The sequence below is a fragment of the Melanotaenia boesemani genome, chromosome 20 (assembly GCF_017639745.1).
Source record: "Melanotaenia boesemani isolate fMelBoe1 chromosome 20, fMelBoe1.pri, whole genome shotgun sequence".
In the NCBI taxonomy this organism is placed as follows: domain Eukaryota; kingdom Metazoa; phylum Chordata; class Actinopteri; order Atheriniformes; family Melanotaeniidae; genus Melanotaenia; species Melanotaenia boesemani.
This window is the reverse complement of record NC_055701.1, coordinates 22,305,046-22,449,224: the sequence shown is the minus strand read 5'-3', so window position 1 is coordinate 22,449,224 and position 144,179 is coordinate 22,305,046. Positions and strand designations below refer to the sequence as shown.

The following is a 144,179-nucleotide window of genomic DNA, read 5'->3' as shown; positions in this document are numbered from 1 at the left end:
GCCGATTTAACGGCAACAAGTGATTAAGGTACATGTAGCCTACATGTAAACATATATGGAATTTGAATCTGGTCTCTCTTGTTGTTCTACAATACACAAAAAGGATGTGCAGAACCAGGACAAAAACAGCTGAACAATAATAATAAAACATATGATACGGTTTGATACTGATTATTAATTGAACAAGAAGATGTATAAGTTATTAAAACAAACAATAATAAATATTGGATATGAAGTGATTGTCGGGGAAGAGAAGGAAGTTTGGGCTTCTCTGCTTGACCCAACCTGGAGATGAATGGATGGATGGATTTTTTAGTTCATCTTATATGTTTCTACATTTTAATGATTCAATTGTTAAGCCAGAGCTTTCACTTTAAACAATGATACCAAAAAAACAAAAAAAGTTTTTTTAGAATAAAAAAAGTTTTTAGAAGAAGGCTGTGGGGGGTTTTTTTTATAAAGAAAATATTCTGATACTAAAATACAACTAAATACTAAATTAAGTACTAATTATATGTAATTAATAAAAAGAATATGCTTTTAGACTTTCTACAGATTACACAGAGTAATTTAGATCAGAGAGAAAGTATAAGTGTGTTTACTGAACACTTACAGAAATCAGGTGGTACATTTATTATTTGTGTGTGTACTCTGCACTGTAGCCATCAGTACACATCAGAAACACTCTAACTTGGTCTACAATGCAAAGCAGGCTCATTTTTATACATTTTTATGCATTATAAAGTAATAAAAGATACTAACAGCGGACATGATAAATGTTTTAGGCTAAATAGTTTTTAACTATATGAATTTTACGTTCTTGTTTGCAGCTGGACTCGCAATCTTATTTTAAAAGAGATTATTTTAAATGCTTCTTTCTCATAAACTTAGACCAATTAAATGATTTCAGTGGAAAAGAATAAAACAGGTAGTATTACTGGAAGTAAAATCCAACACTGGCAGCAGAACTTTGTGGGTTAAAAAGGTTTACAGGCTTCTTAAATTCACTTAGAAGGTCACTAATTTGCTTCAGGACAACAGGTCTTGTTGGAATGTGTGAATTTCCCATGTGTCAGATTTACAGTTTGTCTCTTACGTGTGTGTTTATTTGCAGAACTTGTGGTGTCCCTGTTGCTGTGGCGGTGGGAGCATCTGTTCACCCTGCAGGGAAGTCCAGGTAATTCATAAATTTCTCTATTTTAAATGAATCATTTTAATGTCATAATGTGGCCACTAATGAGTGAATCGGACATTTTTCTGAAGTAGAAACACGTTCCTGAGATAAACAGGAATGTTTTAGTTGACAGTTTACTGTCCAAGCCTGCTGCACAGCTTGGAATATAAAGGTTTGACATGTAAAGTCTGATGCAAAGGACAGAATGAGTGGGAGTGACGTGGTCACAGTGCAGCATTTGTACATTTTGCTCGGTGGGAATGTAAAAGTTAAGTCAGGAGGTTCTTCAGCTCGGAACTTCTTTTCTGTGGAAGTGACCTTGTCCAGGTGGTTGATGTAGCTTTTAAAGAAGTGAATCCTTCAGTGCATCAGCTGTGTTGTATTTCAGTCTGCAGAGTCAGTCTTTGTGTCATAAATCTGCAGTGAGAGTCCGACATATTTTCCTGCTTTAGTTTTCTGCTCTTTGATTTCTGGGAGACGTTAAACTGCAGCAACATGTCATCATGTGTCACAGGAACTCCTCGCCGAGGAGATGTCGCTGGGGGAGGTGGACTCCAGCCCTCCTCTTTCTCCTCTTCCCCCGTCCCCTCCTCTTCTCTTTTTATCTGCTCGTCTTCCTCCTCCTCATTCCTCCTCTCTTCCTCGTGTTCTCCCTTATCCCGTTCCTCTCCGTCCTTCCCCTCCCTCCCCTCTTCTCTTTTGTCCCTCTCCTCCTCCTGCCCCCGTTTTCTCTTTTTCCTCTGTTCTTCCTCCTCTTTCTCCTTCTCTTTTCTCTAGTGCCTCTCCTCTTCCTGCTCTCCCTCCTTCTCCTCCCTCCCCTCCTCTCCCTTGTCCCTCTCCTCCTCGTCCTTCTCCTGCCTCCCCTCTTCTATCTTGTCCCTCTCCTCCTCCTCCTCCTCCTCTCCCTCCTTCTCCTCCCTCCTCTCCCTTGTCCCTCTCCCTCTCCTCCTTCTCCTGCCTCCCCTCTTCTACCTTGTCCCTCTCCTCTTCCTCCTCTCCTTCCTTCTCCTCCCTCCCCTCCTCTCCCTTGTCCCTCTCTTCCTCTTCCTTCTCCTGCCTCCCCTCTTCTACCTTGTCCCTCTCCTCTTCCTCCTCTGCCTCCTTCTCCTCCCTCCCCTCCTCTCCCTTGTCCCTCTCCTCCTCTTCCTTCTCCTGCCTCCCCTCTTCTACCTTGTCCCTCTCCTCTTCCTCCTCCTCCACCTCCTCCTCCTCCTGGTCTCCCTGCAGTCTTGGGTCCAGCTTACCCTGCTCCCGTCATCCTGCAGGCGGCTCACCTGACCAGTCCGGTAGGTGCTGACAGGAACAGGTGAGAGTGGAGGGAACGGGCAGATGTTCATTCTGCTTCATCCATAAAGATGCTGATCAGTAATGAAGATTTCAGAGCAATTCAGGATAAAGTCATAGAAATAAATCATCAAATACAATTTGTTTTAAAGAGCTAAAACATGAAGTGACTTAATTAAAAGTCCAGCAAAGTTCAGCAAGGGTCCAGGGAAAGTAGTCCATCTATATAAGTCTGTTTTAGGCAACAATTTAAGGATTATAAGTTTAATTCAATCAATAAATAAATTCCAAAAACCAACAATATGGTCAGATAAACAGATGATTTCTTTCGAAAGATGAATGGCATGAAACACTTTTGATGATAAAAGCTGATCAGATTGATGAACGCAAACAGGTGAACATGTCTCTGTTCCCCAACTCTTTCCTATGATGGAAGGATGTGTTTTTGTATGTGTGAGCTGGTGGGCAGATGTCACCACAGCAGCTTGTTGTTTCACATCTGTTCTGTGTGTGTTTGTGTCTGCAGGTCAGCGCTCTGCCGTGTTTTCTGCTCCTTAATGGCCAGTTCTTGGTCCCTTTTGGATCCCAGTAAGTAAAAGACAAATCCTGATCAATGTTTAGCATCAGCAGCTGAGCTTCTGTTTGTATGTCCACACTGTCTTCCTGCTGTAAAATGTGTGTGTGTGTTCCTGCAGGATGCCAGCCCGTCCTGCTGCCGCCACCCTGAACCCCTGCCGCTCACGGTAAGTTTTCTCCGGATGCTTTCATTCCAGATCTTCTCCTCACTCCTGATCTGTGTCAGTGGATTAAGTTTATGCCTTTTGTCTCAATAATTCTCTTTAAAATACTTCTTTTTTTAATGTGAGTTGCCATGGAAACAGGTCAGCTCTGCTCTGATTGATTTTGTTCTGTTTTGTGGCTGCAGGAAGAGGAGGCGTGATGACAACGACGGGCTGCCATGTGTCAAAAAGCCACGCAACGTCTGAAGCTAACGACGTAAGCCCCACGCCCTGGTGGATCCTGTTGGGTCCTCCACTTGTGCACCACCTTCAGCCCAGACAGACTCCACCTATTCAGAATTTTAGGGAACTTTTTTGGCCCTAAAATCCTTATATTTGGTTGTTCAGTTAGTTCCTGTTAATGGCAGGAAGCTTGGAGTCATTCTTGACCAGGATTTGTCTTTTAGTGCTCACATCAAACACATCTCTAGAGTAGCTTCATTTCCATCATATCACCAACATAAGGAGCATCCTGTCCTGAAGTGATGCTGAACATCTGGTCCACACATTTTATCCCATCTGTGTTGGACTACTGTAACACCATCTTAAGTGGTTCCCCAAACTACTCCCTTAAAATTCTTCAGCTGATCCAAAATGTTGCTGCCAGATTACTGACAAGAAAGAGCACATTTCTCCTGAGTTAGCCTCTCTACATTGGATTTCTGTATAAATTTGTCTCAAATATCTGATTGTTTCTTATTTCCCATCGTTCCCAAAACATCGGAAAACTTGCGGTACCGAAAATTTCTGAAACTAAAATGGGTGGCAGAACTTTTAGTTTTAGGCAGTCAGCCCGTTCTCTGTCTGTCTGGGGATGAAAGGCTGACACACTGTTAGAAAACTAAAAGTTGACCTAATTTGAAAAAAGCTTCTGAGTAATTTATTTATTATCATGATGTCATTCATGTTTCTTCTGTCTCTTGTAGGTGTCTATGTGGCCGTCTTGAAGTGTGGTTCTAGAGGGTTGACCAGAAGTTCTGCGATCCCGCCTGAGATCACCACTTCACTAAGTTTTACATTTCAATGAAATGTTTAACTTTTGTATATAGTTCACTTTTGTTATTTTATGTTTTGTTTTTTTCATTTTATATGTAAATAGTTCATTCAAAATTTTATTTAAAATTTCAAAATAGTTTTTCTTTTCTGTATATACTGTCCCTCTGCAGTGTGCACCATCTACCTGCAGAACATCCACCTGCCACCTCCACCTGCAGCCACCACCATCGGCTTGCAAAGCACCATCCTCCTGTCTCCACTTGCAGCCACCACCATCGGCTTGCAAAACACCACCCTCCTGACTCCACATACAGCCACCACCATCGGATTGCCAAAATCCAGCCTTCAGTCTCCACCTGCAGCCACCACCATCGGCTTGCTTAAAACCAGCCTCCTCTCTCCACCTACAGCCACCGCCATCGGCTTGCTAAACACCAGCTTCCTGTCTCCACCTGCGGCCACCACCATCGGCTTGCAAAACACCAGCCTCTCGTCTCCACCTGCAGCCACCACCATCGGCTTGCAGAAGGCCAGCCTCCCCTCTCCACCTGCAGCCACCGCCACCGGCTTGCAAAAGGCCAGCCTCCCGTCTCCACATGCAGCCACCACCATCGGCTTGCAAACCACCAGCCTCTTGTCTCCACCTGCAGCCACCACCATCGGCTTGCAAAACACCAGCCTCCCGTCTCCACCTGCAGCCACCACCATCAGCTGTTTAAACACCAGCCTCCCACCTGCAGCCACCACCATTGGCTTCCAAAACACCAGCCTCCCGTCTCCACCTGCAGCCACCACCATCGGCTTGCTGAACACCAGCCTCCCGTCTCCACCTGCAGCCACCACCATCAGCTTGCTGAACACCAGCCTCCTGTCTCCACCTGCAGCCACCACCACCGGCTTGCAAAAGGCCAGCCTCCCCTCTCCACCTGCAGCCACCACCATCGGCTTGCAAAACACCAGCCTCTCGTCTCCACCTGCAGCCACCACCATCGGCTTGCAGAAGGCCAGCCTCCCGTCTCCACCTGCAGCCACCACCATCGGCTTGCAAAAGGCCAGCCTCCCCTCTCCACCTGCAGCCACCACCATCAGCTGTTTAAACACCAGCCTCCCACCTGCAGCCACCACCATCGGCTTCCAAAACACCAGCCTCCCGTCTCCACCTGCAGCCACCACCATCGGTTTGCTGAACACCAGCCTCCCCTCTCCACCTGCAGCCACCACCACCGGCTTGCAAAAGGCCAGCCTCCCGTCTCCACCTGCAGCCACCACCATCAGCTTGCTGAGCACCAACCTCCCGTCTCCACCTGCAGCCACCACCATCGGCTTGCAGAACACCAGCCTCCTGTCTCCACCTGCAGCCACCACCATCGGCTTGCTGAACACCAGCCTCCCACCTGCGGCCACTACCATCTGCTTGATGACCACCATCGTCCCGTCTCCACCTGCAGGAACCACCATCAGCTTTTAAAACATCTGAAAGAAGATCTAACATTGCCTGCAGGAATCACCATCATCTTCTTTCAACACAGTGAGTGCATCCAGTTTCCAGCTCGGACCGTTAGAGTCTCCATCCACTTGGACAGCGCCTGAGATCACCATCGAAGCCACTTCACTAAGTTTTACATCTACAATGAAATGTTCAACTTTTGTTCACTTTTGTTCTTTGATGTTTTATTGTTTTCTTCTTACATGTAACTAGTTCTGAAATTTGATAATTGAATTTTTTTTTCTGTTTATACTGTCCCTCTGCAGGGTCCACCATCCACCTCCCGTCTTTACCTGCAGGAACCACCATCGGCTTTTATAACATCTGGAAGAAGACCTGACACCACCTGCAGGAACCACCATCATCTTCTTCCAACACAGTACTGTACAAAAGTCTCGTGCCACTCCTTTTCTTTTCTTTCCATCTCCAACGTTGACCTTGTCTCGAGCAGTAGTTTCTGTTGCTCAAGACAAGTTCAACTTTTCCTGAAACATTTTACACCTGGAATCTTTTCTACGTTCCTTCATCATCAGTAGTTCAGGCTATCTGCATGTTTGGAGTTTTTCTTTAGACGTTGGCTGCTTTTTAGCTTGTTTTCAGTCCAGTTCTTGGACCTGACTGCTTTAAGAGGAATGTGTCTTTGTTTTATTTATGTTTGTTTGTCCATATATTTATGTTTGTTTGCCTCTTAACACTGACCTCTGAATCATTCAGGTGCATAAAGGCTTTTAGCTCAAAGGATGATCCAGTGTTACGTCGACACATGACAGAAAACTTAAAACTGATTTTAATTTGGATCTTTAGGCTATTTGTTAGCCGCCTGCCACGAAGATATCATTATTCCTTCTGATTTCTTTGTGAAATATGAAAAATATCAAATGTAAAATATTTTAACAGGCATAAAAAATTGTATTTTGACCCAACAAGGTTATTCCCAGAGTTATCAGCAGAAAACTTGGCATATCTCAGCGTGGTATCCACCAAGCCGCTGGTTCAGCTATGTGAACTTTCCACTTCTTTTATTCTCAACCTGTCCAGTTGGTGTGCTGCTTCTGTATGAGAGTGATGTTTTAATTTGAAATGAACCAGGATGTCGTGTTTGGAGAAGATCCTGAGTTTCTAAGACACTCTTGCCACATATGGAATGACAACATTCTTCTCTGTTCATGATGCTTTTCCAGGTGTTTAAGCTGATTTAATCAAAGTCCAATTTGGATAAACAGGTTTGAAGTGCTTCCTTAATGTGGTTTTGTTCCTTCAGTTTTCCCTCCGTCCTCATAGGAACATTTTCAGCCTGGTGGAGTGAGGTTCTGATGACGGACACTTTGTGTTCCAGGAGCTGGTGTGAGTCAAAAACTAGATCCTGGTCTGTGTGGGTTTCTGGTAAACATCAGTGTTTACCAGAACCCCCCCCCCAACACACACACACACCAGGATCTAGTTTTTAACTCACATCACCCACTGGATCACAATCTGCATGTTGAGGACGGAGGGAAACTTAACAAAACCACATCAAGGAAGCCATTTAAACCTGTTTTATCTAAGCTGAATTTCATCAAATCAGCTACATTTCTGGAAAAGGCACAAATGCAGAAGACAGAAAAAACAGGAGGAAGAATATTGTCGTTCCATATCTGACAGGAGTGACCGAACATCACTCTCCGACAGAGGCTGCTTCACCCCAAGGACAAAACAGCCAAACACAAGCTGAGTGATGACGGAGAGTCTTCAGCAACAAAATCATGTCTCAGCATGGTGGACAGTGTGTCCTCAAATAAACTGGACAAGTTGATAATGAAGTTCACATATCTGAACTGGTGGTCGGTCTAAAAACTTCTACAGCATCTGAAATCCAGCACAGAGCTGATAGTGGATCTGAGATGTGCCAGATGACGGCAGAACTGGACTGAAAATCAGTGGTAACAGGTCTGATGGAGGGATGAATCCTCCTCAGAGCCCAGCCCTGAAAATCATGAAGAAATGTGAAATCATGTTAACAGAGATCAGAACAAAAAGCAGCCAACGTGTTTCTGTAAATCTCTGCTTTTTTTCTGCCTTTTTTTTCTCTTTTTCCTGGAGTGGCGCCAGACTTTTGCACAGTACTGTCCCCCAAAGTAAGAATGCACCTTCCATCCCTGTGATGGACACACACCATCAAATGTTCTTCATGATAACTTTTGTATGTTTAAGAACTCATTTCTGTGCCACATGAGTAAACTGTGGAATTCTCTTCTCTTCTCTTCTTTTCCGGGTGCCGGGGGGTGTCCCGGTGCCCGAGACGTCCTGACTGAGGAGAACATTGTCAAATACTGAAGGTAAACAGAGAAAGTGTTGCTCATGTTTAGAGAGGATAGAAGGTCTTTAGTTTCTTCATTTATTTATTTTGGTTGTTTTTTTCTCTTCAGTGAGTGCATCCAGTTTCCAGCTCGGACCATTAGAGTCTCCATCCACTGGGACAGCGCCTGAGATCACCATCGAAGCCACTTCACTAAGTTTTACATTTAGTTTAACTTTTTTATACAATTCACCATTTTTCTTTAATGTTTTCTTGTTTTCTTCTTATATGTAACTAGTTCTGAAACACGATAAGTGAGTTTTTTTCTTTTCTATTTATATTATCCCTCTGCAGTGTCCACCATCCACCTCCGATCTCCACCTGCAGCCACCACCGTCGGCTTGTTGAACACCAGCCTCCCACCTGCAGCCACCACCATCGGCTTGCAAAACACCAGCCTCCCGTCTCCACCTGCAGCCACAACAATCGGCTTGCAAAACATCAGCCTCTCGTCTCCATCTGCAGCCACCACCGTCGGCTTGCAGAAGGCCAGCCTCCCCTCTCCACCTGCAGCCACCACCACCGGCTTGCAAAAGCCCAGCCTCCCGTCTCCACCTGCAGCCACGACAATCGGCTTGCAAAACACCAGCCTCTCGTCTCCACCTGCAGCCACCACCGTCGGCTTGCAGAAGGCCAGCCTCCCCTCTCCACCTGCAGCCACCACCACCGGCTTGCAGAAGGCCAGCCTCCCATCTCCACCTGCAGCCACCACCACCGGCTTGCAGAAGGCCAGCCTCCCCTCTCCACCTGCAGCCACCACCACCGGCTTGCAAAAAACCAGCCTCCCGTCTCCATCTGCAGCCATCACCATCAGCTTTTTAAACACCAGCCTCCCACCTGCAGCCACCACCATCGGCTTGCAAACCACCAGCCTCTCGTCTCCACATGCAGCCACCACCATCGGCTTGCAAACCACCAGCCTCCCGTCTCCACTTGCAGCCACCACCATCGGCTTGCAAACCACCAGCCTCCCGTCTCCACCTGCAGCCACCACCTCCGGCTTGCAGAAGACCAGCCTCCCGTCTCCACTTGCAGCCACCACCTTCGGCTTGCAAAAGGCCAGCCTCTCGTCTCCAACTGCAGCCACCACCATCAGCTGTTTAAACACCAGCCTCCCACCTGCAGCCACCACCATCGGCTTCCAAAACACCAGCCTCCCGTCTCCACCTGCAGCCACCCCCATCGGCTTGCAAAACACCAGCCTCCCCTCTCCACCTGCAGCCACCACCACCGGCTTGCAAAAGGCCAGCCTCCCGTCTCCACCTGCAGCCACCACCATTGGCTTGCTGAGCACCAACCTCCCGTCTCCACCTGCAGCCACCACCATTGGCTTGCTGAACACCAGCCTCCCACCTGCAGCCACTACCATCGCCTTGATGACCGCCATCGTCTCGTCTCCACCTGCAGGAACCACCATCAGCTTTTAAAACATCTGAAAGAAGATCTAACATCGCCTGCAGGAACCACCATCATCTTCGTTCAACACAGTGAGTGCATCCAGTTTCCAGCTCGGACCGTTAGAGTCTCCATCCACTGGGACAGCGCCTGAGATCACCATCGAAGCCACTTCACTAAGTTTTACATTTAGTTTAACTTTTTTATACAATTCACCATTTTTCTTTAATGTTTTCTTGTTTTCTTCTTATGTGTAACTAGTTCTGAAACACAATAAGTGAGTTTTTTTCTTTTCTATTTATATTATCCCTCTGCAGTGTCCACCGTCCACCTCCGATCTCCACCTGCAGCCACCACCATCGGCTTGTTGAACACCAGCCTCCCACCTGCAGCCACCTCCATCGGCTTGCAAAACACCAGCCTCCCGTCTCCATCTGCAGCCACCACCATCGTGTTGCAAAAAACCAGCCTCCCGTCTCCACTTGCAGCCACCACCATCGGCTTGCAAAACACCAGCCTCTCATATCCATCTGCAGCCACCTCCATCGGCTTACAAAAACACCAGCCTCCCCTCTCCACCTGCAGCCACCACCATCGGCTTGCAGAAGGCCAGCCTCTCGTCTCCACCTGCAGCCACCACCATCAGCTGTTTAAACACCAGCCTCCCACCTGCAGCCACCACCATCGGCTTCCAAAACACCAGCCTCCCGTCTCCACCTGCAGCCACCCCCATCGGCTTGCAAAACACCAGCCTCGCGTCTCCACTTGCAGCCACCAGCATCGGCTTGCAAAACACCAGCCTCCCGTCTCCACCTGCAGCCACCACCATCGGCTTGCTGAACACCAGCCTCCCGTCTCCACCTGCAGCCACCACCATCGGTTTGCTGACCACCAGCCTCCCGTCTCCGCCTGCAGCCACCACCATCGGCTTGCAAAACACCAGCCTCCCGTCTCCACCTGCAGCCACCACCATCGGCTTGCAATAACACCAGCCTCCCGTCTCCACCTGCAGCCACCACCACCGGCTTGCAAAAGGCCAGCCTCCCCTCTCCACCTGCAGCCACCACCACCGTCGGCTTGCAGAAGGCCAGCCTCCCCTCTCCACCTGCAGCCACCACCACCGGCTTGCAGAAGGCCAGCCTCGCCTCTTCACCTGCAGCCACCACCATCGGCTTGCAAAACACCAGCCTCCCGTCTCCACCTGCAGCCACCACCATCGGCTTGCTGAACACCAGCCTCCCGTCTCCACCTGCAGCCACCACCATCGGCTTGCTGAACACCAGCCTCCCGTCTCCACCTGCAGCCACCACCACCGGCTGGCAAAAGGCCAGCCTCCCATCTCCACCTGCAGCCACCACCACCGGCTTGCAAAAGGCCAGCCTCCCGTCTCCACCTGCAGCCACCACCATCGGCTTGCTGAGCACCAACCTCCCGTCTCCACCTGCAGCCACCACCATCGGCTTGCTGAACACCAGCCTCCCACCTGCGGCCACTACCATCGCCTTGATGACCGCCATCGTCCCGTCTCCACCTGCAGGAACCACCATCAGCTTTAAAAACATCTGAAAGAAGATCTAACATCGCCTGCAGGAACCACCATCATCTTCGTTCAACACAGTGAGTGCATCCAGTTTCCAGCTCGGACCGTTAGAGTCTCCATCCACTGGGACAGCGCCTGAGATCACCATCGAAGCCACTTCACTAAGTTTTACATTTAGTTTAACTTTTTTATACAATTCACTATTTTTCTTTAATGTTTTCTTGTTTTCTTCTTATGTGTAACTAGTTCTGAAACACAATAAGTGAGTTTTTTTCTTTTCTATTTATATTATCCCTCTGCAGTGTCCACCATCCACCTCCGATCTCCACCTGCAGCCACCACCATAGGCTTGTTGAACACCAGCCTCCCACCTGCAGCCACCTCCATCGGCTTGCAAAACACCAGCCTCCCGTCTCCATCTGCAGCCACCACCATCGTGTTGCAAAACACCAGCCTCTCATATCCATCTGCAGCCACCTCCATCGGCTTACAAAAACACCAGCCTCCCGTCTCCATCTGCAGCCACCTCCATCGGCTTACAAAACACCAGCCTCTCGTCTCCACCTGCAGCCACCACCATCGGCTTGCTGAACACCAGCCTCCCGTCTCCATCTGCAGCCACCACCACCGGCTTGCAAAAGGCCAGCCTCCCCTCTCCACCTGCAGCCACCACCACCGTCGGCTTGCAGAAGGCCAGCCTCCCCTCTCCACCTGCAGCCACCACCACCGGCTTGCAGACGGCCAGCCTCCCCTCTCCACCTACAGCCACCACCACCGGCTTGCAAATGGCCAGCCTCCCATGTCCACCTGCAGCCCCCACCATCGGCTTGCAAAACACCAGCCTCCCGTCTCCATCTGCAGCCACCACCATCGGCTTGCAAAACACCAGCCTCCCGTCTCCATCTGCAGCCACCACCATCGGCTTGCAAACCACCAGCCTCCCTTCTCCACCTGCAGCCACCACCTTCGGCTTGCAAACCACCAGCCTCTCGTCTCCACCTGCAGCCACCACCGTCGGCTTGCAGAAGGCCAGCCTCCCCTCTCCACCTGCAGCCACCACCACCGGCTTGCAAATGGCCAGCCTCCCGTCTCCACCTGCAGCCACCACCATCGGCTTGCAGAAGGCCAGCCTCTCGTCTCCACCTGCAGCCACCACCATCAGCTGTTTAAACACCAGCCTTCCACCTGCAGCCACCACCATCGGCTTCCAAAACACCAGCCTCCCATCTCCACCTGCAGCCACCACCATCGGCTTGCTGAACACCAGCCTCCCGTCTCCACCTGCAGCCACCACCACCGGCTTACAAAAGGCCAGCCTCCCCTCTCCACCTGCAGCCACCACCACCGTCGGCTTGCAGAAGGCCAGCCTCCCCTCTCCACTTGCCGCCACCACCACCGGCTTGCAGACGGCCAGCCTCCCCTCTCCACCTGCACCCACCACCAACGTCTTGCAAATGGCCAGCCTCCCATGTCCACCTGCAGCCATCACCATCGGCTTGCAAAACACCAGCCTCCCGTCTCCATCTGCAGCCACCACCATCGTCTTGCAAAACACCAGCCTCTCGTCTCCATCTGCAGCCACCACCATCGGCTTGCAAAACACCACACCCCTGACTCCACCCGCATCCACCACCATCTATCTACTATCCCAGTAGCTAACAGACAAGAGACAGGGTCCACCTTGGACAAGTCACCAGTCCATCGCAGGACCAACACACCGAGACAAACAAGCACCCTCACTCACTCAGAATCCAGAGTACCTGGAGAGAAGCCACACGTGCACGAGGAGAACATGCAGACTCCACACAGAAAGGTTCCAGCTGAGCTTCAAGCCAGGAACCTTCTTGCTGGGAGGCCACAGTGCTAACCCCCACACCTCCATCCAGCTCATCTTCCAACTTACACTGTTAGAAACAGAACTACACATTAAACCTCCACCTGAATCGCCTCCATGGTAACATCCTCTCTTCAGCTCCATCTCATCTTCCATCTAGCTCCATTAACTTGAGGTATTTTCATGTTCCTCTGTATCCGCAGTCTGGCTGATGGAGTCCTCCACCTTCTGCTTTGACACTCAGAATTTTAATTGTCTTTCAGACTAAAATGATACAGCTCCATCTGCAGTCTCTGACACCCACCTGCAAAGCATCCACCTCCAGGAAGAAAAATCCACCTTCCTTCTATACCGACCACCTCTGACATCAAGAAACTAAATCCACCTTCAGCCTCCACCTTCTCGCACCACCCTTAAGGTAAATCTCACCTTCATCCTTAACCTGTAGACTCTATCATCCATCCTGAGTTAAAACACCTCCATCTATTCACAAACTTTCCAACTTACACTATTTAAAAACAAATCTACGGATCGAACCTCTTCCTGAATTGTCTCCATGGTAACATCCTCTCTTAGCTACAGCCTCCATTATCTTCCATCTATCTTTGTACATGTAGCTCCACCTGCAGTCTCTGCCATCAACCTGCAAAGCATCCACCTCCAGGAAGAAACATCCACCTTCAACCTCCACCTGCTGCTTTTACCATCCACCTGCAGAAAATTCCAGCCTCACCTCCTTCTGCAGTCTCCTCCTCCATCTTCCAGCTGATAAGGGAGGTGTTGATGAAAGGAAGCTTCATGGTAAGGGAAATGTTCCTGTTTAAATGAGCCTTGCTTTGAACCGATCATTTCTCTTGCTTTGACCTTTTCACTGACTGATCTGTTCAACCACCGACACACTGCCGTCCTTCTTTGATTGATTATATCTTTGTTTCCTTTCAGGCCGACATCAGGAAGTTCATCAGTGATCAGACAGACAATGGTCAAGTCTACGCAGAGTCAAATGAAGAGCACTTCCTCAGAGACCATCGTGATGAAGGTGCTGAATCAGATGTTTTTAAAAGGTAAAGAAATAGACTGATCCACTATTCTCAACCCAAATAAAGCCTTTGGTCTCTGAATGCATGTCATTCTTTACTGTGATTTTCCTCCAGACCCAACTGGACTTCACAGACATCCAGATCAGGCAGCAGTCGACCAAGAGCCATTCCTCCACAACTGTGCATCCCATTATTTCTGCCTCCGTTCCTCCACCTCCACGCTCAGCACTGACACCACGTCCTCCTTGCTCTAACTGGGAATGCTGCTTCACACGGGCCTTTTCACTGGACTTGAAGCTCAAACAAACTTTTTTCTGATGAAATAAAACTTCCTGACTTTGAATTGTTAAAGATTTTGTGCTCATTCCACAAGTATTACCATGAAAGAGAAACCTGAATAACTGAGATTTTCATCAGTTTATGGGATTTTAATGTTTTTAAATATGATTCAAGTTTTCTCTGTGCTGTAAAATCTGAAAGTGATGAATTGTTTTTACATTTGGGTGGAAACAAGTGTGTAAAGCAGGAGATGTTACTTCACACCTGCAGAGGAAAACAGTCTAGTAGTTTTTTGTTTTTTAATGCACTTGTATTGCTTTCTGCATCCTGCTGTGATGTTTTATGTAAAGTACTTTAAATTGTCTTGTACATGAAATGTGCTATACAAATAAATTTGCCTTTGGTAAAGAGTTTAATTGTCTCAATATTATAGTTCTTATTTTTAAAAAAAGTTTGTATTAAGAGTATATCTGTAGGAACTATTTATCTCTGATAGTAACAATTCACCTTTGTTGGATAATTCAGTTCAGGTTATTTTTTATATTTGTTCTGAGAAAATGTTTTCTGTCATTTAGCTGAGTTTCTTTGTTTTTTTTTTAATTTAATTATGAGCCATTTGAGGAACTAAATTTATAAATATCATGTCAGTTATAATGTCTGCTACTTAGGTGTTTACCATTGGAATAAACTAGAGCATTTTGTCATTTTCTGGCAAAATTTCCTTCAGAAAATGAGTTCAGAGGACAACTGGAATGCACAATAATCAGTTGGAAATATTGTGTGCTTTATTTAGACATTTCACAGCAGTTTATTACACTTCTTATTGGACACTAGACATCACATAGTTTCTTGCTATACACAAGGAGAAATGGCAGCCTCTAGCCAGCACATCACATACTTGTGCTGTTACATCTAGCAAACAATTTCACAACACCATCACCCATTTACCTCCAACCATGTACGAACGTCAATAGAAGATGATGTTGACAATCAGTAAATATCCAGACCTGTTAATTCCTTTTCAATGCTGTATTTGGTATAAAATTATCTTTTTTTTTTTTCTTCAATTTTCTTCAATTTTTTTTTTTTTTTTTTTTTTTTTGATTGTAAAATAAATAAATAATAATAATCATATGACGTACATTTATAAAATAAATCTGGTATTCTTTTATTAGAAATAAAGTGTTAACTCTTTAGTGAACAAAAAACAAAGTTGTTAGTGGTGACGTGTTTAACATCCAAATTTAACATTATCTCGGTGAGTGTAGCTGATTATGGGCATGTAGGTGCTTTGTTGCAGCAGTGAACTGAATCCACTGAAAAACACTTTATCCTCCTTATTTATGAAGATTCAGATATTTTTTCAAGCCTTAAATTAAAAAAAAATATATATCACTGGGTAACCAGAACAAAGTTATTACTGGTCGTATTTAGAAAATTTGGCATTATCTCGAGAGAAGCTGCACTCTGGCGTAAGGGTGTTTTGTCAGCTGTTAACATAATACAACAGAAACCACTTTCTCCACCATATTTATGAAGATTTGGACAGTTTTCAAGTCTTACATTTAAAGTAGGGGTGCCCAAGTCCATTCCTCGAGCTACTACACTGCAACTTTTATATCAGGCTACTCAGTTCGGTCCTAGAGGCTGCAATCCAGCAGATTTTCGGAGTATTCCTGCTTCAGCACACCTGATTCAAATTAAATGAATCTCTGACAAGCTCTGCACAAGTCTGCCATCACTTTGAATCAGGTGTGTTGAAGCAGGAAAAGTCAGGACAGTGGGCCTTGAGGACCAGAGCTGGGGATCCCTGACCTAGAGAAAAGCTGCAGGATGACCCAATGGATATACACAATTAACCCCTCAGTTGTTGGGTGGGGAGGTTGCAAACACCAACTTATGTTATCTTGGGGGGCCGTGGCTCAAAAAGTTTGAGAACCACTGAGCTGGAGATCTGTTATCAGTCAGCTTTGAGTCACTCACCTGTCATGTTGCTCTCCAGCATGGTTCTTTGCACTTCTTTGTAAATAAACTCCTTTCCAACTCGCCTTCTGGTCTCTGTTGTTGTTTTTGATGCATATTTGGCCCATAACTAAACTCCAGATGAAATTTTAAAACTGATCATAACTTTGAAGACAAGATATTGTCTCAGAAATATGATGCGTATGCAAAATTTCTAAGTGGTAGCCAATTAACCATAAAACAAAGATTCATGAATCTCACTATGTGTAAAAGCAGCTTTATTTTGGGAAATAAATGCTCTCAGCTCTGGTATTTGGAATTTCTCCAGTACATTTTCTTCAGAAAAACATTATTAAAGGTCAAAATGGAAACCTTCTACAAACAATAATGCATGGAGAAACAGGCATGTAAACTTATAAAATTCAAACTATATGAAAACAAATAGTTTTATATTGTTCCCAACCAAAAAGAAAATTTCTACAACAAAATAGAATTTAGTTAAAAAAAAAAGGTCATTGTAGGTGTGTGTTTGTGCAAAATATGGCCATCTTTTTGGGACATGATTCCTGCTTTTAGGGGTGTCTCTCAAATATGACATTTTCTCCTATACTGAATGTAGGTATTCATCTAATACGAGACAGCATTGATGTTGATGTGATTAAACAACTGTTTGGTGTTTGTCATATGTCTAAATCACCTCTATTACAGTTTTTTTTTTGTTTGTTTGTTTGTGTTTTTTATCACAGCAAAGAAATACACTCTTCTGTCTTCAGACATCAGCATCTCCACTATCAAAGATCCTAATTTATCCTCAGTGAAACTCTTTCATAATCCTTTGTGGAGTACTCAGTCCAGTTAAAGTCAAATCATGTTGAAAAAAGTCATGTCCTCATCATGACTGCAGTTTGCTGTGGCAAATGTTGCCATCTCTTCATGGTGGCTGAGGTAGTTTTTGTTCAGCTTTCAAATCAAATCAATCTTTATTTATATAGTGCTTTCACATACCAAGAGGTGCGCAAAGTGCTGCACAGAGACAATAATGATACAAAATAAAACATCAAACAACAATAAAATAAACAATAAAAGACAAAAGAGAAAAGATGGTACAAAACCTGGCTAATGATCGTGCTCTCTGGAATTAAAAGCCAATGTAAAAAATGAGTTTTTAAAAGAGATTTAAATTCATTCAAGGTTCCTCACAGAAAAAGGAGGACCTTTCCATTGCTTAGGGGCTGCTGAGCAAAAAGCTCTGTCTCCCTGAGTCACGAGTCAAGTCCTGGGGACTACTAACCACATTTGTTCTTCAGATCTCAGAGAGTTGCAAGGATGACGACAGTGCAGAAACTCAAAAAGATAGGGAGGTTCCACACCATTTAAACATTTAAAAGTCAAAAGTACATTTTTAAAAGAAATTCTGAAAAAACAAGCAGCAGTAAAGGGAGCACAGAACTGGAGTAATGTGCTTCCATGTCTTGTCCCCATTAATAGGCAGGCAGCTGAGTTTTGGATCAGCTATAGACGCCGGAGTAGAGACTGCTCAATCCCAGAATAAAAGGAGTTGCAGTAGTCCAGTCTAGAAAAGATAAAAGCGTGATCGACCCTTTCTAGGGCATCACAAGGAAGATAAGTCTTGACTTTACTAATAAGCCTCAAATGATAAAAACTAGACTGGACTATTGCACTGACCTGCCTGTCAAATTTCAGCATTAAAAAACATTAAAAACAACCACAAGATTTTTAATAAAAGAGCAGGTAAATGAGTCCAGAGAGCCAAGAGTACTGTTGCATCCTGCCAGCAGGTCAGTATTCCCAACAGTAACGGCCTCTGTTGTATTTTAATTTATGCAGAGGAAGTTCATCTCCATCCACGATTTAATGTTCCGCAAGCATTTCTGTAGGTTCTCCATGCACTGATCTCCAGCAGATTTTAAAGGCAAATAAATCTGGATATCATCTGCAGAACAATGAAATAATCCATTAGTTGTTTTTTTTTTAAATGACCCCAGAGGAAGTAAATAAAGTGAAAATAAAACAGGGCCTAGGATGGAGCCTTGAGCTACCCCATTTTTAAGTGAGGCCTCTGAGGAAGAGAACTGCCCAAGATGTACAAAAAAACTCCAGCTTATTAAATAAGGCTCAAACTATTCCACATGTGTTTGCATCACTGTGCTCACTTGTTAGCATCTGGGTTGAGCTAAATATGTTCAATAACCATGCAAACCATCAGCTGAGATTATTCAGCATAGAACATGAAACAATTCACTTCCACATGAAGTAGAAATCAAAGCATAATGGTCCCCCTACAGGTCTGTTATGTTAAAGCTAAAAATGGAGAATATGCCTGAATCAGCAGAAAATATTTGTAGAAATAAAAAAATGTTAAGCAAAAACATGTGTAAAATTTATATTTTATGATGCAGTTTGTAAGTTTGGTGGATTTATGTTCTGCTCTGCCAAGAATTAAATATAAAGTCTAGGACTAACAGACACTAACAGTCAGAGGCAGGTGTTCAGATCTTTATCCGCTTGCAGAGTTTTTGTATTGACTTCAGGAAAGTCTGCTGCACTGTGCTGACTGGCAGCGCAGAAATACGCCGCGCTGTCACCTACTGAAACTGTAGAAATATTTAGGGTTGAATGTGATCTGCCATCTCCATCAAAGCTGATCTTGTCTTTCACATTCTCCTCTACATTAGGGAACTGCATATTCAGATTTCCAAGGTACTTAAGAGCTCCGTGTTTGTCTTGTTTGTACCAAAAGATGTACTGAAAACTAGATATACTGTGTGAACATTGGATCTCATTGAGAACAGATTCATCAGGTTTCTTGATGATGAAAGAAGGTGTTTGGAGGACATTGTAGTTGTTAGAGTCACCTGTGGGGAAATAAAAGAAAGCACGTGTGATGTTGGTTTTCTTTTTCAATGCATAAAATTACTAATTGTGTTGTGTCTTTTTTTTCTTCATGTACTCACCATTATTCACTGGCAGGTGAAGGAGATATAATATGAAAACCAGGAACATCCTGTTTAACATATTTGGAGGAGTTTTCTTTTTTTCTGTCCTCTGGTGTTAAATCAGTCTGAGGAGATGAGAGATGTACCGTCTTAGCTTTCACATTATAAGTTGGGGACAGTTTTTTAGGGGCGTGAACAATGTTTGTTTCCTCTAGATTTGCTTCTATTTGTCTCCCCCTGTGGATGAGAAATTTCTGACTTCTATGAAATTTCAGTTTCTTTTGGGGATATATATTTCTTGTGCCTTGTTGAGGTATTTTAGTATTATTATATACATTTAGAAAGAGATTAGGGTGCTTAACATTTTCCAAAAATTTCCTATGAGGGAATATTGAAATATGATGTTAACAATCAGTAAATATCCAGACCTGTTAATTCCTTTTCAATGCTGTATTTGGTATAAAATTATCGTTTTTTTTTTCTTCAATGTTTTTATACAATTCATCTTACAAAATCCTCAAGCTCTGACATATTGAAATCATCAAAGGGGACTACTGGTGGGCATCCATTTTCAAGAAGATGTCTCTGGGCTCAGGGTTCTAAAAGGATCACTCAATGATGTTCTCAGAGCAGTCCTAAAGCCTCTCCATTTCTATTTTGGGCTATATATAGTCATTGTTTAGCTTTGTATCACCCCTTACCAGTGTCCTGCTGCTGAAAATAACCCCGTAGCATGATGCTGCCACCACCATGTTTCACAGTTGAGAGATGGTACTGGGCTGACCCTCCCTCTCTTACAGGCGTATGGTTTTCCACCATTGAATGAATGACAGGTCTGTGTGGTGCTTGAATTCAGAATTTATATTTAAAATGTTTTTATTTATCTAGGATAAGTAAGATTTTGCCATGAGGTGTATTATCAGGTGCATGCCTTTCCAAATAATGTCCAGTTAGCTGAATTTACCACTCATGGACTCTGATTAAGGTGGTGAAATATTTTTAAGATGATGTAAGCTCAGTTAACAACCATTCCCTTGGCCCTACTTATCTGTTTTGCATTATAAATTGCTAGGAACTATTTATGAGGAAAGGTTAAAGTAATTCCTCTGCAATAAGAAGCTCCCATTCCATTTCCTGATTGTTATCACAACAAAGACTAACATTGGCTTTTGGGCAGGTGAGAAGGTTTTGAGCTGTAACACAAAAATAAGAAAAATGTGTGTGTGTGTGTGTGTGTATGACAGGGAGGTTTTTGTATTGAGGAGCTGTGATATGTTGCACTGTGTAAACTAGCAGCACAGAAGTAAACTGCACTGCTGCTCAGATTGAGTCCTTCAATCGTTAATGAGCAGGTGTCGCCTTTTTTTGCAGCTCCTTCGATCTTCACATTTACCCCTTTCTCTGAAACTCCACCGCCTGCATACAAGTATCCAAGGAGCTGCAGGTTTCCATTTGTTTGCTTGTACCAGGAAATTCGGTTGTAGCTATCAATATGATGTGAGCAGGTAATTGTGGCATCTTCTTTAATTATTTTGTACGTTTCTGCTGGTTCCTGTTGGATTTTGTCACTGTATGAAGCACCTGTTGAAAGAAAAGTATCATTATCTGTTATTTTAGAAAGATAAATAACAGTTGTTTCTTTTTCATTTTAAAAATTGAAAAGCTGTTTAAACTATTTTAAGATTATTACCTGAAACCATCAGGATGTTAAAAGCAATGCAAAGAAAAAAGATGATCATTTTCTGCTCTCTAAAAGTTTTAATGTATTAAAAATAATCAGAAAAGTTAGAATAGAATCAGAATAATTCAATATTTTCACTTATTGCACAAGGAGTTTAATCATTTCCAACTTCTTTCTGAGTCGGTCCTCTAACAGCAATGATGAACAGACGTGATCCTTAGATGGGTGGTGTCATAGAGGATCCTCCTCTTCACATAAAGGTCTGATGGTGCCATCTAATGACAGAAGATAACTCACATGAAAGGTTCTCTGAGCTGTAAAACACACATGGGAAATACTGATGAGGTTTTTGTATTGAGGAGCAGAGACATGCAGCACTGTGTAAACTAGCAGCACAGAAGTAAACTGCACTGCTGCTCAGATCGAGTCCTTCAATCGTTAATGTGCAGGTGTCGCCTTTATTTGCAGCTCCTTTGATGTTCACATTTACCCCTTTCTCTATGCTTCCAGAGCCTACATAACAGTATCCAAGGAGCTGTAGGTCTGTTTTTGTTTGCTTGTACCAGAGAATTCGGTCATAGCTATCATCATTATGGGAACAATTAATCTTGGCTTTTCCTTCAAGTGTTTTATACATTTCTGCTGGTTTCTGTTGGACTTTGTCACTGAGAGAAGAACCTGTTGAAAAACAATCAAAGATAATCATCATAAGTAATTTCAGAAAGTGCAATAATAGATTATTTTTAAAGACAGAAAATCAGCTGAGAATTCAGCAGAAATGTATAATTTACTTTTAAGGTTATTACCTGAAACCAGAATGTTGGTGAAAGCAATGCAAAGAAAAAAGATCATTTTCTGTTCTTTAAATCTTTGGTTGCATTAAATAATTCAAGGCCAGATTGTTTGGGCTGATAAAGTTTAATATTTCCCTTCATGCATCAGCAGCTATACTTCATATTTAAAGCTTCTTTCTGAGCGTCAGTCCTCAAACAGCATTGGTGAAGACATTTAATCCTTAGGTAGGTGGTGTCATAGAGGATCCTCCTCTTAACATAAAGGTCTGATGCTGACATCTAATGACAGAAGAAAACAGAACAAGACAGAAGAAGAAAACAACTGTCAACAACTGAAAACTGTCTGTACCAGTACATCTGTAATAGAGACCACCCTTGGTAGGTTTGCAGTCCATCGTTGCATTTTCACACTGAAATTTCCACAGTACAGAGGACTGGGTGACTTCCTCCCATCCATCAGACCTGTATATAACAGGAAAAGTTACTGCAGACTTGTTGAAATTTACTGAACATTGTAGCTTCAGGTTTCATTGTTTATTTCTTAGAATCAATAACCATCAGCTGAGATTATTCAACATAGAACATGAAACAATTCACTTCCACATGAAGTAGAAATCAAAGCATAATGGTCCCCCTACAGGTTTGTTATGTTAAAGCTAAAAATGGAGAATATGTCTGAATCAGCAGAAAATATTTGTAGAAATAAAAAATGTTAAGCAAAACATGTGTAAAATTTATATTTTATGATGCAGTTTGTAAGTTTGGTGGATTTATGTTCTGCTCTGCCAAGAATTAAATATAAAGTCTAGGACTAACAGTCACTAACACAGTCAGAGGCAGGTGTTCAGATCTTTATCCACTTGCAGAGTTTTTGTATTGACTTCAGGAAAGTCTGCTTCACTGTGCTGACTGGCAGCGCAGAAATACGCCGCGCTGTCACCTACTGAAACTGTAGAAATATTTAGGGTTGAATGTGATCTGCCATCTCCATCAAAGCTGATCTTGTCTTTCACATTCTCCTCTATATTAGGGAACTGCAAATTCATATATCCAAGGTACTTAAGAGCTCCGTGTTTGTCTTGTTTGTACCAAAGGATGTACTGAAAACTAGATATACTGTGTGAACATTGGATCTCATTGAGAACAGATTCATCAGGTTTCTTGATGATGAAAGAAGGTGTTTGGAGGACATTGTAGTTGTTAGAGTCACCTGTGGGGAAATAAAAGAAAGCACGTGTGATGTTGGTTTTCTTTTTCAATGCATAAAATTACTAATTGTGTTGTGTCTTTTTTTTCTTGATGTACTCACCATTATTCACTGGCAGGTGAAAGAGATATAATATGAAAACCAGGAACATCCTGTTTAACATATTTGGAGGAGTTTTCTTTTTTTCTGTCCTCTGGTGTTAAATCAGTCTGAGGAGATGAGAGATGTACCGTCTTAGCTTTCACATTATAAGTTGGGGACAGTTTTTAGGGGCGTGAACAATGTTTGTTTCCTCTAGATTTGCTTCTATTTGTCTCCCCCTGTGGCTGCGACAGACTGGTGACCTGTTCAGGGTGTACCCTGCCTCTCACCTGTTAAAATGCTGGGATAGGCTCCAGCTCACCCGCGACCCGAAATGGAATAAGCGGTCAAGATAATGGATGGATGGATGTCTCCCCCTGTGGATGAGAAAATTCTGTTTTTCAAGAAATTTTTAGTTTCTTTTTGGGATATATATTTCTTGTGCCTTGTTGAGGTATTTTAGTATTATTATATACATTTAGAAAGAGATTAGGGGGCTTAACTTTTTCCAAAAATGTCCTATGAGGGAATATTGAAATATGATGTTAACAATCAGTAAATATCCAGACCTGTTAATTCCTTTTCAATGCTGTATTTGGTATAAATTTTTTTTTGTCTTCAATTTTTTATACAGTTCATCTTACGAAATCCTCAAGCTCTGACATATTGAAATCATCAAAGGGGACTACTGGTGGGCATCCATTTTCAAGAAGATGTCTCTGGGCTCAGGGTTCTAAAAGGATCACTCAATGACGTTCTCAGAGCAGTCCTAAAGCCTCTCCATTTCTATTTTGGGCTATATATAGTCATTGTTCAGCTTTGTATCACCCCTTACCAGTCTCCTGCTGCTGAAAATAACCCCGTAGCATGATGCTGCCACCACCATGTTTCACAGTTGAGAGATGGTACTGGGCTGACCCTCCCTCTCTTACAGGCGTGTGGTTTTCCACCATTGAATGAATGACAGGTCTGTGTGGTGCTTGAATTCAGAATTTATATTTAAAATGTTTTTGTTTATCTAGGATAAGTAAGATTTTGCCATGAGGTGTATTATCAGCTGCATATCTTTCCAAATAATGTCCAGTTAGCTGAATTTACCACTCATGGACTCTGATTAAGGTGGTGAAATATTTTTAAGATTATGTAAGCTCAGTTAACAACCATTCCCTTGGCCCTACTTATCTGTTTTGTATTATAAATTGCTAGGAACTATTTATGAGGAAAGGTTCAAGTAATTCCTCTGCAATAAGAAGCTCCCATTCCATTTCCTGATTGTTATCACAACAAAGACTAACATTGGCTTTTGTGCAGGTGAAAAGGTTGTGAGCTGTAACACAAAGATAAGAAAAATGTGTGTGTGTGTGTGTGAGACAGGGAGGTTTTTGTATTGAGGAGCTGTGATATGTTGCACTGTGTAAACTAGCAGCACAGAAGTAAACTGCACTGCTGCTCAGATTGAGTCCTTCAATCGTTAATGAGCAGGTGTCGCCTTTTTTTGCAGCTCCTTCGATCTTCACATTTACCCCTTTCTCTGAAACTCCACCGCCTGCATACAAGTATCCAAGGAGCTGCAGGTCTCTGTTTGTTTGCTTGTACTAGGAAATTCGGTTGTAGTTATCAATATGATGTGAGCAGGTAATTGTGGCATCTTCTTTAACTGTTTTCCACATTTCTGCTGGTTCCTGTTGGATTTTGTCACTGTATGAAGCACCTGTTGAAAGAAAAGTATCATTATCTGTTATTTTAGAAAGATAAATAACAGTTGTTTCTTTTTCATTTTAAAAATTGAAAAGCTGTTTAAACTATTTTAAGATTATTACCTGAAACCATCAGGATGTTAAAAGCAATGCAAAGAAAAAAGATGATCATTTTCTGCTCTCTAAAAGTTTTAATGTATTAAAAATAATCAGAAAAGATAGAATAGAATCAGTATAATTCAATATTTTCACTTATTGCACAAGGAGTTTAATCATTTCCAACTTCTTTCTGAGTCAGTCCTCAATCAGCAATGATGAACAGACGTGATCCTTAGATGGGTGGTGTCATAGAGGATCCTCCTCTTTACATAAAGGTGAGGTGCTGCCATCTAATGACAGAAGATAAGTCAGATGAAAGGTTCTCTGAGCTGTAAAACACACATGGGAAATACTGATGAGGTTTTTGTATTGAGGAGCAGAGACATGCAGCACTGTGTAATCTAGCAGCACAGAAGTAAACTGCACTGCTGCTCAGATCGAGTCCTTCAATCGTTAATGTGCAGGTGTCGCCTTTATTTGCAGCTCCTTTGATGTTCACATTTACCCCTTTCTCTATGCTTCCAGAGCCTACATAACAGTATCCAAGGAGCTGTAGGTCTGTTTTTGTTTGCTTGTACCAGAGAATTTGGTCGTAGCGATCATCATTATGGGAACAATTAATCTTGGCTTTTCCTTCAAGTGTTTTATACATTTCTGCTGGTTTCTGTCGGACTTTGTCACTGAGAGAAGAACCTGTTGAAAAACAATCAAAGATAATTATCATAAGTAATTTCAGAAAGTGCAATAACAGATTATTTTTAAAGACAGAAAAGCAGCTGAGAATTCAGCAAAAATGTATAAATTACTTTTAAGGTTATTACCTGAAACCAGAATGTTGGTGAAGGCAATGCAAAGAAAAAAGATCATTTTCTGTTCTTTAAATCTTTGGTTGCATTAAATAATTCAAGGCCAGATTGTTTGGGTTGATAAAGTTTAATATTTCCCTTCATGCATCAGCAGCTATACTTCATATTTCCAGCTTCTTTCTGAGCGTCAGTCCTCAAACAGCATTGGTGAAGACATTTAATCCTTAGGTAGGTGGTGTCATAGAGGATCCTCCTCTTAACATAAAGGTCTGATGCTGACATCTAATGACAGAAGAAAACAGAACAAGACAGAAGAAGAAAACAACTGTCAACAACTGAAAACTGTCTGTACCAGTACATCTGTAATAGAGACCACCCTTGGTAGGTTTGCAGTCCATCATTGCATTTTCACACTGAAATTTCCACAGTACAGAGGACTGGGTGACGTCCTCCCATCCATCAGACCTGTATATAACAGGAAAAGTTACTGCACACTTGTTGAAATTTACTGAACATTGTAGCTTCAGGTTTCATTGTTTATTTCTTAGAATCAATAACCATCAGCTGAGATTATTCAACATAGAACATGAAACAATTCACTTCCACATGAAGTAGAAATCAAAGCATAATGGTCCCCCTACAGGTTTGTTATGTTAAAGCTAAAAATGGAGAATATGCCTGAATCAGCAGAAAATATTTGTAGAAATAAAAAATGTTAAGCAAAACATGTGTAAAATTTATATTTTATGATGTAGTTTGTAAGTTTGGTGGATTTATGTTGTGCTCTGCCAAGAATTAAATATAAAGTCTAGGACTAACAGACACTAACACAGTCAGAGGCAGGTGTTCAGATCTTTATCCGCTTGCAGAGTTTTTGTATTGACTTCAGGAAAGTCTGCTGCACTGTGCTGACTGGTAGCGCAGAAATACGCCGCGCTGTCACCTACTGAAACTGTAGAAATATTTAGGGTTGAATGTGATCTGCCATCTCCATCAAAGCTGATCTTGTCTTTCACATTCTCCTCTATATTAGGGAACTGCAAATTCATACATCCAAGGTACTTAAGAGCTCCGTGTTTGTCTTGTTTGTACCAAAGGATGTACTGAAAACTAGATATACTGTGTGAACATTGGATCTCATTGAGAACAGATTCATCAGGTTTCTTGATGATGAAAGGAGGTGTTTGGAGGACATTGTAGTTGTTAGAGTCACCTGTGGGGAAATAAAAGAAAGCACGTGTGATGTTGGTTTTCTTTTTCAATGCATAAAATTACTAATTGTGTTGTGTCTTTTTTTTCTTGATGTACTCACCATTATTCACTGGCAGGTGAAAGAGATATAATATGAAAACCAGGAACATCCTGTTTAACATATTTGGAGGAGTTTTCTTTTTTTCTGTCCTCTGGTGTTAAATCAGTCTGAGGAGATGAGAGATGTACCGTCTTAGCTTTCACATTATAAGTTGGGGACAGTTTTTAGGGGCGTGAACAATGTTTGTTTCCTCTAGATTTGCTTCTATTTGTCTCCCCCTGTGGCTGCGACAGACTGGTGACCTGTTCAGGGTGTACCCTGCCTCTCACCTGTTAAAATGCTGGGATAGGCTCCAGCTCACCCGCGACCCGAAATGGAATAAGCGGTCAAGATAATGGATGGATGGATGGATGGATGTCTCCCCCTGTGGATGAGAAAATTCTGTTTTTCAAGAAATTTTTAGTTTCTTTTTGGGATATATATTTCTTGTGCCTTGTTGAGGTATTTTAGTATTATTATATACATTTAGAAAGAGATTAGGGGGCTTAACTTTTTCCAAAAATGTCCTATGAGGGAATATTGAAATATGATGTTAACAATCAGTAAATATCCAGACCTGTTAATTCCTTTTCAATGCTGTATTTGGTATAAAATGATCTATTTTTTTTCTTCAATTTTTTATACAATTCATCTTACAAAATCCTCAAGCTCTGACATATTGAAATCATCAAAGGGGACTACTGGTGGGCATCCATTTTCAAGAAGACGTCTCTGGGCTCAGGGTTCTAAAAGGATCATTCAATGACGTTCTCAGAGCAGTCCTAAAGCCTCTCCATTTCTATTTTGGGCTATATATAGTCATTGTTAAGCTTTGTATCACCCCTTACCAGTGTCCTGCTGCTGAAAATAACCCCGTAGCATGATGCTGCCACCACCATGTTTCACAGTTGAGAGATGGTACTGGGCTGACCCTCCCTCTCTTACAGGTGTGTGATTTTCCACCATTGAATGAATGACAGGTCTGTGTGGTGCTTGAATTCAGAATTTATATTTAAAATGTTTTTATTTATCTAGGATAAGTAAGGTTTTGCCATGAGGTGTATTATCAGCTGCATGCCTTTCCAAATAATGTCCAGTTAGCTGAATTTACCACTCATGGACTCTGATTAAGGTGGTGAAATATTTTTAAGATGATGTAAGCTCAGTTAACAACCATTCCCTTGGCCCTACTTATCTGTTTTACATTATAAATTGCTAGGAACTATTTATGAGGAAAGGTTCAAGTAATTCCTCTGCAATAAGAAGCTCCCATTCCATTTCCTGATTGTTATCACAACAAAGACTAACATTGGCTTTTGTGCAGGTGAAAAGGTTGTGAGCTGTAACACAAAGATAAGACAAATGTGTGTGTGTGTGTGTGTGTGAGACAGGGAGGTTTTTGTATTGAGGAGCTGTGATATGTTGCACTGTGTAAACTAGCAGCACAGAAGTAAACTGCACTGCTGCTCAGATTGAGTCCTTCAATCGTTAATGAGCAGGTGTCGCCTTTTTTTGCAGCTCCTTCGATCTTCACATTTACCCCTTTCTCTGAAACTCCACCGCCTGCATACAAGTATCCAAGGAGCTGCAGGTCTCTGTTTGTTTGCTTGTACTAGGAAATTCGGTTGTAGTTATCAATATGATGTGAGCAGGTAATTGTGGCATCTTCTTTAACTGTTTTCCACATTTCTGCTGGTTCCTGTTGGATTTTGTCACTGTATGAAGCACCTGTTGAAAGAAAAGTATCATTATCTGTTATTTTAGAAAGATAAATAACAGTTGTTTCTTTTTCATTTTAAAAATTGAAAAGCTGTTTAAACTATTTTAAGATTATTACCTGAAACCATCAGGATGTTAAAAGCAATGCAAAGAAAAAAGATGATCATTTTCTGCTCTCTAAAAGTTTTAATGTATTAAAAATAATCAGAAAAGATAGAATAGAATCAGTATAATTCAATATTTTCACTTATTGCACAAGGAGTTTAATCATTTCCAACTTCTTTCTGAGTCGGTCCTCAATCAGCAATGATGAACAGACGTGATCCTTAGATGGGTGGTGTCATAGAGGATCCTCCTCTTTACATAAAGGTGAGGTGCTGCCATCTAATGACAGAAGATAAGTCACATGAAAGGTTCTCTGAGCTGTAAAACACACATGGGAAATACTGATGAGGTTTTTGTATTGAGGAGCAGAGACATGCAGCACTGTGTAATCTAGCAGCACAGAAGTAAACTGCACTGCTGCTCAGATCGAGTCCTTCAATCGTTAATGTGCAGGTGTCGCCTTTATTTGCAGCTCCTTTGATGTTCACATTTACCCCTTTCTCTATGCTTCCAGAGCCTACATAACAGTATCCAAGGAGCTGTAGGTCTGTTTTTGTTTGCTTGTACCATCATTATGGGAACAATTAATCTTGGCTTTTCCTTCAAGTGTTTTATACATTTCTGCTGGTTTCTGTCGGATTTTGTCACTGAGAGAAGAACCTGTTGAAAAACAATCAAAGATAATTATCATAAGTAATTTCAGAAAGTGCAATAACAGATTATTTTTAAAGACAGAAAATCAGCTGAGAATTCAGCAGAAATGTATAAATTACTTTTAAGGTTATTACCTGAAACCAGAATGTTGGTGAAAGCAATGCAAAGAAAAAAGATCATTTTCTGTTCTTTAAATCTTTGGTTGCATTAAATAATTCAAGGCCAGATTGTTTGGGCTGATAAAGTTTAATATTTCCCTTCATGCATCAGCAGCTATACTTCATATTTCCAGCTTCTTTCTGAGCGTCAGTCCTCAAACAGCATTGGTGAAGACATTTAATCCTTAGGTAGGTGGTGTCATAGAGGATCCTCCTCTTAACATAAAGGTCTGATGCTGACATCTAATGACAGAAGAAAACAGAACAAGACAGAAGAAGAAAACAACTGTCAACAACTGAAAACTGTCTGTACCAGTACATCTGTAATAGAGACCACCCTTGGTAGGTTTGCAGTCCATCGTTGCATTTTCACACTGAAATTTCCACAGTACAGAGGACTGGGTGTCTTCCTCCCATCCATCAGACCTGTGTATAACAGGAAAAGTTACGGCACACTTGTTGAAATTTACTGAACATTGTAGCTTCAGGTTTCATTGTTTATTTCTTAGAATCAATAACCATCAGCTGAGATTATTCAACATAGAACATGAAACAATTCACTTCCACATGAAGTAGAAATCAAAGCATAATGGTCCCCCTACAGGTTTGTTATGTTAAAGCTAAAAATGGAGAATATGTCTGAATCAGCAGAAAATATTTGTAGAAATAAAAAATGTTAAGCAAAACATGTGTAAAATTTATATTTTATGATGCAGTTTGTAAGTTTGGTGGATTTATGTTGTGCTCTGCCAAGAATTAAATATAAAGTCTAGGACTAACAGACACTAACACAGTCAGAGGCAGGTGTTCAGATCTTTATCCACTTGCAGAGTTTTTGTATTGACTTCAGGAAAGTCTGCTGCACTGTGCTGACTGGTAGCGCAGAAATACGCCGCGCTGTCACCTACTGAAACTGTAGAAATATTTAGGGTTGAATGTGATCTGCCATCTCCATCAAAGCTGATCTTGTCTTTCACATTCTCCTCTATATTAGGGAACTGCAAATTCATATATCCAAGGTACTTAAGAGCTCCGTGTTTGTCTTGTTTGTACCAAAGGATGTTCTGAAAACTAGATATACTGTGTGAACATTGGATCTCATTGAGAACAGATTCATCAGGTTTCTTGATGATGAAAGGAGGTGTTTGGAGGACATTGTAGTTGTTAGAGTCACCTGTGGGGAAATAAAAGAAAGCACGTGTGATGTTGGTTTTCTTTTTCAATGCATAAAATTACTAATTGTGTTGTGTCTTTTTTTTCTTGATGTACTCACCATTATTCACTGGCAGGTGAAAGAGATATAATATGAAAACCAGGAACATCCTGTTTAACATATTTGGAGGAGTTTTCTTTTTTTCTGTCCTCTGGTGTTAAATCAGTCTGAGGAGATGAGAGATGTACCGTCTTAGCTTTCACATTATAAGTTGGGGAGAGTTTTTAGGGGCGTGAACAATGTTTGTTTCCTCTAGATTTGCTTCTATTTGTCTCCCCCTGTGGCTGCGACAGACTGGTGACCTGTTCAGGGTGTACCCTGCCTCTCACCTGTTAAAATGCTGGGATAGGCTCCAGCTCACCCGCGACCCGAAATGGAATAAGCGGTCAAGATAATGGATGGATGGATGGATGGATGTCTCCCCCTGTGGATGAGAAAATTCTGTTTTTCAAGAAATTTTTAGTTTCTTTTTGGGATATATATTTCTTGTGCCTTGTTGAGGTATTTTAGTATTATTATATACATTTAGAAAGAGATTAGGGGGCTTAACTTTTTCCAAAAATGTCCTATGAGGGAATATTGAAATATGATGTTAACAATCAGTAAATACCCAGATCTGTTAATTCCTTTTCAATGCTGTATTTGGTATAAAATGATCTATTTTTTTTTTCTTCAGTTTTTTATACAATTCATCTTACAAAATCCTCAAGCTCTGACATATTGAAATCATCAAAGGGGACTACTGGTGGGCATCCATTTTCAAGAAGATGTCTCTGGGCTCAGGGTTCTAAAAGGATCACTCAATGACGTTCTCAGAGCAGTCCTAAAGCCTCTCCATTTCTATTTTGGGCTATATATAGTCATTGTTCAGCTTTGTATCACCCCTTACCAGTCTCCTGCTGCTGAAAATAACCCCGTAGCATGATGCTGCCACCACCATGTTTCACAGTTGAGAGATGGTACTGGGCTGACCCTCCCTCTCTTACAGGCGTATGGTTTTCCACCATTGAATGAATGACAGGTCTGTGTGGTGCTTGAATTCAGAATTTATATTTAAAATGTTTTTGTTTATCTAGGATAAGTAAGATTTTGCCATGAGGTGTATTATCAGCTGCATGTCTTTCCAAATAATGTCCAGTTAGCTGAATTTACCACTCATGGACTCTGATTAAGGTGGTGAAATATTTTTAAGATGATGTAAGCTCAGTTAACAACCATTCCCTTGGCCCTACTTATCTGTTTTACATTATAAATTGCTAGGAACTATTTATGAGGAAAGGTTCAAGTAATTCCTCTGCAATAAGAAGCTCCCATTCCATTTCCTGATTGTTATCACAACAAAGACTAACATTGGCTTTTGTGCAGGTGAAAAGGTTGTGAGCTGTAACACAAAGATAAGAAAAATGTGTGTGTGTGTGTGTGTGTGTGTGAGACAGGGAGGTTTTTGTATTGAGGAGCTGTGATATGTTGCACTGTGTAAACTAGCAGCACAGAAGTAAACTGCACTGCTGCTCAGATTGAGTCCTTCAATCGTTAATGAGCAGGTGTCGCCTTTTTTTGCAGCTCCTTCGATCTTCACATTTACCCCTTTCTCTGAAACTCCACCGCCTGCATACAAGTATCCAAGGAGCTGCAGGTCTCTGTTTGTTTGCTTGTACTAGGAAATTCGGTTGTAGTTATCAATATGATGTGAGCAGGTAATTGTGGCATCTTCTTTAACTGTTTTCCACATTTCTGCTGGTTCCTGTTGGATTTCGTCACTGTATGAAGCACCTGTTGAAAGAAAAGTATCATTATCTGTTATTTTAGAAAGATAAATAACAGTTGTTTCTTTTTCATTTTAAAAATTGAAAAGCTGTTTAAACTATTTTAAGATTATTACCTGAAACCATCAGGATGTTAAAAGCAATGCAAAGAAAAAAGATGATCATTTTCTGCTCTCTAAAAGTTTTAATGTATTAAAAATAATCAGAAAAGATAGAATAGAATCAGTATAATTCAATATTTTCACTTATTGCACAAGGAGTTTAATCATTTCCAACTTCTTTCTGAGTCGGTCCTCTAACAGCAATGATGAACAGACGTGATCCTTAGATGGGTGGTGTCATAGAGGATCCTCCTCTTTACATAAAGGTGAGGTGCTGCCATCTAATGACAGAAGATAAGTCACATGAAAGGTTCTCTGAGCTGTAAAACACACATGGGAAATACTGATGAGGTTTTTGTATTGAGGAGCAGAGACATGCAGCACTGTGTAATCTAGCAGCACAGAAGTAAACTGCACTGCTGCTCAGATCGAGTCCTTCAATCGTTAATGTGCAGGTGTCGCCTTTATTTGCAGCTCCTTTGATGTTCACATTTACCCCTTTCTCTATGCTTCCAGAGCCTCCATAACAGTATCCAAGGAGCTGTAGGTCTGTTTTTGTTTGCTTGTACCAGAGAATTTGGTCGTAGCTATCATCATTATGGAAACAATTAATCTTGGCATTTCCTTCAAGTGTTTTATACATTTCTGCTGGTTCCTGTCGGACTTTGTCACTGAGAGAAGAACCTGTTGAAAAACAATAAAAGATAATTATCATAAGTAATTCCAGAAAGTGCAATAACAGATTATTTTTAAAGACAGAAAATCAGCTGAGAATTCAGCAGAAATGTATAAATTACTTTTAAGGTTATTACCTGAAACCAGAATGTTGGTGAAAGCAATGCAAAGTAAAAAGATCATTTTCTGTTCTTTAAATCTTTGGTTGCATTAAATAATTCAAGGCCAGATTGTTTGGGCTGATAAAGTTTAATTTTTCCCTTCATGCATCAGCAGTTATACTTCATATTTAAAGCTTCTTTCTGAGCGTCAGTCCTCAAACAGCATTGGTGAAGACATTTAATCCTTAGGTAGGTGGTGTCATAGAGGATCCTCCTCTTAACATAAAGGTCTGATGCTGACATCTAATGACAGAAGAAAACAGAACAAGACAGAAGAAGAAAACAACTGTCAACAACTGACAACTGTCTGTACCACTACATATGGTAATAGAGACCACCCTTGGTAGGTTTTCAGTCCATCGTTGCATTTTCACACTGAAATTTCCACAGTACAGAGGACTGGGTGACTTCCTTCCATCCATCAGACCTGTGTATAACAGGAAAAGTTACTGCACACTTGTTGAAATTTACTGAACATTGTAGCTTCAGGTTTCATTGTTTATTTCTTAGAATCAATAACCATCAGCTGAGATTATTCAACATAGAACATGAAACAATTCACTTCCACATGAAGTAGAAATCAAAGCATAATGGTCCCCCTACAGGTTTGTTATGTTAAAGCTAAAAATGGAGAATATGCCTGAATCAGCAGAAAATATTTGTAGAAATAAAAAAATGTTAAGCAAAACATGTGTAAAATTTATATTTTATGATGCAGTTTGTAAGTTTGGTGGATTTATGTTCTGCTCTGCCAAGAATTAAATATAAAGTCTAGGACTAACAGTCACTAACACAGTCAGAGGCAGGTGTTCAGATCTTTATCCGCTTGCAGAGTTTTTGTATTGACTTCAGGAAAGTCTGCTGCACTGTGCTGACTGGCAGCGCAGAAATACGCCGCGCTGTCACCTACTGAAACTGTAGAAATATTTAGGGTTGAATGTGATCTGCCATCTCCATCAAAGCTGATCTTGTCTTTCACATTCTCCTCTATATTAGGGAACTGCACATTCAGATTTCCAAGGTACTTAAGAGCTCCGTGTTTGTCTTGTTTGTACCAAAGGATGTTCTGAAAACTAGATATACTGTGTGAACATTGGATCTCATTGAGAACAGATTCATCAGGTTTCTTGATGATGAAAGGAGGTGTTTGGAGGACATTGTAGTTGTTAGAGTCACCTGTGGGGAAATAAAAGAAAGCACGTGTGATGTTGGTTTTCTTTTTCATTGCATAAAATTACTAATTGTGTTGTGTCTTTTTTTTCTTCATGTACTCACCATTATTCACTGGCAGGTGAAGGAGATATAATATGAAAACCAGGAACATCCTGTTTAACATATTTGAAGGAGTTTTCTTTTTTTCTGTTCTCTGGTGTTAAATCAGTCTGAGGAGATGAGAGATGTAACGTCTTAGCTTTCACATTGTAAGTTGGGGACAGTTTTTTAGGGGCGTGAACAATGTTTGTTTCCTCTACATTTGCTTCTATTTGTCTCCCCCTGTGGATGAGAAAATTCTGTCTTTTATGAAATTTTTCATTTCTTTTGGGGATATATATTTCTTGTGCCTTGTTGAGGTATTTTAGTATAATTATATACATTTAGAAAGAGATTAGGGTGCTTAACTTTTTCCAAAAATTTCCTATGAGGGAATATTGAAATATGATGTTGACAATCAGTAAATATCCAGACCTGTTAATTCCTTTTCAATGCTGTATTTGGTATAAATTTTTTTTTGTCTTCAATTTTTTATACAGTTCATCTTACGAAATCCTCAAGCTCTGACATATTGAAATCATCAAAGGGGGCTACTGGTGGGCATCCATTTTCAAGAAGACGTCTCTGGGCTCAGGGTTCTAATAGGATCACTCAATGACGTTCTCAGAGCAGTCCTAAAGCCTCTCCATTTCTATTTTGGGCTATATATAGTCATTGTTCAGCTTTGTATCACCCCTTACCAGTCTCCTGCGGCTGAAAATAACCCCGTAGCATGATGCTGCCACCACCATGTTTCACAGTTGAGAGATGGTTTTGGGTTGACCCTCCCTCTCTTACAGGTGTGTGGTTTTCCACCACTGAATGAATGACAGGTCTGTGTGGTGCTTGAATTCAGAATTTATATTTAAAATGTTTTTGTTTATGTAGGATAAGTAAGATTTTGCCATGAGGTGTATTATCAGCTGCATATCTTTCCAAATAATGTCCAGTTAGCTGAATTTACCACTCATGGACTCTGATTAAGGTGGTGAAATATTTTTAAGATGATGTAAGCTCAGTTAACAACCATTCCCTTGGCCCTGCTTATCTGTTTTACATTATAAATTGCTAGGAACTATTTATGAGGAAAGGTTAAAGTAATTCCTCTGCAATAAGAAGCTCCCATTCCATTTCCTGATTATCACAACAAAGACTAACACTGGCTTTTGTGAGCTGTAACACAAAGATAAGAAAAATGTGTGTGCGTGTGTGTGTGTGTGTGTGTGTGTGTGTGTGTGTGTGTGTGTGTGTGTGTGTGTGTGTGTGTGTGTGTGTGTGTGTATGACAGAGGGGTTTTTGTATTGAGGAGCTGTGATATGTTGCACTGTGTAAACTAGCAGCACAGAAGTAAACTGCACTGCTGCTCAGATTGAGTCCTTCAATCGTTAATGAGCAGGTGTCGCCTTTTTTTGCAGCTCCTTCGATCTTCACATTTACCCCTTTCTCTGAAACTCCACCGCCTGCATACAAGTATCCAAGGAGCTGCAGGTCTCTGTTTGTTTGCTTGTACCAGAAAATTCGGTTGTAGTTATCAATATGATGTGAGCAGGTAATTGTGGCATCTTCTTTAGTTGTTTTGCACATTTCTGCTGGTTCCTGTTGGATTTTGTCACTGTATGAAGCACCTGTTGAACGAAAAGTATCATTATCTGTTATTTTAGAAAGATAAATAACAGTTGTTTCTTTTTTATTTTAAAAATTGAAAAGCTGTTTAAACTATTTTAAGATTATTACCTGAAACCATCAGGATGTTAAAAGCAATGCAAAGAAAAAAGATGATCATTTTCTGCTCTCTAAAAGTTTTAATGTATTAAAAATAATCAGAAAAGTTAGAATAGAATCAGAATAATTCAATATTTTCACTTATTGCACAAGGAGTTTAATCATTTCCAACTTCTTTCTGAGTCAGTCCTCAATCAGCAATGATGAACAGACGTGATCCTTAGATGGGTGGCGTCATAGAGGATCCTCCTCTTCACATAAAGGTCTGATGCTGCCATCTAATGACAGAAGATAACACAAATGAAAGGTTCTCTGAGCTGTAAAACACACATGGGAAATACTGATGAGGTTTTTGTATTGAGGAGCAGAGACATGCAGCACTGTGTAAACTAGCAGCACAGAAGTAAACTGCACTGCTGCTCAGATCGAGTCCTTCAATCGTTAATGTGCAGGTGTCGCCTTTATTTGCAGCTCCTTTGATGTTCACATTTACCCCTTTCTCTATGCTTCCAGAGCCTGCATAACAGTATCCAAGGAGCTGTAGGTCTGTTTTTGTTTGCTTGTACCAGAGAATTTGGTTGTAACTATCATCATTATGGGAACAATTAATCTTGGCATTTCCTTCAAGTGTTTTATACATTTCTGCTGGTTTCTGTCGGACTTTGTCACTGAGAGAAGAACCTGTTAAAAAACAATCAAAGATAATTATCATAAGTAATTTCAGAAAGTGCAATAACAGATTATTTTTAAAGACAGAAAATCAGCTGAGAATTCAGCAGAAATGTATAATTTACTTTTAAGGTTATTACCTGAAACCAGAATGTTGGTGAAAGCAATGCAAAGAAAAAAGATCATTTTCTGTTGTTTAAATCTTTGGTTGCATTAAATAATTCAAGGCCAGATTGTTTGGGCTGATAAAGTTTAATATTTCCCTTCATGCATCAGCAGTTATACTTCATATTTCCAGCTTCTTTCTGAGCGTCAGTCCTCAAACAGCATTGGTGAAGACATTTAATCCTTAGGTAGGTGGTGTCATAGAGGATCCTCCTCTTAACATAAAGGTCTGATGCTGCCATCTAATGACCGAAGAAAAGACAGATGCAAGGGTCTCTGAGCTGCAATACACCCATGAAAAATACTGATGAGCAGAGACATGCAGCAGAACAATAAAGAAGTTGACTCATTCACTGGCAGATGAAAGAGATGCATTATGGAAATCAAGATCATGTTTAACATATTTAGAGGAGTTTTCTTTTTCTGTCCCATGGAGAAGTGTTAAACACAGTTAAAATCAGTCTGGGGAGATGAGAGGTGTGACATCTTCTCTCTCACTTTATCAGAAAGGACTAAAAAAGTAAAAAAAATAAAAATAAAAATTATGGGCATGAACAACATGATTTGCTTTGGTGTGTCTCTGTGGGCAAGGAAAACATGTTCAGTTCAGAAATTCTTGTGAACTCCTTGATGATTTATTGTATTCTGTTGCGTTTTTGTTTTTTTGTTTTTTGTAATATTTTATAAATTTAGAAATCATTTAATCTACTGTTTTTCCCACAAATGTCTGAAAAGTAAATACTGATATAAGACAAACAGTAAATATCCCAACCTGTTACTCGCTTCTCAAAGCTGTATTTGTGTCTCTTTAGGTATAAAATGATAAATTTAGCTTGTTTTAATCAATAGATTTTATGCCATTCATCTTAGCAGATCTTCCAGCTCTGATAGATGGGTGGGGGCTACTGGTCTATTTTCAGGTAGATTTCTGTGGATTCAGGTATATGATGGGATCACCCAATGACATTCCCAGAACTGTCCTAAAGCCACTCCACTTCCACTTTGGCTGTATATGACCATTGTTCAGCTTTGTTTTAACCCTGGCCAGTCTTCATAGTCTGCCTATGAAAATCATCTATTAGCTTTATCAGCTGTATGTCTTTCTAAATAATTAACCACAGATGGACTCTGACCAAGCAGTTAATGCCATTCTAGAGGTTAAAATCATTCTGTGGTCTTCTGTTCCTTCAGTTTATTCTTGTTATCAGTGATAATGGTTTATCTCCAGCACCAAATCGACTGACCACATCACCCCTATTCTCCTCCAACTTCACTGGTTCCCAAAAAATGTGAATTGTAAACATTGTAATTTCTGAATTTATTGTTTAAATATTTATCACTAATACAGTGAAAATGAGAGGAAATGTGAATATTTGCCATGCAAGGCGATTTCAGTGTGTGCCCCTAAATTTTCTGCTTGCGCTCCTAAAAATTCAAGTCAGGGGCCACTGTGCTCCCGGTAATAAAAGTTAGTCTGGAGCCCTGCATGGTCAGATCAGATTTTTTTTTTTTTTGACAAATTTAAACTAAATTTCTTCATAATAACACAAAGTTTCTTTTAAATAAAACATGTGTCATAGGAAGTCAGAATTGTTGATAAAGTGTTGGTTGAGTGTTTGGTTGGCAGCAGGTGTTCAGCAGCCTGATAAATCTTATGTGTTCGTGTGTGTGTGTGTGTGTGTGTGAGAGAGAGAGAGAGAGAGAGAGAGAGAGAGAGAGAGAGAGAGAGAGAGAGAGAGAGAAACAGATAAATGAAGGTTTTTGCACTGACTTTTAGGGGATTTGCAGCACTGTGTCGACTGGCAGCACAGAAATACACAGCACTGTCGTTCAGCTCAAGATCAGAAATAGTGAGGCTTGACTGTTTACGGCCATCTCCATCAAAGCTGATTTTCTCTTTCACATCGTCTTCCTTGTTTTTAAACTCCACGTTCAGATATCCCAGGAGCTTTAGAGCTCTGTGTTTGTCTTGTTTGTACCACAGAATTACATCATAACTTGGTATGCTATGTGAACATTTAATCTCACTGTTCATAGCTTCACTAGCTTTCTTTAAAATGAATGGAGGAGTTTGGTCGACCTTGGTATCAGAAGCACCTGTGAAGAAAAAGATAAAATTTTAAATTAAAATTTTTTAACCTTGCATTGTCTTTCTCCTGAATATTGGTGTGTTTTTTTACCATTATTTCCAGGTAGATGAAACAAACAAAGCATGCAGACCATAAATATCATGTTAAAGACACTGAGTAGTTAAGATAGCATCACTTATACAATGTTCTGACTGCAGGAAAATTCATAGAGGTCTCTACATCCTTCTTTTATAGCAACAAACAGGAAGCTCTCAGGAAGCGGTTTAAGAGGTCTGTGGAAGTTTGCTGAGGTCTGTCTCCACCTGCTGGAGGTAAATATTTGTACTTTACCTTTATTCAAGTTATAGCTGGACTGTGTTTGATTTTCTTTGTCTTTGATCATCTTAAGTGAAAAGGTTTCAGGTGGGAATTAATTTTTTATCAAACACTTCAATGGCTTTTTTCAGATTAAATTAAATTAGTTAGCAGCACCTATAACTGTTTCTAAAATCAAAACATAATCAAAATATCTGCTTACATGGCCAGCAACAGATTTTAGGATTTTAATGTATTGCTTCATCAGGATGGTTTATTATATCTTAATATGTTGATAAACATTTATTAGGAAACAGCTTGGTAACTTGCTGTGGTCCTAACCCACTGAAAAACTACAAAACCCACCAGATATGCACGGACTAAGGAATAAAATGTAGAAAAGAAGATAAAATTAAGAAAAATGTAATTATGTTTGAAAGTAGCATGAAATAGTTAAGAAAAAGTAAGAATACGACCATCTTTGCTAACTTTCTTAAATAAATCATGTAGTTATAAAACCTCTCATTAGTCATATATTATCTACACTGCACTGCAGACTGGCTTATTATCAGTAAATACAGATTTGCTCTGGAAATAAAACCTATGGATAAATAATGACATGGCTAAGATGGTTCTGAATAGCATATGGATAGCTAACATACTGCAAACGATAAATTATTTGCTTGGCACTTTGTACAATCTACAGTTGGTGTGACTTGTTCTGTGGATATCTGTGATTTCCACCCTGCTGGACAATAACATACAACCCAACAAAAATATTACACACAGCAACCAAACATAAAAATCATTAGCAATATTTTTATTTTTGTGAAAAAAACATTCTCCAAAGCAACAACCCAAACATGACCAACCAACCTTCACCTCCCTCCATGAGCCTGCAGCTTTCCATATTTCTTTACATTAGTATGTTTGTTCTCTTAGGTAAAGAAACCTTCAAATGTAACTTGTTGGAGTTTTAGCTACACAGAATGCTGATGGATTTGCATCGGGGGGGGGGGGGGGTTGCCCTGGGGCCGGGTCCCGGGATGGCTGCGCTGATGGGCTGCTGGCTCTAGGGGGGTTGGGGCCCGCTGTCCGCTGGTCCGCCTGGGGTGTCCCCCACGGGGCATGGTGGGAGGGTTGGAACATCGGGGTGTGTGCTGGCCTACGCCGGGTGGCTGTCTGGGGGGGCCTGGTCCTCCTAGGCATGTTGCGGGCCCTCTGCCTTTGGGGGGTGGGGCGGCCGCCTCTGGTCTCCCGGGGTCCTGGGCCCTTCGCTTGGGCTGCCCTGGGTGGGCCGGTCCCTGGCGGGGCCGGCGGCTGCTGATCTTGGCCCACTGGGACCTGTGCCCCGGGACCGTGGGGGGCTCTTGCTGGGGCTCTCCTCTGCCGCCCTTCGGGTGGGGCTGGAGTTGTCTTTGTGGTGGGGTGGCATGGGTTGGTGCTCCGGGTCTGCTGCTGAGGGCCCGGCCCAGGCCTTGGTCTGCCTCTGGCCTCCGTGGAGGCGAGGTTGCATTTGCATGATCTCACTCACCACTCTTCATCACTGATCACTCCTTGTTTCTCATGCTCTGCATGCTGACACAGTCACTGAGTTGTCTAGTGGGTTTTTAATATTAAGCGATAATTATTAAAGAAGGAAAGAGAGGAGAGGGGAAAAAAAAAAAAAAAAAAAAAATTGTATTTTTCCTGTGAGTTAGTATCTGGTTGCTGTTATGTCTTTTTGATTTGATTTGGTTATTATTTAAAAACTCTTAATGACTGGCAGCCCTGTTTTTTTTTTTTTTTTTTTTTTTTTTTCTGTGTGTGTGTTTCTGCTTTTGTAAAAGTTGTAGGAAATTTCCTGGTGTGTTCATGTACAGGTGTAACAGTTTGTTGTCTGGTGATGGTGTGGATTGTAGGGTCGTTTTCCTTCTGTCTGTGATCTTTTTGTCTCCTTTCTTCTTTCCCTTTTGCTCTATTTTTGCTATTTTCCATCTTTTTCTGTCCCCTCCGGTCAGGTCCAGCAAGATTACATAGATTCCGTGATTCAAAGTAAATAAATAAATAAATTAATCACATTATCAAGAGGAGCCTTACCCATTGGCCTCCCCTTGGCAGAGCAAATTTGTTCAGCACGATACAGCAACCAGATTATCATTTTGCTTGCTATGATGCTGGACAGGACAAGTTAAAAAAAAAAAAAAAGGAACCTGTTATGCATATTTTTGTCCACTAGATGGCACTGTTTTCATACTTTATCACAGAGAAGTCAGAGCGCTAACCCATCCTTTTATTCTCTATATCAGCTTGTTCCAGTTCAGGGTGATCCCTCCCTCTGCAGTTTGTAGGTCCCATGAAATCACACTGGATTGAATATTCAATCCTCAGAGCTGTAGTTGGTTTTCACAGACAGCTCAGAGATTTGTGACAGTTCACAGACCAGTAATAACTTGCAGTGCTGTGTCTGTATAGGAGGAAACACATTTTGAAGAGAACATTGTTTGGTGGGGGTCAGAGAGGACCGTCAGCTCACATCTACTGGTACATGTAAATTCAAATTTAATGTATAATCAGCTATAAATGTGGTATAGTATTAAATTCACTGTAAGTTTGATCACCTGGCAAAAACAGTAAAAATATCAAAATCAAAAATATCAACTAGGAATAAAAAAAAAAAAAAAAAATGTTCACATGACAGCAGTCAGTTTAGAATATTTTGTTATGATTGTTTTGTTTCATTCACTAGAATCTTAAAGACTTTATTAAAATCAAAAAGTCTCCAGGAGCATCTGCTCGGCAGGACAGCGAGTCATTTTATATCTGCTGGTTTATCCAGTTTTCTGTGTGAACAAAAAGACAGAATGAGTTGCATTTACGTCCCTGTTGAATGTCCACTGTCTCACTCCAGACTCTTTATACCTAATTCTTCACAAAATATAAACACAATGGTAACAAATGCCTCAAAAACTATAACATATACAGCATATAAACATGATAAAGTTCAATCTGAAAATCAGAAGTTTTTTGTTGAAAACATTAAATGAGGCAGAATAAAGAACATGAAAGGTTAATGGGTTGGTGCACCTACATCGTTAAAAACTAAATGATTAATATTAAAATCTAAAGAAAAAGAAAGTAGATTAAAAATTCCTGGGATGCTACTAATAGTTGACAGTTTTTGGTCCAGATCCAGACAACTAGTCAGGAGTGAGAGGCCCATTTCAGGTGAAAGTGTTGAATCCGGTGTTGTTGTGCAAAGGGATGCCCTCTGCTCCTCTGAACTCCTCAGCGATGTCATCAAACGTCCGGCCTTTTGTCTCCGGAAGGCAAATCCAAGTGAAGCTGAAGGCGATCAGAGCCACAACCATAAAAAGAAGGTAGATGTAAGCACCAAGGATTTTCTGAGTGAATGAGAGAAAGAGAAAGAGAGAGGAATATTATTAAGATGAAGGCATTAAATCACAAGATCAAAACAGCTGTAAAAACACATGTGAAGAAGGATTAAAAACAGAAAATTTGTTTTATTTATTTCTCTTATTAGCTTCAAGATGGCGGCTGTTTCCCTGGATAATCGTTAATTTCGTTACTCAGATTACCTCAGCCTGATTTCAAGGATTTATGTTCATCAAACATTAACTGTACAAGATTTATTTCAGTTCAACCATAAGCACACATGTCTTGTATACAATACTTTGGACAGATTTATAACTTGCATTTAATAGCAATGTCTCTAAGGCTCATGTGAGCTTGCAAAAGCCTGAAATCCACCTCTAAAGTTTCCCCACAAGTCTAACTTGGTCATGAGGCATGTGCTTCCATAATGTAAACGCACCAGTAATGGAGGAAAGAGGAGAGCCAGAACAAACTTCCCTCCCCAGTTGAGCATGCTGGTGAAGGCCATGGCAATGGGTCTTCCCGGCTGGTCAAACAGCTCAGCTGCAATGAACCAGGAGATGGGGCCGGGGCCTAACTCGTATGCTGAGATCAGGCAGAAAACCAGCAGGACCTGCAGGCTTCGCAGTTCTGGAACCAGGTGCTGTACAGGGGGTGTGAAAGTTATTCTTGGAGGAATCAAGAGTGGAATCTATGTTATGCACTAATACTTTAGTCATGCACGTGTTTTAGCATTTATCTTTGTCTTGAAGGTACAGTATGTAACGATGGCCATAGAAATTACTTCAAATACCAAGCAGTCTTGAATGGACGGTGGCTGCCAGGGGCCAAAATTCTTCCAGACCTTTGTAAGTGGATCCAATGGCCTCATTTGCAGCGGTGACTGCACGACAGGTTACTATTTTTAGTACCTTTTTAAAGTTTACCTATCCAAACGGTGCTGTAGCACCTATCAAACAAAGCCGATGCTGCAGTTTTAAAGCTCAGAGGACTCTCGCTTCACACACCAAGCTATTTGTCCATCCAGAGACACCGTAGGAAATATGGCATCACAAATATAGTAGCTGCCATATTTGTGGACTTATGGCAAATAGATATAAATAGATCATTCTAAGAGAATAAAAACCTAGTTATTTTAGCAAAGTGATTACATAGAAGCCCACCTTTGGCTTTGTTACACAGTGCACCTTTAAATGGCCCAAAACAAAGCTGTTTTTCAAAAGCTGGATATGTCTTTTTTTTATTTAATTTTGTTTTCTTTTAATTTATTTTATTTATTTGAAACGGAGCAATATTGCACATTAATGAACATAAGGACAAATGCAAAAATGTGCAACTGAGATAGCCCAGCAGCTAATTGGCATAATTTTTATTTTTTTATTTTTTAATGTACAAGACTTTATTCAGTACAAATTAAGATAATCAGACTAAAATTATCTTACCAGGATAGAATCGACTACAGTCATTACTAAGTTGCACACTGCTATGGAGATGAAACCAGTCAGCAGCAGCCTCCTCCTGCCTGCCCGCTCCATCAGGAAGAACTGCATATGGGGGGGTGGGGGTGGTTAATATCTTATCCTTATATTACATTGTTCTAAATTCACACATCAACTCGATCGATCCAATTTGAAGTAATTTTGTGCTCACCGCTACCAGGGTGAAAATGACGTTGACAGCTCCCACACCCAGAGTCAGATACTTGGCCTCATCAAACTTGGCTTGGAACATTCGGGTGGAATAATTTATAATCTGGAAGCAGAAGGGAGGAATTACCCTCATCCTAGTAGGTTACTGGGACATCTTTCTGGGCTCTTTAGGATCTCACTGACACACTGCCTCCATTTCTGAGTTGGAACTCAAGTAGTGAAAGTGCAGGATGAATAATTTAGAGAATACTACAAAGCTTTCTTTTATTCCAAGTAAACAAGCCACGTGGAGAACTCAGCCTCGCTTGTTGTGTCATAGAACAGGTAACAGTGACTGACCGCGTTGAATCCAGAGAGCTGACTTCCCAAGTTGATGACCAGGACAATAATGATTGGTTGCCTGTAGCTGCGTTTCTTGAAGAAATCATGGATAGTGACGCCGCTCTGACTGTGTGCTGCCTCCTCTTTCATCTCTTCCAGCTCAGTGAACACCTTGTCTGCTCTGCGTCTCAGCCTCTGCAGGGCTGCAGGATTAAAACAACATCTTCTTTTAAGGAAATGTTAAAGTGTAATGCAACCATGGCTGATTTATTAGAGTGCATTAGAGGTATTTTGATGTTTTAATTCCTAAAAGCTAGTTACAACTAGCACATACAGAACAAAGTATTATTCTCTAATTAGATCTAATTAGCATCTTTGCTTATAATCAGCTGCTGAGTGACATACCAGACAGCCAGTTTAACATGAAAATGTACAAATGAATTATGAACTTGAGTGGGACCTACCAACTTCTGCTTGGCTTTCCTTTCCCCGGTTAATGAGCAGGTAACGAGGGCTTTCAGGACAGAAAGGCAGAACCAGATACTGGGTCAGGGCTGGGATGAGAGACAGGGACAGCATCAAGGCCCAGTAGCGCTCTGTACCCAACACTGTTTCCAAACCAACCACCTGCAGCAGACACAGAAACTCTGTTTCACCAACAGTTAGTTTACATCTCCAAAACTTAAAAAAATAAATGTGAATAGTGTAAATTATGACAAATCAACCTTTCTATAGGGTGTTGTGTTGCTGTAGTGTAGCATTCATACTACATGTTGGGAGTTATAACCTATAAATAGCTGAAAAGTGGAAACCCTTTTATATTTTTCTAACCTTAACCATTTATTTTGCACCATTTAATCATGTACAGAATATTTATTCCAACCTTCTCCTAACTCTACATGTGAAAGTGTGTTGTATTCTGACCTAGATCAAGTCTTCAGAATGCAAATACAACAATCAAAACAGAGGGTTGACAGCACCATCCTCACCATTCCCACCAGGATGCCAGAGGCGAAGGACACCTGGTTGAGAGTAGCAAAGGCACCTCTCAGACTGGTGGGAGATACTTCCTGGATGTAGAGGGGGTTAAGACTCATCACTAAACCACAGAAGAGACCAAACACCAAGCGTCCTAGGATGAGAACCTCAAATGACTCGCTGGCCTTGGAGGAAAACATAATACTTGCTCCAGCCACAGACAAAGCATTTACTATCAGGATGGAGTTACGCCTGCAGGTAGAAGAGAAACAAAGATTAAAGACAATGATTGAGATCCAGTTCATATTTCTGCCTCTCGTACTGTACCTGCCATAAGAATCTGCCAGGAATTTGACTCCCAGTGAACCCAGCAAAGCTCCAAAGTCTTTGATACTGACAGAGAGTGACCACAGCAGAGTCAGGCTGTGATCTGGCATTGACTGGTTGTTTCTGGCTCTCCAGGTGTGGTTGAAAAACTCTTCAATGATCTTAACATCAGTGAGAAGGAGAGACAAGCAGCAAATAACTAAATGCTACACACACAAATAGAGACTGGGCTTCTGTTAAAGGAATTTAATAGAAAAAAGGAAAAAAGGCCATTGAAGGTTAAATTGTTGGTTAAATCTCGGAGGACCTGTCTCACTTTGGGAGTTTAGTGGAGTCTAACTGTGAAAAAGCAAAACCCTGCCAGCCAAAAAGGCCATGTCTGGATCTGAACCAGAGACTTTCAGGGGACTGTAAACTTTATTCAATGCTTTATCGAGGCTGTGTAATATTTGTTTGAAAGTCAGCCCAGTGTCCAGCCTTCCCCTTCGTGTTGCTGATAAATGTGGTTGTAGACTCACTATGAAATATCAAACGGCCCCTTGCAGCCACTATCTGATGTCTGGGGTCATGCTGTGTCTGAGTTTTATATTTTGCTTTGATTAGAACAGTCTGCCTCTGATGCTTTTGAAAATTTTTCATTCTTTATTGCAGATCTGTGGTAGAATTTAAATTCTTTTTGTACTTCACAAAATCACTTCAACAGTTAAAATGATTTATTTAGGAGAAAAGAACAAAATTATTCTATTATCATAATTGGAATTTTTAGATTGTAATTATGAGATAAGGTGTGAGAAACTGAGAGAGCATCATGGACTCTTACAGTCCTGCTCACCTTGGCTGGAGCGTTGACATTACCGGTGTGATAGCCGATCTGCAGCGAGCCAAGCACTGCTGCCAGGATGGAGGTCAGGAGTGTGGCTGTCAGATGCCTCTGAAACAGTAAAAGGTTTGTGATGTCTTCATTCACTCTGTAACATTTCTAACAATAGATAAGTGTGAAAAAGAAAGTAATATTCGTAAGGACTGTAAGGGTTTAAAAAGTCCTTATTCTTGCCATAAATATTGTCACAGTGTAATATGTCGTGTTCTGTTATTTATCTTCAGTATTTATCTTATTTTAAGATCTGGTAAATAATGTGTTACTTTTTTATTATTGTATGTAAAACCTTAAAGTTTTTCTTAGTATTAATGTGCACAGCAAAATTAAACAAAATTAAGTTGAATAAGCTGAAGGTAAATTTATGGTTAAACAAAAAATATCAATACATTGTGATTTCAACACAACTTAATAATTAACACAATTCTCTAAACATAAGCAATCTTATATTTGCTTGTGTTTATACCATGTTAATGCATTCAAGTATTTGGATGCTAACAAACCTCTCCTGACGCCATTGGTTTGGTTGAGATGTGGTGTCACTCGCTCTGGCTGTAGTTTTATTTATTTTCCCCTCATCTAAAATTTCTAAAAAAAATAAAAATAAAAATTTTTATATATATATATATATATATATATATATATATATATATATATATATATATATATATATAAATGAATCAATAATAATAATACTAATAATAGCATAATTTCTGTATAATATTAAAGTATTCAAGGATTTTGACTTAAATGTTAGGCCAAAATATTTTACGTATGATCCAATAATATAGCTTTTGAGTTTTACTCACCATAATTTCCACTTGCCCTCTTTCTCTTAGAGATTTACCTGCATGGCATGAAACTTTGCTTCTGTAATCCGAACACGCATGTTACACATTATAACAGACTGCAAAATTAATGTTAAAAAACAACATATGGCATGTAGTAATTATCAAAGTTTTCATCAGGTTTAAAGCAAACTAAATAATTAGATTTTCTCTTAAAGACTCTTTCACTGCTTTTAGGCCAACTTACCTGAACTGTGGACTGACGGATTTTGCTTGTTTGGTCCAGAAGCATAAATGCAAAGAAGTAAAAAGCCGGACCAACATGCAGACAACTAAAGCCTCATGCCTTCATTTACTTGTCAGTATAAACATGATCTGTAAATATATGCTCACTTCTGTCTCCAAGTGCTGTACATCAACTCCTTCTTCATCCCTGAGTTCCAGATATGACTGTGTACATTTGAACACACCATCACTAGAAACGATACACCCACACATATTGGACCAGTGAGTCCAGCGATGAAGTGACACCCAGCTGGTGAATTTGAGGGAGACATGGCAGAATGGTACCTGTGGGCCTCCTCTGGTTCTCATGGACCAGCTGATCACAACCCTGTGTTCCAGCTGACTAGTGACCTGCTTACCATCTGCTCCAAATCTTCAGATTAAACACAACAAGCCCTGAGTCAGAACTAAAAATGACCTGAGTAAATAAATGCAGCTAACAAAACATCTTTTTATAACTCTTGTAGATTTTTGCTACATTCACTACAATGAAACTGAATTTTGTGTTTGTTTGTTTCTGTTTTCCAAATTGTGGAACTTAGTACATGTTGTGCCTTATTTATGTTTTCTCACTGTGGATACACATTCATGTCACCCAGGTACATTTAACTCACCATAAACCCCTCAGATGTTCCACAGAAAGACCAAAAAATAGGAAGAATAGTTAGCATCAGGGGGTAAAATGCATCATCCACCTGCAAGCTGTGTTCATGCAGCTGAGTTCTTAATCAGGGTGTGGATATGCCTGTCTGGAATGTGACCTTCCACCCCTGAGTCCTGACCTCCTGACAGGCAACCCCCTGACCCGGCATCAGGCAGGTGCTGCTGTCGGCACAGAGGGCATCAGACACAAATGGTGAGCAGTGTGCACCCCCTCCTAACACACACACACACACACACACACACACACACACACACACACACACACACACACACACACACACACACACACACACACACACACACACACACTACCATCAACCCAGTTCTAACGTTTAGCTATCACACAAGCTAATGGCTCTCTCTAAATTACCTGTAATGGGGTTTCTGATCTGCTTTTAAGTGTTTCAGTGCACACAAACGTGGGAAATAGGAGGTCTTTGTCTTGGACTGTTATGTTCTCTCCATAGATCCCAAATTAAAAAACATAAATAATTAAAACTCGAGTCTTTAGGTCATTACAAATTTTATTTTTTTTTATTCTGAATCATAGCTTCTAACTATTTTCTCATTTATTGTAGCAACTTTGTTATTTAATTTTAATCTCAAAGTTCTGGGTAATTAATTAAAATACTTGTTTGAACTTCTTTGTTTAGATGAACAAAACAGTTTTATTCTTTTTTGTTTGTTTTTATACTAAAATAAACCATCCTTATTCACACTTAACTTAAATAAGCGCCTTCTGTAGGTTAGATAACAAAGTTAAACCCCCCCTAAAGCATCATGGAGCACCTGCACTGCCCACACGTCACTTTCAAAACCCAAATTCCACCCTTCACCTATGAAAACCCTCCGTCAGCCCGCCCACCATCCACCCGAGCTTCAACAAACGAGCCAACACACACACACACACACACACACACACACACACACACACACACACACACACACACACACACACACACACACACACACACACACACACACACACACACATGCACATACATCCTTTAGCAGCTGCATCATTATAAAACTCTTTTGAACTTCACACTGGAAGTCAAATGCCACATGTGTCAGTACAAGACAGATGTATTGCAGCTGCTTCTTGGCTCCAGTTTCATCTGTGATACCCAACTCTTCTTTACCAGCACCCTCACCCCAAGTTTCCCACCTCCCATCAAGCACTGGTGCACTGACAACATACACACCTTTGAAATCTCATCCCTAAATCAGATTCTCAAAACATTAAATCTAAACAAGTCTGTCTTTACTGCAACAAGAAATTTACTCCGAGATGTTTATAATGTTAAAATGGTACCTGCTCATATATTCATCTGTTGGAAATATGTGCAGTGATTTACTGAAACAGTGATTTGTGGTGTGGTTGTTAACACCGCAGCCTCACAGCAAGAAGGTTGCTGGTTTGAGCCTTGGCTGGGCGGAGGTTTGAACCTGGGGGCCTTTCTGTGTGGAGTTTGCATGTTTTCCCCGTGTATGCGTGGGTTCTCTCTGGGTACATCGGTTGCCTCCCACCGTCCAAAGACATGTTTAGATTAATTGGTCACTCTAAATTCTCCCTAGGCATGAATGTGAGCGTGAATCGTTGTCTGTCTCTTTCTGTGTTGGCCCTGTGATGGACTGGTAACCTGTCCATAGTGTACCCTGCCTCTCACCTGCTAAATGCTGGGTTAGACTCCAGCTTCCCTGCAGCCCATAATGGACAAAGCAGTACAGATAAAAAGGATTTATTGAAACAAACAATGAAATATAAACGGAAATAGAAGTCTTTAATGTCTCTTATGCAAACTTTCTTTTAATTTCCCACCGGAAGGAGGCCCCGGGGCAGACCCAGGACACGCTGGACAGACTACATCTCTCGGCTGGCCTGGGAACGCCTCGGGATCCCTTCGGATGAGCTGGTGAATGTGGCCGGGGAAGGGGAAGTCTGGGTTTCCCTGCTTAGGCAGCTGCCCCCGCGATCCGACTCCGGATAAGCGGAAGAAAATGGATGGATGGATGGATGGATGGATGAATATTTCTCCAGGTTTCTTGAAGGACTTTCCAAAGTTCTTTGGATGTTTCTGCCTTTTGTTCTGTACTGCTAATACCAGTTCTCACCAATTTTGAGTCCAGTTCTTCTGTCATTTGACAAACCTCAACCTTTTCTCAGTTTTTTTTTCCCTAAGAAGGACTTCTTAATAGTCACCACTTTTGATGAGACTTTAGTGACAACTGAAGGTCCAGATGTGTCAATCAGGTCTTGCATCAGGTTTCAACTGGAACCCCCCCCTACTATTAAAATAGGTTCTTTGCCAAGTTGCCTGTCTCTGGTTCATCCTTTGAGTTAGGTGCCTTTTTATGCTTAAACACCACTTTAAAAGATTGCAATAAATTCTGATTATTTGGAAGTGACACATTAAAAGAGGACATTTTTCTACACTACACTACAGTGGACATTATTGCAAGAACCTGCAACCTGCAGTTAACCATCTTGAACATTAGGGGTCAGTATGAAACTCTCTCCCTCTCAGAACTTCTTCTGTTAGACCTCAGATCCTTTATGAACATCCAGACTGAACAGAGTTTAAACAGATGTGCTATGAAACAATTTCAGGATAGCTTATACTGTTACTCTTTTTTTTCGTAGCACGATCATCAATCAGTCTGGTCAAATTCAACTCTTGCCACAATGGTAAGGTGTTAAATAAGCAATAACTGCCATGTTTGTTTCTCATCTCTTCTGAATGTAGGGCATCAACCTTTTTCTCATTATGGCTGCTATAAATTTCTTACACTTCAGGAGGGGAAACAACCCCAAACAGTGATACAAGCCAGGTGTAAGTTCCCTCTGCATGCCAAAATGCACTTCATAAGCTTATTAAAAAAAGCCATTGTTGAGTCTTTTTTTTGCAGGTTTATGCAACTGGAATCTGCAGTAAGGCTTGCATGCATGTTGCAGAGAAACAAACTAGCCATGTATTTTATTGACCAACTTTATTTGTTTTCCTTCAGATTTTATTCTTCAGCAATTAATAAGAAACATTTCAAATCACAAAAGATGGTCCTGATGAGCCTGCTGGGGCTGATTCATGTGACAATTTTAGCATTTCTCTGTCCGAGTGACAGTTGGCTGCAGCCCTTTCTTCGCTACGTCCCCCGATCAGGATCTTCAGTGATAATCAGCCTATTAGGTTGTTTTAGATCTTGTGTAGTGATCTGCAGCTCTGCAGCGTCTGGAAGCACTTCAGCAGGCACGCACCAGCTTCGTGCTCCAGTTTGACTTAAAACAGCCGTTCAGGAGAAAGACAACGTTCTTTTCTCATTCTTGGCGAATATGTTTAATTTAAATGAGACATGACTGGACTTGTGATTGTTATGAATTAAGCACCAGAAACTGTATACATTCTTGACGGTGTGTAGTGATGAAGACAGAAACTGTAAAACACAAGCTGGAGTAGTAAAATAACCACAGTACAGATAAAATAACCAGTCCTTACAGAAGATAAAATGCAGTCCGGTCTAAGCTTTTCCATGTTTTTGAATAAGCTACTGTAAGAGCCTAAGGTTTGACATAATGTAAACAGAGAGAGAATTATATCTTTTTTACAAGAAGCCACAATGACAGAGAGGTACATACAAATGCCCCCACAGTGAGATTTAGTGAAACAAAAAAAAAAAAGAAAACAAAGGTTATTGTACATATTTACAGCAGAAGCCTTTTTTTTCTTATGTTCATGAGCCATTTCAGTGACTTTTGGGAAATACACAACTCAAAACAAATACACAAGCATTCAGACCTCATTGCAAAAAGAGGGATTCTCCTAATTTGAAACTTGATTGTTCCCATATATGGGGAGGAATTTTTATTTTTACATTCCAAGTATTGTTTGTCTTCCCTGCTCAGTCACTTTCTTATTCATCAGACAACCTTAAAGGCATTATTGAGGCCTTCCTGTCTTACATAAAGCAGTGAAACTTCAGTAAGTGTCAAGTGTTTCACTGAATACCGACATTAGCTGTTGGTAGCTTTCATCTTGTTTCAGTAACTGGAGTAAACATTAATATGAATGAAATTAAATTTGGCTGATTTACACTCTCACTTATTCTAAGCCATGTTAGCACCATGTTCCATTTATTGGCTAGGTTTAGTCAACTGTGGCATCTGTTATTATCAGTTCTGCAATTCAAAGAAACTTTTCTGATTTTCATTCATTCATTTTCTATACCACTTATTCCAACTCAGGGTCGTGGGAAAGCTAGAGCCTATCCCAGCAATTGACAGGCAAGAGGCAGGGTACACCCTGGACAGGTTGCCAGTCCAACGCACGACCTTTTCTGCTTATGTCTCATTATAATTATTTTGTGGCTTAAAGTGTAGTTCTGTTTCAGTGGTTTCATCCAACTTAAAATAAGCTCTAATTAACCAAATGTATTTAACAAAAAAGTGATAAACACACTCAAGCATGTAAAAGCTTAAGGCTTTTTATCAAGATTGTCCTTCCTTTCCCCCAAAGATGATCTGTTTTAGCAGGAAATAGGACTTAAACATATATTTTAAGAACATGCAATCTCAAGCTTGATACATCACCAATGCAACCAAACAAATACTTTTTAATAATGTAACATTTGTGTTTGAAGCAAATGTCCTCCTAAATGCCACTAACTACATTGATCACGGAGAACATGATAGCCTGTGTTGGAAAATTTGTGACCTCTATTGGTCATGAGAGGAACTGCATGTGAATTGAAAATGACATTGACACCCCTAATCATAGTTTTCACATCTAAACTTAACCAAGTGATAAACTCAACTAAATAAGAATTTACAAAGTTTTGCTGTAGAGTGTTCAGTTTACATGTAACCTAAGCAACAAGCACATGAAGTTGGTGATCATGTTGTAAGAAGAAATTATTTTATCACCAACCATGATTGTTTTCTACTTCTAGCTAGTTTATGTCATTGCTAAGGCCAACCAGGAAGTTAGAGAGGGGGACTTGTTTATTGTGAAAGAATGTATTTTTGACTAATCCATTATATTTTCCTAAACCTAACAAAGTATGTTGAAATGCTGCTCTAAATTAAGTAGTTTTAGTGCCTAACCCTAACCAAGTTGTGTTTAATAAACAGCAAGTAAACTGAAAGAAAAAGGGTGAAAGACTGAAACCATTTAAGTGAAAATATTTGTTATATTTTGGTCTTGACCTGGAGCTCCGTGTTTGAAAGCACCACACACATCAGGGCTGTCAACTTCCTCGTTTCCTCCTTTTAAGATCATTGCAGTTTGTTAAAGTAAACACTACATAATTGTCTTTGCTCTGCTACCTGTTTACATGTAATATAATGTGTTCCATACATTATATTGTTAAATACAACCTTTGCAGCTGTTTGGATTAAAGATTTCCAAAATCTTTTAAATTGATTCGAAATTTTCAGAGGAGTTGGTGGAGACCAAAACGGAGCTAAAGCACAAGTGGATGTTGGATTTGTATCAGTTAAATCTGTGAAGAAACTAGTTATAAAGCAGTATTTTCAGGGCTGTGTGTCCCAGATTTCAGTGTCGGAACCCTTTATTTGTTCACAAACTAAAACACGCTGCTTTAAATTTGAATCTTTGTGTCACCACTTATCAGTAAACTGTTAGAAAAGTTTCACTGGTTGTAAAGATAAAAAAGTAAAGGCTACTACAAAGGGAGGAGAAGAAGAGGCATGGTAATGAAAGCACCTTTGCACTTTTTCCCTCACACATTTTTATAGTTTTCTTTTACTTTTTTTCCCTTTTTGTTTATCAGTATTTTTCTTATCTTTTTGTTAGCCAAAAATGTACTTTTTCAGACAACATGACGGTTTTGCATTGGAGGGGGGGATAGGCAAAATGTACTTCAAATACAAAAACATTGTTATTATAGGTCTATATTCTTGAGTCAAGATGTCCATTCATCTTTAATGAATGATGCAGTGCAAGGAAGATTCATGCAGCTAATTTTGAGCTGACAAATTAGGTGCAGTTTAATTTCAAAAACATCCATATTAATTTGCATGTTTGCAGTTACTCAACTCTTCTTTTTGAAATTTTAATGTCTTTATTGAGCAACATTTGGACTGAATGTGACTCACTGTCAGCTCCTCTTTTAAGATTTGCCACTGGTCTGTGTGCTGCTATATGTAGCAGAGGGGATGTTACTATAATTTATTGGTCACACACTGTTAGCAGGGGGACTAAAATCAAAACAGCAGACTGAACATACAGGGAGATGTGGTAACATACACATTTGTGCTCCTCCAGTGGTGAGCCTGCCTCTTTACAAAAAATATTCTGATTTTTACCAAGACTTTTTTTTTTCAAGAGGAAAAAAGAAAAGCATAAAAAAAGATAAAAGATAAAATGTCAAACATAGGGAGGAGAAAGTGCAAATATTTTGGTGCCGCTTGTTTGCTTTTCTTGTTTTTCTGTTCATATTTTCTTTTAAAAACTCAGGAACCTCTTTATTTTTCTGCTCCATCTTTCTTTTTCCTGTCAGCAAGCGTACAGATGCCTTCCCTCTGTGCCCTCTGCTCTCGTCTCAGCTTCTCAACCCCTCTTGTCTCACACCAGACGACCTACTGTGACAGACAGAGAGGCATAACAAGAAGAAGGAAGACAAAAGAAAATGTTTTCACTTGTTTGCTTCAGGATCAGGTGCTCGAACACACACACACAGACCTACAAACACACGCACACACAACTCCTGGATGAAAAGAGATTAAACTCATTTGAATGAACCAATACACACAACTAAAATGTATGTAACATCTGATTATGTGTAGTGTTTTTCATTAAAAAAGAAGCATTTACTAACTTCACATATGAGCTGTTAGGCAGCTGTGCACCACTTATACACAGTTTGTGTATATCCACTATCACATGTGTTCCCATTATGGTGCAACCATGCGCGCTCTCAACAAGCCTCTGAAGTCGTGTTTTGTGCTGCAGTCATGCCGAAATTGCCCGGGACAGTGTGCTGCTCACTCATCAATCAGACGAGTGGGTGAGGGGGTTGAGGGGGAGAGAAAGAGAGAAGAAGGGAGAAGGGAAGAAAGAGGGAGAGGCCTGGGAGAGAAAGAGATGGGTAAAGAGTTTAGATTGCTTGCAGATGGCTGTCAAAGAGAAGCAGAGGTCCTCCTGAGCCCTGTACAGCTCACAATGTGTGAAGGTGTGTGTGTATTTGCATGTGTGTGATTCAGTTAAGTTTGCTTTGCATCTAAAACTAGATTTTGTTAGTGAGGGGTAGCTTATGTATGTGTATGCACTCCAAGTGAGGTTGTGTGGGTTTGTGTTTGCAGCAAGTGGGGGTGGGGACATGCAGGTGTGCTCCCTGTCAGTGCTGGTTATATTAGTGGTGGAATAAAAATCCAGCTGATTTCGCTCTGGAAGCTTCTGTAAACTCAAATGAAGTATTTACTGCTATGTGATCTGTTCAGATTTAAATACGTCATAATACATCCACTGCTAAATAAATCATTGGTTACCTTCCAGATGACTAAATCCCATGGTGGATGTTTTTCTACCAGTACTTTATGAGTATGAAATAAAACATTATGGCCACTTCTTTTAGGAGGAATATCTGGATCCACGTGATAACATTTTGCCATTTTAGCTGTTTAAATATTTCTTGATTTATTTCATTTATCTGCCCCAGGAGTTACGCTCCATCATGGACCTGCCCTTGTTTAAGGCCAGGCTGAAAACCTATTTATTCAGATCAGCCTTTGAGACTTGAGAGTGGTGTCAATTGTAAAACAAACTGATAGGAATTTTTTACAAGTGTACTGTATTCTTGTTTTTATCTCTGTGCAGCACTTTGATCAACTAGGGTTGTAAAGCGTTTGATAAATAAAATTTGTTGATTTTGATCAGCTTGTTTTAGATGATATACCTACATTTAAAAATCACACTTCAGCATTTTACATTTGGTGTAATAACAGTATCACATAGTCAGTAATGTTTAGGACGTTATATAATTTTTGACCTGATGTATTCAGTGCTGATTTATGCATTGCATTGAAATGTAGATATACACAAGGAACCAGTAGGAAAGAAAATTTATTATTTTTAATCTCTCTTTAAGAGTTAAATTAGCATTTAATAAGGGCACATAGCATCTACAGTTCTTTAAAATAGCCTAAAAAACAAGAAGGCTGCACAACTAAAGGCCATTTACATCACATACACAGCTGCAGCCATGTCAAACAAATGATAAAATTTCAGTTGAAGCATTCAAGAATAGAACATTAACAACATTGCTGCATTTACATGGAGCACTTTTTATCAGATCAAAGGTAAAACATAAAAACGCATCATGTAATCCGATAAGACTTGTAAAGAATTTTCATTCTGATCAAGAGGGGTGGTTCAATCTTTTCACAATCTGCTCAGCAGGAAAAATAAGCATGGGGTTAGATGACGTAATGAGTTTCAGGGAAGACTTGGAAAAAGGCGTCAGCAAAACAGGATAGGACTGTGGCAGATATGTTTTTGTTGAAAACTGAAAGAGTTAAAGATTATTGAGGTCAAAAGGTTAAAAAAAATACTTCGTCACCTTCTTCTTTTGAATTAGTACGCATGTTAAAGGCATTGCCATCGTATTAAATCTCTCCATCATGTAAACACACAACTAATCAGATCACTTTATCTAGCGTCACTTAAGTCATTAGCATCTAGTTGTCTAGTAAAATGGACCAAACACATGTATGCAATGCCATACCTCTAAAAGTTCTGAACACAGTAAAATAACAAAGTTGCAAACAAATGAGTTGATTTGAGAAAATGCTTCATTTAACATGCAACATGAAGCTACCAAGAAATTATAATCCTCCAGTGCCACCATATTCCATCATTTTGGCATTCTTACAGAGTCCTTAAGTAAAATGCATGAAGTCATACAAACATACCAAAGGTAAAGAGAATGGGAACATGAAGTTGTTGTGTCAAGACTGAGTCAAAAAAGCAACCTTAAAAAAGATTTTTCTGTTTCAAAAATAATATGACTGATGTTGGACCCTGTTATACCAAACACCACATTCACTCAGGCACCAGCAAGGTGGAGGTGAAGATGTTGATACAAAAATCAATTCCAAAACCTGTAGACATTATCTAAAAAGCAATCTTCAAGCAAATGTACATAAGACTCAAAAAGATCATAATCTTATGTATGATCATGTGCTGGCTTAAAGCCTTTTTCTTCTGAAAGTATGAGTCACTTAGGGGTCCTTCCATGAGATCTAAAGGGAGGCAAGATAATGTAATTGCCATATAATTGTGCACTCAAATAATCCTTTAAGATAAAATTAATCAAGAGAAATGCTGTTGTCTACATATTTGTGGATGTTGTGTAGATGTCAAGTTGATTTGTTCTGCATTATAAGTTCTTTATTTTTAACACTTCACAGAGACCTGCACAAAACGTTAACCCACTACCCACTCCAGCCCTCCCATCTGCAGGGTCTGCCTCTTTTGAGATGAGTAGTACTCAATAACACGAAATATACACATTATAAACACATTATCACCACATGGGAAAGCATATTGTAAATAGCCTGAGAGCTCATACTAGCACACACCAAACTGACTGTTTCACTGGCAGTTCTACTCTCACCTCTCCCTAATCTGCAAGTCAACCACAGACAGTTGGAACTGATCCCTCTTCTGGACACAGTGACAAGCCATGTATTAAACTGGCCCGGGTTGTTCAAACACTGCACCACAATGAGAACAAAGACCAATGTTTGATTTTATAATGGTGGAACATCACTGGAATTAATAACTAAGGGAAAATCAGAAAAAAAAAGAATCCCAATCAGAAGTTTTTATATCCTTATTAGGATATAAAACAAATTACTGGTGGAACATTATTACGCTCCTCTACCTGCTGAATCGTGTCTATGCTCATCTGGACAAGCTGGCCAGCTCTGTGAGGGTCATGTTTTTTTACTTCTCCAGCGCGTTCAACACCATCAGGCTGGCTCTACTGGGTGAGAAGATGACAGCAATGCAGGTGGACCCCCTGCATTGCTGTCCTGGATCTTTGACTACCCGACTGGCAAATCACAATATGTGCGCCTGCAGCACTTCGTCAGAGAAGAGAGGTCAACAATACCGGAGCTCCACAGGTGACAGTTCTTGCTCCCTTCCTCTTCACCCTCTACACCAGTAACTCCAACTACTGCTCGGTGACCTGCCACCTTCAGAAATTTTCTGATGACCCAGCAATGGTTGGATGCATCACAGAGGACGATGAGGAGGAGCGCAGAACTGTGGTGTCATGTGGTGTGAGCAGAACCATGTGCAGCTCAACGTGGCCAAAACAAAACAACTGGTTATAGACATGTGAAGACCACCAGGGACCCCTGATCCATCTGTGGTGTGAATGTGAACAGTGTGAAGGACTACAAATACCTTGGAGTGGTCATTGACATTAAACTGGACTTCACTAAAAACACTGATGTCATCTATAGGAAGGGCCAGAGCCGTCTCTACTTTCTGAAGCGGCTGAGGTCCTTTAACATCTGTCGGACGATGCTCAGGATTTTTGATCTGTCTGTGGTGGCCAGTGCCCAGCTTTATGCTGTTGTGTGCTGGGGCAGCAGACTGAAGGTGGCGGACACCAACAGACTCAATAAAATTATCTGTATGGCTGGTCAAGTTGTCGGGGAGGAGCTGGACTCTTTGAGTTTGGTGTCAGAGAGGAGGAGGCTGTTCAAGCTAAGAACTATACTGGACAGCCCTTCCCATCCCCGCCACAACATGCTGGACAACCTCAAGAGCAGCAACAGACCCCTCCCACTTTGCTGCAATATGGAACACTACAGGAAATCCTTTCTTCCTGTGGACGTCCGATTCCACACCTCTTTACCGAACCAGAAATCCAAGCCGTAACCGCTTATAAATATTGTAAATATTTATATATTTCTTAATGTCCTTGTTGTATTATTTAAATTTTATATTCTATTTTATTTTTCTTATTTTATTATGTTTGATTTTATTTATTTTTATTTAATTTCAGCATCTTATTCCAATTTCTCATTTTTCATGTCATGTTTTAAGGAGCACTGCAATGCAGCAATTTCCCTCTGAGATTAATAAAGTATTTCTGATTCTATTATTAGCTCTTTTATTTCTTAATTTGAGTGACATATAGGACTGTTGCAGAGAATTTTCTCCATGTGACATAAAAATTCTTGGCACATCAGAACTGTTGAATAAATTAGATTTTCCAGCAAAGTTCCAGCGTTGTGTAATTCTTGTATTGTGACTTCAAACACGTCAAACTAGTGCCCAAGCACGGAAAAAGTGATTTTTCTTTTTATAAATTTCTGTTAAGACTTGTTATGTACAGAGACATTCATAAATATTATACAGTCCAGGCTCTGGAGACCATTAAAAAAACACAATATTGCCGATGTTAATCTTTCCAGTCACTGTGTAGAAAGTTTAGTTTGGCTCACTTTATTGAATTGTGAGACATTGGCATCCATAGACAACCCACTGATCAAGAATCTGATATCAATCTAAATAAGAATGTGACATAAGGAAATGGTGGTGAGATTTTTAAATGTTATGATAGACCAAAAATGTAGACCAGCTGTCCTCTTCTGCAGTTTGGGAACGCATGTTAATGGATTTTTAAGTAGAATTTTGTATGTAGTAGGATTTTGTGTCATAAACGATTTGGCTTGGCAACATCAGTGACATGTTATACCTGCAGAATAAGCAGTGCAACAATATTTCCTGATACCTATTTCCAGTGAAACTCAGATAAATGTCTGTTGTTCAGAGCTGAGCGACAGTAGTGCTGATGAATTGGCTTTGCAATTACCAGGCTCCAGAGCAATGAACGCTCCTCTTTCCTCTCTTCTCAGTCACTGAGGATACTGTCTGTGGCATTAACAACACAAAGCTCCCCAGCCTCTCGCTGGACACCTTGGCCCCACTTGTGATAAAGAACTGAAAGCAGATCCTTCTGGTGCTGAATCGCCTCAACTCACCTGGGACCGACCAATAAAGACATTTGGATCAAGAGCTGGGAATCATGGTATACTTGTGTATGGCAACAGGGGTAAGGCCTGGGCTAGGAGTATGGATACACAGGCTGAGTTCAGTGTCATCTGTGAAAAAACTGCCAGTGAAATAAGAATGCTTGTACCAAGATCTTCACTTAAATGTCAAATTACGATGTTAGGAAAGAAATGCTTACCTAACTGTCACACTCCTCTCTGATGACCTCTGTTTCTTTCAGTCCAGCAGTGAGTCAAACCGATGTCACAGTAATTAAAACATAAGTAATGTTGAGTAAATACTGCTGGTTCTAAGAGGACAGGACTCTGAGATCCCTAATGGTCCTGGAGCCCTGCTGCCAGCCTGCTTAATAATGCCCTCCTTTCATAGCCGTCCAATGATGGACACAGTCTGGATAAACAGAAAGGGAACACAGGAGAGCAGAAAGGAAGGCGAGAGGAAGAGTGGAGAGTCTGACATTAAACAGAAAACAAGACACACAAAGCATGAAGCTGTGTGCTAGTCTGCTTCTGTCAGTGCAAGCCTTGTCTGTAGAACAGCACTGGACGTTAGAAAGCTACTGTCAGACGAAATAAACCTCTAAAGGCCTTTATTGAAGAGGTGGCAGCACTCATTTCCGTCCCAGTTACCAGTTCTTACAGACAACAGACTGATTTATTTTTATGATCACATGCTTTTAAACTAAAACTACACCAACATGTAGAAGCAGACTAATTGAGTCCACCTATATTACTTCCATAAAAATCATGCAAAAAGCAGACAGGTGCTGCTAATCACATGCACTTAATCAGTCAGCAGCCAGTGTAAACACATCGGTCAGTTTGCTAATCTGGAGAATTCAGGTGTGTGTTAGAATAATGCCAAGGAGAAAGGACATCAACAATGGTCTTAGAGAAGCAATTGTTGCTGCCCATCAGTTATCAGGGTTATAGGACAATTTCCAAAATATATAGATTTCATCGTTCTACAGTGAGATTGATTCATAGGTGGAAAACATTCAAGACAATTACAGATCTTCCCAAGAGTGGACATACCAGCAATTTCATCCCAGGATCAGACATGCAAAGAGCAAAGAAAAAACAAAAAAATTCAAACCAAGCATTAATCAATCCGCATGTTAAATATTCATGATGGTACATTTGAAAAAGAAAAAATACTGAACAGGTATGGTTTGTTTAGAAGGAATGCAGGAGAAAACTTTTCTTTTAAAAAAAGCACTTGGCAGCACAGCTTAGATTTGCTGAGTTGCATCCAGGCAAACCACAAAACTTCTGGAAAAATGCCATTTGTACAGATTAGATAAAAAAAAGATTTTTGACCAAAATATGCAGCAGTATATTGGGAGAAAACTAAACACAGCATATCAGCACACACACCTCATGACAATTATAAAGCACAGTGGTGGAGAGGTAATAGTTAAGGTTTGTTTTACAGACACAAGACCGGCACACACCATACTTATAGAGTTGGCCTTGAACTCAATATACCAAAGTATTTTTAGAGTCAATAATGAGGTCATATATGTCTGACAGCTAAAGCTAACCAAAATAGGTTGAGCAAAATTAAATTTTTATTTATTTAAAATTTAAATCTTAAATGGATGATGCCACAGGGACTTTGTACATGGCACCCACATGTGTGATCTTTACTGTAAGGTGTGTAAAATGTGGTCTTTTTTGTAAATAAATCAAACTTATGAAAACTGTGATCTTTTCTTCCAAAGTCCATTAAAACAGTTTTATAGTAAAATTGAACTTTGCATTCTGTCTAATACAGTGAATTATACAAAAATTAACAGAGATCATCTAAATTCCTACAGCCACTCTTTGTCAGTGGTCTGATAATAAGAAGAATCTCCAGTCTCTTACACAAATAATGCCACCTTCTTCAGTACCTCAAATCTCACACAAGGTTTTCCATTGTTTTCCTTTGCTGCTGCCAGCGTATCGAAAGTAAAGAGCCTCATACAGATGTGCTTCAATCTGCCCTAAACGCTCACAATCTTTCAGCAAAAAGCATGTACGGTAAACCGTAAATATATCCAACAACACAACAGTGACCATCCAGATTTGTGACGAGGCACGATAAGATTTAATGCCTGGCAAAGGCAGTTCGACTTAAAGAGATCCAGGCCATTAAATACCAGCAGGGCATACCTGAACACAATAGCTGTCTATCTTAGTCAAAGCAGAATGAAGCCATATGTTCTAACAGGCTCCTGATTCTTTCAAGAAGGATTTCTGTTTCTCCTTTCCCTCTTTTTATAACTCACTCTCTCTACAACCTTCACTAGCTCAATGTGTCTGAGTGGCACCATACGGAGCCATATAAAGCTGTCAGGACATTTACCTCCTGCTCTTAAGCATGAAGGTGGCAGACTCAGTGGCTTTACCAAAAACAACCAGCCGAGCCTCCTCTGCTCCTCCAACACCGACGCTGTTTATCCTGGCGTCCGTGCACCATGTCCGAAAAGCCTGACGTTACATTCGCTCAGAGCCACAGGCACTGCAGGACAGAGCCAGGGTAAACAGTTATGTAGCTATGTAGTTATGTAGTTATGTTATGTAGTGCTGAACCGACCCAGTGGCCAGAGTCAGTAGCACCAGGGGAACCACTTATCACTCAATAAGGGGGATCCCTGAGAAACTGAGAGGATGAACAGACAAAACACTGGGAATTAAGCCAGAGGAATAAGAGGCAACCAACAAAACTCAAATTCCTTTGTAATATTTGTTGGCTCTTGGTCTCGGTGGTGTCTTCTTTTGTCATCCAGCTCATATTTTGAGCAGGACAAGATTTATAAGTGTCAAATAGTCTGAAATGTTTAATCAGAATGATTAATAATTTTTCAATTAAAAAGACAAAAAAGATAAGATTACAGTTCCCAAGTGGCCTCTTCTGTTATACTGTAAATGATAATTAACACTGTAATATTTTGTGGACTTGGACTTCTGAAGAAAACACTATCATTTACTCATTCATTTATTTTTTCTTTTGAATGTCAAAGACATCTCTGTTTTCGTTGGGCGGGCTGTGTCAGGGCAGGGGAAATAAAATATGTTATTGACCGGCTCTAGGATTGTAATGTCAGGTGGTTTGAAAAATAGTAAGGCAAATATGTGGAGCAGTCAGTCAATTCTGGCCCTATATATCATATAATTGCCTTTCACTGAAGAACTTTGGTCTCCTGGTTGTTGTTTGTGTTGCTTTTGGGATGAGGAGGATTTCCTTAAACAGTACTATGTAAGCAGAACATTTCTGACAACAACTTGGGAAAAACTGATTGACCTATGGATTAGACCTAAAATGCTGATTTTACTAGTATTTGCTACTCCAGACTGACACATTTCATGTTGGTGTGTTTCTAACTGTGTGTTAATCGATAACACAATAAGCAAACTACGAAACTCAAAGCCAGAGGAAAGGTTAGTGATAACTTGTTAGTTTGTCTTACTGAACAAATTTGTCCCTTGCCTTGTCCCTTGGTTACCACTTGTCGTTGACCCACCTGCAAAAGTAAATAAACAGCAAAGATTAACCTTAACAAAGGCGGTGGTGTTAACTTTTTTTTATTTGTGTCTGTCAGAATATTAATTTGTTATTCTGTGTTAAAAGTAAAGAGCACATTAAATCCTAACATTGATATTAATCACTGGCTTCTATTTACTTTTGGGTGTTTGTATTGCACCTTGTCAAAGCCCATCACTGTTAGTGAGTCTGGAAGTGATTAATGACTTCTGTAAAGACTATAAATGCTTACAGTTTTTCAGCCCTGAATAAATAGTCTGACTAAATAATAAACCTTAAGTGTTCAATGGATCGGCCAACCTTATTTAAGACATTTGTTTGTCACATGTACCTGCACACTTACTTAATACAAAATTATTTACTGACACAGTGTTTTAATCTACAAAGCTCAAAGAGAAATATTAATGAAAACTATGATTTTAATACATTTTCTTTAGATAATTCCTTAATTATTGTGTTAAAGTCGAGCTGCAAGCTCAAGTTGTGCTAAATTTAAATAGGTGAAATATAAAATCTCTGTATCTCTCCAGTTGCTAAAGGAGTTATGTGCAGATTTTCGTCACTGAGATCCATGCCTCTCTCCATGACTCTGCCAAACCATTTTCAACTCTTATTTTTTTCTCTCAATTCTTCCCCAACTTCCTCTCTCACCATCTTTGTTGACGCCCAGGCAGCCTTTCAGCTCCTGCAGGGAAATAGCCCTGTCCTTATTCAGGTCACAGTAGTCGGTGAACTTGCGGGCACATTTCTTAGGTTTGGCTTTCTTCTTCAGAAACTTCTTGAAAGGTTTTAATTCCTTCTTGGTGATGTCATGGCTACCGTTGCTGTCCAGCTGGGCAAAGTACCAGTGCACCACCCTCTCCTCCAGATTATGACTGGGGTCGGGTTCAGCAAACCTAGATGACCAGAAGAACAAACACAACCAACAAACATTGATGGAAACTCCACAAAATGCAGATTAAAGCAGGCATTTGGATTCATGATTAGTTATGACAGAACTTCATATCTATGAGAATAAACTAAGCAGTAAATGAAGGAATGATAAACCTGCTGCAAGATTTACTAATGAGCATTTCTCCGTCCTGCACACTGCCATTTAACATGACATTTTCACACATTATTCTATCATTAGACGTCTATTCATCGTCACCAGTTACGTCATCTCTTACCTCCCGCCACCAGAGGGGGCTCGTGAGGTTACGGCTTGCACCATGTCTGTGGTGAGAGCATCTAATAAGCTTGTAATGAATTCCGTTTTCTTCCCCTCTGGGCAACCTGGTGCAAATCAAAGACAAAATAAAAATACACCAAAATTATCTTCCACCACCAATTTGGGGCATTACGGCGCAGTGAAGTTGAAGCGTCTCTAAAGCCTTGATACCAGTGGATCAGCATGACAAATGTCAAACAGAAAAGTCTGTTACATGCTCAAAAATGCATGAATGCAATCCGTATCCAGGGCAAAGTGTACTGGTTACACAGCCAACAACCCGGTGCAGGTGAATTATTACTGTATGAACATACTTTTAATGGAGGTGATCGTTCGGCTGTTTTGCAGGACTTGAGAAAAACAGATCTGAGGCACATGGCGTGAGGGTGGACAGAAGTGTGCTGTGATGAGAGAGCTTTGTTGAGCAGTGCAGACCCGTTAACTTTTATGACACAATTCTGAACACCTTGGGTAGCTCTTTTTAATTGCCCAGATGTAAGCTTTTAATGGCAAGCTAAACCAGTGCAAATTTTTCCCTCCTAATTGTGTCTCTTAAAGGGAAACTTCAAACGCAGCTGCATAGTAAACTGATCTTCTCATTTTGCCTTTTTTTTCTGTCTTTTCTCTCTTTCTCTTGACCGTTCTCGTCAATCCCCTCCTTCCCCTCCTCTGAGGGTTTGTGGCCTCCTTGTCCTCTGTGCCATTACCGTCTTTTCTTTCTCTTTGAGCTAGCTCAGGGCGCTCTGCGAAAGGTGGTCCACTACCCCACCAGGTGAATCCAATTAGCATTTCCTACAACATGACAAACTTGAAGAGGCACCACCTTGCTGTGCATTAATCCAAGTGTTAAATTGGGGTGTTAGTGCAAACTGTTATGTTGTATGAAACTTATGTGGCGAGGTGTCAAGGATGAAGTGTGGTGTAGGACCTCTGGCAGCTTCAAACAAGCTCTAGGTTGGCTGCTTGAATTTGGAAAGACTTTAAAACCCACTAAAGCTGATACAAACATCACTTTGTAAAAAGAAATTTCAGTGTTATTTTGTTGTATTTTTTAAAGTGGGGCTGTGTCATGTGCGGTCAGAGCACTCTCAATTTAAGAATCAAAAATACATCATGTGAAAACTGAACTTTTCTTTTCCTCAAATCTAAAAAAATTCCAGATTAGCTTGAGCGAAGGCTATATTGTGGATTTTTGGACTTCTTATTCTTCTGCATCAGACAGTTTTTTTTACTTTGCTACTGTTTTATCAACTGCAGAGCATCTGTGTTAAAGGGTGATGGCAAAAAAGAAAAAGTCCTGAGTCTATACATTTTTTTAGATGTTCCTTAGTGCACACCACTATAAATGATCTTAAATTTCACCACAATATTACTGCACAGAACACAGAACACATTACACCTTTTTCCACAAAATCATCCTGTTATATCTACGACTATTTCTATATTAAAAACATGTTTTTCTAAATTGCTTACAAGCAAAACTTTACACAATTTTAAAATGTGCAAGAGACTATTTTAAAAAATAACCATTTTAACCAGTGACCATACCCATACAGTATGGCTACACTAACATTTCAGTCTAAATCCAGACTCACAAATGAAGTGAAAACAAATGAAAGTATTTGGGTCAAATGATCAGTATCCAGTTCTGTACTGTGATGCTTCAGTACAGTCAAGCCAGCAATGGATACAAGCTGACGTCAGATGGAGGAACACCCTGATCAATACATCCCATTTGACTTTTATCAAGTCTGGCAAAGGCTAAAATTGTGACGTGTCTGACAATTAGGTTTAATCATCACTCAATTACATAATTATACATGTACACATTGGCTGCAGCATGCAGTAATTAACTTCTACGTGTTCTACATCAACACTAAAAATATCAGTTTGTTTTTCCAAATTTAACGATGACCACTTATGTTGTAATAATAAGCTAAAAACAAAATAAAAATTCTCATTTGTGCCACCTTTTTCATGGTCAGTGCCCCTCCCTGGCCCCCTCATCAGAACTTTTCTAGAACTTTTTTTTCTGTATTTAGAAGCTGCTCATATTTTCCTTCACCACATTCATGGCTCCTAAAAGGTAAACCTGCCTATCCAACATCTACACAGCACCAGTGATTTAGAGAAAAAATCTGCTTGTTTAATCTAGACACTTGCTAGATATCTGAACCTGATCCATCTGGCTATGTTATGACCAGCAGATTTTACAGCTGTGTCACCAGCAAACCTCAACTAATAATGAAAATAATATAAAATAAATGCAAACAAAAGGCTATCTAACTAAAACTTGCTACTGTTTTGCATCAACATCCTGCAATTCTCCTCCTCTGCACAAGCTGAGCAATAAATAAACAACAAGAGAGGCAGAACTGGGGTAGGAAACCAATCAGCTGATCACCAACAGTTCTGATTCAAGGAGCAACAGAAGAGGGAGGAGGAAGTGGGAAGAGGAGGAGAGGAGGAGAGGGGGAGCACAGAGATGCAGAGTGACTGGACCAGCAACGTTTGCGCAAAAGTTTAAAAAGAAAAAACAAAACAAAACAAAACAGCAAAATAAGCACAGATGTCGGACCCTCTCACCATGAACAGTATGGGTGTTAAAACACCCACATCCCCCATGGGTGCAACGCCCATGGACGACCGTGACTGTGGCCCCTGGCAAAGTGTCACATGTGAAGCTCGCACAGCTGTTTCATGAACAGTGTCTGACTCAAGCCATGACAAAAGTTCCTTTCTGCTTGTGGCATATTTCAACTTTCAAAAGCATCATGTGGAGAAACAGGTATCCAATTCTTTTATTTATTCATTTTTTGTACCAAAGCTCACCATAAATGCAACTAATAGACTAATTTGGAGCTGACACTACAGTTTCAGCACTTGCAGAACTGGTTGCAGAAAAGCAGAGAACTGTCACTGATAGCAACGGAAAGAACCGTTTGGAGAAACAATAACAGTTAAATATGGCTATGGTTGAGAGCAAGAGGTCTCTGTTTAGCAGTCAGTGATTTTTTATGTTTTTTTGCCACATGGTGCCGGATTCCCATCATCCCTGTGTGTTGCCAGTGTTGCCTACAGTATGTTGCCACATCATCCAGGAAACATTGACTGTGTCTGATGAAGAAGTGATGCAGTGCAAAAATCCACAATATATACTTTGTACGAATCAAAGCTTGTAAAGTTTGAGTTGTTTAAATGGCCAAAAATTTGATTTCTTCATAGCTCCTTTATGAGTAACTTTCAGCTTAACTCCTGCGTCAGGAAAACTTCCAATTTTCCAAACTGAGAGTGAAGATAAAACACTGACAACTCAAATACTTCATGCAACATCACATAAAAAAATCTAAATGTCTTTTCGAAACAGCACTACTAAATTAACCAAAGCTAATTCAGCATTTGTTTTGCATCCTGTCTCATCTCTGAGCTCTTTACAGCCAGTAAAAGTCAGTCTGGTGTTCATTCTTGCTCTGTCACTTTCTTTCTTTTCCTCTCTTCCTCTTATAATATTGTCTTGGGTTTCTTTGCTGAATCAGTCTTGGTGTTTGTTCAAAACATCCAGTATGTTGATATCCAGTTGCTGGCACAAGATGCAGTGTGACTCTGGGCTGGAAAAAAAAGTTGTAAAGTTCAGTTTTTCAGGGTCGGGACACTGCAAGGCAATGACGGCCCCGGGAATAAACATATGGTTGGAAACTTATGTGGTGTTGCTTTAAGCTGCAAATGGTTGCAATGAAAAATAATGTCTTACTGTGCAAAAAGTGTACTGCCCAGCTAATCTTTTCACCGCATAAACTTCAAACAAATCCATTTTTTTTCCAGCAACATCTTGTTATAGGTGCCCTGTTCAGGCTGTACATCACTTCTTGCCTCATAGTAACTAATACTCTGAATTGGATTAAGCAGGTACAAAAAAAATTGATGAATGGATGGACCCTGTCACATGATTTCTGTCTGCACACTTTGGTTGAAGTTAAGAGATTTTCCAGTTAATAGGAACTAAATACTGTACATATGATCAGAGCTAATGATTAAATTTTTATCACTCAGATTTGCTGCTGCATCCACTTGAACAATGTTTTGCTTAAGTGTTGCAACTGACAGTACAGAAGACAATTACAGAAAGTTGAGCTCAAATAATTCCCTAGTCACATGTTCTTTTAAAGCATAGCTTTAAACATATAAAAAACAACACTTTGTGTACAATAAGATTGAACCTGTAGCTGCATGCTGTTAATAGACTACCCTCTTAAGCATTCTTTACTCCCCCACCTTGATGGGATGGCCATGAAATATTGAGCTTTGTTGTGGTGGTTCAGAACATCCTTCTAGAGTACATAAAAATATCTTCAACACCACCAGTGGGCCCCCCACAGCCTCACCACCACACCCTTTCAACACTCACACCTTCCATAAAACATGCCACACATCTGCTGCACAGTCAGGAGTATGCTTGACTCTGTAAACTCACCAGATGGGGAATTGAATAAGAGTTACAATGCAGCCTTAAATGATGAGAAAACAGTGGGGAAACAAAAGTAAGTGAGCAGTAACAGTAGAGGAGTAGGTTACAACCTCTGGCTTAGAGCAGAACTTTGTTGACAGGAAATCCTCCATTATCTGCAATAGCTACTACAAGTTTATCAATTTATAAACTACTTCTTTGTCCACAAGGTTTCTTTAGTTTGTGGCAAAGTATAACATTTACAGGGTAGACTAAAATAGCTTTTAAACTCAAGAAAAGAACTCTGCATCCTCTCCACCATTACTTCTAGTCATATCTCACTGATAACAATGTGTTTACTGCTTGCCTTCTTCATAGCGTCCTCATATCAGAGCTAAGTAAATGGTTATACGTATTAAAATAAAATAACATCCATCATGAAAGCATCCAAGTTAACTAAAATCTACCAAATTTCTAGATAAAGATGTACAAAAAGATCAAAGAATAAATGTAGGAATGAAGGAAACCTGTCAGGTCTCTGCCTTGGAATGGGTCCTCTATTTCTGTGATGCGCGTCCCGTTGCACTCTGGCATCTGATACCTGAAACAAAGAGACAAGGACACGGCTGCGTGAGACAGATGCTAAAGAAGCTGCAGCATCAAAGAGCATGTTGTCCATGCTGACAGATTTGCAGGTAGCCCCTGTAATTAAAAGAAATCAAACATGGCCTAGAACTGAAACTTCAACTAAAAAAATTTAAAAAAACAAACAAAAAAAAACAAACAAACAAAATAAACAAAAAAAAAACAAAATCAAACGAAACATATGACTCTTTCCAAAAGAGCCTGATATGGAGAATAAAACCATGAGATGTAACCTTATCTGTCTTTATTATGGAAGCACGGACAGAATATGATCCACTTTGCACCACGCCACTGGTACACACGGAAACAAGTTGTGACATATTGAAAGTACAAAAAACAGCTCCAAGTCTTCAATCTGTGTTTAAAGAACTACTGAAGGTAATTAATCTCTCTTTTTATAAATGCTGGCTGAATAAATAAACTTGATGTGCACAGAGCCATAACAAACTGGCATTAGGCATGGCATGACTCGTTTTCTCCTGGCTATTGTGACCATGATTTTCGATTGCAATGGGAAAAAAAAGCATGTGTGTCTCATTTGGTTTTTTCCTTTTTAAAGCAACAGCAAGTTGCCATTTCTTTTTTCACAGTCTGCATAGGCCCTGATCCAAGATGGGATCTCTGATGCATGAGTCTGCAGATTGCCATCCATAGGAAACAAACAGAAAAGAAAAAAAGTAGAACTTATTTTTTTATGTGGCCAAATAATCACTTCAACATTTTCGTTCAATATCTTTGAAATGCAGATGAGAATTTTTAGCCTGCGAGGACTTTGCTTCAATGCATGGGATCAATTTTAGGATGTCAATTATTTTCTTTTTATTTGCAGTTGGCTAAAAAAAAATAACAATTGAAACTTGACCTATTGTTCACTGAAACAGAAAACCATTGTTTCAAGTTGAAAAGATGTCTGTTCCTTCATCTTGTTAAGCATAAAGAATATTTCTGAGAAATAATGTTTAATATTCATGTTCTCAACACAAAATGAAGAAAAAAGTATTATGCAAACAAAAGGCATAATTATTTAACATATTTTTGGTTTGGAGATCTCTCTGACATGAAGTTCAAACAACAACAAAATAAGAAGACATTATGAAATCATCATTTCCCGAAAGCAAAGTAAACAGTAGCAGCTGAACTGAAAACAAAGCCATTCCAGAAACAGAGTGTTTATAGCTAGCCAACCGATATTCACATCAGTGCTTGAAACTACTTGGCAAGTGAATCGATAGAAACAACCTGAGTCAGAGAAGCTTGTCTGCATGGATGGCTGTTTTACTGACTGATTTACCATGACTGATTCATCATATTACCCACATCTGTGATACCCAGAGGATGAATCTTAAGGACTTTGCTGATCTAGTCTTTTCCTTTTATTTTTTTATTGTCATTATTATTTTAAACAGTAAGTTTGCATTTGTAATTTCAATTAATACATCTTTAGCAAATATGTACAATATGTCCCTCTCAGGGCTGATTCTAGTAGCTTTGTTTGAGTACCCTCATTGATCTGGCAGCATTGCAGTGAACTCTAATGTAAATAATGTTTTTAAACTGGTGGCTTTTAATGTTGATGCTAAGTGTTGTGTTTGCAAAAGAGAAAGCTAACCTAACGTTTTGTGCATGAGGACATCATTTTAAATCGCAGGAGCAGTAGATAAAAAAACTTTCACAGAAACTAAAAGGGTAAAAGGTTAAGGCTAGCAGTCAGGTGCTGGTGATCAAATGCACCTGACTATTGGATCATTATTAGTGTGAGAACTAATATTAAAAAGAAATAAACGAGCATTTTGCTGATCTGAGGCTTGTACTACAAATTTTGATTGTCTCTTATCAAGGTAACTTCAGGGTTTTTTCTATCCTCAGTTGCTGGGTCCCTTCATCACAGGCTCAGTCACCATGGTAACGCTGAATGGCTAACCTACTCCGGAGCATATTACAGAAGTATGTATAACAGCAGGTTATGGTCTAGATAAGAGATCGACGAGTATAAAAGCGCCACCTCCTGACCAATCAGCTCTCTTGGAAAATGACCTACTCATTCTCAGAGCATCTGATCCACTTTGGTGCATGGATTGTGAGAGTAGCACTTATGAGAGTTTTTAGGGGAGAGATGCATCCTTTTGATAAAAAAAATAAAGCTTCTTCACTGACTGCTTTAAAGAATGTTTTTGTCCTTGTTCTTGACTTGTTCCCAACTCCGTTTCGTTCCACTGGGTTGCATCTGAAATAATGAGGTTAATAATAATGTTCGCACGTGGCAGAACTGCTGAAACATGAATTTATAGAACTACTCGTGCCATCCCGGTGAGAAATTAATAAAACGTAAAACGCGCTCACACAGGATGCTGAGCCTTTAAAGCTGGGATCTCCAACTCTGGTCCTCGTGAGCTACTGTCCCGCAGGTTTTGGATTCTACCCTGATGCAGCATACCTGACTCAAATCACTGGGTCATTAACAGACTTGTGCAGAGGTGTGTTGTAGTAGGAGACATCTATCTGTCCGAAACGTTTGATCCGTAATAAAAGTGAAGTTGAGTGATCAAAGTGCTGTCTATTTATATTATCCCATTAATTACGAATTTATGCGTTCCTTCCTGTCTGTTGCTGCGGCAACAGTGGTGCTTTTGGCCTGGATGATGTGTTTTTTGTATTTTTGAAGAACAGTTGTCTGCTCATCCATGGTAAAGTTATCCCTGTTTGCAATTGGTCAGACGCTGCAAACTCCAGCCCTTTAATGTGAGCATGCACTGATCAAGGTGGAAAAACCCTGGGTTGAATTAGCGAGTTGATAATCAACGTCGCAATACTGCTTATCAGGATTTCAAATGTCTGGGTCAAGTCAACCTAGGTAACGGAGATATCCCGGGTATGTTAATCTTGCTTTGTAGTATAGCCCTCTAGAGCAGTGGTCCCCAACCCTGGTCCTCAAGGCCCACTATCCTGTAGGTCTTAGATCTTCCTGCTGCAACACACCTGATTCAAACTCTCTGACAAGCTCTGTGCAAGTCTGCTAATGAGCCATTAACTTGAGTCAGGTGTGTTGAAGCAGGGAAACAAGGAATGTCTGCAGGACCTTGGGCCTTGAGGACCAGAGTTGGGGATCCCTGCTCTAGAGCATTCAGGTGGGTGTTAACCAGTGTTGTGCATGAACACATTAATTGAATATGTTCATTTATCTGTGAACATTGAACTGAACATTGAACAGTCACTGCCAACATTTCCCGGTATTATGCCTACTTCAGACTACGTGAAGAGAGAAAAAAAAACATATATAAGTTTCACTGGACTATAAATCACATTTATTCAGAAATTTATTTCACAAAATCCAAGACCGAGAACAAAAATATAATCTGAAAAGGCATGTTATTAAAATACACAATTGCATATGATAACGTATTACACTTACAGTAGTAGCGGTTTAAAAGTTCCCATCCAAGCTGAAAGCCAGCCGAATACCTGCTGGCTTCCAGCCCAGTTCCATTCCAGTTCCAGCCAGCTGCCTTCCAACTTCCAGCCGCCAGAGAGGCCCCCTCCTTCTCCTGGGAGTGTCGATGTTTTAATCAAACTCCACCCATTCCTTGTAATATAGGGTAGACCCAGAAGATGGCGCTTCTCTCACAGACTTCTCATCGCCCGTAGTCTGTCAGATTTTATCTGAATTTACACTGACCGGCAGAGGCGCCACTCAAAGCACCTCTGATGGCCAGTCACAATTCATAAAAATGCATAAAACTTAATACATAATCATCGTTTGACGTGGAATGTGAAATTGTAACATGCTTGTGCGCTGCCAATTGTTTTATTCAGAAATGAATGCTAGTAGGTTAATAAAACCTTTCAAATACTGGATCACAGCCCCTAGCTCTATTCTCAATAGGATGTATTTATCATACTGATTAATCTTTTAATATTAGCATTATTAACATAGACAAATCAGATTTGGATCAAGCAACACAGAATCTGTTTGAGGTAGCTAGGAAGGGTTATTTTATTCTCATATTATTTATTTCACCTCCATAAGAAGACAGGGCGACAGATAAAAGCCCCACGCAGGATCGGAGATAATTTCTTCCACTTCAATGTGTCTAATCGCGGGGGGACATCCAACACTCGCTGTGCTGCGACTTCCTGCTCGCCGGGAATCCCGATTACGTCACCCCTCCAGGTGGGCTATTCCCCGACACGCTCTGATTACCATTCCAAAAGGTACTGTATGCAGCCCCCAACTTGAACATGCGCCTTCTTCAACATTCGCACTTGCTCCAGAAAATTACCATCTCTTAGGCTCCTCCACCACCACTTTGACTGTGGATTGATACGTAAATGAACCGCAATGAGGCAGCTGAACAAGTGACCCAGTTTTGTGATTGTTGCACATTGGGTAAGAGTGGTCAAACGAGTCCAGTTTGTGTTGTCATGCTACCAGAAATTCAGTAGGCTAGTCGGTCCTAATGCAGTGAATTTCCATGTTAATGTTGCCAAATTCAATAGCATAGCAAGAGATGAAAAAAGAAACAACGATATTTCTTCAACATGTTAACCAAAATATTTACCTCTTAAAGCATAAACCAAGTATTTACAACAAGCAGTGTGCTTTTTAACGTTAACGTGTGCCATAGCCTACTGCACCGCTGTTCCTCCTTCCAAGTCTTCTTTTTTATTATATTGTTGTTTTATCATCTGAATATACTACAACAACACAGAGAAAATATATGAAAGTTTATTTTACGCTGGTATTTGCGCAGCAGAGTTTTCTGCCGCCGGATTTGTAGTCCAGGAACGGAGAACACAGCTGCTGCCAGGAAAGGTGGATTACATTTTGTTAAAGCACAGCAATCTCCGAGTAGCCTATTATAAATACCCTCTCAGTGGCAAAATAAAACACACTGGTCTGGTTTAGTCTTCACTCTGAAATGGTTCAGTCAGAGGAATATAAAGCTGTTTTAAAAATGTTGAGCAAGCTTAAAATAAACATTCATAGGCTATCTATGTGTTTTAGATTAACACAATGATAAAACAACAATAGGCTATAATAATGGAAAAGAAGCGGTGCAGCATGGCAATGATGCGTTAATGGCTCGGGTCGCGAGTTAAACATCAGTCTGGTTCGGATTTAAATGGAATAAATACATTGGTGACGAGTCGGGTTCGGGAGTCATTCTAACGGGTTAGAGCAGGTATGCGTAGCAAAACGGAACCGTGCAGGACTCTGCTCTAAGCAGTTCGGACTTGGTTGATCTGGAACCATTTGACAATAAAATCTGGAGCCATCCTGCAACGCGCTCGCTTAGGCGTCCAGTTAAACCGTGTTTATTCAACCAGTCCCTACTTCATTGCATTCATTCTTTCCTCATAGCCTACGTGCACATTTTTTTTTCAAGATTGTTTATGTCAGTTTTGTTTTGGAAAATGAAAAAGGAGTCTTTGCGCAGAACTTATAACATTATTCTAATCTTGCCACTTGCCTATTTTATTATTGTGTATTTTTGTAATAACATGTAAATTCACTGCATAGGAACCAACTAGTCTACTGAATTTTGTGTGACAACACTAACAGAACTGTTTTGACAATGCAACAATTACAAAACTGCGGCTCATTTACTTATCAATCCATAGTCAAAGTGGTGGTGGAGGAGCCTTGGAGATGGTAATTTTATGGAGCAAGTGCGAATGTTGAGGAATTTAGCCTTTGTTCAAGTTGTGGGCTGCATATATGCAGCCCACAACTTGGTATACCTTTCAGAATGATAATAAACAGAACAAGACACACCAAACCAGGAGCTAAGACCACGAAGTTCAGCATCATGCTTATCTATCTTTGGCGTTTTTACACCAACATTTTTATACACTGGATAATGATAATAATTATCGATTAAAGTCATGGATAAAACTGCTGTTGTTAAAACACACCCATCTCTTACAAAATCTAAAATGTAAAACAAAAAAAACAACAAACAAAAAATCTGGATCACTGTAGAAATATCTTTATTCATTGCTGATCATCTGGCCATTGAAGCGTTTTTATTTGGAATTGGGAACAAATATTTTCCACCCTGTTATATTCTGTTCCACTCTGTTATGTTCCATTCCACCCTGTTAGTAAGGTGTTTTTTAATTTTTTTTTTTTTTTTACTAAAAACATTGAGGACTGTGAACCTTGTTGCACCATATTAGGAAGTGAGGAACATTAAATTGATTTTGCTTTTCTGTTCCCAGGTCAAAAGGAATGTAATTATCTCTCATTTGAAATACTTGATTATGCTTTCCTTCTTGCCTTTGTGGAAACAGAAACGTGATAATCTCTCACTTGAAAGCAAGCTGGGCATACAATAGTGTGATGACGATGAAAACTCACATGACCAATGCTCAATAAAGGGTACATGAAAATGTGAGAAATGGTCAAAAGCACAAATACCGTTTGTGGTGAGTGAAACTATACAGCACAGTCCACAAGGCTCTTTTCAAGCACACTCCTCCCCCCAAGGAGTATGCTTGAACAGCTAACGGCAGGTAATGGCTGTGTTTACAAATGTAAAGGTGCTAATTGTTGGCCATTGAATTGTTAATTTCAAACCGGGCAGCCTTTTGGTTGTACTCTGGGCATGGTAGAGGGATAAGAAATCTCTGGGTTTTCTAGTGTTAAACACTGGAAGCGTCGCCAGCGGTCTTTTGATGACCGCCAGTCACGCTACCATGCTTATAGTGTATTAAAAACTAAACGGCTGAACCTGGTATTTTAGGACTTTTATTATATAGTTGTTGACTATAGTTTTACCTGCTTACTTGTTTGGAAAAGTAAACACATCAATATTTACGAGCAGTTTAGCACGTCTAAACTTCCACAGAGCCGCTCAGGGAGACTCTTTCTCAGCCAAACTGTCGTATATCACGGCTATGGAGTTGTAATAAATGGCCGCCCTACTCTGCTTCTGATTGGCTGTAAGATCACAAACCCTGTGTGATGATAGGCTGCTGGTTCCTGTCATTCCTACCAGCCTTTGCGCATGTGCCTGCTTCAGACAGCGGGCAGGCAGCTGTCCCACCGCTGAGACACAGTTGTATGACGTTTTATCACGTTTTATCACTAGATCGCTATGAATAAAATCCAGGGACACTTCATTTCACAGTATAAACCATTTATTTACTTATCTACTTAGGATAATAGCACTTTGAGGCCTAATTCAGAATATAGGTTGGGCTGGGTCCGGACTTTTGTGATCCCTGCTTTACACATTATCAGTATTATGTTATTTTTACCTGCTGATATTACGTTATGATTTTGTCAATATTCAGTTATGCAGCAGCTGTATCAACCCCCACTGTGAATAACTTACGTTGCAGTCAAATGACCGCTGGCAGCGCTCCTCGGGATGTTTAGAAAGCTCGCTGCTAGTGACATTCACCACTTAGCCGACTTGAGGAGGTTGTGCTTTGCCTCATAACACCATTAGCTACACATGTCGGCTTTTTTGATACATTTATTTGACGCCATTTTCAAATCAAATCATTTTTTAAATGTTGGCAAAAATGCAACAAATGAGCGACACAGCTCATTATAAACTGTTTAGAGAGCAGCAAGATCAAATCACTGCTCCTCCCCGTGGACAAAAGAGGGATTGCAGCTGTTTTTTTACTTGGGCTGCTTAGGGGCAGAGCCTCGCTGACGACGTCATTGCGGGGGATTACATTACCCCCACAGACCTGTGAAGGATCGGCCAAGGATCAGTCAAGAACCAGTCAAGGACCCATCATGGAAACAGGGGAACTTTTAAACCGCTACTACTGTAATAAACAGCTGATTGAAGTGCTGAGAAAGTACAAAAATGTATACGTCACATTTGGCATTTAAAGACACCGCCCTGTTTCACGTAAACTGGCTCAATTATTCATTTCACATAAAGAACCAGACAGGGAAGTTGAGAAGCCAGTGTTTGTTTGGGAAAGGATCTCAACGGGGAAACTGGCCTCAACACAGCACCGGCTTTTTGTCACAGTTTAAGCCAGCTTATAAAGCCAACCTGCTTATATTCCGGCTTTACCGTGACTGAAATTCGTTGTTTACCGTGACTATGAAAGCAGCTGAAACCACGTAAACACTTCTGTACCAATGAAGCTGGTGTATTTTAGCAGAAACTACTGTTATCTTGCTCATGGTAACGAACAACACTGTCTAACAAAACCGAATGAAAAAAGTTAGCTTTAGGCTCATTTACTCAGTACCGTTGACTTACGGTTCGAGGAGAAAGGTGGCAACTTCAGCATCCCTTTTTTTTTTTTTTTTTTTCAGCATCCCTTTTCAAATCTTTCTTTCTACCTGGGAAAGGCTCGCTGTAGTTTCAAGATGGCAGAGTGTCATGGCGCTGCCCTACCGGCTTACCCGTCATATATATAAACAAATCTCAATTCTTTGCTTACGAGAATGTGTCAGATTATTAGCGGAGGTCATAATACACCAATGATAACACATATATACACGCAGACATCGATTTTGGCCAGTAAACATCAGAAAATGTTATACAGTGTCCCTTTAAGTTAACGTTTTAGTTATTTTTTTTATTGATACAGGAGAAGCACCTACCGTAGTAATCACAAGCCTGTCTTGGTTTATGTCAGAACAACATATATATATATATGTTGCTCTGACATAAACTAAAATATATATGTTACAGCTGACTTTTAGTTGCAGGACCAGCTAAACTTGTGAAAAAAAACCTGTGTAAAAAGAAGTATCAGACTTATAGTCTGAAAAATATGGAATATTTTTGAGGTCTGCAGAAGATTCTGACAGTGAAAATCTTACATTTCTATGCAAGTTGTCTGCCTTCACTTACAGGGCAAGTTAGAACGTCAGCCTTGACTTCTAATTTAAAAAGACATAAGGAGTTAAAGCAAGTCCTGACAATCAAAAGTAGTCCATTATGAAAGGGCAAGACTTCTGCCAACAGCCCCAAACAACCCAGATCAGACTGCCTGCAGCCTCTAAGGGTGTGACTTCACTTAAATTATCACTAACCTAAAAGCTCAACTTGTTGAGATTGACGTTTGCACAAAGTAAGCTGCCGACATTGGATTTAAGGACATTACCATTCACTCTCTTGACAAAAACTACGTATCACACAGTAGTAACTGTTGCTACCTGTCACTCTAGGAATTTAAAAAGGTAATTTCCAATTATGAACAAGTTGTTAAAGTTGCATTTAAATAAACACTCTCCAGTGACCTTTGGACAGACAAGGCTAAAGTGTTTGACTATCATGCACAGCATGAGACAGCATGTCAGCACATAAACCTCACGTCAACTGTCAAGCATGGTGGTGGAGGGGTGATGATTTGGGCTTGTTTTGCATTCACATGATCTGGAAACCTTGCAGTCATTGAGTTAACCATTAGCCTCTCTGTATACCAAAGTATACAGATCTATCTTGGCTGACCACAAACCATCCTATGAGGGGCAAATATTTTCAGCAGCCTGATCATGACTCTAGTTCAAAATGAATTTATAATTTTTAACGTAATTTATTCCTGCTGTCAACATTCTTACAAATGACCAGATTTAAGTGCAATCTGTGTGACATTGCTGTTTACAGTTTTTATTCATTTTGTATCACTGCTGTATTGCCCCGGTGAGATAATTAAGGTATCTTTATTAGATCATGCCACAGGACAATGACACCAAACACATAAGCAAATCTACAACAGAATGGCTGAAAAATAATCCAAGTGATGCAAAGGTCCAGTCAAAATTCAGACCTCAGCCTGATTCAAATGCTGCGCATAGTTGCAAAAATGATGCCTTCAAGTTACAGGTGCAAAAGGCTGTTTTTCACACCCTGCTTCTGAATTTTAGATCAGTTTTTGTTAAATATATAATGACCATGTTTCTGCTCATATGAGGTTGTATTTACTCCATTTTAAGACCTGGTAAAGGCCATTTGATTTTTTATTAAGTCCCGATAGTGTAAAAACTTTAAATTAAAAGAGGATATACTTTCTTTTTTATGACTGTATACACATCATAGCTAAATAAAGAGTGATAAAAAGCTAAACCAACAACAGCATTTCTTTCTATGGTTTTTTAAAATACATTAAAGTACCTGGTGGAAGTTCCAGGAATGGGTCGTCCAGTATCCATTAAAACACACCAACAGTAGCCTGTGGACTGGTGGCACTGGACCGCTTTGTAAAGACCTCCAGGTCCACAGTCTGGGATGAAAATGTCATCGCGAGGACTCTGCCGAGCCTCATCCAGGGCGTTCTGCTTCTCCTGGTCACAAGAGGGAACTTTCTCTGAAACCATGAGAAATAGACTCAATGCAGAGACAGAGTTGGGCATCCAGACACACACAGAAAAACACATTACGCCATAAGAAGATTAAAATAAGATTGTGTATTGAACGTGAAACGAGGATAAACGTGTGATGAATTATTAGTTCCCTGATCTTTTATCCATGTCTTCAAAATGTGTTTACAGCGTGTTTCCAAGTAGAGATCACCATTGAGTCAGTTTACCTTTGGCTCTTCTTTGAGTAGTTTGACTTAAGCATGAACTACGCCAACAATTTTACCATTGCCAGGCCCTCCTTACCCACTTTTATCTTTTTTACCCATCACCATCTTATCATAGCTTTCTGCTCAAAAACAGGCCTCAGCCCTGCATCACCTCTCAGCACACTGTTTTCACAGGTGATTAAATTCTACACTAAAGCAGCTTTGAGTAATATTCTTATGTTCACACTTGATCAGATGACTTCACTGTATGGCAACCATCAGATACTACCTGTCACCTCTATGGAGACATGAAGCATCTGTTCAATACATAACTTTAAAGTTTTGTATTTTGTTGGCAGTTTTCCAGATTCTCTTTTTCCCATAAAATCAAAATAATGTGGGAAATTAATGATTTTGTTATAGTTATGAACATCAGCGACTGTTTAAATCTAATCTAACTGCAGGCTAAAATTGGGCTGCAGAAATTGCAGATATTTTTTATAAATATAAGAATGATGACCAATGATGACCTAATTATTCTTGTTTTTGTTTTGACATGTGCAGGGCATGTAAGTGCTGCTTCAGCAGGATGAAGCAAATTTTTACTATCACCTGATTAAAACGGTAGATTATAAAAATAATCCATGTTCACCAAAGGATATGAAAAACAACAAACATGATAGCCATCACTTTTGTGACATGTTAATCTGTAAAAAATGCTGTATTGAGCAAGATTACAGGTCACTGCTAAGGAGTAAAAACATCATCCTTCTTGGTGACATTAATGAAGGATGTGGATGGTGTTGGAGGCATATCCAGCAGCAGCCTAGCTGAAGAGATCACACCTGAACTTGGCTGCTAAAGCAGAGCTAAACATGTCCCTGTACCAAAGAACTTTTTCTTGCGTGAAGACTCACTCTAAAGTGTTCTTAGCGCTGTCCTCACCGAAGGTTCATTCACATCCAAATTATTCAGCACTGTTTATTATACAGAGGTTATGCTGGCGCCAGGCGCTACGATTCCCAAAAGAAAATTGGTTTTGTACATAATAAATGGAAAAAGGCTTCAGTTTTGTGTGGATATGAAATTCAATCTGTGTCCTCTCTGTCTGCCTTGAATATCTGCATTTCTGCTCTATTTATTTTTTGTTTTTGTTTCCTTTTCAGTTTTATTTCTCTTCCTTCGGCAGGAACTGAAAGATGAGAAACACAAAGCCCTCAGATAACAAATATTGTCCCCAAAAAAAGGGGGAAAAAAGAAACCCACACAAGTGGAATTCTAGAGCAGATGTAACAATTTGCTCTTGTTGTGGTGATTTTTCCTCAGGGCAACTTGATAATGAACAAAAGATGTCTGACTGCTGTGTGGTTGACGATAGAAGCTCATCGCTGTCCAGGCTCGGAGCAAGTTGTATTTCTTTCTTTTAAATCATATTTTTCCTTATTTCTAATGCTCTCTATCCCATGATCCTCCTGCCATATCTTCTTGTTTCTTTCTTTTGGCTTCCTTTTTCTCTGTTCCCTGCTTCCCACCATCCCAATTCCCCCCTCTTTAAACCCACACCCCTCATCTCCCTGCACTTTCTCCTCTTCACTTCACTCCAATGGCTTTCAGCTGTGCAGTAATCGCTGCAATACTGTTCCTAGAGATCCTCCTCTGCAGTTGAAATAGCTGAAACATCAGGAAGAGGGGAACTCTGTGACGAGGTTTGTAGGTGTATGTGTTTGTTTTTATGGCACAGAGCACAACAGAGCCGAATATGGTGAAGAGTTTAGTCACAGATTTGTACTCTTCTGTCGTCGTAGTTGTTACTTCTCATCATGCCATTTATTGGATCCTGTCTCTGTCTTCATTTAATTTGCTGAAAAGTAAATTCAACTGCACGCTGTGCAACATTAGGCATGGAAATAGGATTAAAAGCAAAAAAGTACTAATTTTAGTGAGCAGACTGTTTACACAGACTCGTTCTGAGATGACATGATCTCATTAATCTGCCTTCAACATTCTGTTTTCTTTTATATGCCTCCGTACAAGGGAGGATCAATGCTTAGCAAGTTTCTGGTTCTCCACACACTTTTATAAATGAGCTGCATGACAGCACGCTTCCCCCCTCCATGCAACATTTGGACAAGAGCATGTCAAGGTCTGGCAACAAAGCATCTGTTTGAAAAATGGACTTTGCTTTGCTTTGCCTAAGCAAACACTTTTCACTAACAGTCTCCACATTGCTCTTAATCATAATTATGGGGTATCTAGAGACAGAGCCAGTAAATGAATAATGTCGCCTATGTGCGTGCAGAAGGGCTACTTTGCAAGAACTCAGGCTTTCCAGCTAGTAAGAAGAGAAAGACGGAGAAGTACTGATTTTGAGGACTTTAAACATTGTCCTCTGCTTTCAAGCTGTTTTACCAAGGAAGGAAGACAGAAAGCAAGCTCTGTTTATTCAGATAATCTCTCCAGATGACTGCTCACAGTTTCAGACTTTCTGGACTTGGGCCTCAAACACTGGCAGGATGAAGCAAACTCCCTGCCCAACAACACAGGTCACACACACCAAATGATGGAAGAGGTATTCAAATCCTTGACTTACTTAAAAGTAAACACTTTTCCATTTAGAGGTTTGTTTAAATAAATTGGCCAAGCCCAAATCTAGAGCTAGAACTACTGATTATTTTCTGGATGGTTTCATTTATAAGATGTCTGGCAATCTGGTTAACTGATTAATAAATCACTGAATGACTTATTGCAGATAAAATGTTCCGAAAGAAGCAAACGGGCCAATGGGACACAGGGTCTCTACGGAAATGATAGCGACTGAATTTTAGACCTCAGTAAGCTTTTACTTTGTGAGTTTGGGGTCTTTAAATCTTTATTTTTTTTATTATTTAATCATTACAAATTCCATTTAGTGAATTCTGGTCCCATTTAGAGCAAAATAGATAATAAAGGAGAGTATTTATTATGAAGGGCAGTAGATGATTGTCATTTATGTTAACAGACACTCATTCATGTACAGCTCTCTTAGGGTCCCACCACATCACTGCAATCAGGTGGAGGTCTGGACTTTGATTATCTTTTTTAGTTATTCTGTTGTAGATTTATTGTAGTGTCTGGGATCATTGTTGGACAAATGACCTCATATCTGACAGTAAAATACTTAAGCATGCAAAGGAGTTCACTCTGAGTCTGAGGTGTTCAGGCCATGTGGCTGCAAGCAGAGCCCAAATCATTACCCCTCCACCACCATGCTTGACAGTTGGTATGAGTTGTTATTGGTGATGTACTGTGTTTGGTTTTCTCCTTTAGTCTCAACTGTCCAAATGATATTGTTGCAGAAGTCTTGTGATTTGTTCAGATGCAATTTTGTAAAACTGCATGCATGCATTTTTGTTTAAGGAAGAAGAGACTTTCTCCTGACAATTCACCCAAACAAGCTACACTTGTTCAGTCTTTTTCTAAGCATCTGAGATCTAATTTTAAGGCTTTTTGCAGTTTTACAGTCTGATCTTGGGGTTAACATGCTAGGTGGCGATGGTTAACATCCATTCCCGAGAAGATTGTTATTTGGAATGATTTCCACTTGTCAATAATCTTTCTTACTGTGGAATGATGGACTCTAACTAGTTTGGTGAAGTCTTTATAACCCTGTTCAGATTGATGGGCAGGAACAGTTGCTTCTAAGATCATCAGCAATGATCTTCAGTGGCTTCAGTGGCTATAAAAACATGTCTTTTGCCAACTAATCGCACACACGTAACTGTAAAATAAAGTCACAGACATGCTTGCAGACACACATCGCTCATGTCGCAAAAGGGATGACATCTCCCTCTGAGCTGGACTTGTCCCTTGTCCTTTCCTGGAGTCCAGATCCTAATTGGAAACAGAAAGCTGGTGTTTCCAGAGAGGTTTCAAAGAGCTGTCGCAGCAAAATATCTGTCAGCTAAAATTCAGTCTTGAGTGCTGCTCAGACCACAGTTTCCCCTGCCACATCATTTACATTAAAACACCAAGAAACCCCAATTACAACCAAGTATCTGTGTCCTGCATTGCTTGCAAGGCAGCATGAAATATTAAACCATGTAGCGAAGGTGAAGCCATAACAAGAGGGCTTGAATATTTATTGAAGTCGCATAACGTGCACATTCGAATAAGTTGTATGAATTCAAAATATCTTTATCTGCAAGTTGACCGATGGACTAAAAATGAACATGCAGCTGTTGTTTTGGTTGTTTATTTAAACAATTTGTGGCAAATATGACAAGTTTTTAATGATGAGTTAATTTAGTTGATTTTGGGAGTTCAAAAGCCATTACATCAGTTTTCACTGATAAAAAATTTAATCAAAGTCTAATAAAACATTTCAGATATTGGTGAATAATGTTACAGGCACACTACCACTTTTCACTCAATATATGGAATAAATCTCTTTTTTATTATGTATTGTGAAAAACACAGAGAACCAAGAATAAGATGTCTGTCAGAGTTCCAAAATAAAGCAAATATTAGCCCCATAGATCAACTAGCCAATATATCCATCTAACTCTAATATACACAAGACTCTCTCACAACCCCACTTCATTCACTCCTTGACTCGGTACAGAAGCGTGAAAGCCGTCCAGCTGCCCAGAGGGTAATGAACATTTCGAGGAGTAATTGAAAAGGAGACAGAGAAAGCTAAACAAATTACATCAAGGAACGAAACCACAAAACAAAACCCTGGCAGAGCAGGGCTGTCTTCAGACTGGAAAAGTTTCACATTTCATCTGAAACTGGTGGCTTTGAAACAGCCAAGTTGATACTTTATCTGGGCTCCAGGCAATTCTGTTGTATGGTTCTGTGCAAAAGTCTTGAGCCACTTCTTTTAAATTCTACAGCAAGGTAAGAAATGTTAAAAACACAGCTAACATGAATTTTTCTAAAAGTGCTATCTATCTTGAAGAATACTTAAAGGCTACATCAGCAGAGAGACAGAACTGATAAAGTTTTTAAATCGTTTCAAGAAATGTGTTTGCATCCTCACAAAACTACTAAAAATATTGCAGTTAGGTTTACAGAAATACACTTACGTGGAGCATGGGCATAAACTTGTGTGATGTAAACAAACATATGAAGAAGAAGATGGAGGAGAATCAAGTTAAAAAGGAGATATCTGTGTGGACTAATGATGAAGTATGTAAAAGCCATATCATGGTTGGTAGCTTCTGCAGCACAAACACAGCACTGTCGAAGCTTTGTTAGGGTTTGCACAGGTAAGGGAGAGGTGGGCTATGGCATCACTGATACAGGGAAGATGCGAATGGGTTGTAAACACGGAAACTGAACTGTGGCGTCTTCAGATTTATTCACTTTTGGCCCTGATTTAAAAAAATGAGCATTATGAGGCCCTTAAAACACTGCTTCCATGTGCACGAAAAGTACAAACAATAAAAACCTTTAGGGGGTACACCTAATTACATCTCCACGTGGACATGGACGTTGCATCCTGTGATTGTCTGTTTTTTTTAGTCTTTGAGGAAGAAGTGCATCCGTCTCCTGAACCTTTTTGAAAACTAAGTATATAAATAAAAAGAAACAAACTTTGAATCTGTTTTGTACCCACTGCTCTCCGTTAACCCTGTGAATAAACAGCATAGATAACACACTAGAACATCAACGAAAATCTCTAAAAGTCAAACAACCAGTGAGGTGGTGCGAGGGCAGTTTATCTCCTTGAATTAAAAACTAAACAACACAAAGAGTAAATTGATTATTTGAGTCTGTACCGGCTGTGGCCAGACAGCTGGCTTTTAATGTGGATACTGATTTGCTGTTTGAGGTAAACATTCAAGCTCTATTCTGTTTCTTCTTCTACATACCAAACTATTAAATCATGCATTTAAAGGCTAAATAATTTAAATAATTTTCTGTAAAAATAATTTAAATTGTTCTCATTTGTTGCAAGGGATAGAAGGAAGCTTCCCTATAAACAATCTGTCTTCTACATCAACAATATCTTTGTCAAGTTTTTCTCCTTTGAAAGTAAGAGTTATGTGACGGAATAACTTTGTTGCACTGTGTAGCTCTTTCCTACTTCCTGGTTCCTTATCCAATCGTATGCGACTCCTCGTGGTTGCTGAACAACAACGCAGCGTTTGGTATTTTATGTTGGCAAAAGAGCAGCAGCGTGCAGGTATGAAAGCTAGTGAAAGTCTAAGAGTCTAGTCTCTAAGTCTAAAAGAAGCGGACCAGAAATAGTTTCAGAAAAACCTAAAAAGCCTCAGCATCCTGCTAAAAAAAGCAAACAACCAAAAATAGATAAAACAAGGATCAATATTGGAGAATCTTTTGAAAGGTGGAGAAGTCTGAGAGACCAAATTAATTTCAAGATGGATGCAGAGCTGGCAAAGTTCCTCCTCGACAGGCAAACACCGGAATTTCGCTTATATTAACCGAAAAGTTTATCTTTATTTCCAAAGATTTTAGTCTAATGTATTTCTCAGCAGTCATTAAATGAATTTGTGTGACTGTATGGATGTATTAGTGGAGTAAATTGGCTGGCCTGTTAGTTTACAGCAACAAATGTAATGATGTTTTGGCCAAGTGAATACTGTGTTTGTCCTTATAAACTTTTGAAATTACTATCAAATTAATATATTAAGTGAGACTACAGGAAAACAGCCACTGCGTGGCATTTGTTGATTAATGTAGCTTTTGTTTACACTCTATTTTATGCTAACGTAAATTAGAGCTTGAAATTAGCGCTAGCATTGCAAAGCATAGTAACTTACTGTGTGTGAATCACCTTCGCTCGCCATCATGTTTGCTGGCACTATGTTTACTGTCCTTCATAGACTGTGTATAAAAGAACCGTCCGCTCACAAACCGGGGGAGGGGGAAGGGGGAGGGAGGAAGAACGCCCTCCGTGTTTTTCTCTTTCGACTGCAGTTCTGCTTTGAAACACTAGGTGTCAATGCTACCTATTTTACCTTTAATTTAAATCTTTTTCCAAGATTTCCATCACCCGTATGAACACTGACATGCATTGCTCAGTGCTCGGCTTCTGAAAAGGGTCAGGTATAAGAAGTAGACTGAAAATTAATAAAAAAGCTACATATGTCTAAATAAATACCTGGAAAGACCTTTAGTAAGCCTGGAGAAGTATTGCTTATCATCATATTAAAGGATTAAAAATAACTCTTGCAGACTTTTTGCATGTAAGTGCAGTTTTCATGATCTATTTCTATTCATGTGTGGGTAATAATTTACCCTGTAAGCAGTACAGTCGTGGTTTTACTGGGAGAGGAGATGGTGGTCTTGTCAGTAATAATGTTTTATTAGATTTCTACATATAGAGTGTGCACCCCCATCTAATATAAACAATTTTTTTACATTAGGCAAGTATGAGTATCATGTTTTCAGACAGTTTTAATTTTGTCCTCTAACCTTGCTTTCTGGAAGAGGAGCTGTTCTGCTTATTCTCCATGTGACCCAGGTGTTTTATCCATAACGTTGGAGCAGTTATCTCTGTAGTGACAGAAAGACAGAGTATCGATTAGCAGCTTTGACACCCCAAGAAAAAAAAGTTCAGCTTTTCCAGTAGCTGAAGATTTCTAAAAACAACACAGTCAAGCTTTGCCCACAAACCCCAAACCTAAAATGGCATCCATGAGCCAAGTATTCCAAAAATATCAAATATATCATGTGGTATTTTTAACATCTGGACTTTTCCATTAGATGAAATGGGACATTCTTAAGAAACGGGATATTGGACTTAGATATTAAATTCATGACAGACTGTAGCTTCAGTAAAATGCTGGAATAAGCCGAGCATTGCTTAAGTACACTAAGGAGTAATGCTGTTAGCTGCCTTTTAACCCATGAGAGTCATTCTGAATGTGCGGTATGCACATTATGTAACTATGTAAGAAGCCATCTTAACACTTGTGTGGTAGAGGAGCTGTTAGAGGAGGCTCACCATCACCCTCGGGGGGGATGTGGGTCTCCATGGTGGGCGTGGGCTTGGAGCCATCATCTGGGTTGAGAGTGAGAAAGAAACGGAAAGAGACTACCATTATTGAGGTTAATACAATCTACTCTCCAGAACTGTTGAATGGTTGGGATTTGCACATGGCCCGGCCAAGACAGACAGACAAAAAAACAGACAGACAAACACAGAACAGCCACCCACACATGGTTCAAAATCACTCACACCAACATGATCAGGCTGCACATTCAGCACACCCACTCACAATCATACTCTTATCCACACTCAGTCACTCTAGAAGAATAAACCTGCACACATCCGCACCTACAAGAGGGCAGGTGTAGTTTTTATTTTTTTTCTCTCACAATAAGTCAAAAATACAATAAGTCCTCTCAATCAGTCAATAATTGATTCATGGATCTCCCTTAAAACTCTTGGCACTAGCGTACTTAGTATTTTTCTGTAATGTTTAGTTATTTGTCCAAATCTGGTCTGGATAGTCCCACAGTGTTATGCTGACATTCAAGAAATTTCTGTTAGAGTTACTGTAATATTTTAAATTTTCCTCCAAGTCTTTTCTCTGGTGCCTTGGTCTGTCCTAAATTCTACTTTCTACTGCTGAAATATGAAGATACTTTAGTCTTTTCTTGTCTTCCAGGCACATGTAGCACTAGACAACAGTGTGGAGGCTCACATGGAGGGGATGAGAATAAAATGACATGGACCTTAACTACCAGGACACTAGGTGTGTTTTTAGCTGCATGCTAACTAAATAACTCACTTAACATATAGTTTAATTAAAGTCAGAGTAAAGCAATTTCAGAAATGGAAACAAGTCATATGTATTGGACAGTGCTCTTAAACCTCTTAAAAGACTAAGAACTGTTAGATATTTTTACATTAATTCTATGTTCAGGATTTTTAGGGCTGGTCTGAAATCAGGGCTCCATACATCAGCTTGGTTCAATTGATAATACAGCTCCTCTAAACATCTTCAGAAGGCATCTTCTCAGCAGTGTTAATTTAATTGACTAATGTCTTTTTACACAGTTTATGTCAACAACTATTTTTCTGAGGGAAATTAGATAACCAAACAAAAGTTAGTGCATGAGCACAAAAGCTGCAACAAAATGTATTTTTATGTATTTTTGCACTATAATCAAAAAATAAAAACAAGAGGGAAATCCAAGTAGATCCAAGTAGAACTTTATTAGTTTTGTGGAAAAGTGGTAAAAGTTGGGACGAGATCTAATCAGACTTAATCTCCATACGGAGCATGATGCACACTTCTGATCTATCCCCAGGAAGATGTAACTGTTGCAACAACATGTCAAACCTGGATGAAAGTGAAGAGCTGCTAATGGATATATTTACATTTGATGTAAAGCAAAACAATACACTTTGTCAACTGTGTGGAGTGACTATCACTGGTAAAAACAACCTTTTTAAAGCAACTTTTGCATGCAGGCCATTTTAAAGTCCATGCTAAGCTAAGAAAGCTAAAGTATGTCATTGACTAAAATGGGTTTTTGCACGGCTCTTACGTGTCATGATATCCTTACTAATTAGAGAAGAATTAACCAATGATCTAAAATTTAAATAAATTGACAGGCATATTTTAAAAAACAAGAGTACTTTTTTCTGCAACACATAGCACATTTATTTCTGCTTTACTCTGATTTTAATTGCAAAGTATAGTCTTTGGGTTTGGTTGTTTTGGCGTCTGAGCAGGAGGCTGAATTAAGTGTCATCTTTGATTTACATTCACATGAAGTATTTCAGAAAGAGCACTCCGTGCAAATTCTCCTCCTCACACATTTAAGACATATCTCATGCTCTTGATATTTTAATCAAGAAATGTGTAACTGGCATCTCAAACCATTATTTATTTATTTATTTTTTAATCTCAAACCATTATTAACAGCTTAAACCCATTCCTACTGTCTATCCCAGATATAACTCTGCGAAATCTTGAGATTTTTTTTTTCACTTTTTCTTGTTCCAGGTAGTAAATTATAAAGCAAAATGTTGGATTTAACAAATACAAAAACTAACAAAAATGTTCTCATTTAGCATTTAAACACAAGTTCAAGCAAATATTCAGACAGGCTGAAAGAGTCAGTGTCCAAGTTGTAATGGATCTTATCTAATGCCGTGAATTGGGCTGCCTAGTATACTCACCCATGTGCAGTTTTGTAGCATCTGGAACATTCCTTAGGAAATAATTCAATCAAAAGCAAACAGCAGAAAAACTTTGATTGCAGGTCATTCTATAAACAGTACAGTTGAGTCCTTAAATCAGATCACATGTTATTATAACAAAAATATTTTAGGGTCAAAATGACCTGGTTGTATCAAACTGAATAAAAAAAAAATCAACCATTGCTCTGTTGGTCTCAAACAAGAGTAAAACACACAAATGAGTGACCAAATCCAGGTAGGTTAGACTATTTTTATCATTTTGCTCTATTTTCTTTATCTTTTTTTATTTTTATTTTATTTTACATAGTTTGAAACTCGTTTAATCGCCACTAATAACTCACTGTATATTCTCCATTACTATTTCATACTTTTTAATAGCTGGAAATAACTAAACACAATGGAAAATTCTTCTACCCTACACAACACTATGAGCATGTTCAGTCAGAGGCTTCTTCAGTTCACCTGTAACAACCACTGCAAAACAAACAAACTTGAACTTCAATGACCAATTATCATGTTTAATGATTAAATGTTATTTCTTGTATGCTTTGTATGCTTTGTAATCACAAAACATCATCATAGAAAATATTAAATAAATAATAGAAAATAAAAAAAACATTAAAACTTCCCTTTGGGGATTAACAAAGTATTTTTTTTGTCCATTTCACTTCCATTAATCTAAATGTGAAGGGTTATAAAACATTGACTCATTATTTTTGTTGCCCAAGTAGATCTGGTTTTATCAAAGTTCAGCTAAAAATATCAACAAAATAATCTTCCCAATCAATAAAAAATTGCAGGGAAAAAAAGGGACATATAACATTTAAAAAAAAAAGGTAACAGCATTTATAAGCATTTTCTTGATTATCGCTGAAAGTAGAAATGGTTAAACTAACAAAATTTAACTAACCAGCAGTCACATTGGCATTTACTGCAAATGCATCTTCATCGATTTCTTGTTCATCTGCCTCGGGATATAAGTGGCAGTTAAAGCCAGCTGCCATGAAATTCCATTTAATTAGTCAAATAAATTACTGGTCCATTATTTTTGAAATATGAAAAGGTACAGATAAAACAAAGTCATATCTGGATTTAAAAGATTTTTGTCAATTTTGCAGTCACCACAGGATCACCACTGATCCTGTATACTTAAAACAGACAAAAACAGCTTAGACAGTGGCACTTTGTAGCTGCACAAATATGGACTTTGCACATGTCATGTGTAATGAAATTGGGCCAAAAGACATTTTTTTCTCTCACTCATCCAATCAGAGACCCACATACATGCACACAAAACATACAGCAGATCTCAACTCACCTTTTCTACCAGAGTTTGGTGGTCCAGGTGGTTTATCGGTTACTGACCCTGTAAAAAAAAGGAGGGAAAAATGAATGAGCAAAGCAAAAAAATAAACAGCTGCAACATCCAATACATTTGAGGAATTGCACTGCCAAATTATGCATTTTCATTGTATTAAGACAAGTTTCAGTAGAATACCTTGCTGCAGGAACATTTTTTAAAATAATATTATTACTATCTTTTAAGCTGCATTGAAGTGATTGTTGAAGGTTAAACAGGAGAAACACGGTAACAGAAAAACATCACACCCTCAGATTATCCAAGTCATTGATGAGTTGCTGCAGAGAATTGCACACAGAAGTCAGAGAACACACTATATTAGTAATTAATTGTATGCTCACGTTGAAACACTGAACTTGTTCCATGAGTTTTACACTGATAAACACCAGCCTGAATGATTTGTTTCATCTCATCTTGGGAACAGATGCCCCCCCCCAACCCCAAAAAAAAACAAAAAAATCTTTCAGGTATAATTTTCTTTGTGCAGGTAATCAGCACCATGCATGGATGCATTGAAGAAAAAAGATCTATTTAATTGTGCAACCAATTACAAACAAAAGAAAAAGAGGAGAATTTTTTAAGTGAAAGCAACTACAAGGAAATTTACTACCTGACAATCCACTTGTCCCAGCATGAGTTCCCATATATTCACGGATATTCCCTGCAAATGTATGCAAGATGATTGATTTGGGTGTACAGAATGTCAGAAAAGGTCATTTGAGAGGGAAGGTGAGTTGGGCATTTTCGACTGTTGCAGCAGTATATGGTATCAGGTTTATTGTGCCCAGACTATATTTCCAGTGACTTAACATACCTTTGCAAGAAACACTGAAGATATTGGATCTTATGCAGGATAGAAGTATGTGTTGTTGTGCATTAAATTATTTCAGGATTTTACAGATTTAATCTAAACTAAAACATGTTTTAGTGCTTTGTTCTAGTGGAGTACAGAGGACGTTAATCAGTGTTGTAGTGTACCTTTTACTGGGTGATCGATGGATCAGAACAAAAAAGTTAATTTTTAAAAGAATTATCTGGTCCTTATCAGGTTTTAGATACAGTCACAAATTAGCAACAACACATGACATATCATATCATGTCATTATTGCAAAACCAAAATGTAGAAGCACTGTTGGATTTTAATCTTGATGTTGGACTGGTGAAATTGGTGTTGGATTTATTTACTTGTCTGCTGCAGGAAGTTAGGGCTAAAGGTGTATTCTCCCGGAAGCGGCTGTATTCCACAGGGCCACAGGGTTTATTGTATATTCTCTATACAAATGAATGTAGGAGCAAATACAATGACGTGCATCTTTTGAAATTTGCAGACGATACTGTCCTTTTCACTCTGCTTCAGGAAGGAGAGGCTGATTATCAACCAGTCTTGGAAGACTTTGTAGAGTGGTGCAACAACCATTTTTGACTCAACACTTTTAATGTAGATAAGGTACTGATGGTTTTATTTTAAAAGTCTTTTATTGAGTCTGTTTTAATGTTCTGTATTATTGGCTGGTATGGAAACCAGTCAGAGTAGCCAGTAAGATAACTGGCTCACAGCAGTATCACGGAAGGGGCAGTTAATCATGGCCAGCTCTGATCACCCATTATCAGAATATTTTGGTCTTCACCCTTCTGGGCGGCTATATAGATTCCCCAGAGTTAGAAGGAATAGGTTTACATTTTTCTTTATTCCTAGTGCAATAAATGTCTTCAGGAGTCTTGAGAGATTTAATTTGCCTGCACTGACAAAAAGCACTCAATTAGGTCTTGGAACTTGAATCATTAGTATTGTTTTTATTCTCTTTATGGATTTATTTTTCTATGAACTACTTCACCTTACCCTTTTTACTCATCCGTGGTTGCATTGTGGTTGTAAGTTGATTTTACTATCCTGATAGTCTCTTCTATGTTGTACTGCACTGCAAACCAAATTTTCTCCTTGAGGGACAATAAAGGAACTTGAACTGACCTGATACAAAAGCATTCAGGTGTATGTTAACACAATGCCAAGGAAGAAAGACATCAGCAATGATCTTAGTGAAACAATTGTTGCTCCTCATCAAACTAAGAGGGGTTATAAGGTCTCATTCTTCTCTGACAGGTTATTCACAAGTGGAAAACAAATGTCACAAATGTGAAAAACCATTCAAGTGAACCTTGGACAGTGGTGGATGGCTTGTTTTGCAGCCACAGGACCTGGACATCCCGCAGTCATTGAGACTACCATAAAAACCTCTGTATATCAAAGTATTCTAGAGTCTAAAGTGAGGCAATTTGTATGAGAACTAAAGAATTTTGTCATGCAACAGGAAAATGATCCCACACACAGAAGTAGATCTACAACGCAATGTCTAAAAAAAAGAAAAGAATCAACATGCTGTAATGATCCAAAGTCCAGACTACAGTCTGAATGAAATGCTGTGGTGGGGCCTTCAGAGATTTACACAGAGTTTACACACACAGCTTTAGCCTTTTTGTCTAGTTTCTGACAGTGCAATGTGTCGTGTGTTGTTCATCTGAAGATGTTATTACCTGGTTTTAAGACTCTGAAAGAAAGAATAAGTTTTTATGTGTGAGTGAGTGTGTGTGCTGATATGTAAGACTGGAAATAAGATACCCTTTCTTTTACAGATCACTATAAAGTCCCTACCACTGAATTAGAGTTAACTTAGAATTACAGATGTTCTGTTGACACTCCAAGGAAATGTGGATCCAAACATCCAAACTTTCATGTCAGCAAACCTGGGACTTATCAGAGCTGGCAGTCAGGAGCAAGGATTAGGTAACATTATCTGACATATTGTTAGCTTGTTGTTAACATGGTCAAAGCAAAGAATCAATATGTTTTTAGCTCAGTTGAGGGTAAGCAGTTTCAACTCAGTGAGTAGTCTGCACAGAAAAAAGTGATGTAGTTTCAAAGAAAGACATGAAGGGATTATTTTTTTTGTAAGTTCATTTATCTAGTCCCAATTCACAACAAATGTTGTCTAAAGCTGCTTTAAAGATAAACCAAAGTCCAATTATATTGAGTAATTCACTATAGTCTAATATAATGTTGTTGAACTGGCTCTCTTAAAGGACTGAAAAATATCAGATCTTGAGGGAAACCAAACAGGTAATTAGAGGCACAAGCAGATTGCAAAGTAAAGAGAAGGCATGGATGGCCGAGGAAGAAACGGATAGAGAGATAGATGAAGGATGAGAGGAAACAGGAACAGAAAAAATTTAAGCTTCTAGATGTCTGCTGTGCAGCTTCGAAGGTGTATGTGACCACTTTCCCCACACTCCACACAAAATTTGCACCATATGCTCTAGTGGCTGTACAATCCAATTCTGGCAAAGGTCCCTGTGTATTATCTTCTGAAGGAAAATTATGGTGATTATCATAAAGTGTTCCCATCCAGGATGAGGGTGCAGAGCCCTGCTCATTGCCTCCTCCTGCCTGCTGAGAGCACTTAGAGTGGATTGGAAGGGGTTGGAAGGCCCCTACATGAATAGACATCAGCCCTCTTGTTGACCTTGCACCTGCTATACACCATATGACATGTAATACACATGTAAATACATGTATAATACACAATTTTTAGCTATTCTAAAAAAAATTCCCTATAAGTTTGGGTATAATTTAATCAAAGCTTTGTGAGCAACCTCAACTGATTAAACATTCATGGACCAAACTCCAGCGACAGCTCTCAGGCACTCTTGGCTGAAGGAACCAACAAAGACAACAACCACTAAAATGTTTTGCTGCCTATCCATGTTAACAATGAATAACCAGGAAGCATCTAGTAGGAACAGAACTATAATGTGCACAGGAAGCTTCTGTTTTAAGAAGCTTCATCTCAACCCCACCGCCACCACTTCTGTACCTGAACACACTGGTCTCCTGTGCTGCACAGACGAGCCACTCACTGGCTTGCCGTCACTGGTGACACACCAGCAGTAACCAGTAAGCGTATGGCACTGGACCTGCACAGGCAGTACAAACAGAATGAAGCACAACAGACAAAAACATTATGAAAACATTTATTTAGTTAGTATATTCAAGTTTAAATACATAAAAGTCAGTGAATGAAAACTGGCTCACATAAGACTGATGGGAAAAGAAAGAAGAGGCGTGAAAGATTTAGGAGGAAGGCAACATCCAGGGATGATCTGATACGCACCTGGTTAAAAGTTCCATCTTCATTGCATTCTGGGATAAACATGGACTCCTGAGGTCTCCGTGCATGTTCCAGAGCATGGTTCCTCTCAGCACGGCACTTGGACTGAACTGCATCTGTAACATATTGAAAGGATTAACCTCCTCTCAAACACTGCACCTGCACCAATACTGTTGTTTTGTGTGTGTGTGTGTGGGTGTGTGTGTTCTTGTGCTCACACCTGCGAGCTGCCCAGTGAGGTTTACTACTGTTGGTCTGATGTTAAACTGCCTTGCTCAAGGACATGTTTTCATAGTTGTATGGAAAGGTAACAATTTATTCACTTTCTCCACATTTTTTATTTTTTTTCTTTTCTTTTTCCAGTCTTCAGTATAAAGTACAGCTGCTTTGTGCTGCTGGGTCAAAAACGCATTTTTAGACATTTTCTATTACCAGTTCCAGATTTGGGATGGGTACTGCATTACTGGTGTTCAGGAGGGTGTCACATATTCTGCACTGATGTTTTGATAAAAAATAAATAAATAAAATAACTCCATCACCTCTGATGAGCCAGAGAGGCTCTTAAGGGGAAAATAAAGAAGTGGCTTTAAAGTTCAAAACACACTTTCAGGAGAGTCCAAACCTACACTTGGGACTGGACTTGGCAAGTACTCTCCATGGATAAATAAAATCTCTGGACCTGAGAGGAGACAGACATGTTGTCTCCTTTGCTGTTAAAGGATTACAGAGCCTGAACAGGGTGGTGATGCCACAGAGGACACACAGGGGAACATTATTGTATGAGTACATTTGGTCTTATTTTAAATCATGGACAGAAGCTGTTTGCTTTGCCTTGGCACACCACTTATTTTATGAAACAAAACCACCTCTTACAACACAGAAGAGGAAAAAAAATCACTCTAAACAAAATGATTTACCTAATGGACAGTGGGGCTAAAAAGGGGGTAAACTGCCGTGTTCCGGCCTTGTCTCTAGACCTATCAATCTTTGCCACTGTTGAGAGGCTGAGGCATCCAGAGCTGGAGGCAGTGTAAGTTCCTGGTCTGTTAAAACTTACACGCCTAGAGAAAGGCGGAAAATGAAAGACATCTTCTCATTCAGTTCCACTTATATATTCTGCTGTTGTGGCTCCAAGCTGCAATATCTTAACAAAGCACTTTGATCCTCAAGTAAATGTATTTTATTATTATTTTTCTAAGTTAACATCCTATAAAGTCAAAGGAAAGTTAAGGTTATGAGCAGGTATAATGCTGCCTTTTTAATTTAGGGAGATTTTTGATCTTGAAGTAATAAGCATTCCACCTTATAGTCCCTTCCTGTTCATAAATCAACACTCAGTTATGTCCAGTCCTCACCTTTGAGTTCCAGGTCTCTTCCCTCATATGTAGAAGTTGGTACTGGAGGAACTGGCATCTGATCGATTTTCGCCCAGTTTTTACCTGAAACAAAAGTAAATATGAACAGAGAACATGTCTCTTCTCAGGTCCAGAGTTTTTTGTTGTTTTTTTGCCCCCTTTGCAAATAAAGTAATACAAAGATTTGTAGTTCAGGCCTTTTTTGTAGTTTAATTATCTACTTTTTTAAAGTAAATTTGCATTAAATTATCATTAGCATAAAGTACAACAGCACTGCTGGTATTCACTGGAATGATCTCTCAACAAGTATTCCATATTCTTAAGGGAAAATTCACAACTAATTCATGAGTATTAATGAGGCAGGTCGTTATCTACAATTTAAAAAAAAATCATAACTCTGAATTTTATCTTGGTCTGTTAAAAATGGCAGACATGTCTATATGACAAAAGACACCTGCATCATTAGAGGGACATTGTGCAACATTTTCTGTTGTTTACTGGCTGCATGTATATTTGTGTTATCATTGGTGTATTATGACCTCTGCTAATGATCTGACATATTCTCGTAAGCAAAGAATTTTAGATTTGGTTAAACATATGACGGTTAAGCCGGCAGGGACCCGTGACGATCAGCCATCTTTAAACTACAGCTGCCAGAAAGGGACAAATCGCACCAACACGAGCCAGCACACAGTGATTGAGATGCAGGAGGAGAAGACAAGAGACTTACTAGCCTGGCAAGTTGGAAAATCTGGTAAAGTGTTACTCACAAAAATGCAGGGCCATGCATACGCAGCAGCAGCACAGGAGCCGTTTTCAAAATACAGTTTGTTTCACACTGAAAACCCCTTACTGGTGTTTTGTACAAAACTCTCATATCCTACTGTGTGACCATGTTAAAAAACAAATCACTGCAAAACACTCTGTGTGTCTATATTAAGATCTGAGTTCTCACCTCGACAGCGGCCTCGATGTGCCAGTGTAAGTGTCTTATCTTTGCAGCGCGCCCTCTGCAGTTCGCAGCCTGTCTCATAGTTCCGCCCGTCCGAACCACACACCGGCTTCCCTTGTGTCCGTGAGCAGATGACCCCACAGTGACTGTCTCTGTCTCCAATCAGCCACTGAAATAACAGATCAACATTTTAACACAACAATAGTGAGACTCCCACTGAATTTATGTATGTCTTTCTATCTACTTCTGTTAAAACAAAGTCTACATTCAGCTAAATCTATTATGCCAAATGACATTTTCTCACTCTGCTCATATTTTTTGTGAATTCCTCAAACACTTGTCAGCTGCTGTGTTTCCTTGTTGAGGCCACTCTAACAAAGATGTGAGCTGCTTTATGCTGAAGCTCAACCTAAAGGCTAATTTATCTAACTGATCTTTGGCAGTTTGAACCTTGATTAAATTTCAAAGGAGCCAAACCACAGAGAACAATGAGAATATTTCCTTTCCCTCTCTCATAATCTTTACACATAATCTATTGGTGGGAAGGCAGGGTTCTTTCTGTCACCAGTAACAGTTCTTGGCTTCCCAGCAGTCTCAAATTCATTTAAGCTCAAAAGGATTTTAGGGGAGCCTGATCTTTGCCAGATAGATAGAGCTGTGGGTCACTAAGGGGAGAGAGTAGGTGTGCACTGATCAGGAGTAGAGTACTCTACTGTAAAATCTGAGTATCTGAGCCACAAGATTTAAAGTGTTAAAAAGGGTAAGAGTATGGTCTGGCTTATCTTTCAAGTGATGATCAAACAGTTTAAACACCTGTTTAATAAAAGAAAAATATCCATCAGCTTAGCTGGAAAAGAGTGCATGTGAGAACATTTCTAAAATACATTTTTCACCAAAAATCCCTACAGCAATAAGAACAGCACAGCGTTGGTTGAATCTAACACTGCAGATCTTAAAAAGGCCAGGTGCTGACGGAAGACGGTGGTGGAAAATAATGTGTAACCAGAAACATAGGGCACACTTTCCATCCTTCTCTTGCCAGCTCCTATCAGACCATCTGAGGCCATTTGTAAAATGATCTACATAGAAATACACGTGTGCATTAAGCTTGCATGTGTGGGTGCTCTGATTGTTAGCCCCTCTCTTTCTTCGCTGCAATGACCAGCTTCAAAACTAAAACAAAAACAACTGTTTTGAAAAACATCAGAAATGTTGCTTGGAGACATGTTCTCTGTTCATATAAAGAGTAATCAGACAGTTTAGATCGCAACAATGCCAAACCACTGATGTCATGAATGAGATGGTGTACAACTGGATCTCATATACAAATGAATCATCCAAAGTTTTCATCAAACCTGCTCTAAACAAATTAAGAGTGACAATCTTTCGATGCCTTTCTGTTGGTTTTACTAATTTTTTTAAAACTAACATTTATCACATCTAAAATATGTTTTTTTTTCTTAGCCACTCTGACCTTCTTAAATCTGCCAATAAAATCATACGTGAAAAATCTGATACAAGTTTCAGCTAAATATGGGCCTATACCTGGATGTACTCAAAATAATCACCTACGATCTACATTACTTCATCTGTTCAGTGAGAAAATGAACTGAAAATTAATCTGCTCTAACATTTGAAGAGAAATATAATCACACATGTTAACAAGAATATTCTGCAGAGTAATTGTGAAATTGGCACGTTGTATTATTTGCTTTAATAAAAATGTCCTCAAATATATTTGGAAAAAATACTGTGTATAATTAATCATCAAATAACATCAAATAATCAAAACAACATTGCCAACAATATGACAAGTTACAAGTTCTATTCAAACACATATAATGCTCATGTACAAGTCCATCTATCTTCTTCGTGTACTGACACAGGTTTACAAGTTTTAATGTACATGTTTGTTTTTTAACTCAATATAAATTACGCCACCACATGTTCCATCCATCTAAACACTCATTAATAGCGGTCGTCTCAATGTGTCACTAAGGCTTAATTTTTCTGTCATGATCCCAAAATTAACCCCAGACTGATCTCCTCTATTGCCGTCATGTTTAACATTTTGTTTACCCCCTATAAAGTCAAATCCATCTAGTCTGAGTTCTTCAATCTGCCCCCTAATGGAATCCTTGGGTAACAAGTGTAGTACACAAGCAAGTATGAGGAAAAATAATGCTCACAACAGAACACTTTATGTTTAAAGCTACACTAACAAGGTTAATTGTAAATTAATTGTAAATTAATTAATTGTATTCTCAGTCTAAAGAGGTATGCCCCTCCACATATTCTAATTATTTAATTACCCCAATCCTGACTGGCAACTGATTGTGATGAAAGTCATTTGACCCTGAAGTAGCTTGGACTAAAGCGCAGAACCACTCAAACACTTCTTCACACGTCGAAGCATATGTCAGTACTTCCATGGGCTAGCCAGCTTAGCAGTCCATAGACTGGATCTCGTAATGTTAGCTGCCTCTGCTCTCTGTTGTCTCCATAAACTGAAACATTTAGATGCAAAGCTATTTTCCTCCAGTTTAGCATGGAAGCTAATACTGTATACTCCATGTTTAGCACTAAAACTAATACAGTCTTGTTTGGCTTGCAAAAATGAGCGTTAACCTAACTCAGACCAGAGTAGAAGGAAACATAAGTGTTTATATCTGCATCGGTGTAAGCAAAATGTTGAGTCAAGAACAACACCAGGTTTGCTTGAGTTACCTCAAGCCGTAACACCCATGTGATTATCAAAGCCTCCATTTCATGCAGACCGTGCCTGCTTGACCATGAAGACTCTCCAACCAAGGCCAGCATCTCAAGCTAATCGTAACATAACAGTGCTGACAAGCAAGAGCAGGGGACTAGCTGGGGTCCACAGCTGGACATGACGATGGCTGCTCCACCCCAGGATGACATTCAGGACCTGGATCATGAAGAGGACATCTCTGAGGTTATTATACACTTGTGTTTGTGAACTGCTGTTTTTAAAGCTAAACTTCAGTATCAGTCTGTTTTGCAGTAAAATTGAATATATTTGAAAAAGACTGGTTTTACTAAATAAACCTGAAAACTTGGCTCGGCAAAAGCATATATCTTTGAGGACTAGAACCTCATTATAATCTGGAATTGTTCTAAAACTGGCCAACAGCATAATAATGGGAAGGAGTAAATCTAACTAATGACAACTTAAAAAATGTTCTGACCTGCTATTTTTTTAGAGAAGTTTATGTATTTTTAATCAGTCTATTGCTGCCTGTAAAGGAAGACAGTACAAATGTTTAATGCTTTTTCACATATAAAAATATTAGTTTAAGTAATTAAGGTTTTTGTTGCCTGCTGTTTTGTAAATACACACATGATGCAAACCTCTAAATATGTACTTAATACTTTAGGCCTAGGCACATGTTTTAAGAAAGTAATCTGAATCTATTTAGCTTTCCATGCTTTATTTATTTATTTATTTTTTTACTTTTCATTTCCAAAGTGTTTCTGCTAGCACTGACAGTCATGACAGCCATGAACATTAATTTCTAAATCTCCTCGAATTTAATTAAAAGCACTTAAAAATCTGGCTACGTTATTTTCATCAAGTACTTGTCATCACAGTCTTATCAGTGAATTAGGCTTGACTTGGAACAGATGTTAAATCATTTCACCTTAGAGCAAATTTTTAACTATAAAATAACAAGATATTGTATTCTGCATATATCATAGTCCTTTTGGGTTAGTTTCTTTTATTTTTCTTTCTTTTTTTTTTCTTTTTTTTACTGAAATCATCATGGTAACAATCATTGCTGTCAGTTGTCACCGCAAGGGTGATTTCCCATTTTATGCAAGGAGTGTATAAAGAACAAACTCTTCCTAAAACAGAAAAATATACAAGAGGTGCAGCAATACAGATAAAATCTGGTGTCGAGGCAGCAGGATGGCAGGTTGTTTACAGGTCTGAAAAAATGTTATGAAACTGCAGGGTCACACATTTAATCCCCTCATAAAACAATCCATCTTTAACAATATCCAACTTCTTCCCCACTGTCCCTGTTAAATGTTCATAGAGCTCTTGAATTGATACCAAAAAAAAAAAAAAACTTTGTGTAAGTAGGTGAAAGTAAAGTCAAACAAAAGAAGAGTAATATTTGAGTGGGACAGAAATCTGACCTGCTTTGCCATAACAGAGTGTCCAGAACAAGCCAGACAGTTAATGTGATTCCAGGTTTGGCTCTGAAGTATGGAAGAAAAGCTCATGTCAGAGTAAAACTAAATCATAACGTGTTTCTTTATAAATGCAGACAAGGAAGAAAATAAAGCAGAATACTATAATAACTGAAAAAAGGCATGCACCTACAACATATTGGGTTTTATTCCCCAGAGAAATTAGGCATGTGGATGTTATTTATTTCATGTACTTTAATTTAAAAAAACAAACAACAAAAAAAAACTGCAAGCAAGAGATAGGTAGGTAGCTGTTACTTCAGCAGCATTGGCTAAAAAGCACAAACTGAGCTGTTGATGGAAAGCTGCCTGTATATGTGATGAACTGTTAAATAGGTATAACATCATTCAGAGAAAGCCATTCTGATTTATGACTATCCAGCCACTCCTACAGGTTAAGAACCACACAGTCTGGCCTCTGCCCACAGACTGACCGGCCCATCCTCCTCCCCATCCTTGACTCACTAACTTAATGGATGCGGTCCCTTTTCCCCCACTGGAATAATTAAACATTACATCACATTTTTTGACGCCATTGTCTGGTAGGTTGAAATAAACCCTTTTACCAAGTCTCCCACATATCTGAGTCATAATGTCCCACCCACAGATTCGCATCCCGTAAAGGTGAAACCAGAGACTCCAGCAAATCTGTTATTAAGAGGTCCTTCACTTTAAATATATATTTTTTAAATAAGGTACTTTTGAATGGTGGGAAAAAGTGAGTCAAACACTGTGTGAAGCTTTTTGACTCATTGTTTTTTCTTTAAGGTGTTGATGGTGACCATCCAGTGGTGTTATGATCCCAAAGTTGTATGCTATATGTAACTATATATAGTCATGAAATGGATGAGTCAAACAAAAGATTATACACAGTAACACTTTTTACAATCTTTCTTTTAGAACACATAAAATTAGCACAGAAATAATTATAGATAAACAACAACTTTGGGATATTAATGCATGTTATGAAGCTTAAATAGTTTAAGATAGGGCAAAAAGGTTTTTACTAATCAGGACATAGTTTAAAAATAATAATAAAATGATCAGCTGATCCATGAATTGTAATGTGCCTAACGATTTCCACCTCTAGTCGCTGGTAATGTTGTATGACGGAGTATTAGTGACACACGAGAAAATATTTTTTCACAGACTTCGAGAATAAAGCCGTAATATTATGAGAAAAAAGTCATACTATTACAAGAATAATGTAATTTTATGAGAAAAAAGTTGTAATCTTACGAGAAAAAAATCTTGTAATATTACAAGAATAAAGTCGTAATTTAACGAGAAGAAAGTTGTAATATTTTAAACAGTTGTTTTAGAAGAGGAGTGTTGTTAAAAACGAGAGCCATGCAGCATTATCTGAAGTTGTACTTCAGCACTGGTTTCACAAACCGGGAGATACTTCATCTTTCAGCACATCAGCACCACATTGTCATTAACATCAGGACTTTAAAAAGAATCTGCAAGAAAATTAATCTATTCCACAGAAAGAAGCTGGAACTTATTGTGGAGGGGGGGAAATGGAAAATTATAACTTTTTTCTCATATTACAACTTTTTTCTTATAAGATTCCAACTTCCTTCTCATAAAATTATGACTTTATTCTTGAAGACTATGAATTTTTTTTTATATATATATGGCCCTAATACTCAGTCTTAATGTGGCAAAGGCTATGAGACCATTTCTAAACTATTTGAAGTTCTAGCAAGTTCACCCCAAGGTCAGACTGCCCAAATAAATAAATAAAGAAATAAACTTTACAGGTCTCAGTCTCATCTTTAATATGAATGTTCATTTCAGTTCATTTAAATTCAGTACAATCAGAAAAATATTAAACATGGAAAAGTTTGAAATGGCTGTCCTAAGAAAGTCTCTTCTAAGAAGAACATTGTAGTATCTCTTAATCCCTTTTTACACTGATCAAAAAAACACTAACACCTGCTAACATCTGATTCCTGAGTACAATAGGAAAGTATTTAATCAACATTCAAACCCACATCAAACAAATTTAATTGGCTTCCATTCAGCTCAGCTTCAATGGGCACAGCTTATTCTCTGTCCCATTGTGTGGTGTTGATGTCTGCAGTCCAGTCAAAAGTAATTAACTAGCAAGATTACCTCAGGGTGGTGATTTTCAGAAGTACAGCCAGCAGGATAATGTGTACGCCTGTCCTCTCTAAGGTAGAGGCCCACTGGAAGCTGTGACCTTCAGAGCACTGATAATAAACCAGATGCTACACACAATCAGCTTGTTTTAGAGGGCTTACCCATGTTTACAAAAACAGCTTTATCAAACCACCACGGTGTGAAAGGGTGATGGTTTGGGCTTGTTTTGAGAACCTCATCACTTCTCAGTCTTTGAGTCAACCATGAACTCCTCTGCATACTAAAGTATTCTAGAGTCAGGCTATGTCCACACGGCACTAAAGCCGGTTCAGGTGTGAAAACAGTGGCAAAAACTAGGAGGAAAGCTTCAACATCCCCACGAAACCGCTGTAGTACATACTACAAGGCTACGATGATTAAAGAGTAACACTCCAAAAGCTAGAACAAGACGTTACGCATGGGCAGATTATGACATATCTGCTTGCTCCCGCTGTTGATGGTACAGTAGCACAATACCGTGGTGTAAAAGCTGTGCACTTTGGTGCTAAAGCTTTACACAAGCCAGGACTGTCTGGAGCAGCACCACAGCATAGTTGGTCACGGACGCCATTATTGTTGTTGTGTTTGGCACGCGTTCATCACACTGACGTCATATCCTCTAGTGGTGCGATTACTCTGTCCTCACAAAACGACAGATGGTAGAGGTGTCGAACCTATCCACCTTGGTACCTGGATTCAGAGATGATCGGTTTCATGGAGGCTAATCTTTGGTTTTGTAGGGAGAAAAGGTCCAATTGCTAAAATACTTTTGGGGTTTTACTGCAATTGAGCGTCGTGGGGACGGCCCCTAAAAATGAAGCCATCTGTTTGACATCAAAGCTTGACTGAACCTGAGTTTTGCATGACAACAATCAAACTGGAACATTTACAGTAGAATGGCTGAAAAAGAAAATAAAGATATTCCAGTGATTTAGTCAAAGTCCAGGCTTCAACTTGACTGAACCACCTTGTTGGGACCTAGGAGAGGTCGGAAAACTGAAACAATATTTTAGATTGGGCCAAAATTCCTCCACAATGACCTGAGAGACTGATAACATCACAGGTACCAACATTACATTAAATCTAGTCAGTTTTAGTGATGAAATGGCCTCTTTTCACATTTTAGACACACTAGGAAGATGTCTTTGACGGCTGGAGGTGAAAGTAGGACCTGCAGATGCAGCGTGCGCATCACATGCTTTGTGTGTTTATACTTAGGGGAAAATAACGTACTTTCTGCAGAAGATTCCCACAGTAAAAAAAATCTAACATTTCTATACAAATTAAAACAAGTTAGCCTCATCTATTTCTAATTTGAAGAGACATATGGAGCTGAAGCATAAATCCAGTTTGAGAGGATATCTGCAAGTCATCACCATAAAAAAAAGCTATTAGGAAAGGGCAAGACCCCCTGCCAACACCCCCAAAACGACCCAGATCACACTGCTTGCAGCCTTCAGGGGTATGACTTCCCAGCAACAGGTTAGTTACAGGTTTCTCAAGTTCAGTCTTTCATTTATACTGTTAACTTAAAACAACTGAAATTAACTGAACTTTGAACTAGCTGAGAAGCAAGAACCTGCACAATACTGTAAACAAGTATCAGCTTATTTAATGTTATCTACAATGAAATAAAAATTTCTTGTGGCAAAAATCACATTTCCCTGTTAGTATTCCCTTTTGTTTTGAGATTCAAGTGCTGCCAGATGTGTGTCAGTCACAGTTGTATGACTGGCACCTAAATTGTTATTGAAAGACACATCAGAGGGAGATTTTGGAGTCAGTGGTGATCCCATATCTCCAGAATCTGGGACATTACTCCATCCTGCAGGAAGACAATGCTCTCCCACAGAGCAAAGATCAAGTTAATACAAAAGTTAGATTATTACAGGGGATTTTGGCACATTTGTAGGGCAACTATCCACATTTTTAGCAGTTTTGCTCATTCCACAAATGCACAATCCATAACTCTCTAAATAAACCTGTTGGATTAGATTCTGTAGTAAGACACAGATTTACAAGTTTCTAGAAAGCAACTGCTTTACATTACTCACAGCAATCAAAGAAAACATGGATCTCATTTAAAATCATGTTAATTCACACCAGAATTGACTGACTCGTAGTTCAGATCTACAGACAACAAGCAACTAGATGAGTGAGATTGGTCTTTTAGCACCAAAGTGGGAAACAACTCATTCTTTGACAACATTCTTTGACTTTCCTGTCGTCTCCAGTTTACCAAATACTATCCAACCTGTCCATTTGTGGTAAACCCCACCCATCAACATTAAGAGGTTAAAACAAACGCCAGGAGTTATTTTCAGTCACTGTCCAGCCCAGCTCTGTTTGACATCAATCAGCTGCTACAGTATAAACCAGGATGGCGGGACCTGGCATTATCTCCTGAGGGAAAACAGCTCCCCTCTTGTTGGACCAATAATAAGAGTTGAGGCCCACCCAATGTCCTATAATCAAAACCAAACAAACACATCCAACTTAAACACACTAACTTGTAACTGGATCTACTGAGGAACATGCAGAACCCAAAATAACATTAATTACCTAAACCCAAGGAAAAATTCATTCTACTCTTGCTGGAGATCATTAAGCAAAGTTTGACATCATGAAAAAGTTAGAGAAGTCAAAGCAGCAGACAACACGAGGGTGTTAAATGTGTGCCTACTTGCACACAGACCCTTCCTTTAATTTCTTTAGAAACGAGTAAAAAAGAACAGATTTAGTTTGACTTTAATGGACAAAGAGGCAGCCTATAAATATCCAAACATTGTCAGGGTTTGATATTCACCTTTTCTTGATGTCAAACCAGGGGAGTGTAGCACAGATATCTTGTCCGGGAAACACTTTGAAATTCTCACATTTAACAAGCCAAATTCCCCCCAACGCACACACAAATACACGAGCTCACGCACATCTACACCAGAAAGAACACAGATCCCTAAGCTTTCTCTGCACCACTCATAAAATAAGTGAAACGCAACCCCCATTGTGCAACCATTACAGCTTGAGAAAAAGGCCTTTTAATACCATCACTGGCAGGGAATCTGTTCCAGTCCAACTTACCGCAGTGGAACAAGATGAAAGAATATGACTAGAATTTTTTTTGTTGTTTTTATATGTATGCTAAAATGGCTGACAGGGTGAAAAGGCTTTACTTTGCCAACAAAGGTAATAAATAAACAAATCTGCACATTACATCCACTACAGTAAATGTGAGTAAAACTTTCCAACAGCTAAAGTTAAATTCATTCGTTTGGAAAGATTTCAAGTATTAAAACAATCATTAAAAAAATAAAACCTGCTGATCCCATTTTTAGCTGTATCACACCCATCAGCTGCTGCTTTACTGGCTTTTGTTAAGAACATGTTGGCTGATTCATATCCCAGATACACAGAAGATGGGCTGACAAGAATAACAAGGTTGTGGATAAAAATCAGGCCACAAAATGAAATGCGTTACCCACAATGCAATCCACCTGTCAACAGTTGTCTTAGATGGAGTATGTTAGCTAGTAGTCTGGAATCCTCTATTCTGGCCTCATCCACTCGTGCATTTCTTTCTTTTTTTCCTTTTCTTGACGTTTTACCAGACATCACAAATGTTCCTCTGGGGCCACAAAGAGTTTTATACAAGTTTTGTAACACATGCACTATTAATCCCTGCGGAGGTGGAATTATTGATGCATTGTTTCCATTAACTCCCCCAGTAAGATGTGACCTTTGGTGATGCAGTCATTAATAAACCAATGATAAACCAAATGTGACAAGTCAAAATTTCTACTTAAAAAATAAATTCCAAAGTACTGTGCAAAAGTTTTGAGCCACCCTTGATTTCTTTAATATTGACAAGACAATAGAAAATATGTTCAGTAACTTATTAAAATGTAATAATAGAAATAGAAGTATATAATACAAGGCAAATAATAGCTTTTCAGTCAGCGTTTGATATGACTGCTTTCAATCTTTAACACAGTCTAAACCTTCTCAGACAAACTTAATTTCTGTAAGTGGTCTTTAGAAATATTTCTCCAGGTTTCACACCATGCTGATTTGACATTTTTCAGCTAAAATCTCTTTGAAAATAACATGTCAAACAGTGCTATTGTATAACATTTTATAGATGTAAATAAAGAAACCCGACCAGATTATGTTTCTTTGCCTAAAAATCCCATTTAAAATTGGTTCTTTGTGCAGTTGTTTTGTGTGGACGTAACACTTGTTCATGTCTTACTGATTCCATGTTTAAAGTTTTGTGAATCAACATACAATAAAAAAATAATAATAACAATCTTTATTTGAAAACAGTCAAGGTCAATGGCCAGACTGAAAACAGTGAAAAAGCAGCCAATGTCTAAAGAAAAACTTTTGCTCAAGACCACTTTAGAAAGCCTGGCTGCTTGGAAGCAACATAAGAAGAAATGAGAAGTGGCTCAAGACTTTTGCAAAGCACTGTGTTGTTTAAAGGTACCCCACCATTCATAGGCTTCGATGTATTTCAGTATTCAACATCTTTCCTTACTTTTCAAATCACAAGGGTGAAACTTGAGTCTTGATTCTAATCTGATGGTTGCTGTTGATGTTTGTCTGATTAGAATAAATCAGTTTAATGATGAGCAGTGGTGTGTTCGTGTATTTTCATCTATTTTGTGTAAGACTGTGTAAAAATTCAGCTCAGTGCTGTTTATGAGCTGCCAGGAGAGATAATGTTTCCAACCTGCAGCCAGGCATTCCAGTGAGTAAGACGCTGTACTTAAAGTAGATGTTACTTTTGGAAGTCACTGGCTGTATTATTATCACTGTGAAAACACAAAGCATGGACTGGGCCATACCCACTGAGGTTACCATAATATTTGCGACTATTCTTAAAATGGTTTATCTTGAAATAATGGCAGAAAAAAGGGGGAGATTAAATAATTTCAGCCTGACTTAGCATCAGTGGAATCAAAACTGATGTGGTAAAAAGGTAGAGATTAAATAGATGATGCAGACCTCTTTTCCAGGAGATTTTATCTGAGACTAGTGAACACTCTTTAGTCTTTAGTTGAAGAAGTTCATGTGATGACTTCCCAGTGTAGCTTATTCTGACAAAGACTGACTTTTCTTATCCCAACATGGTATCACATTCTGATTAAATAACATGTTGCTGGAAAAACTTTTAGCAGCACTGGTCCCCTTGACTGTTGAATGACATCACTGTTTCTAAGGAAAAGACTGCATGCACAGATGGTGCACAATCAGTATGTGTGCACAACAAAGCAAGTGGCACACAGCTCTACCCTGACGTGTGATGGGCTCATTATCCTCTTTGCACAGCAACAGCCGATGCAAGAACACACACATATAAACACAAACTTGTCTATGTCCACCATAATCACCGGCCGTTTACGGTGTACACTACAGCAGACAATTGAAGTAATCAAAAGCTAAAAGGAGGATAAAAGTGAGCCGACCACTGAGGTAACAAGCTAATGAAAGTTGTCCACCAAAGTCAGGGGTAATTGTGTACGGTTTTGAGCTTTAACAGCCAGAGTTAATCACTTTGGTCTGATAATTAGTGTTTAGTTTTCAGGAAATCTGTAAAGTGAATGAGGTCCGTTGTGTTGTTTAAATTAACACACTTCACTTTGATATAAAAAAGAAAAGAATTAGAAAGTATTCAAAGCTGCACCATTCCTACCTTTTGTTTTTTTTTTTGTTTTGTTTTTTACTTTTCTCAAAAAAGAAACCTGCATTTTAACCGTTTAGGGGCCAAAGTCACAAAACTGAGACAGGCAGCAGCAGTGGCGTCGTCAGCCGATTTTTCCGGGGCTTTAGCCCCGAGTCTTTTGAGTCTAGCCCCGGCAGCAAAGACCGATGCAGTTAAACTTAACTGCCGCCCGCTCCTCCAGCCGCTCCGCTCCGTTATTTCTCAACAGCCGCAGGTTACACACACGTACACTCACTCACGCTCACATTCAGAGCAACGCTGGGCTGAGCAGGGCTGGACTGTGGGTTGGAGGGTCTGATTAGCCCTGTCACTAACGTCAAATTACGTTACTGGGTGTCAGATGACAGTACGTTGCTTCTATAGTGCCACAAACCCACAGCCGATAACCAGGGGGCTCTGTGTGCGCATGTGCAGAGGAGAGAGCAGCAGTCAGAGCGCGGCAAAGCAGCATAGAGCTAGCAAACCGGACAGAAAGTCTAAAATAAAGCAGCTACAACCCCATAGCTTTTTTAGAAGAAAAGTAAAGGGTAAGATATACAGTATTGTCCCAAATATGTGTATCTTTTGTTTGACACAAGCAGGTCGCTACACAAGACAATACATTATGTTACATGCGGCGCAGGTGTCAGTGTGTGCGCGCATCTGGGGGGAAACTCCGAGAGTGCGACAGATGGATCAGCTCTGACATATGTCATGTATATGCTATACAGTCTAGGTGCATATCAGCTAAATAACACCACACTGCTTAGTTTTTAATAAAATAACTCAGTATAAACCTTTTATTGAGCAAATGAGACTTAAAGGACTTCTGCTGTGGCTTCCTATTATATAGAAATCAGATCAAAATAGTTCAATTTGATCTGGTAGGGGTATAATGTCAGGGGAAACACTGATAGTCTTTTTCTGAAGATTAGTTATGGAAATTGGGGGTTGTCTTATAATCAGGGTTTGGAAACGTAAGTGTTTACAATAGCCAACAATCATTCTGACTTATACAGCATTTTTATTTAGGTATGCTAGTGCTACCTAAGCTGCTATCCTTAGTTATCTGTAGTTAGAATTAGTTATCATTAGTTATTCTTAGTTATTAATTAATGCAACTGAACTGCAACATCTCAACACAAATGAAGGCTACACATTTAAGTCCAAATTTTAACAAAACATGTTATCATACCTTGAATCATGATTGCTCATGCTCTAGCAGGGGTTCTTTTTCAGTACTTTACCCCTTTTGGAATATTTTTTTCCCAGTTTTGTACCCTGGACCAGGGCAAACCCCTTGTTAAGAAAAAAATTACATGGGAAATACTTCAATAGTAATGTTTTGTTCTTTCATGTCATTTTTTTTATTATTATGAATAACTCAAAGTTTTCATTACCTGGTGTTGTATTTATCTCATGTACCTCCTGTGTAGTTCATAGTACTCTTCTCATTTCTGAATAACAGCTCTAGATAGCCAGGAAAGGTTAATGCTTTCATTGTGCTGGAAGATGTTGATTTAAAAAAGTTGTATTATATTACAACATAGTATTATTATAAGCTTGACTTGTTTTCTGTTTTTTGATTTTATTATTTTGTAGAGGGTAGCAAAAATTAGTTACAGACAAAGGAGGAGCCAGTAGGAGGCGTGTCCGAATTAGTCATGGACATTGGTAATAGTTATTTAGCTCAGCTAAAGAAAGATAACTTTACAAGCATTTTGTGGCATCTGGTTCTTTGTTTGACTCTATAGGAGCTGCCTCAACGACTCCCTGTTAAAACCCTCAAATGTTTTCATTTTGTACCTTTTATTGTGCAGCAAGTGCAAAAGGCCTTAAATGTTTAAATCACAGATAACCTCCTGGACCAGATTTGATAGAGCATTATTGTTTAAAAAAGGCTGCTAATTCTGTTGCACAGCCTCTTAGGATACTTTTTACTCGTTCGATTGAAAGTAAAGAAATTCCATCAGAATGGAAGTCAGCTTTTATTGTTCCTCTTTTAAAAGAAGGCCAATTTTAACCAACTACAGGCCAATATCAAATTTGTGCATTTTGTTAAAAATTATTGAATCTCTTGTGTGTGATCAACAATTTTATATTCAAATGTACTCCCGAATATATATATGTATACATATACATATATATATATATATATATATATATATATATATAGCTCCTCGGGCTAAGCCCAGGATGTCCTCAAAAGCTGGAGACGCCCCTGGGCAGCAGGCCACATCTCTAGAAAGAGAGGCTAAACCTATTACCACTTTTCACCACTAGATGGCAGACATGTGAACCAGCCGTCAATAATCAGCTGAGGTTCATTAACGATCGGCCGCCACCGCACCACCCGCTACCCCAAAGGAAAAAGTCGGGGTGGGACTTTAATGGGTTAAATACAATTAATTAGTTATAAAAAAAAAAAAAAAAAAAAAGAAAACGCATTTAATCACAGTTTGTATTCCAAACAACGCGGAACGTTTGTCAATGTAAACATTTCCTTGTACGTCGATTATATTGATGCACATGTCGAAACTCTGCTAACACAGTGTTACCAATTAAGCTACTTTTATTTAGCAAGTTTTCAGACCCCTCTAGTGATTCTATTTTTTTTTTTTTTTTTTTTTTAAGCGAGTAGCAACAAGTCTAGAGATGTTTTCTGGTGTTTTTGGAGACTGACGAGAAAGCACATATAGCTCACTCTTCTCAGTGAGCTGCAGGTGTGGCCCCCAGCTGCATTCAGAGCTCCATCACCAGACTGAAAATGTGTGGGAAAAAAACAATTAAAAAGTTAAAAGTACTGTAACATATTGTATGCTCTTAATTAGAGAACAGCTGGAGCTGAGTAGCTAATTTTACTGCCATCATAAGATCTGGTTTATAATCAATATTTTTTCCTTTTATAGTATGCCTAAAAACTTTGAAAACTCCAGCACCTAAAGGGTTAAATTTCTTTTTAAAAAGAAAACCTATAACACAACCACAATCTCAATCTAACCTAAGTGTTAACACTCTGCATAAAGATGTGGAAAACTGCACAGCTGGGTAATAATTGTCTGTGGGTTTGTCACTTTGTCACCAGCGACTCCTTTAATATTACACATGGAAATTTGTACTATATAAAACAACTGATTACAAATGCCTCATTCATATGCAGCCTGGCATATTCAACACATGCGATAAAGCATCACTCTGTCCTACCACTGAAATCAGATTTCCTCTTGATGATAGTCAGGAGATTAATACATGATTAATGAGAGGGATGACTTCCTTATTTCTCTTTTGAAGTGGTGTGAATAAGTCTAAATCAAAGTCTGAGTAAGGGGGAGAGAGACGTATTCTTCCTTTTCGGATATGGCTCTAAATCTGATTAACAACATTCCCTGTTTGTCACTAATGCTACGTCCTGGCTGCAGAACAATCAGCTCTGCCTGCTGTTCCCAGGAAGGGCGGAAATGGAAGTGTGTTTGTCCATCACACAGTACAATAGATCCTCACTGCTTACTTAAGACCACACACTCACTCAAATCAAAGGAAAGTTAAATGTGAGCCAGAGCGGGAGGCTAATCTGCTGAACAAGTCCGATATGGAAGCGGAAATGTGTCTGTCGTTTTGATAATCTGAAGGATTAAAGGGAGCCATAACTCATTTAAAACAGGCGGTTTTCCTCTCAAGCAAGGTCCTGTGCATGTCCCAAACTTAAAATTTGCACAGAGACAATAGCATATATGCAACCACACCAAATAAACCACTACTATCTGGAGGATCTGCAGAAGAAAAGAAAGGTTCATTGAAGCAGTGATCATCCGTGAGGGGAGCTTACAGCCTGATTCAATGACATGGCTGCTTTTCATTATACTGATTACAAAGCCCTGAAATTGAGCATGAAATGCTTTTGCTAATCATGTGGTCATCATAGGAATCAACATATGAAAGCAATTTGATTGGACACTGGTGGAGTCACCCTTACAGCCATCTGTTAGAGTCCACTGAAACTTAAATGAGGCCCTGGTTTCTATGAGAGTTTGGCTCATCAACCATTTTTTCAGTTTAGGTTTGTGGACAATTAATAGTTTTACTTCAGTAAAAATGTTGCAGAGTTTCTTTCAACATAATTGTTTTTTTGTTGTTTTTTTTTTCATTTAAATTTCCATTAACCATGCATTCATACAGTCTACTATTGCAGCTCTGACAGTCGGCACTATTCATCGCAAAGAAATCTTAAATAGAGAGATACAGCCATAAAATGGACAAAATAAAATTATGGGGTCTGATCTTACAAAGCTGATATAGAACATTAAATGTTTGCGCCAAACTGGATTCAGCACCTGACATCCTCTTATCACTTTATCACAACTACACAAGACGACAGAAGATGAAAGACTTGAAAGCAAATTATGTATTAAGAAATTCTTCAGAAATGCAAATGTTTTGTTTACACCACATCAAGGAAAGTGGATGAGAATAGTAAATGAAACTCAACCAGATAACTAAATTTAGAAAAAATGTGCAAAGCAGCAATGGTCATCAGCCAAAACATTGTTCACTATGAATTCTCCAGACAGTAACCTGCTCTACTCACACAGACTTCCCTTGTACTTTGTGCTCTTGGCAAAGTTAAATCCAAACAATGATTGGTCCAAATCATTTGATATCAAGAATTGCAGTTAAAAACATGTTTTAAGCTAGAAAAGTTAACCTCATTGTGGTGGCAGAGGCTAAATCAGGAGATCATTCCAAAATATATTTAGATTCTTTCACTACAGACTTTATCCAACAGCTGTTTGTGGGCTCCAAAGTTATTGCATGCTCACATCTGTCTATTAAAATCATAACATGCCTGCATTTATCATCGTGTCAAACTATCAAAAATGTTAAAAAATTACAAGCTTCTAAAAGCCATACATGCACATGTTATCTTCTGCACACATGCCTACATTTTGGATAATGAGCAATAGTCAGAAAGTGATATTGCATGTTAATAAAGAGTTTGGAAAAGGTGGAAGCTGACATTACGCTGTGGACTGTTACACTAGAGAACCAAAGCTGAGCCACATCCAACCCAATACTGTCCAAAGACTTTATATTTTTTTAGTTTCTTGTCTATTATTTGACCCTGCAATGGACTGGTGACCTGTCCAGGGTGTACCCTGCCTCTCATCTGCTAAATGCTGGGTTAACCCCTAGCTTCCCCAAAACCCTTAATGGACAAAGCGGTATAGATAATGGATGGATGGATGGATGGATGGATGGATGACTATTAGTTAAGACTCTGCATTTAAATGCATTTTTGTGGGTTAGAAATAAATATATGTTTAGGGCTAAGGATGAAAAAAAACAATTTTACATGTTTAGTTGTGGAACAAAAGGGATAGCAATGCATCTGTAAGGTCTACAGTAGACAACCACCTGGACTGCAGTGAACTCTTGCAGCTACTGCTGTTAGTCATATCTTTGCCTTAAACTTGTACACCAAATACAACTGCTTCTTGACTTATGTATCCAGCCATGATGAATGCAGCCAAACTCCAGCTAAAATATTCTACAAAACAAAAAAGTAAAAAAAAAAATAAAATTTCATCATAACTTTTAAGAATTTCCTATCCACTTGCAATGAAATATACCCAAGTACCAATCTTTCTTATGCAGAAACCATCCAACGACTAGATTGCAGTTAGATTTGCTGTCAGGGTTCATTGTCCTCAGACATCTGTCTGCATAATATAAGACAATGCATAGGATGCAGATCATAATAACGATTCCAAAAGGTAGATTCCTTGTAAATGAGCACTTTTCTTGCTTAGTAAGAAGACATTAAGACCAGGCTACAGCCTAACTACCTCCTCAGTTTGCCAAGAGTTTTTTTTTTTTTTTTTCCATTTAAACACGTCTGTGTGGTTGTAGCCAAGAGCTCTTCTTCATGTACATGTCAAACGTCTGATTGCTCTGGGACAAACCTTTCCTTCTGTCTTGTATCTAACTGTCCTATTTGTGCCAAACACAATAATCCTAAGAGGAGATATTTCTCTACAAAATCTCTCTCATACACAGACACAAGCGCCAGCAGTTTTCCCTTTCTAGTGTCAAATATCACTCAACTATTTTTGTGGTGGTATAACTAACATTTCTGCAACTTTTCACATACATTACATGTAAATAAGTAAAATAAAAAGTAAATGCCTGTATAATATGTTGTTATGAAAGACTTTTACTTATTATTATATTAAAATAGTATTTTATTTATCTTTGTTTCATCCTGCTGCTGAGCATCTGTTTGTTACTGATGGAGAACAACTCTGTTCAACTGAGGAGGTTGTGGGACTTTTCAATTTCAAGCATTTGCACAAGGAAATGGACATAAAGAACACAATTTCCATTCATGAGCAAAGCAAAACTGAAGCAATCTTTTGAAAAGCTTCAAAAACAAATCTGAATCAGACCCGTTTCAACTGACCGATTTAGCAGTGAATGAACTGTTATGAGGTGACTGTAATTCAGCAGAAGACGGAAATATAAAGACCAAAAACAAACCTCAAAAAGGGGGGGGGGGGGGGGGGGGGGGGGGGGGGACAGCTACAGTGGAAATCTGCAAAGGGAAATTGGAAGTAGTTCTTCGAGAATTTACTTTCACCTCTGGGGATTTCAGTGGTGACACAGAACATCTACGAATACTCAAAAAACGGGATGATTCACATAATTTTAATCTTTGCCAGATCAGATGTTATTTGCAAATTTATTCCCAGTCACCCTAATGCATCATGTCCTCTTCTAGTGCTGGGAAGTACACTGATTCACACTAAAACATGTTTTTTGTTTTGTTTTTTTTTTTTGTTTTTTTTGCCGAATGAAATTGTCTTACAATGCAATACTGGTTTATAGCTTTAATAACATTTGGAACGCGACACACTGGGAAACTGTTTGAGGGGGGATCTTTTTCACTGCTGCACCATTAAACATGCAGCAGAGCACCTGTGTCATTGGAGATGTTGAGTAGTGAAAACAGACAATGTTCTGAAACTGAAGCTGTGGCAGAAGTTGAAGTTGAACATGATGACTAAGAAGAATTTTTACCAAAGAAAGACACCGTGTATCTGTTGCCTGGAGACACTTTGGTTTTATAAAGTTGGATGTGGATGAAAACAATTTACTGCAAGTGCTTTTGAGCTCAAGTTACGTCAAAGGCAACAACATAAGCAACTTACTGCACCACTTTAGCCTCAAATACGTGCTTTGAGTGCCAAGAGAATACAGAACTAAGATCAACTCCCACATCCTCAAGTAAAGCTGAAAAAGCTGCAGGACACCCCAGTCAGACTTCACTTGTGTATGGGTTTGCTAGATGTACTTAGTATGTCTAAAAGAGCAAACAGTGAATCAAAATAACCAATGCCATCACAATCCATATAACCAAAGACCTGGTTCTGCTCAGTACTGTGGAGAAAGACTGAATAATGGCTTTAATCAACACACTGTGGATATTAAAATATTATTTTTGTTTTGTTTATATAAGATGTAAAAATCTCATGGCAATGGAATAAACTACTATTTGCAGTCTACATCAGTGATTCCGTCAAGCAGTAGAAAAAGCAGGTTAACACTCAGTCATGCATAAAAAACTAAAATATCATCAAATACTGTAAAATTGGTATTTTTATTTATTTATAGTTTTTTTAAGAAATACAGTAACAGTTTATAATTTTGGTTATACCACCCAGCACTAGCTTCTTCAGAAATGTAGAACCTCATTCAAGCGAGTGTAATGACTTTTGCGCATTAGTGCGCATTTTTATCAGTTTTAACATTTTTACTATTTTTACCATTTTTACCATTTCTATTCTCCTTTTTTTTCCCCACATCTTTTAAATGTGAATGAATAACAACTGTGGCAACCAGATTATGCGCTTCTTTTGATTTGTACAGCTTGGAGTGTAACAAATGTTGGCGAAAATGTAATCATGTTTGCATCTGACACTGGTTGCAAATTTTAGAAAGATGAGCTCTGAGAATTGAACATAATGGTGCCAAAAGCTGTGTTACAGGAAATATTTCATCCAGATCGTTTCAGTTTTTTGGTTTTTGTTGTTGAGTAATCGTGGGTCTCTTTCATCTTATTATCTTTGTGTGTTATCTTTCATGTTGCTTTACTGCAAAAATGACCTCCTTAGCCATAAACTAAATGGCCAAGATGTTACAAGCCAAATCTTAAAGAGAAAATAAATTTATGTTCTAACTTTTTGTCTTTTATTTAAACGTAAATAGTTAAGTATTAAATTGTGTGTAGTCATTTTCTCGTCATCTGCCTCTTCCTGTGATCGCTTTAATTAGGTTTGACATCCACCAGATAACAGACGTGAACTTGTTGCATTTTTCGCTTCTTTTAGCTGAAAGAGAAAACAGATATTTTTATTCAAGTCATACACAAAGTCCGGAAGTCTGTCGCAAGTTTCTTCATATCTGATTTTCCATCATATGCATCAAAGTCAGACAGAATCTCCTAAGACATCACAACTGACCAGTATAAACAAAAATGCTTGTTTTACTTTAGTCTGTGGCTCTTTTATTTAATTTTATTGGCTCAATTAAAAACAAAATTATCAATTCCTTTGAGCACTGTAAGCATAATTAAGAGGCACCAGCCATGCAAACACCTGCAGCTATATACTACATCCATCCACACACACACACACACGTGCAGACCGCTCACACCTACACTGTACCTGTGTAGTATGCCTCACATTAATAAATAAATAAATAAATAAATAAATAAAAATAAAGTCTTTCCTGCTTTTAATCAGGGCTCTATTCTCCCATGAAAAAGGTATGTGATCTTGGCTGCTTTGCTGCTCAGGCTTAGCTGTTTGTTTTTCAGTGAGTCCTCACTGATGCTCTCACCAAAGAATGCAAGTCAATCACGTCTCATCCCTCGCACCAGCAGGTTGATTGATGAAGAGGATTAAGGATGCACTTGCATCTACATGTGTTAGCGCTTATTTCTGACTACATCCCCTGGGAAAATTATTTTTTACTTTTAAGAAAAATGTGGGTTTGGAACCTGTCCACCACCTACCTCTTTAGTTTGATCAGTTCTGCTTCTAAAGTTTGAAAAAAAAGCTGCATAATATCTTTTCGCGAACATCACACAGTTAATAAGCTCAGCAAGATCTTTTTTCTCTTCTCTGTCTTTGACATTAAATTATACACAGACTATTGCACTACTGTTGTAGTAAAATGTCTGATCACCATCCTTAACCGTCATGTGGTCCTGTCCTCCCTCTAATTTATTAACAAATTACTAAAACAATAAAGGAGACACCTAGGATACAATCAGAAGAATGAAGAGGGAGTGGGAAAGACAGACTTATTTCAAAAACACAGACTACAACAATGACATGAAAAAGGTTTTACAATGCATTGCTTGTCTCCTCGTAACTTGTGTTGTCTTGTTCAGAAAAATTTGGGACTTGTACCTATTACATCATGGAGCCTGCAGGGAAATGAGAAGGAAGCTGTGCTGTGCATTGAAATTCACTCAGCCGATCCCCACTGATATCAATGTGGAAAGTGGGTGTGTGAATTTTGGTATTACGGCAGCCATGAGCAATGTTAAAAGTATCCACTTTGGCAGGCTGAGTCCAGCCCTGCCAGGAAAGAGGACAAAGTGGATGCAGACAGATAACGTTGATGGAGATGCTACTATTGTTCCCTAAACCTTGTGGAAACTGTCAGCAATTTGATTCCATTTAAGTGTAAAGTGACTAGGAAGCATTGTTTTCAGGCTGACCACCCTGTATTTTGGAGCTTATCCAGTGTGGTTTTGAAAAGTTTCCCCAAAACTGAGGATGAAAGAATCTCTCAGCCTGCAAGGGGAGTATGACCTCCTTTGGCTTAAGTTACAACAAAGAGAAAAAAGTTCACCACAAAGAGGCAGATTAGCTATCAAAAAAGATCCTATAAATCGCCTCAGTTTCAATTTCCTAAACTTCAAAGCACTTGTGGTTAATAGTAGATCTCCCATTTGAATTAGTCATAAACATAAAGTAACAAACTCCACATGCATGTGCACTAAAATAAAGGAGATCCACTTGGATCCTCTTGTTATGCAATCAGAGGGAAATCAATTACTGAGCAACATAGAAGTGATTAGCCAAAGTATAAATTCATTGCAGCTCATTTCATAGACCATAGTATCTTGTATATTTGGAGAAGAGAAAGTGGGGGTTAAAATGTTGTGAAACAGTTCCAGTATGTGAAAATGTTACATATTAACCCCCTTTGCCATGAGTCATCTTCCCCCCAGACCACAAATATTACAGTGCATCTGCAAACTGAAACAATTCTGTTCCCCTCCGCTTCGCATCACTTCATTCCCTCTATGCTTGGACGGAGACGTGGGTTTTTGTAAATGGACTGAGCAACGAAGGTGGGGGGGACAAGTAAAGCAGTGTGTGCAAGTGGGAAAGAGAGAAGAAAATGGGACAGTGAAACATGACAGTGACAAATATATGAGAGATGCTATATAAAGAAAAAGCAGGGAAATCTCAGGTTAGTGGTCAAACTGATCAGACTAATCTTCATTCAGTCTTACACAAGCACATGTGTATAGAAAGCATGCAAACTACATTTTATTTTAGAGACTTAGAGACACATCAACACTAAGAGTTGCTGTAATTCCTCAGAGATAGAACACAGTTTACTTAAGAAAAAGTATCAGAACTTAAGTAATTATCTTTCTTAATCTCTGTTGTTATGAAAATAAAAATAAATGGGGCAATTAGTTGTGTGGGTTCAGGGAAACTAAAAGAAAAAAAAATCTTTAAAAATTTAAACCTAAAACCCAAATCCACCATCTTGTTTTTCAAACTTGATAAAGCAATTAGTAAAATTTAAGGCATTTAATTTAACCAACCAGTATATGTTATAACTGAGTGTTGAAAGATTTTGAATTAACTGCCAGCTGCAGACTTTACTGATTCATTTTACCTGGTCTACACAAAAACTACCCTAATTAGTTTAATGTGAAATTTAAAGGTCATTTTTCAATATCCAGTTCTTTATCAGTGTTTTTTTATACAATATGTTAGTTTATGCTTTCAAGATTCATGTTAACGTAGAAAATATGTTCTTAAAATATCTATCAAACACAATTATGCTTCATTAAAGTACAATCTACATACCACACTATAACATTTGGCACAGTGTCATTTATGTAACTGAACCAAAGTGAGCAAACTAAAGCAGCAGACCCGCAGGTACCGACTCACCCGTGAACCAGGCTTCTGTGCCGAGACTTGAGGCAGGTAACAGAGAAACAAAGGCGCCAAAAGGCAAGAAAAGGCGAAAACAAGAAAACTTGACAACAACATAATTGAGTGTCGGTGGGCAGCAGGTAGGCTGAGCGCACTGTGCGTCCGTCCGTAGTCAACAGGTCCAAAGCTCCACCAAAAAAAAGAAAGAAAGAAAAATAAAAAATAATTGAAAAAAAAACACTCCTTCAATCCTTTATATATTATTTTTTTCCCTTTGTCTAGTTGCCAAATAACTATTCACATAGTGCCACGCGTGGGATCGGAGATCATGACTTGTCAGTGAGCATTGTGACTGGTTTTATCCACTGCGGGAGGATCAGCTGGTCATCGCAGCTTCCACAGGTTGAATCGCTCCTGTATCCATTGCGACTTCATTTAAAAAGCAAAGCAGCGAGCAGCATCATTGACTGACTCTCCGCCGGACCAATAGCAGCGGGGGATGGCCTTAAAGCCACGCCTACTTCATCAAACCTGGCCAACACAGGAGGAAAAAACCGCGCCGATCAGTCGGGAGAAAGGAGCCCGAGAGCCCGCAGCTGCAGAGACGTTCAGCTTATTATCATCAGTCTTTGAGAACAGAGACAATAGCTGAGCAATTGTGAGGTCAAATTTTAGGTTTTCATTCCTATTCAGAGACATATAATGCTCTATAATAGCCTAGTATCCTGCTGCTGTGACATTTAGCCTGTGGACTTGGGTTACAATGGAAAACATCTATTGAGGAAAGTCAATAGCTGTCACAGGCACTACAGGGGGTTAGCCTGTGTTTGTAGATTTGGCTGTGTGAATCTCTCTCTCTCTCTCTCTCTCTCTCTCTCTCTCTCTCTCTCTCTGTGTGTGTGTGTGTGCGTGTTTTAGTTGGCTGAGATTTCAGTGCTTGACTGTTCAAAAACAGCTGTCTGAACCACTTTCTCCCCAATTACTAGTTTATTTTTTTTAATAGACCTAACTTTTTAAAAGAGGCCACTAAAGGAAGTGTGTTTGGTTTTTGTTTTTAATGAATATATAATACTGTGTAGGCTTTTTAAATCCTTGACACTAAGCGGGGCTTGATTTATTACAGTAACACATTTATTAGCATAGTCAAGGATCAGAAACAGTTTGAAAGAAGGCCTCAATTTGGATAATGACACAGTTAAATCTAACAGACACTGATTCTGATTATAGCCAGTTGAGGAATGTGGATATCTTGTATTTTACATGCCAGTCCATGATGTACTTTCTTTCAGGGGAAAAACAACTTAGTTTAATGCAGTACTGAAGACTTGCATGCACTAATATATAGACCATATCTGACTCTATTTGTTTTTTTGTACATTTGTTAATAATCCATTTCAATGTAAGCATTTAATAAAGTGGCATTTTAAAATGTCTGTTAATTCTGTTTATTAAAGAGGTGAAGAATCTGAGTACTTTTAGCTCCCAGTCTGACAGATGAGCTAAATCCATATTTATAAACAGGTCCCACACCTTTGTCATCCTACAAAATGACCTCCATGTCCTCCTCCCTTCTGTGCTCTCTCTTTCTCTATTTTCCCCTTTTAGATAAGCTGTGATCAAGTAAAAAAAAAGAACATGAGAAAAAGGGAAGCAGAGTTCAGTGCAGGTGTCCAGATTCAGTCCAAAATCCTCTCAATCCACAGAAACTGGGCTTTGAAGAGCTGAAAAAGGCCATCCGCTTACACCCCCCAGAAGCCCTCCCTTGGTCTTTGTGCCTATAGATATTTTTTAATTGTTGATTTTGACAGTTCAGCAGCCTTTATGAGTGCTTCTGTGAAGAGCCTTGTAATTAGAGCTATTAGGCTTGTGGAATTGGCACAGTTAGGGTCAGCATTAATGATTTTTGTGTGCACTAGCTGGTGCTATAAAGAGAGGATTTCCTCAGAAAGGATAGAAAGAATTGTGAAGAGGGTTCAGGCTTAATGCGTGAGAAGAAAAAGGATGGGGCATTTGTTTATAAAGGGAGAAAAAATTAGGTCTAGGTGAACTCTAAACAGTGAATTATCTGGCCTTTTTGTTTATCACAGCACTGTGGAGACTTAGCAAAGTGTCATCAAGACTGTGGGAGATGTGATGTTCCTCAGAGATTCAATGCCCCCTCCCTTCTTGCTTTGTGCCAGCTGGTCTGCTCATGTCCTGGACTGAGTGGAGAAATGCTGTGGGATGTGAGGATGAGGAGCAGATTGGGGGAACAGGAGTGTCTCTTGGAATGTTAACGAGATCAGTTTATATCTGCACTTCCCTCTTGCTTCAACCCTCCACCCCAAAACAAAGAAGACAAAGTTTTGTGGAGAGTAAAGCTGTTGTAGGGAAAGCATGTCCCGACACTTTAATTCTGTTGTCATTTGGCCGAACATGAAAGAAAACCTCCAACAACAAAAACAAAAAAGACTGAATGGGCACGCTGAAAGGGAATGTACTTCCCAATTACCGCCATGGCCCTTCCAAAGATGCCCCAGCCGCTGTCCCCCCACCGGCTTACACCAACCACACACGGCCGAAAATTAGCAGGTGTCTGTAGACACAGAAACAGACGGGGCAGCACAGAGGCCACCCAGGGATCTGACGGCGGGGCAGAGGGGCAGACTTAGCACAGATGTTCAGCCATGATGTCACATGAGCAAAAAGTTTACACACTCACACACAGTTCAGATGTGGTATGTTGAATGCAGGGGTAAACATGAGTTATAACAGAACTGCACATTAGTAAGAAGTCCCACTAATACAACAACAATTAAACAAGTCATTTAAAAGGTGTAGTAAAATAAAATAAAAAAGCAACATATCCATTAATTAGATTGAAGAGTAGATTAAGTTATGTGGCATTGGCCAGTCTAAAGAGGTGGGTTTTTAAAAACTCAAGTTTAAAAGACTCAGGTCCAGAGCTGAGCAGCTCCACAGCTGAAGGCTCTTATCCCAGTCATGGACACTTGAAAGCTGGAAAGAAGAAGATAATTTGAGAGTTCAAGCTGTAATACAAGGATGGAGAAGTTCAGAAAGATAAGGGGCGCTAGATCGTGGAGCTTAAAGGTGAGGGGGATTTTAAAATTGAAACAAATCTGATCAGGAAGTCAGTGTGAGGATGTGCACAGTAGCTGAGGTTCTGGTAAAGATTTTGGCAGCAGAATTCTGAACCAATCAGAGTAATGGATTGCCTTGTGAGTGAAGCAGATAGGAGAGAGTTACAGTAATCAAGGTGAGAAGTGAGAAGAGCATGCATGAGAATGGGTGCAAAAATGGCAGAAGATGGTTAACAGTACATACATGAAAATAACCTAACCAAGTAAGATTACTGATTTGTACACCCAGCATGATACTCAGACTCTTGACCTCTGGGGAAGGAGAAACTGTAACGTTATCAATGATAAGTGAGAATTTAGGACATTTGATAAATGCAGATTTTAAAGCAACCAGAAGTAATTTAGTTTTGTCACTGTTGGGTCTGAGAAGGTTTTGAGCAAACCACGTTTTAATTTCTGCTAAGCAGTAAGACAGAAAACATGGAAGTGGGTTTGGTGGACAGGTAGAGCTAAGTATTTTCCTCATTACAGTTATGATTCATTATTTTCTATTTCCAAAAAATGGAACCAAGGGAGTAGATAAATTATAAAGAGGAGTGGGCACAGGACTGAGCCCTGGGGAACACTGAACAGGGACTGATGAGGGTTGTGGCTGAGTGTGGCCAGAGAGTAAATATAATTATATCACATCAAAGACTAAAACTGATCATTTTCCCCTTTTATAAAATGTGTGTTCATTTTTCAGTTGATGTCATCAATGTATTTGAAAAAATGTTTGGACATTGGCATGTTTACAACTGAGTTGACCTCCTTTTTTGTGTTCTTGATGTCTTAGATTAGCCAAATATTTTCAGTGGGTGACCGGTGTGAACTGCCAAAGCGCCAGCTTAGCACTCAGTATCTTTCACTACAGAGCTGTTTTGTTGTCGTACATATTCAAAATGTAGATTTATGTCGTCTTTCTGAAATAAGCACACATTGCACCAAAAAGCCAAATACACCTGTGAAAGTTATTCATACCATGTACACTGATGCGCTGATAACCGATTTAATCCATCAAATCTTTGATCTAAACAAAGCAGCAACCAGCAAAACATGTTTACGGTTATTATTTGGTTATTTGGCCTTTTTGTCTACTGACATTATGGTTCTATTTTTACTGTTAGATGTGTTGTGAAGACAAACCCCAAAATTGTTAATTTATTCCCAAACTGTTCAACTACTTGCCCACAGAGTTCTAAACCTTATCATATTTTTATCTCAAAGACCGAATAACGACATGTTCCTTCAAGTGTTTACTTAAAACTCGCATTTCATCACATTTTATAAACACTTTTTGCTTTTGTTTACTGGTATACTTGAGCTAACATTTAGTCACGTGTAACACTTTGTCATACATTCAAAACTCAAGATTACTTATATAAAAATTTATATCTCACACAGCAGAGAGCAGCGCCGCATGTTATCATTCAAAACGAAATGCTAAGTCTACCTTCTTATCTTGATTAGCAAGTTCTACTTTAATTAACTAAGATTTAATCAATAAAAAGAATACTAGTTAACTTGAACCTTAATACAGACGGAGTGATGCAACAAGATAATAAACCAAACCATAGGAGTAAATCAAGGACCGCAGTCATTTAAATGGAGTCAAATCATTGTCAAAATCCAGATAAGCACTTGGCAGGACAGTCCGACAGGGAATCAGGCACAGGAAATCCAAGGGTCATAACAGGAGTCTGAAAACAAGAGAGAACGCTGGATATCAACAAGACAAGTATGCTGACCATCTGGCAGGGAAACAAGAACAGGAGAGGGTTTAAGTAGGGCAGGGAACAGGTGAGGATAGTGTGATAATCGGGGAAGCCACAGGTGGAGCAGATGAACTTAATGAGGGACTAGAGGCCCAGCAGAGCAGCAATCATGACAAGCCCAGACTTCCTTCTCTCCTGCCAAAAGTCGCCAGCTCGTCTAGGGGGAACCTGAGGCATTCCCAGCCTGCAGAGAGATGTAGTCCCTCCAGTGTGTCCTGGGTCTTCCCGAGGCTCTTCTGCTGGTGGAACATGCCTGGAACACCTCACCAGATACTCCTGAACAGATACTCGAGACACCTCATTTAGGTCCTCTCAACGCGGAGGAACAGCAACTCTACTCTGAGCCCCCAGACTACCGAGCTTCACATCCGATCTCTAAGTAAGGGCCCGGCCACAGTGTAGAGAAAACTCATTTTGGCCACTTGTATTTACGATCTTGTTCTTTCAGTCACTACCAACATCTTGTGATAGTAGGTGAGGGTAGGAACATAGATCAACTAATAAATCGAAAGCTTTGCCTTTTGGCTTAGCTTAGCGGGACATGTTTGAAGCTAGAAAGTCTCTTTCTGACAGGAGACTCCTGTTAGAAAGTCTCTTTCTGACAGGAGACTCCACCAGACGTTCCCAGCAGACCCTCACAACACGTTTGAGTCTGCCAGGCCTGACGGGCATCCTCCCCCACCATCTGAGCCAACTCACCACCAGGTGGTGATCAGTTGACAGCTGCGCCCCTCTCTTCACCCATGTGTCCAAGACATGCACCCGCAAGTTCAATGATACAACTACAAAGTCAATCATTGAACTGCGGCCTAGAATGTCTTGGTGCAAAGTGAACATGTGGACACTCTTATGCCTGAACTTGTTGTTAGTTATGGACAATCTATGACGAGCACAGAAGTTCAGTAACAAAACACCACTCAGATTCAAATCAGGGAGGCCGTTCCTCCCAGTCACGCCCCCCCAGGTCTCACTGTCTTTACCCATGTGAGCACTGAAGTCCCCCAGGAGAACAATGGAATCCCTGGAAGGACTGCTCTCCAACACCCTACCCAAGGACTCCAAAAAGGCTGGGTACTCTGAAATGTTATTCGGTGCATTAGCACAAATAAAAGTCAAGACCCGTCCCCCTACCTGAAAGCAGAGGGAGGCTACCCTCTCGTCCATGAGGGTAAACCCCAATGTACAGGCGCCAAGTCGGAGGGCAATGAGCATGTCCACACCTGCTCGGCGTCTCTCACCGGGAGCAACTCCAGAATGGAAGAGGGTCCAGCCCTTCTTGAGGGAAGTGGTTCCACAGCACAAGTTATGCATCGAGGTGAGTTCATCTAGCCAGAACTGCTCAACCTTGTGCACCAGCTCCTTTCCCGCCAGAAAGGTGATGTTCCACGTCCCTAGAACTAGCTTCTGCACCACCAGGGTCCCTGCCTTTGGCCGCCACCCAGCTCACACTGCACCCGATCCCTATGGCCCCTCCTGCAGGTGGTGAGCCCACAGAAGGGGGGCCCATGTTCTGGCCGAGCCCAACCAGGTGAACCATGTCCGGGAAAGAGAAACCTGGATCCATCGTTTTTACTCATGCGGTCTGTTGAGCCGTGTTTTGTCTGAATAAGAATTATAAACCCTACAGTAGAAAACTAAATTACTAATCCATTTTAAAAAACATGATCCTTTTATGTTTAATCCTTATTCACAAATTGTCTGATAATTCCAATACAATAGCGTAACAATCCAAGACTTCTGAGTCAGGCCATGTCCAAACTTTAGAAAATTTTAAGTCCTGGCAACAGACAAACAATGTAAACCAACATTAATGTTTTAATGTATTTAAATATTAACTATATAAATTTATCTAATATTTATGATGCATATTTTCCAGTTCTTCCTCATAAATTAAGTATTGCTTGTTGGGCATTTCTTTGAACTTTGCCTTAAAATGTAATTAACAGTATCAGTAGTTTTTCACACATTCATCACAGTGCGCACTTAAACTCAAAGCTTTATAAATTCTTAGTAATGACTCCTGTAAAGAGTAAATTTCAGCTTCTTCCCTCTGGATGGAGGTTTTTTCTTTTTAGTCCCAATGTGCACAGCAAAGCATTATAAAATCAGTTTTGCTCCTCTTGCCATCACTGAGCTCAATAAGAAGTAGTGATACTTTTACTCTGTTTATTTTTTATTATTTAGCTGTGTTTATCATTGTGACTTTTAAAATTCTATATTTTTATCCTGGTTTTTATCCCAGAAAAAGTCTGCACACCTTATGACAGCTTTAGTTACTTTTATAGAGTATGATTTTTACCATGTCACTGGTTTTGAAAATATGAATCTTGCAGTTGTAACAATTCACTGCTGCAACCAAAAGTTTGGTTTACATGTTCAGAAAATATGTTGCTATTTAATAAAACATCCCTAAAGAAGCCATTATGCTCGATGGGTTCTTCTACTTTACCTTCAGTACATGTTGTAGTATTTTTTATCTAAAAGGTACCGCTTCACTGTCTAAATACTTCTTCCAAAATTCAGCTCTCTAACCCGTGTGTGATAATACTTGAAAAGTTAGTATTGTCACACAAAACCAAACACAATTACAGCAAATCAAAGACAGACAGGGGAAAGGGGGGGGTGAACAGAAAAATTAGAGGTCAGATAGAGAACCCTTTTCTTTTTAAAGTGTCATCTGGATTTCATTTCATAAATTCCACATATTTTACATGTACTGGCTGCAATTTTCACTAGCTCCTGAAACGAGAAGCCGTGTTCAGGCCATTGCTGGCCAGCAGTTCTGGACAACAACAACCTGGCCTCTTATTACCCTCTTCAAACACAAACTCGTGTATAAACACACACTGACGCTGATTTAAAAGCATGCCCAGTGATGCAAACGCACAGCAACAAATAAATAAGCTCACAAAGCCAAATTATCTACGACATTTATCAGAGACGTGAGGGATTTTTACACAGTGAAAGAGAAAGTGGCAACAGAGCCACGGGTGTGAAAAGGGCTATTGAGCCTGGACTAGGGTGTCCCGCACCTGCACTGTCTATTCACCCCACTGTTTACACACTGTCATCCACAATTAATACCTCCTGGGGACTGGGCTGCCTGCCCTCCACAGGGCCCCCGGACCCATCCAGGGCCCTTATGGATGCCTAATTGAGCATACCACTCTCCTGATTGAATTAACAGCTCTGTCTCTGGGACCTTTTCCCCCCTTACGCCGAGGAGGGGGGACGATTCCACACCCGCATGGGACCCCTGTACGGTCCAAAAGAATACAGAGCAGAAAGGAGAGGGGGGTTGGTGGCTGGAGAAAACAAGGGGTCAGAAGGGGGAGTTGGTGAAACTGTCCAGAAAACGTGGCCCTTTCTGTTAGCAAAACCCAGGCTGGAAATGTGAACCGAGGGCAATGAAAGGTCTCGGTCTTCACAGGGCCGGTGAGTTGCAGCTGGGCAGTGAGTGGGAAGAACAGTGAAAAGATATGTTGAGAACATGCACAGCATCGGCATACAGTGCTTCTCAGTGCTTAACAATCCACATAAGTACAACTGCAGATATTTTTTTAATGAAATTTAACTACAATATTCCAGTGCTTTCCAAAGATCACAGTATAAAAAGTCTCACACTAAAGTAATGTAAAAATACTTGATGCAGAAAACTTTGTTCAGAGGATGACATAGTGTTACATAATGCACTTATTTTACTGATGTATAAGAGAATGAAAATAAGAACACCCCCCTTTCCCCCTCTTTATAATTAGGCTGATTAAATCTTTAATCCGTTGATTTGATTTGATTTAATCTATGTCACTTGATCAAGGGCCATAAAATTTTTCTGCTTTTGATCAAGGAATCATTGACTGTTATTTTCTTATCTAAAAAGTTATTTTCTTTCCTTTGTGTTAAACTAATATTTTTAAATTATCTCGCTATTTGTAACTAAATCTAAAAAAAAATAAAATAAAATGCTAGCAAAATAAACAGGACTCTAATCATCAAATAAACCTTGATATGATGAAATTCCTCGACAATAAACACCACCAAGAATTATCTCAACATTACCCTATTTGCAAGTTGGAATACTGGTCTGAAAACTATCAGAAGACACAGCTTTCTCTTATGTTTCACCAACTTATTTTTATAAATGAAGGCAGAAATTTGGCACATGAGCCTTCAAGTGAAGAATGAATTCAGTAAGAATTGTAAGTATATAACTGTTCAGGAAAAATTTTAGTATTTCAAGTGAGAAAACATAGTTAAATCTGGGCAACTTACCCTCAAGTTAACATAAATTATCTTTTATTTTCATCTATTATCTTCTTTTGTACTTTGAGTGGTGGAAGTGATTGAAAATGTAAAGGGCCAAGTACGTCATAGAAGTCTTACAGAAAAATACGCAGGGTATCATAATTTTTGGTTGATTGAACTTGTCAGAGAAATATTATAGTCTCAGTAAATATGTTCCACCATGTGTAAAACCTTCTGCAATAGCCTCCTGGTATGATATAATGCAATGATAATAAAATATAATAATGTGGAAAATTGGAAGCTCTCTGGAGAGAGATGGAAATGAAATGTACTGAGAATGACTGCATCTTCTCTGTTTCCAGGCCCATAAAGCTGTTTGCCATGTCTTTATCTCTACTTGTCAAAGCCTGGAACACACATCCAGCTGACGATCAAATCTGCCTCTTAAAGGGAAATGAAACGGATGAATTCATGTCAGCTGAAGCTGCTGAAAGTCAGTGTCCTGCAGCCAAAAGTACTTATTGTCTGAACTCCCTGAGTTTTTCTCTGTATCTCCTGTCTGGATTTCTGTGTTGCCTTTTTTAAAAAAAATTAGCTTTCTAAAATAAATGATTCTGAATATTCATTTCATTACAGAAGCTGCCAACATCTTTGTCTAAGGTCAGGCTTCCTCAATCCCTTTTTTAGTGGATCTCGTGTTTTTCAGGGTGGATAGCTCATATAATTAGTCGGGTTGAAGGGTAATCTCTCTCCACCTGAACCTTTGTCAGCATTCATGGCTAAAGTCAGTATATCAGTCAAACTTTATTTATGTAGTTTTTTTTAATGCAAATGTAAATCAAAGTCTTTAACAGAACAAGTAGAAATACGAGACAAAATAATATAGAATAAAAAAAATCATTAAAATAAAAAATATTAAAACTGATCCTAAAAAACAAGTTATAGGAGCTAATTACAAAATATTTAAAATCTCTAATTAAAAAGATTTAAAATAGTTAAAACCAGTTTAGACTAGTAAAATAAGGCAGGAATATTTTACAAAATTATGAATATACAGGAATGTTTTCAGCCTAGTCTTAAAAAGAGAGAGGCTGTCAGTGTTTCACACAGACCGGTAGCTGGTTCCACCTGAGAGGAGCCAGAAAACTAAAAGCTCCACCACATGACAGCGTGGGGCCACGTGCACATTTCTGAAGGCAGCAAGGATGCAGAATGACATTTCTTAGCAAAAATGCTGCCAATAAGATTATGTGTTTTTTTGTTTTTTTGTTTTTTTTTATTTAATTTTATTTATTTATTTTTGTGGAAGTTCTTGCTTATTTTAGCAAAGTGATTTATCACAACCGGACGCCTGCAGTTACGACCTGCTACTGAATGAAAACATTTCATGCATCTATGAAACAAAAATGAAGCTCCTAAACTGTTGACATCAAGGTAACGGGAAAAACAGTTACCTAGGCAGGAACCTTCAAACCTTGGCTGGAGCCTTCCTGTGTTGTTATTCTGTATTCTGGTTGAGTCCTGTCCTTTGATGAAGTCAAAGTTAAATGAACAACATACAGCCTTACCTTTTTTCCTTAAAATAGGGACAATTTGTGGACATTAATCACAATGGCTCTAATGTTCAAAGCCTCAGGGACCCCCTGAGCTCTTTGGTGGACTCCCTTGGGGGGTCTCGGAACCCAGGTTGGGAACCACTGCTCTATGGTACTCTGGCTTCCTCCCACAGGCCAAAAACATGCTCCTAAGATCAAGCTGTAATTCTAAATTCTCCACAGGAGTGACTGTGTGTGATGGACTGGTGACCCATCCACAACCTATTAGCTGCCAGGAAAGGGTCCAGACCCTTTCAACTATTGGACAAGATAGTTTTCATTTGCACTGATTACTTCTATCATTTTTCTGCTCTTAAGCTTCACGAGTCTTTAGGTAAAGCTGTCACGGTGCAAATGAACTTAAAAACTTTATATTCCCAATATTACTGGTTCAAAAGATTTGGTCAGCAGAGCAACAGAAAGTAAAAGGAATAAAAGCAACGACTGCATTTTTTTCTGTTGCTTGAACAAAAATATTTATTATTTCACTGACTGTTTAAATGAACAGTTAATTTAATTAGTTTTCCTGTGATGTGTTTATAACTGTACCACTAAGTGGATATATGCTGCATGACAGCTTTGGTAATCTCTTCCAAATAGATTTTAGGGTGAAAACATTCCTCTTGGCTGTTTTAAATAAACATTGTTTCTTATCTGTAAAAAGAAGGCTCCATCCTGAGTAACAACTAACAAATTCCTTTACACATTTATCTGATTTTATTTCCTCATACAACTTTGGCTCCTTCCCAGTACAAAACCAGTATGTGGGAATGCACTGGGCCCTCACCGGCGTGGTCTCCATGACTGCACCGAACAGCTCACCTCTCGATGAACCCCCAGTCCAGCTTCGGTGGTGGGGAGTATGCCCCACCAAAAACAAAAACTAAAAATTCTGCCGAGCATACCCCTGCACCAGTGAACTGTGCAGCCATCGCACCATGCCCCCCCGCTCCTCTCTGAACCCCCACCCAGACCCCATGCCCCCAGTTAACAAGCCAGACAACACGTTCCCTGTTGTCACTGTCCTCCTGATATGGCCCACGGGCGGGGCCAATTAAACTCGCACTGTTCCCCACTCCGGGTCAGGAGTTTAGTGGGTCATCAACACTGCGATTTTCTACCAGTTATCTAATCTTGATGTAAGTTTGCTCTGAGAACAGTAATGGGTTTCACTGTCATGTGCACTGAGAGAAAACAATCCCACTGAATTTTCATATTACTAATGCTAACCTGCTTCATTCTGCACAGGGTTGCAGAAAACTGATGCTTATCCCAGAGGAAGGCTACACACTGGACATGTCTAGTCAGGGCTCTAACCAGGAGCCTCTTTATTGAAAGGAGACAATGTCAACAACTGCAAGCTTGAATTTAAAAATCTGTCAGATATAAATACCGCTTATGAAATTGCTCCTATGTCCAAAAGTTTTTGTTAGCCAATCTAGCTCATCCTCTGGCCATTGAAAAGTGGAGGCAGGTGCATGAAAAGATGATTTTGCATGTTAAGAAACACTAACTTACGTACATTTAATTATGCACTTAATGTACAGTGTTGCTAAGAAATGCTTCAATTAAATTAAAATAAAAACCAGTAACTATTTTGCCACCCAACCGCTGACCAACATTTGTTTCAGTATCTCTTAGCAGAATGACAGTGAACCAAGCATTCTCAGCTGCAATCATTCACTTAATTATTTACACCTGTGCTTTTTCTACCCCAGTGCAGAGCATGGAGCCTCTGCAGGGTCTTGGAGGGGAGGACATGTGGATGGCCAAAGATCAGTTATTTCCCCCAGTTAATAATTCCAGTTAATGTTGTATTATACATTACAGGAAAGGCTGATTAGTCACCTTTACAATGAGGTGTAGCTGGTCTGGATCATTCTTCTGTGGAATGAGCAACACAGAAAACATGCCAAAATTCCCTGCAAAATTCTCCTGTTGGTGTTCAGTCTTGTTTTGAGATACTTGGTTAATTAAATGATTGCACACCTACTGACCATTTTTACACTTTATTCGTTTTGAACGGTCAGGGATATGCAGCCAAAACAGCTCCTCATCCCGGTCACCAGCCCTGTCACATTATGCTGTGGGGTGGCATCCCATTCCTCAGCCTGGAGTTGTTGAAGGTCAATCAGCATGGTTGTGTTGGTCACTCTGCCATGTACAAGCTGATCCCACAAGTGTTCAGTATGGTTGCAGCAGGTGATTCTATCCCCTCCACTTCCAAATTCTGGAGGTACTGTGTGATGTTTCTGGAGATATGGGATCACCACTGGCTCCAGAATCTCCTTCTGATGTGTCTATCAGTGGGTGCTAGTCGTGCATCTGTGACTGATACACACCTGGCAGTACTTACAACAAGAGCGAATACCAACTGGAGAATATTACAAGGGATTTTGGCACAATTTTGGGAATACTACCCAAACATTTAGCTGTGTTGTTCTTTCCACAGAAGCCTGGTTCTTTCATATTATCCCTCCCTATAAAGATGACTAATTAGGCTTTTCACCTGTGTATAATACAACGCCTGTTGTTATTATTAAAGGGGAGAAATATTTGACCAAATACAAATTTTCTTACATTTTGTGCTAAGTTTATTTCTACAGTAATAGCCAGGGCCAGACCGTGTGATATTACTAGTTCTGCCACATACTACATACTGTAAAATAACCTGTGTTGTATATATATGTAGTACAGTAATTATTATTCTGAGAAAAAGATTCCTACACTTCATTCAAACAACAAAAATATTTTCCACACATAAGTGTGTAACATGACTTCATTAAGCTAAAATATATATAAAACAGCTCTGATGATTGTGCTTTGAATTTATTATATGAGTGTATATTTGATGCACTGTCAGAAATGAAAATATAAACATATGATAGCTGTATGTGTTTTGAGGGAAGGATTCAGATTTAATAAGAGAGAACATGTTTTTTACTGCTGTGTTTAATTTCTTTCAGATGATTCCAGAAGTTTTGACAAAATAGTTAACTCTTTTGGGAGTATATTTAGAGTTTTGAGGAAAATGAGCAGCAGTTTCTGGAGATGTGTGTTTGGGGAAACTGTGAAACATCACCGACCAGATGCTGACTTTTCATGTGACGTCGCAACTCACAAATCTGTAACTGTGGCGCCCTCTGGTGTCCATAAAGAGCAATTACACCCAATTTCACCACTGAGCTTGACAGATGGCAGCTGTTAAAGATGTGACTTTTGAGCGGTCAGATTAAGCAAACATCTAATTCCAGGCTATATTTAACCAATGTTTATGTTTTTCCTCGTGTTTTTCTTATTATACATGTACATATGTATTCTAGTGAGGGCAATAACAGCTGTGATTTTGGAAACTGAAAATGCTTATTTAACTTAACATTTTAGATATAAGCCTCTGCTTACAGTCTGGTGGGAAAATGGGCCTTTTAAAAATATATATATATTAACCTGTAGCATTTAGCTGCATTAGGCAAGTGTTTTGTTAGCGGACAGACGGCTGCTTAACTGCATGCTGTATTTTTAGCATATTTGCCACAAGCAGGCGGAGCTAAGGAGGGTGAGAAAAAGAGATGCTGCTGAAAAAGCAGGTGGAGACCGCGGATGTTTACGACATGCGTTTTGCCTAGGGAGGATCAGAGGAAGCTGAACTGGCTATATATGTTTGTTGGAGAGAGTAAAACTCCCCCAGGGGATAGTTTTGCGATCTATTTCGTGATTTGGAAAGCGCAGATTTGAGCTCTCAGAGGCTGACAGACAGACAGCGAAAGACTCCGTCTGTGTCTGTCGTGTCGCTGGAGGTTGCGACGATGTGATGCTCCATCTTTGGACCGACGGCTGGAGCCTTTTTTATCCCTGAAGCCTGATATTATGCGGGAAATAAGGCAGACTGGACGGATTAAAGGGGAACAAAGTACCGGTCTAGAAAACGTTTTGCAAACTGGCAGGTCAGTGGATGTGTGCGTGGTAGCGACCGTATTAACCACAACCAACCAACGGGGTCACACAGCAATGCATATTTATTCCAACTGTAGCATCACAGCAAACAGCCGTTTGTGTGTGAATTCAGCTCAGCGTAAATTTTAACTTTGCGTGTAGAAATTTATATTTAAACCCAGTTTTCCACTTATGATGATGGCTAAAGTGGAAAAGTGGAGGCCTTCACTGTTTGTAGGCAGGTGTGAGTCCATGTTGGGACCTGAAGACTGATGCAAGACTTATGCTTGTTTATCACACACCATCTCCTTCAAGTTTTTAGATATTATCAGCTGAATGATAAAATATTATCCTGCCGTTTGTGTGTCAATGTATTTGTAGGTTGATTGTGTGATGTAGAGTGAAAAATGTTGCTTTGAGTAATCGAATTCTCTCAACCCAGTAACTCTGCCAAAAATAGATTCTTTATTAAAGGATGGTGATGTTTTTCTGTGTGTTATCTCACTTCCCTGAAGGGGAAAATGTCTCATCTGGTGTAAAATCATGGAGTGCATGAATATGTGCTCATGCATGCGTGCATCTCTGAACCTGCGTTATGACCCTCCCCCCACAGACTGCATCTTTTTTAAGCTCTTGACTGAATGCTATAATCCTCTAATTGAAACCTCTTCCCACTGTTTTGTCCACTTTCCTCTTGCCTCATATGATCCTCCCTCCCTCCATTGATCTCTGCTTTCCTCCACCCCCTCCCTCTCTCCATCTGCAGTGTTCGCCAACTATGGTTGACCCCTCGGATGCTGAGGAGCAAAGTAAGTGTAAAGGCCCGCAAATCGACAAACCAGCTGAGGCCACAGAAGACGCTCGACTGCCAGAACATGATGATGGCACGACAACAGAGGATGATGGGGATGCCAGTTTCGAGACACCACCCACTGGCAGCTCTGAGCCGAGTCCCTGCCATGCTGCGTTGCCGGCGGGTCCAGAGGTCACCTGTCAGGGCCCAGCACCTCAGCAACCACAAACTCAGAGTGATTCAGAGCTCTCCCCTAAACTGCATTTGGACCTGTACAACTTTGACTCTCCGGTCGCAGAGGGCAGCCGCTACGTGTTGACAAGCCCTCGCTCTCTGGAGGCCTGTGCTCGATGTGGGGTCAAACCTGTGGAGCTGCTGCCCCGCCCACTTGCTGACTTTGCCAGGGAGGCTCCCGGACGCTCCATGCGTGTCGCCACAGGTCTGTTTGAAGTCTACGAGAAGGACAGACACGCCAAGCTGAGGCAGTGCAGGGAGGAGAGGGAACGGATCGTTAGGGAGGAAAAAAGAAGGATTCTGCAGGCAACGGTTAACAGCAGCAGTGTATCTTCATCCTCTGTGGATAAAACCTCCTCTGGCCCCAGTCTGCATCCTAAATCTGGGACAGTGTCATCTAGCTCTGTCCCTGATGTGGGAGCGTCCTCAAGTCCATCTTCTAGAGCAGGCTCAGCTCTTTTATCTAAAGCCCCCACCTCCACTCTTAATACCTCCCCGAAATCTATTCCCTCAGGATGTGCCCAATCTTTAAAAACTGGCTCCACAACCTCTACACCAACTTCTAAAGGTGGACTTCAAGGATCTGCCAAACAGTCAATGTCTTCATCATCTGAACACATAAAACCCGCACGGCCACTCTCATCTGGCCCTCCATCAGTGACCAGGAAGTCTAGTGGTAAATCCTCAAACACCTTTCCTCGATCAACACCAAAGCCTCCGTCCTTCCCCCGAGCCAACTCCACATTAACATCATCAGTGTCAAAGCCTGCAGTTGCAGTTCAGAGTGCCGGTACGCCTCTGAATGGCATGACAAGAGGCCCGTTCTCTCAGCACAACGGACATCCTGGGTTTCACCCTAAGGTGAGAGGAAGAAGCCACTCACTGGAGTCTCTGCAGCGAAGGATGGATCCCGTCTGCTCTTCAACCTCCACAACTACAACCACAACTACATGCACCTCATCAGAGTCAGGTGCTTCCTCCTCTTACAGTTGGGATGGTGCACGAGATCACTGGGCTAAAGTTTCCAGTCCTCGAGCACGCACTCTGGCAACTTTCAACTCCCTGATGGGCCGCAGCCTCAGCCTTGGTGACCTGAGCCACTCACCTCAGACAACACAGAAAGTGGAGCGCATCATGAAGGAGGTGAAGCGTCGAGGCCTGAAGGCCGTGTCCGAGCGCGACCGTAAGATCGCCGCACTGATGCTGGCCAGATACCAAGAGGAAGACATCATGAGTCAGACCCGCTATGTGGCTCACCTTCAGTGGGATAGTGAGCGCAGGATGGAGGAGCTGAGGCGAGAGCAGGAGGAGAGGGAGAAGCAGCGTGCCGTGCTCCAGTGTCAGCGAGTCTGGCAGACACAAGTGTCAATACGACAGCGGCGGCTCAGTCAGCAGGAGAAAGAATCAGCAGCTGCCAAGATGCGACAGGCTGAGGAGAATGAGGAGCGATGGAGGGAGCTCGCAGAGCAGCAGGAGCGCAGCCGCATCCTGAAGTTGCAGCAGGCGGCGCGAGAAGAGAAGCACAAGAAAGCGCTGCAGGAGCAGAACCTGAAGGCCCTGGAGGAGGAGAAGTCCGCCATGCTGGAGCAGGAGAGGCTGCTGCTGGAGGAGAAGCTCACCATGGCTGAGCTGAAAAGGCAAGAGAAGGAGCACCAGGCCCAGGAGGAGAGACGAGGTCTAAACAAAGCAGAGAAGAGACGTCACGCGGCCCTGATACAAGAGATCGCCCGCAGGGAGCAGGAAGAGCGGGACGAGGCCAGGAGGTCAGCGGAAGAGAAGCTCAGCCGTTCCCTTGAAAATTATGAACAGATTGTTGAACGTCGGGGGCAAGAGCTGAAAGAGAAGGCAAAGCGCGAGGAGAAGCAGATCCTGAAAGCACGCAAGGCAGCAGAGAAGCGCGAAAGGCAGCAGCAGCAGGTGCTGGAGGCCCGCATGAGGGAGGCGGAGAAACGAGCCCAGCAAGCAGCTTTGGTGGCCGAGGAGAGGGCCAAGGAGAAAGCTCAGCGGGCCGTCCAGACCCGACAGGAGAAGGAACGACTCCAGAAGCTCAACAGGCAGCGAGTGGAGGAAGAGGAGAAGCAGAGGCGCCTGGAGCTGCTCCAGTCCATCGAAAGGAAGCTTGAGAAGAGCGAGCAGATCTTCAGGGAGAAGAAGGCGGTACTGGAGAGCGCTCGCTCTGTGGCTCGAGCATCCTTTCACGTGCGAGATAAAGTGCGGGAAGAGACGAACATGCGCACGTTTGATAAAATGGCCCTGGAAGCTCAGCTCAAAGCCAGTCTGGATGAGAAATAAACCCATAGCTTTGTTGTGAACTTCTTACTTCTGGTCACGTGTTTGGCATTGCCGTCATGATGGCCGTCATCACTCAGCAGCTTTACCCACAGTGTTATTTTTACCTTACATATTGTTACCCACGAGCGACTTGATTACATTTTTTGACCATTATTATCAAAAGCAAACAAAATCATTTTTGTATTTTGGATGAAGACTACAATCTGTATCAGCTGTAAAGCCTTGAGGCCGATAGTGCAGACTTGATGTAATAGTGTGGAGCTGCTTTTTGCAGCTACTTAACCCTGCCTCTCTCTCTCGTTCTCTCTCGCTCTCTGTCTGTTTGCCCTCTGCTCCATCTGTTTCAGCCACCAGACCGAAAGCTGTGCTGGAATGAAAAGAGTCATTGTTTATCAGGAAGCACAACTCCATGACAACTGCACATGCTTTTAAACAAGCACTGCTGGAAGGGGAGAGTATAAAAAGCATAAAAAAGTAGAACACAGATAGTTTCAGACCCTCAAAAGCAAATGAAGGACCTTTTTGTACACACTCAGATACAGTGAGGAGATACAGCCCTGGGCTGGATGCCCTTGTCGGCTTAGATGCTGACAGGTCAGCACAGAAAGGTGCAAAGGATGCTGGATACTGCAGCAGGACTGTTCTTCCTCCTTCAAATCCCCTTCGAGGACAACTTCTGCCTTCCCTCTTCATATTAAAGAGTAAAACTGCCTCTTGATTCCACCACTGTGGCTCTGCTCCCCAACACACCTGTCTGGTCAACAGTTTTTGGGTCAACTAGGTATGTGGTTTTATTGCTTTCACAGCTCATGCAATGCTGTCGGATTTGTTACATGATGTTGCCTTCTAGTGCTTGCAGTAAAAAAAGAACAGAAAAAAACAATGCTGACCATGACCTGACAGCAGTGGTAAAAAAAAATGCATGTACTGACTCGCAAGCCAGAGGCCTGTTTTTAATGCCCCTGGCAATGCTTATCTAACAATCTCTCCAATTTACAAATATAAAAAATTGTAAATAAATAATCAGAGACACAAATAGATTTTTTTTGCCCTCTTATGTAGCTGTTGTCATAGCAATAGAAACCAAGATGGAGCAATTGGAGATGTGTGGGAAATATATGGAGCTGGTTCTCTGGTCGGTTGTTTCTTTTAGTTTTTTTCATATTACTGCAGCATCTTTACTTATTCAGGGAAACACCTTCATCTTGACAGTCAGCTGCTGCCCTCAGTGAACATCTGCAGCCAGGACGTAGACCGTACCAAGCATTTCAGACAGTCACGTGTCTCATATCTGCTTACTGCCGAGATGAAAACCAGCGCAGGACCAACAAGCTTATGGCTGACTGAGCACTGTTCCTAGCAGATAATCAGGATGAGACAGCAGATCTGCGCTGTAGGTGCTCTAACATGATGAAGTCATGGCATTTATTTTAAAACAGCTGCAGTTAACAACCACTAAATAAAATTCACAATTCCAGATACAGATGGACTCTGAATTCAATATAGAAACCTGGTAAAGCTTCAGATTTCTGTCTAAATTTAAGCACAGAAAATGTCATTTAATCTGCAGGAAGTCACAGATGAAAGAGTGACCGGATGAAACAAGTCAACGGCAGTGATGCAGCACTTTAAACTAAAAATATATGCTTCACAGCTCCCTGAAAATGCTGAGAAAATGATCAAATTATTCATGTTTATAAAAAAAGAAAAAAAAAAAAAAACATAAAATCCCCAATCAAAAAGGCACATATCACAACTTAAACATAAAATTATTTTGAAGCAAATGACAACATGAAATGCATTTTATATCCTTGGAGAAAATTGGTTTTGTTTAAAATATAGAAAAAGTTTAATTCAATACATCAAGTGGCTTATGAACACCAGTAATGTTTTTTTCTGTATTAATATATATATTATATATATATATATATATATATATTTCTTGTTTTTTTTGAGGACCCCATTCATGCAAATACTGAAAAGCCATAGACCCCCTGCTCTACCCCGTGCTGAAACCATGCTGGCTTTTGTGCTTTAAAAAATGAGATTCTCACCTTAAATAATGTATTCTGGCTGAGTCCTGTCCCTCCATAAAGCCAAAGTTAAATTAACAACATATAGCCTTACTTTTTCCTGAAAATAGGGACAATGCGTGGACATTAATCACAATAACTCTTAATGTTCAACTCATCGGGACCCCCTGAGCTCTTTACCTCAGGTTGGGAACGACTACTCTAAAGTTCGATCTCTTTGTCCTAACAGCTGAATCAGTAATAAAACTGCTTTCATGTTATGATTTAATCTCATTTGATAAAATTACAACATATTTGAATGCAGACTGGTTTCTTACATTGTACTTTTTTATATTTTATTTGCCACGACAGGCAAAAAACTAAAAAAAAAAAAAAAAAAAACAATAAACAAACATGAATTAAATCATTTTTCTTAAGCCATCGTATTTTTTTCTCCTGGCTTTGCAACATTATCAATATCATTAACACTTTTTGCCATGATAATCACTTAATTTAGTTATTGTGACAGCCTTATTTTAGATTAACTTCAAACAGCAAAGTTGACATGATTATTTAGATCTTGTGAGTCTTCGGAGGAAGCTTTGTAACATCAGTACTTATTCTATGTCACACTTCATTTTTTACTAAAAGTAAAGGGACAATTTCTCAAAATTACATGACAGTTTTTATTTATCGTCCTTCTTACAATGTTTAGTTAAAACAAAACATGAATACAGTTAATAAACCAGTTTCATCAAAATCAGTCAGTCAGCCATCTGGTTCACAGCTTCTAGTTGCTAAGGATAATTATTTGTAATTATCAGTTTAATGGAATAAAATGGACTTTAACTGATGTCCTCCTTCACTTTCATGTTTAATCTGCTGCAGGTCCTGGTGATGAACGAGAGCTGGCGACAGAACATATCCTCCTGCTGAACTTTCTCTAAAATGGAAATGCATCCACATTTTTTCTTTTTACAAATTTTTTACTTGTTAACATCAACATCAACTGAGCTGCAAAGAGGAGAACTTGAGAAATGTACAAGGTTCAAACACAGCTTAATTAGCATCAAGGCATGTTGTTCCGTCCATTTGTCCCTTCTTACCGTTTCCTGACATGTGGGCTTTGTTTCTGTAACATTTCTGGTGTTAAGTTATTAAAACATTTGTACATGACTGTGAATGCTTTTTTCCTGTTAGTTAAATTGAGTTTGGTTGTTAAAAGGTTTTCAGATGTAGCAATAAGGGAATAGCCTTGGTTGATATCAGACATCAGATCTTTGTTTTCATCAGCTCTCTTAAAGTAAAACCCACAATCAGTGCAAACAATCAAAACTGGAAAAATAAAAACATTTTTCATTTAGATTGTCGTACTCTCTGTTTCATGTACTTCAGATTAATTATTGTGATTCTTTTCCATTTATAATCCCACATTACCTACTGTCTGTTATAACCTTTATGTGAAACCAGTTTAAGCTCATTGCAGCTCACTGTCAGGGTCAGGGGAGGATGAGGTTCTCATATTAAATATAGATAAATATTAGCTTAAAAATCTTCTTATAAAAAGTTGTAGTTTGCTTTTTTCCACCATTTTACTGTTTCATTCTCTACTACTTTGTCTACACCTTTGTGTTTTAGCCCAAAATGGTTCCAGACAAGTAGAATAATCATCCAAATTTAACAACTAGACTCTGCATTAACATCAGGAAGCGCTACTTAAATTCTTTGAATGCTGAATTGTGTTTGACAAGATTTTGTAAAAAATTTGTTACTTGA

General features: G+C 39.7%; 3 protein-coding genes and 5 long non-coding RNA genes across 14 annotated transcripts in view; 4 read left to right on the top strand and 4 right to left on the bottom strand.

The window, feature by feature from the left end:
* LOC121631061 overlaps positions 1 to 1,808 on the top strand; it is a 2,009-nt gene extending 201 nt beyond the window's left edge. Inside the window, exons 2-3 of the long non-coding RNA XR_006008661.1 lie at positions 1,115 to 1,177; positions 1,689 to 1,808. This is a non-coding gene — a long non-coding RNA (uncharacterized LOC121631061). The remainder of the gene's footprint in view (positions 1 to 1,114; positions 1,178 to 1,688) is intronic.
* Positions 1 to 14,478, bottom strand: part of LOC121631062 — a 22,175-nt gene extending 7,697 nt beyond the window's left edge. Inside the window, exons 1-3 of the long non-coding RNA XR_006008662.1 lie at positions 14,193 to 14,478; positions 12,431 to 12,436; positions 3,957 to 3,965 (exon numbers count right to left, since the gene is read on the bottom strand). This is a non-coding gene — a long non-coding RNA (uncharacterized LOC121631062). The remainder of the gene's footprint in view (positions 1 to 3,956; positions 3,966 to 12,430; positions 12,437 to 14,192) is intronic.
* Positions 12,847 to 13,856, top strand: LOC121631059. Its single transcript, XR_006008659.1, has 4 exons — positions 12,847 to 12,998; positions 13,087 to 13,241; positions 13,441 to 13,624; positions 13,766 to 13,856. It is a non-coding gene; the product is annotated as an uncharacterized LOC121631059 (long non-coding RNA).
* Positions 14,479 to 28,896: 14,418 nt separating the features above from the next.
* LOC121631720 lies at positions 28,897 to 30,734 on the bottom strand. The gene is made up of 4 exons (XR_006008783.1): positions 30,627 to 30,734; positions 30,144 to 30,527; positions 29,330 to 29,779; positions 28,897 to 29,201 (listed from the first exon to the last, which is right to left on the bottom strand). It is a non-coding gene; the product is annotated as an uncharacterized LOC121631720 (long non-coding RNA).
* Positions 30,735 to 42,296: 11,562 nt separating this feature from the next.
* LOC121631638 (solute carrier family 2, facilitated glucose transporter member 1) lies at positions 42,297 to 47,876 on the bottom strand. Its single transcript, XM_041972643.1, has 10 exons — positions 47,835 to 47,876; positions 46,943 to 47,041; positions 46,111 to 46,271; positions 45,795 to 46,035; positions 45,270 to 45,432; positions 44,824 to 45,008; positions 44,486 to 44,587; positions 44,278 to 44,379; positions 43,275 to 43,478; positions 42,297 to 42,843 (listed from the first exon to the last, which is right to left on the bottom strand). Exons 1-10 carry the CDS (start codon positions 47,874 to 47,876, stop codon positions 42,664 to 42,666), a joined length of 1,479 nt encoding a protein of 492 aa, XP_041828577.1. The 3' UTR covers positions 42,297 to 42,663.
* A 3,823-nt stretch (positions 47,877 to 51,699) lies between these two features.
* On the bottom strand, positions 51,700 to 122,818 carry smoc1 (SPARC related modular calcium binding 1). 7 transcript variants are annotated; one of them, XM_041972190.1, is made up of 15 exons: positions 122,421 to 122,818; positions 99,090 to 99,255; positions 98,135 to 98,218; positions 96,783 to 96,895; positions 96,486 to 96,585; positions 93,227 to 93,277; positions 92,575 to 92,622; positions 89,046 to 89,135; positions 88,514 to 88,594; positions 80,698 to 80,890; positions 70,483 to 70,556; positions 65,471 to 65,576; positions 64,953 to 65,197; positions 64,228 to 64,281; positions 51,700 to 55,321 (listed from the first exon to the last, which is right to left on the bottom strand). In XM_041972190.1, the coding sequence occupies exons 1-15, from the start codon at positions 122,520 to 122,522 to the stop codon at positions 55,305 to 55,307; spliced, it is 1,524 nt and encodes a 507-aa protein (XP_041828124.1). In that variant the 5' UTR covers positions 122,523 to 122,818; the 3' UTR covers positions 51,700 to 55,304. The 7 variants fall into 7 exon arrangements, with proteins under 7 accessions (XP_041828124.1, XP_041828126.1, XP_041828123.1 ...); XM_041972192.1 differs by having other exon boundaries at positions 51,700 to 55,318; XM_041972189.1 differs by having other exon boundaries at positions 64,248 to 64,281.
* On the top strand, positions 103,222 to 127,522 carry LOC121631346. The gene is made up of 3 exons (XR_006008723.1): positions 103,222 to 103,232; positions 115,691 to 115,700; positions 127,445 to 127,522. It is a non-coding gene; the product is annotated as an uncharacterized LOC121631346 (long non-coding RNA).
* Positions 127,523 to 136,616: 9,094 nt separating this feature from the next.
* On the top strand, positions 136,617 to 143,766 carry ccdc177 (coiled-coil domain containing 177). Its single transcript, XM_041972874.1, has 3 exons — positions 136,617 to 137,083; positions 137,839 to 141,172; positions 143,292 to 143,766. The coding sequence occupies exon 2, from the start codon at positions 137,851 to 137,853 to the stop codon at positions 140,389 to 140,391; it is 2,541 nt and encodes an 846-aa protein (XP_041828808.1). The 5' UTR covers positions 136,617 to 137,083; positions 137,839 to 137,850; the 3' UTR covers positions 140,392 to 141,172; positions 143,292 to 143,766.
* Positions 143,767 to 144,179: the final 413 nt, after the last annotated feature.

Bases quoted from the DNA above. Each gene is read 5' to 3' on its own strand.
- smoc1 (XM_041972189.1), bottom strand. From the start codon at position 122,522: ATGTTGTTGTCAAGTTTTCTTGTTTTCGCCTTTTCTTGCCTTTTGGCG. The intron at 96,896-98,134 runs GTGAGGACTGGA...AATATGTTACAG, and splicing joins AAGAGACCTGGAACTCAAAG to ATGCAGTTCAGTCCAAGTGC. The intron at 80,891-88,513 runs GTTAGAGGACAA...TCATGGTTTCAG, and splicing joins CTCCTCTTCCAGAAAGCAAG to AGAAAGTTCCCTCTTGTGAC.
- ccdc177 (XM_041972874.1), top strand. From the start codon at position 137,851: ATGGTTGACCCCTCGGATGCTGAGGAGCAAAGTAAGTGTAAAGGCCCG.
- LOC121631638 (XM_041972643.1), bottom strand. From the start codon at position 47,876: ATGCGTGTTCGGATTACAGAAGCAAAGTTTCATGCCATGCAG. The intron at 46,036-46,110 runs GTACAGTACGAG...TTCTACCTGCAG, and splicing joins CTGGCAGATTCTTATGGCAG to GCGTAACTCCATCCTGATAG. The intron at 45,009-45,269 runs GTAGGTCCCACT...TTAATCCTGCAG, and splicing joins GGAAAGCCAAGCAGAAGTTG to CCCTGCAGAGGCTGAGACGC.